Source organism: Castanea sativa, chromosome 12 (assembly GCF_040712315.1).
Source record: "Castanea sativa cultivar Marrone di Chiusa Pesio chromosome 12, ASM4071231v1".
In the NCBI taxonomy this organism is placed as follows: domain Eukaryota; kingdom Viridiplantae; phylum Streptophyta; class Magnoliopsida; order Fagales; family Fagaceae; genus Castanea; species Castanea sativa.
The window spans coordinates 5,811,976-5,935,648 of NC_134024.1; the positions used below are offsets into that span (position 1 = coordinate 5,811,976).

Sequence of the window (123,673 nt, forward strand, 5' to 3'; positions counted from 1 at the left end):
TTAACTAGTAATAAAATGTCAATTAAAGTTTTTCATAATAAATTTTTTTTTTATCTTCCACAAAAAAAAGTTTTATTATGAAAATATTGTGAACATAATATAATTGTTATTTTTTAAAAAAACACTACATATTCTCATTTAAATGACCTAATTTCCTTATTAAAATAGAATCTGCTATTTTATTTATAAAGATTCAAATTTTTTTAATGTAGAATTATATTTTTCATACAATAAATAAGAGGAAAAAAAGTTTACACCAAAAGTAGAAGTTAGTTTTTTTTTTTGGCTGAAAATAGTAGAAGTTGATTTAATTTCGTTTTTAAATTGTACCAAAATGGAGAATAGACTGCCTATAGTGGTTCCACTTTAAGAATAGAAAATAAAAGGTCTGCGGAAAAAAGCACGAAACTCGAGTGAGCGTAAAAAAAAAAAAACCAGAAAAATAATAGCCATAAATTTTAAGGGTCCCGTTAATATGTGTTTTAAGGGCACACATTAAAAAATTCATTTTTGAAAAAATATTTTCGAGAATTGAAAAAGCTGTCAATACTTTTTCAATTTTTGAGAAAATTTTTCTAAAAATAATTAATTATTGTGTGCTCTTAGGGCACACATTAACAAAATCCAAATTTTAATACCACCTAAATGCTAAATCTTATACTGTTATCAATCATTCAAAAAATAGTTCTAATCAATAATTTATTTATAATACGAGTTCTAGTTAACTTGATTAGTAAAGTTTTTTTTGTATTCATAAAAAAGAAAAATCGCGTATTCTAATAAGTATTATCGTTTCTTGAAAAAAAAAAAAAAGGGATATTTATCTTATATTGGTTATGTGTGTTAAAGTTTCAGTCCTTGTAACCCCAAACTACTACTACAAATGTTAGACCCTTATAGTGGTATTTTGATTATGTAATATATTATAAGCCTGTTTAAAAAATTCTATATACTACTTTCGTGTTTTTGTGTTCTAATAAGTATTACTATTTCATAAAATAAAAAAAAATATCAAAGCATGTCAACTTTTTGATTGACTTTATAATATCATGTCATATAAGGCTTAAGCTTTTGAAGTTTCACAATTATATAATAGAATTTCGACACATCATATATATATATATATATATATATATATATATATATATATATATATATATAAATGATAGAATACATAGTTTCATATATAAATACAATTATAATAAATAAATACTTACGAATAATTTTAGACAAATTAATAATTACTATTATTATTATCAAATTTTTATTTAAAAATATTAAAATAGAAAAAAAATCATAATATGTTCTCGTGCTTACGAGATACCATAATATTGACCAAATATCCATAATCATATTTTTACCACACTAATTTATAAGTGCACTTTTAGTCCCTACATTTTGACCCTATTTCTATTTTGGTCCCCTACATTTTCATTTCACCACTTTTAGTCCATAAACCAATTAACGCGTGTTATTTTAGTCATTATCGTCACTCAACTAACAGAAAATGCTGACGTGGTTAATGGCACAGTAAAATAATAATTAAAAAATTATTTTAACATTAAAAAATTGCCGGCATTTAAATTAATTTTAATTAAATAAAAAAAATAAAAACAAAAAATTAAACGTGAACATCAATAGCAACAAACCCAGAATCAAGAACATCAACATCAACAATAACAAAACTAGATCAAACCGACCCAAACCAACAACAACGAACCACATCCAAACCAACAATAACAAACCCACACCCAAACCAACAATAACATACGCACACCGATCAGACCAACAAGCTCAGACCAACAACAACAACGGCTTCAACCTCTCATCGGCTTGACAAGCTCCCATCACTTGCAAATCCAGAGCCTGCAGCCATTGAAGAACGCGGCCCTCTCGATCTCCGCTGAAGCAACAAATCTTCGTCCCCTTCGTCAACGAGAATATCCGTCAAACGCTCCGTCAGCCCAATCTCGCTCCTCGACTCGTTGTTCTCCCACGAACCACTCGAACTCGCTTCGGATCGAACACCACACGACGAAACCGAGTCCTCCATTGACAACGACGACGAATCTTCATATTCCTTGCCATCGTATTGGTTCACGCGATCTTGACCGTTGATCTTCTTGTTAGCCATAGGAAATCTCTGAGAAAAAAAATATATAAATTTTCCTGAAAAATTCAGATCAAATCTCAATCGGAAACCCTAGAAACGGGGCTCAGATCTTGAAGAAATGGGTTTGTTGTTGTCGTTGGTCTAATCGGTGTGGGTTTGTTATTATTGGTTTGGGTGTGGTTTGTTGTTGTTGGTTTGTTGTTCATGTTCATGTTCTTGACTGGGTTTGTTGTTCATGTTCATGTTCTTGACTGGGTTTGTTGTTCTTTGAGGTTCATGATCTTGATTATGGGTTTGTTGTGGTTAATGCTTATGTTCAATTTTTTCTTTTTAATTTTTTTTTGAGTTTGTTAAAATTTGGGTATGTGATGGGTTGACTGATGATATTGAATTGGGTTTGTGTTCTTGTTCAAGTTAAATTAGATCTTAATTCATGTTACTTTTAATTTTTAATTTTGTTTTTTATTTTGTTAAATTGAGAAATTATTATTTAAACTCATATTTTTTTCTTTTGTTAAAATTGAGAAATTAATTTTTTTAAATTATAATCTGATGTGGCATGGGTAATGAGTGCCACGGTGGATTTTTAATAGTATTTTAATCCCTCCGTTAGTCACATTAGCATTTTCTGTTAGTTGAATGACGGTAAGGAGTAAAATAACACGCGTTAATTGATTTAGGGACTAAAAGTGGTGAAATGAAAATGTAGAGACCAAAATAGAAATATGGTCAAAATGTAGAAACTAAAAGTGCATTTATGTCTTTTTTCTAATAAAATGTGTTTGCGCCTTGCGGTAACTTTATTTATTTATTTAAAATATTAAAAAAGAAAACACATGTAAGGTTGAGCGTTGTTGCTCTAACCTTACAAAGACATGTATAAAGAGAGAGATTATATGATAACAAAACATTTTCATATCACTTTTGTTTTTATTGTGGTAAGGTTGCGACAATTTGTTGTGTACTTATCAGTACAATAGAAAATGTTTACCACTATCACTTAGACAAATTGTACTTTGTGTAGTGATTAAAAAGACATTAATAAGATGATTATTATTATTATTATTATTATTATTATTATTATTATAGATGAACAGAAGAATCTAGAACTAGAATCTCATGCATAAATAAATAAATAAAAGTCTAAACTTAGATTTAGACTTGGTTACTATATCAGACTTGCTAGTGAAGATAGTTGAAAATAACTCTTAGATACACAACACATGCTTTAAACCTTTTTAACTCACACTCATTTTTTAATGTGGGAATATCATCATCTATTTATTTATTAATGATGTGGTCAATTTAATTAACTTGTTTTAAAACAGATACAAAAGATTTTATTAAGTCAATATCTCAGACAGTAGCAAAGATCCCACTTCCTCTTCGTCCGTAAAGGTACTTATTTTTCAATAACTATTTTTTTTATACCATTCACAGGGAAACAAGTACATAGATACAAAGTTCAGATTTCAAAATAGTTGGGTTAAACTAGCAATACTGAGTAGGCACTCTAGTTGCCAGCTCAGCTACATCACAAACCTGGCCTAGAACTACTTTAGGAGCACTAAATAGCCTAACGTCTAATCCATTTTGCTGCATAAAACTCATATCAGCCAACATAGAGACTTCCTGCCAACATGAGCTTGTAGCACTATTCAAAACTGGGACCAAACCTTTACTGCAAGATAAAATCAAAATTTGAGAAAAACCATGAGCTTTGGCTGCCAAAACTGCCTCCATCATGGCTTCCTTCGTGGCTCCATACCTAGACCTTGCTAAACTACTAGCTGCCCCACAAAACACAATGTCTCCCTGTAGATTTTTTGCTTCAAAAGCATAGGCACATCTCTTAGCTGACTTCCTCCAGGCACTAGCAATCTTTATAATTAATTGCCACTGTCTTGTTGCTGACTAAGGCCCTGACTTAGAACAGCTGGTGTGCTGGTTGGCAATTGGTTGAGCTGCATAACAGTCGTTGTACCACTTATAATTTCTTGTGAAAATATTGTTGACATAACACTTCTAATTTTAGGAGAGCTGGTCGCATTGTTCATGCGTGATATGGTTCCCAAGACCTATTCTGTATCTATCACAACTCCATAGAGAGTAAAGTTCTCCTCCCATCCAATAACTCCTTGTGAGGGTCAACCAAATCTTCACTTCAAATAAAACACCTTATAGATTGACTGGCAAAGCCTTAACAATTAATTCTTGAAGTGCTTTATCTGCTAGATTTGCAGATAGCAAGTCAACTAACATGGATGCAATAGTTGCATTTGCTGAAAAACCCTTGTCAACCATTATCTTAATAAGTTCCATAGCCTTTGTTGTCTTATTCTGTTGCAGCAACCCTTGGATGATTGTGTTATATGTTTGATCATTAGGAGAGAAATGGTTCCCATCCATTTTCTCTAGCAGCTCACTTGCTTCATCAATTAGCCCCTTTTTGTAAAACCCTTTGATCATTATAGTGTACGTCGGAACATCAGGTTGCAATCCTTTTGCAAGAAGACTATTAAAGATTTCTCTTGCAATTGTAAGTTCCTGGCATTGCACATACTGTCAATCAAGATGTTGTAAAACGCAATATTGTAGTCCAACATTTTGTCTTCCATCTCTTGAAACAATGCCAACACCTCGCCAATTTTTTTGTTCTTACAAAGGCCATCCAACAAGATAACATAGATTTGGGGACTGGGAAGTTGGCCACATGCCTGCATCTTATGAAATTGGACTAGTGCAACCTGGGGTCTCTCCACTTGACAAAACCCACCTATAAGAGTACTATAAGTCACCACGCTGAGAGCTGCTCCCTTGTTGGACATTTCATCAAAGAGACTCCTTGCTTCATCAATTCTTTTTATTTTTGCAATATCCATGAATTAATATGCTATAGCTAAACACATCAGGTGAACAACCCCTCCCATCCATCATATTAAATGTTTTGACTGCATCATCCATTCTGTTTTGCAAACATTAACCATCAATTAGAGAATTGTAAGTGATTGTGTAAGGCCTGATACTTTTTCAATCATCACATCAAAAACTTCTTTTGCCTCTGTTAGCATTCCCTCTTTGCAAAGTGTGTCCACCAATATATTGAAGGTATACACATCTGCCATGATCTTCCTTCGCACCATCTCATTCAACAGAGTAGTAGCCTCTCTCCAACGGCTGAAATTGCATAGACCTTGAATTAAGGAATTGTAAATGAAAAGGTCCGGCTGAATGCCTTTACTCATCATTTCAGTCAAAAGGTTTAAGGCCTTAGTTACCAACCTATCCTTACATAAACTGTTAATGATTGTGTTATACGCTATCAGATCAAGCTCAAAATTCCCTTCTTCCATCTTCCTAAGCAAGCTAATAGCCATACTAGTCTGTCCAATCTTACGCAGACCATTTAGTATTGTTCCACAAGTAATTGCATTAGGCTTATACCTATTCTTCTCCATTTCTTCTACCAACCTCACAGCTCCAGTAATGTTACCTTGAAAACAGAGCCCCTTGACAAGGGTGTTTAGAGTAACGCAGTTTGGGTGATAACCAAGTTTCAAAATTGTTGCCACGACAGAAAACTCAAAATCTAGACGGTTCAAATGGCAGAAGCAGTTAATCAAAATAGTAAGAGTATAAAGATCAGGAGAGATATCAAATGATTCTATTCGTTTAATTAGAGTAATGACTAGAGAATACTGCTTCATTTTTGCAATGGCATTCAACAATAGAGTAAAATCCAGAATGGAAGGCAAAGAGCGCATGTGAAGCATTGTATCAAACAGGTCTAAGGCATGATCAACATTCCTAATGCTTCTAGATCTGCACTGATCCCTAACAAATTTCAAGAATTGATTTTCATTCTAATTGTGATTCGGGTTTTTTTTAGCACTTGCAATACTAGCAACAGTAAGAGTAGAATAACAATAAGAACGAAAACAAGTGTGGGAAGATGGAAGCAGCGTACCAATTTTCCTGAGAGAGTATTGAGAAAGAAAGAGATAGAAATAGAGAATCGGTGTCAGTAACACTTTCTTTTGATTTGGAGCTAGTGAGAGCAGATTCTAGTGCTTTGGTCAGAGTGAAATCACAATACATAATATATGACAAAAGTTTGGTCCCACACATTGACCCGAGTGCTTCGAATGCAAGGGAAGAAGAAGAAAAATGATGTTTTTCTTTTTTTGGAAAAAAAAAAAGTTCACCTATGGGGAAACAGAGTTAAGGCAATACTGACAAATTTTTTGGAAATAAAATTTGAGAGCCCTAATTATGGTTTTAAAGTACATTCAATTTAGTTTATGTAAATCTCTTATGGCCTGTTTGGATGTTTAAAAAAGGAGGGGGAGTAGAGTAGAGGGAAGGGGAGTAATTCAATTACCTTGTTTGGGAGTTTTTTAAGGAAGGAGGGGGAGGGGTTTGAAGGGGTTTCGACTACCTCCAACCCCCTCATTTTTAATTCCCCCAAATTGGAGAGATTTGGAGGGAGAGTAGAGCACATAAAATTATTAATAAAGTAAATTATCTAATTTACCCTTATTATATTTATAAAATTACAATGTTAAAAACAAGGGGAAGGGCTAATTACTCTCTTCCCCCTTACTAATTATAAAAACATCCAAACAAGGTGGAGGGTAATCATTCTCTTCTACTCTCCTCCCCACTACTCCCCTCCCCTCTACTTTCCTCTACTCTCCTCCCTCTCAAAACTCCCAAACAGGCCATTAGGCAATGAACCATTAATAGGAGGTTAAAAGGTGATATTAGTAGTACGTGTAAATAGCTAGTGACAAAATGTCACCTAAGTTTTTCATAATAAAACCCTTTTTTCTTAAAAATTTTTTTATTATAAAAATATTATTAATATAATATTTCTTTTTTAAAAACACTACATATTCTCATTTGAATAAGCTTATTTCCTTATTAAAATAGAATATACTATTTTATTTATTAAGCTTTAAAATTTTTTAATGAACGATTATATTTCCATACAATAAATAAAAGGAAAAAAGAAATTACATCTAAAGTAGAAGTTAGGTTTTTTTTTAACGAAAAAGGTAGAAGTTGGTTTGATTTCTTTTTAAATAGTACCAAAATAAAGCATAAACCGCATAGTGGTTCCACTTTATTAGAATAAAAAAAATAAAAGGTTTGCAGAAAAGCACGCGGAACTTGAGTGAGTGTGTTTGCATGTGGAGGCTTGCAAGTTGCAAGTTGCAAGTTGCAATTTAAAAAAAAAAAAAAGTTCCATATATAAATACAATTATAATAAATAAATATTAATTAATAATTTTAGACAAATTAATGATTATTATTATTATCAAATTTTATATTTAAAAAATATTAAAATAGAAAAAAAATCATAATATGTTAAACTTTACCTTTCTTACGCGTTAATTGACTAAATATCAATAATAATATTTTTATCAAACTAATTTATAAGCCTTTTCTAATAAAATGTATTTGCGCCTGCGGTAACTTTATTTATTTATTTATTTTTATAAATATTAAAAAAGAAAACACATATAAGGTTGAGTGTTGTTGCTCTAGCATTACAAAGATGTGTATAAAAAGAAAAATTATAAATTTACAAAACATTTTCATATCACATTTGCATTTATTGTGGTAAGGTTGTTACGATTTGTTGTGTTCTTATTAATACAATAAAAAATGTTTACTACTATCACTTGATTAATTGTACTTTGCATAGTGTTTAAAGACATTAATAAGATGATTATTATTATTATTATTATTATTGTTTAAATTAAAACAATGAAGAGATGAACAGAAGAATCTAGAACTAGAATCTCACGCTAAAATAAATAAATAAATAAAGTCCAAACTTATATTTAGACTTGGTTACTGTATCAGACTTGCTTGTGAAGATAGTTGACAATGGCTTGACTTATCACGAGTAGTATAAAGACAATAAGAGCAAGGCAAACTGTTTTCTCACAACTGCTCTTGTTTTCTGTAATGGATTTCAAGAGCTCATCCAATTCCTAATATCTTTCTTTCTTAGATAGTTTTTCAGTAAAACATTTTCCGGGTTTCTCAGTAAAACTTTTTTAGGGCATCTCACTATAAAAATAAAAATAAAAGCTTCCTGTGACTGTGTGAGATGGTAGTGTTGAGTTTTGATTTGCCACCTGGGTTCAGATTTAGTCCTAAGGACAAGGAGCTCATCGAGTTCTACCTGAAGCCAAAGATCACCGGCAATGATAAAGACATTTGGTTTATACCCGAAATTGAGTTCTATGAAGATGAGCCATGGGATTTACCAAGTAATTCTTGTTTTTCTATTTCTCCCACCCACCTTCATTTCATGGAAAATTTAATGCTTTTTTTGTGAAAAGGTAGGAAAATGTTTCACATTGTATTAGTTTGTTGATTGTTGCTTGTTCTGTGTTCTTGTTATAGAATTTTGCTGGACTAGTGTGTTATATTATTTGATCACAAGAAATAGTTACAGACATCATGACAGCTACTTGAATCTATATTCGAGTCCTAAGTTCTAACCCCGTGTGTGTGTGTGTGTGTTTTTTTTTCTGTTGTTGTTGTTGTGAGTATCTGTTTTCTGGTCTTGTTGTTGTCTGGTTCATGTTGTATCTAGTTAGCGTTTTCTTTTGTATAAAGAATGAAACTTTTTCTGTAGTTAATTTGTTGTGGTGAATTTGGAAGTACTATTGTTTGCTCTTTTTGCTTACTTTGATAACAAAATTCTGAATAAGCCTTTGTAAGAATTTTTTAACTTTCAATGTTATGTGACTTCTTTGTTAGAATTATACTTGCTAGATTACATAAGATTTGCATAATATGCCCATATAATTATCTCATAGTTGAGCAATTATATAATATACATGGTCATGTGATTTTCCCATTTTGGTTGTCAAAATTGTGTGCTTAAGCCTGGTTTCTTGTACTGTAGCTAGAGCTGGGATTGCTTCGGAGGACCAAGAGTGGTTCTTCTTCACTGTACTGAGCCAGAAGCATCGGAACGATAATCCAAAAAAGAGAAAAAGGGGTCAGAAACAGGAACTGGTGAACAGGCAAACCAAGGCTGGGTTCTGGAAATCAACCGGTAAAGATCGGGAAATCGTTTCTGGGGGGATCGTGGTTGGAATGAAGAAATCTCTGGTCTTCCATAGAGGGAGTACTAAGGGAAAAGGGAAGGGAATAGGGACTAATTGGGTAATGCATGAATACAGCACAACCCAGAAGGAGTTTGATGGAAAACACCCCGGTCAGGTTGGCTTTTGCTATTCATCAATTTGATTAACTAATGTGATATGGACCTGAGATTTTTTATTGATTACTGAACTCTGTGTGTGTGTGGATTTAAGATTGTTTTGCCTCCAAAATCATTGGAGGTAACTTTAAAAGAGGATTGATTCAATTAGATAGGATTGTGGAAACTGTTAATTTTTTGCTAATTCTTAGTAATGGTTAACATCCTTGCTGGATTAATGATCTCTCTCTCTCTCTCTCTCTATAATATTTTATTTTCATTAAAGAGGGTATTCTTAATCCATCAAGTGATAGATATTGAAATTTTACATGTAGACAGTGTTGCAAGGGATTAGTGGTTTTAGATCAAAAGTTCCCCTATTGAGGAGATGAGGAGACTCTTAAAAGAACAGGGTGTGTAGTTTGATGGTTTCTTTTGGGTTGAACGATACTCACATGTATGAATTGAGAATTTGTTTGTTTTGTTAATGTAAGAGTGGCATTGGGTATATATAGGGTTTGAGATTGTGAGTCTCATTTATGATGTAATGGGATTTGGGATAGTTTGTGTTTCTGACATTTGTGTGTGATGCTTGTGAGAGTGTGCTAATTTGATTGAGGTATTGTTGAGCATGGTTGTAATCCATATTATTGATAGTAGATTTCGATTGGTGTTGTTGCTCATGGACTGCATCGAGTTGATTGAACCATGCTTCATATTGTTATCTTGCAATGATTTTTTTTGTTTTTTAAATTGTTCGTGTGAATGTGCTCTCACTAGCTTCATATCAAAAGAAGTTTTACTGAAACCAATTATATATCAAATGGCTTTGTAGGTCAACCTCCTCTATGTCATTATTGTTAGTTGCAACATTTCTGATATATTTGCATTCTGTTATTTGCATCTTTGTGGTAATTCAATTTGTAGTATACATAAGGTAAGGATGATATGTTCGTCCAATTCACTTGGGTGCTTAACATTATGCAGAAGTCCTTTGTACTTTGTCGTTTATTCAATCATGAAGAAAAGAGTAACAAAGGTGGACCTGCAAAGTCTAAGCCAGCACTGTCTCCTGTATCTTCAGTATTGGAAGTGCAAGCTGAAAGTCATCAAACAAGTAATCAATCTTGTTATGCTGAAATTTCTGATCAAATGATGTATGATGTTACAGAACTTGTTCAGTGTAACAATGACAACGACCATCATAAAGCATATGTTGCAGATGATCAAGCGGAAGGGGTGAGATATATATATATATATATATATATTTATCTATTTATTTATTTTGGAATTGAGAAGTATAGTAAGTTAATCAAGTACTTATCTTGAGCACTTATGTTTCTTTTGTCAGGTTGATTTAAGTGATGAGGACATAGAACTTCTCATGGGTGCATTCTATGTCCCTCCGGAGGACTCTCCATCCAGTTTACCACTCACCACTACTGATGTTTCAACTCCGATCACTGTCAAATCTTCTCATAAAGAAACACAATCTGAACCAACATTGGCTCCAGAATCTCAAGAATTGCCTGAGCAAGCTGAATACCATCCAATTAATTGCATAACAAGATTTGACAATTCAGCACCCCTTGCATGTAAAGATGATTATAATGCATATGCTGCAGAAAATCAAGGGGCAGAAGTAAATACTACAGAAGTGAGAATGAATTTTACTTTCAGCTTAAAACAGTTGTCAATATTATTATTTTGTGGGAATTTGAATTGCAGATAACTAAAAATATATACTTATCTCAGTAATTCATTTGTCTTCCATCAGGTTGACCTCGATCTGGATATGGACAAGGCCTTTGAAGGGTTCTATATCCCTCCACCAGGGCCAGTAGATTGCAACCTTTTCTCCCCATCAATTTTAACCCCCGTTACTGCTGTTTCATATTCTACCACAGCTGAAGCTTCCCTTGAAGCACAGTCTATGCAAGCCCCAGCTTCTGTGTCTCCAGAATTAGGAGGTGAAGCTGACAATTATCGCACAAGTTTTCGATGTCTTCCTGAAGAAATTTCTGATGGAATGACAACTAAGACTGTAGTGCCCATTGAGTACAATGGTTATAACACTTATGTTGCAAAAAATCAAGTGGCAGAAGTGACAGCTGACGAGGTGAGGAAAGAATTAAATTCAATCATAAAACAATAACATCTCTCTTCCAAGGGTAGTTAACTAGTTAAGTACCTATCTTATTCATTTATATTTCTAACATCAGGCTGATTTGCAGGTGGAGGCAGGCTCAAATATGTTCCCTGACACACCACAGCCACTAGGTTATGACATGTTATCCCCATTACACTCACACATGCAAGTAGAGTTAGGTTCTTCTTGCATCCGTTACCCTTTTACCAATGACTTAAACAGTGGTTATTGGAGGGTGCACCACCAATCTGGCGTGAATGTGCCAGCTCCCAATTTCTCCGAGTCCGAGGATTTAACTCTTATTAATCCAGATGAGTTCTTGCGTAAAATGTCTAGCAGTCAAGATAATCTTGCTTTTGATGATGGGACCCTGAAAAACATGGTCTCTGATAAGGACAATGGGTCATGCAGTGGGTCAGATGCCAATCTGGTAAGTGAAAACTCTCAAGATATTGTTTATTAATTGATCTTGCTAGTTTTTCGAAGAAAATTTAAGTTGTGTTAATTTGCAGCTCAAGACTTTTTATACTTCTTTGTGGGTACTTTTTGAGTTATTCAATGTGGTTTATTTTATCTTTTATCTTCAGATAAATTGGTCTTCTAATGGCTAACCTTGCAGTGTTATTATGTACAGCTGTTCACGCTTGAGGATCCAGAATTGGTGTCGCTTGATGAGATCTTCAATCCAGAGGTTTCATCAGCGTTGTTAAAATCAAGATCATACTTAGGATCTCTAGGAAGTTCTGCGGGATCAGATCATAGGATCTGATTGAAGATACACTTACTAATATTAGGAAGGGTAAAAATTAAAAGAATTATTAGTCTTCCTTTTCCCACATACATACATTTGCAAACATTCCCCAAAGTCTCCTCAAACCATTTCACTCTTTTTCACCTCAAAAGAGAATTTTAGTATATTCCAACCATCTTTCCCTCTACTCTCCCCTCTGCCCCTTCCATTTCCCTCCAGTCGAAACATAGTGCTATTGTCTTTTACAAACTTCAGACCCATGGTATTTTACATTCAAAAGCCTACTTCCTCCTTCAACAACTCAAATTGACTACCACCCTATTTCCCTCTACTCTCCTCTGCCCCACCCCACCCCCCCAAAAAACTCTAAAAAAGACTACCAGATTGGGCTTATTTCAGCTCCAAGGTGAATTTAAAGGTTTCACTTGGAAAACCCAATCTAGGTCAGGATTTTAATTAATCCTGTTCTTAATAGACTTCTAGTTCTGGTTGAAGTCATTGATTTTTAAGATTTGTAGAATTGTGAGATCGAAGATCCTTGATCGAGATTTTAACAACCCCTGGACTCTGTTACAGAGTGAAACAAGTACAATCGATTACTGTACCGTCACTTCTCGTGTATAATGTTGAGGTGCGCTGGACAGCCTTGGTGTTCTTATGAGAGGACCTTACAAGTACAATGCGTCCTCATTTCCTGGTGCTGTGAACAAATTATATATGTATATACTGAATTAAGCTATCGTTTGGAATTAGTATGAGGATTTGGCAACTACGCAAATGGAAGCAAGGCTTCATTGTTGTTAAATCTGTATGCAGTGTGATTTATGTTTAAGTTGTACTGATAATTCTCTACTTTTGTAAACATGTAATGATATGTATTCTTAAGTCAATCGATGATTTTCGTTAATGTTATCATCTTTAAAGTTTGGATGTTTAAAATGTGTACGTTGGAATGTGGTTGTTTTTAGTTGCTTGTGTGTGTTTAGACAAGAAGAATGCATGAAAACTGAAATCAAGTTGAGCTAGAATTGAAGCATGTACAATGAAAAAGGCTGGTGTACACAGGATTGGAATGAGTGACATGGTCCCGGACCTCCAGATTGAAGGTGTCATAATCAGGTTATAATCCAGTAGTTAAATACAGGAATGTCTTCAGGTAAAGATTTAATGGTTGTTGAATTTCAATGTTTTATTATTAATGTTGATATTATTCTAAGTGCTTATATTCAAGCTTGAAGGATGGGTTGCTTGCTATGGTGGTAGTTTTACAATTGAAACTCACACAATTTTGTTTCAGAATATTCGATAAATCATCTCACATAAGTTTAAGGTGACCTAAAGTTTGGCTAATGCATATTCAGAATTTGTTAGCTATGCTAGACGTTTTATGTACTTAGGATGTTCTCTTTTGACTTTCAAAACCTATTATTCTTGCTTTTCTGTTTTCTTAATTTTGTTTTGGAGTGGATCTTTTCTGAGGCTTGCTTCGTAAGGAATTGTGCTGTTTGGTATAGCATTTCAAGCAACAATTTTCAGTTTTTAAACAACATTATACGTATTTTTACACACTTTTTTATCCACACATATTTCCAAAAAATAGAAACAATGTTACTAAAACAACTTTACCAAGCGGGCCCTAAGACTTAGAAGCAACTTTTTTGTTGATTAAAAGGTAAGTTTTTTTTTTAAAAGAAACAAAATATTTACCAAGTACTATTATTAGAGTTAACCTCATGCTCTCTCCTTGTGTTTTTTGTTTCTAAAAAAAAGAAAAAAAATCCAATTGTTTAGTATAATTTGCCCAGTTCCTTTTAAAAGTTTAAAGTTTTCGATCATGACTCTTTGGAACTAATAATCGTGGTAGCCCAAGACTTAAGACCCCTTTAAAAAAGGTTTCTAACCTTCTTATAAAAAAAAAAAGGACTAAAAATTGTAAAGTGATAATAGGAATATTATAAAATTTACAATATATCTAAATGAACATAGTATATTTTTTTGTCTCATTTATAACATGCAAATCAAAACCAAATATTAATAAATCATCCATATAGAGGCTATCGGGCTAACAAACATTTTAAGTTTCCCAATATTTTTAGTTAAATGCATTTGTCACATTCATTTGACTTTTATCCATTGAATTTTCATGCCATTGTTTTGGGGACCTTGTTTAAGCCATATATTTCTCTAATTACATTACATACCTTGTTTTCTTGGCCAAGATCTATAAAGCCTTTAGTTTGGTCTAATAAATTTCTTCTTCAAAGTCTCCATTTAAAAAAAAAAAAATCATATTTATATCCCATTGATGAATTTTCAAATCACATATTATAGCATTAGTAATTAGCAATATAATGCATGTAATCCTAGAAACTGGAGAAAATGTGTAAAGAAAAAAATCAAAATCATCTTTTTGTTTAAAGCTTTTTGCAACAATTTTAGCTTTTAAACTTATTTAGCTTTTAAACTTATTTATAAATCCATTTGAATTAAGTTTCTTTGTAAGGACTTTTAATCAGATGGTAAGTCTACTAATTTCCCAGTTTTATTAAAATTTAATGAATTTGTTTCATTGTTTACAACTTTTTCCCAAAATACAGGATTAAATGATGCTAAACTTCTTTTTGATTTGGAGGGATTTCCTTAATATTGAAGCATTATAATATGATCTAGAATCTCTCTACTTTAGTTCTTTTATTTCTTATAAGTTTAATTTAAAAATTTCTTGTGTTTGTAAAGGAAAAGTAGAAGATTGACACTGTGATAAAAGATTTTCTTGAACTTCTTTACCCCCACTAATTTTCAATTTAAATGGAATATTGTCATCATGAAAAATCGCATCACTTAATTCTAAAATTATATTATTTTTAATGTAAAAAAATCTATAGGTTGTACTCTAAATTTTATAACTAAGAAAAGTAGAGGTAACAGCTCTAAGCCCTATTTTAGGTATTTTAGAATCTGTAAAGCCTTACATAAGCAAGAAAACCACACACTATTAAATATCTTAAATTTAACTTTTGCTCTTTCCACAACTCAAAAGGTGTGATGTTTTTATTTTTCTTATGTGGAACTTTATTTTAAACATGACAAGAAGTTAATATTGCTTATACCAAAAGGTTTACAAGCGCCTAATTCTATTAATGTAGCATATGTTAACTTAATTAGATTTATTTTTTCTCTCATGCACTCCATTAGAAGTATGTGAATAATATATCTCAAAAAAGAAGAAGTATGTGAATATAGTTGAGTCACTTTATCAATAAATCCTAATGTAACACCCTGGCCTTTTACAAAATAAATAAACAAATAAAAGGGTTGTCTTGGAAATTATTTAAGTGGGGGCATTTTTGTGATAAGACCCAAGCCTAACCCTAGTCTTATATGTAACCCATGTTGGCTTCCTCCTCTATTTTTCTCAAGTGCCACCTTCCATCATCTTTCCCTCTTTTCCTCTGGTGTTCCCATTCCCCATGACCGAAAATCCTCTCTCTCATCCTCATGTGGAGTTTATTCACTTTTGCCTCTTAAATTTCTATCTTGGCCGACTCATGGAAGATTCTTTTCCAATCAAAATCAACCACCAAGAGTTCTAGTGGCTAGTTTGGCAGACCCTTTTGAAAGACCATCCCTCTAAGTTTGGTTAATTCAATAGATGAGGTAAAAATCTGAATTTTCTGTCATTTTCTTCTATGAATCCTTTGGGCTTTGTTAGTTTATGATGTTTATAGTATATACTTGATGGGTTTAGTGAGTATTGGAAGTTTAGAAGGTTATGAGGATTTGGGCAGCATGAGTTTTTATTAAATCTGAAAATTTCAAACTATTTGGGGGTGTTTGCTTTGATGGGGTGTTTTGGTTGTCTATTTTACTAATGGGTATTTGAGGTTTGGTTTTCTAGAGCAGCTATATGGGTTTTGTTATTGCATGAGTTGATTCCAAAGTGTTTCCATTGCACTTGATTGGCTATGACATATGTGAATGTGGGCATGTGCTTGTTGCATGTCAAGTGTTTGGTAAATTGCTTATATGAGTTAGAGGATCGAATTTCTTGACTTGTGTTGTGATGACTATTATATGAGATTATTGGTTGTATTTATAGTTGTTATCATGTGCTAAAACATGTACCTTTGAGGTTAATCAAGTCTGAAAGTTTTTGGCAAAGTCTTAAGATTATAATAGTTTTATTTTGGAATTGTAAATTTGTCCCTTATAGATTTGAGTCAGTTGCAATACATGATTTTTAATAAATTACAGAAAATTCATTTTGGGCTGAATTTTTTATGGTACATACTACACATATAAGAGCTTATCCCTATTTAATTTCAAGTTAATCGGATAAATTTTCGTGGACCAAACAAGTTTTACAAAATGGCTGACCTGTTGTGTATTGAATCTGAAAGTGCGATGAAAATGCTGGGATTTTGTGGAATTTACTTCAAATCTTTGTTGAATGGATTGGCTTGTAAATTCATGTGCTTTCTTCGACATGTGTTTTACTTAGTTAAGTCTAATAAATGTTTGGTTTAATCATTTAGTAGTCTAAAGGGAAACTCATGAGATATGCTACTCCTATTATGAATTGCTGTGTTTTATGTTATGTTTATATGTGCACATTGCTTGTAGTGGAGAATTAAAATGCTTTAGTTTTGTGTTGTGGCACTACGAGTTTGTATGTTTGTTTGATTCCCGTTTGGGAATGAGTACTTGTCTTAAGTTGGGCTAGCTAGGCTTTAGTGCATTTGATTTGTTTTAGGGGATCCTATTCGATTTTGGAGACAAATGTGATGATAAACTTTGTGATAGGTCTTGTTATTAATAGGCTTGTTCCTAATGTTTCTAGGTTTTGAGATTCTTGGTGATGGACCTAGTTACAGGATTGGTTGATTTCTTTTATTTTTGCAACTAAGAGGTAAGTGGTGTTTACTAATTTTGGGGGTTTTTTCAAAATAGTGTTGATTATTAAACTATTCTATATCAAAGAAATATGTTAATATTCTATGTATAAATTGATATTTTATAAATGTTTGATGTGCACATTGACTATTGGTTTTATGAAAAATTTGTGGGACAACCTAAATTTATTTAAACTTGTATGTGTGAATATATCTTTATATTTTCGAGAATTATGAATGAATTATTTTTGTAAGCATATTGAAATGTAAATGAGATTCTAGTCCTAAAAGGGGACATCACAAGCCTGTCAACGGGGCGTAAATGTTGACCATGAGAAAAGCTTAGAAAATTGTTTATATGATGGTGTAAGTGCACAATTGCACCTGGACCCAAAGACAACTGTGGGCTCAGGCCCAATGAGCCTTAAACAATGAAATTTGTAGAGTATGGATTTGAAATCTAGTCTAGGGATGTTGGAAACTTAATAAACAGGCTAAGGTGTAAAAATACTTGCGAATAGTAAATTATTATGGCAAAGGAACTTCCTCGGATGTAAGCCGAGGACAATTTCTGTATTATTTCTCTTTCTTCTTTGAAGGTTACAATTCTTAGTCCCTATTTTTGATCAATGATCCCCATTTCTTTGCCCTCTACTCTTCTTAAATACTTCTTCTCTTGGTGCTTTATCCACGTGTTGCACAAATCTTATCCTCTCCCCTTGACACCACCTTCTTCAAGTGTTTAAATAATAACCAGAAGGTTTAGTTATACTGTTCAGGGGTCACTTCCCCATTAATGTGGCCAGAGAGGTAGGTGCAGGATCTTTAATATGGAGGTGGTAGCCTTTTTCTAAGATATTTCTCTAACACCGGTGCATCTAGAGGGTACAAGGATCCCCCTCTTAACTAACAGTCTTTCCGGAACTCTGCCTTGATCTTTCTAGCGAATCTCTAAGTCATCCCGGGTCTGTCCGAGGAGAGATTCTTCTTCGGATGCATCCTTGGACCCTCGGCTTGTGGGCCGACTTTCAGTCCTAAAGGCCTTTAGTCAAGAATGAACTGGCCCTTCTTATCAGAGCCCAAAGGCCCAAATACCTGCTCAGGTCCTTTTACTCCCCACAATAGCCCCTCAAAACTTTATTTTTCAGCATCCGAGGAGAAAAATAGGGTTTTGATTCGACGAGAGCCTCCCCCACACGTTTTGTAATTTACCACGCATGTGGAGATCGTTTCGTGTCCCAGAAGATACCGTCTGTCGCTTCGAATTTCCAAACGCGCGCATTTATGACCGCAAGTTACATCTTGTTTCCCACGTTCAACGGTGAGATGAACATCCAACAGTCCGTGTTATCCCCTGAAATTTTGGCAGGACGAATCCAATTTCGAGGCCACTTACCGCACGTCATAACGCTTTGGGAATATGCGCCTTCATTTATTTCTTCAGAACTTAATCACTTTACAACATCAGTCGCTGCCTTTTCTCTGTAGAAACCCATGGAAACTCGCATAACTACAAACTCGTAAGTTCCTATTTCTTTCTTCTACTCCTTTCTCCTCGGATTTCATCCTCAGCTTCCTTCTTAACCATTTTTCTTCTTAAAACTTGACCTTCCCTTTCTCATAGATGGGTAGATTTAAGTGTTTAGTTGACACCGCCGCTGGGATGGAAGGTTTTAGGGCCAAATACCAGATTCCCAGCGATGTAGGCCTGAAATATTGTCCGGCGGAAGCCGTAGGTAGTTCCAGGAAGACGGGAGAGGTTATCATCCCTATGATTGCCTTCATAGAAGGTGGGATGACCCTCCCCATGAGAAGCGTAACTAGGGAATATCTCCGTAACCACAAGTTGTGCCCTGACCAGTGCGCACCCAATGTATTTAGGGTCTTAGGAAGTGTCGACGCTCTGAATGAGTAGATGGGCTTGAACCTCACTTGGCATGACGTTGTCTTTATGTACGAATGCCACAAGCTTAAAAGCGTAGGCTATTACATCAAATCCAGGTCTAGTGTAGTTAGATTAATTTCTTGTCTGCCCAAATCTAATAAATGCATGAAGGACGACTACCTCATCGCCTCAGGCAACTAGCACGACGGCCTTCACTACTAGTTGAATGGGGAGATCCAGGTGTGACTCTTTAGGAGCTAACTTCCCAACCCCGTAACTCAATCTCAAAAATTCCTAAATGCTTATTTACTTTTACAAACTATTTAACCCTGATTTGTTACATGCATTACTAATCTGACCATATTTGCCTTGCAGATAAACAGCACGTACGCCTGAGACTAAGCTATTGCAACGTCGCCGACCTAAACCGCGTCCTCCGTTCAGAGGTTTTTGTAAGCGAAGACTTACAAGTGAGGGTGGCTCACTTGATACTTGGATACTCCCCCTTATCCTCGGACTTCCAAGAAACAGAGAACGCGATTATCGCGGGGTACAGGAGGCACAGGAGAATAAACATAGCCAGGCCAAGCTTTCTCACCGAGCACGACATTCCTGACGCACCCAACACCCTACTGTACATGCAACCCATCGCCGCGATCCCTCTCTCGACGCACTCTCAGACTACTGCCATTCTAGAGGAACAAGTGTCCTCATCGCACACGTTGGACGATGAGATATACAAGTTCCAGCTTGAGGACGTCGAGAGACCCAGGGAGAACCAATTTGTTGTTCTCTCTGACGAGGAAGAAGAGTCGGCCGAGGGCTCCGGGATCATTGGTCTAGTAGTAGCGCGTCTTGACGACAGTGGCGAGGACGAAGACATGGACGTTCTCAAAGGTCTCCTAACTAAGAGAGGCGAGAGAGTCGCCCAGAAAGGGACAGGGGAATCTCAAGTTCCCCCGTCCTTGCCACCACCTCCTCCTCTAGCTGACCCCAAGCCCCCTACTGGGGAACCCAAAAAGAAGCGAAAGGGGGAGACCGAGGAGGCTGGTGGCAAGGAACAGAAAAAACTGAAGCAGCAGCCACAGCCGGCTCAGCAGCAGAAGATGGACAAGGGCAAAGGCCGTGCCCATTCAGTTGAAAGTGGGGAGATCAGGGACATGGTCGAAGTGTGCCGAGCATCAACCATGTGGTCTCCCAAATTGAGACTGGACGGAGCACCAATTCCACTCCAGTCCAACATCAGGGCGTTCCAACAAGGCCATGCCCTCCACCTGGCCAATGCGTTGGAACGTCCCCTTTTGCTGTCCAAGGACATGGAAGCCTTGGAAAAGATGAGCCAGCCTCAGCTGTTCCTTTCTTTGAAAAGGAACTTAGCCCTGGTAAGTTTCCCTATATGTGTATATTTTCTCCTTATAATATTTGGCTGTTTGTAAAAGTTGTACTGCGTTTAACCCCCTGATACTTTGTCACAGGCCATTCAAGAGGTTTTCGCTGCCAAGAAGTTCGTGGAGGATTCTCAGAAGCGAGCTAGAATGGAGCTGGAGATCTGGTTGGAGACAGAGAAGTCCCTAGGCCAGGCCCTAGCAGAAAATGGAAAGCTCACCTCTCAACTGGCCGACCTAAAAAGAGAAAAAGACGGTGCCGAAGCCAATCTGAGAACAATGAGGAATCAAGTGGAGGGGCAGCGCAAACTTCTTCACCAAAAGGATGATGAGCTCTCCCAAGCCTAGAAGGAGCGCTCGGACTTGGAGAAAGAGCTTGCACGAATGAAGGAGGAAGCTCGCACCTTCAAGGATTCACTAGAGGCTGCGAAGAAGGCTAGTTACAAGGAAGGGGTGGCTGCGACAAAAGACCAGCTGACAGAGGCATTCGCGGCTGTGTCCCGAGAATACTGTCAGCTGGTTTGGGGTGAAGCCTTAAACGCAGCAGGGGTTCCCTCATCTTCCGAGCTGAGGAAGCCCGAGAACGTTTGGCTTCCCCTTGACATACAGGAGATAGAAGAGGCTCCTACTGTCGCACCTGCCCCTGAGACAGCCACTTCTGCTCTCCCTCTTGTGATTCCTAAGCCCATTTCGGATCCTACAGAACATACAGGTTCCAATAAAGAGAAGGAAGGGTGTGAAGGTGCCGAGAAGGAATAAAGCCAGAGTGTGGAGCCCATGATTCCTCCAACAACTACAACAGACAAAGGGAAACAAGTCTTGTCTGCCTTTAAATTGGAGTTGAAAAGCACCAAGGCTGGCAGTACTTCCCATCAAGACCCCTCTCCGAAAGCTTAGGGCCAAGCTTAGGGCTTCTTTCCCTCTGTACTTCAAATTTTCCCTGTAATGATATATACCAAGATAATTAATGAAAAACAGCTTTATTTGATTTTCATCTAAGTTGTGTTTATTTCACCTTGTCATTTTTATGCTTGCCATGAAAGTTCTCATTAGCACACAGCAAAAGAAAGAACAAGATGAATAAGTCCAATTTAAACAGTTGAACAATTACAACTTTAAACAGCTATGCACACACTTGCCTTGCAAAGTAAAGCATCCATGAACCTGACAAAAACTAACTTAGTTTAGATGGTAAACAGTGCCTCACTTTGGCAACCCATGTGATACTTAGACTTTGTGACCTGAAACGCTAATTTTAGTAAAGTGTAAGGTTCGAGGACCATACCTTACCAAATTTCTGCTTAACACTTGAAGATGTACAACTTGAGATTCGATTTAACCTTGGTTCTGTCCAACAGATAATGAGATATCAAGTAAAGTGTGTGGTCCGAGGACCCTACTTAACCAAGTTTCTGTTTGATATATAAGAACAGTAACTTAAGATGTTAATTTCCCCAAAGTAGAAGGCCCGAGGACCCGGCATAACTAAGGTTCTGTTTAACAAATTATAATATATCAATTTTTACAAGGTGTGTGGTCCGAGGACCATACTTAACCAAGTTTCTGTTTGATATATAAGAACAATAACTTAAGATATTAATTTTCCCAAAGTAGAAGGCCTGAGGATCCGGCATAACTAAGGTTTTGTTTAACAAATTATAAGATATCAATTTCCACAAGGTGTGTGGTCCGAGAACCATACTTAACCAAGTTTCTGTTTGATATATAAGAACAGTAACTTAAAATGCTAATTTCCCCAAAGTAGAAGGCCCGAGGACTCGGCATAATTAAGGTTCTGTTTAACAAATTATAAGATATCAATTTTCACAAGGTGTGTGGTCCGAGGACCATACTTAACCAAGTTTCTGTTTGATATATAAGAACAGTAACTTAAGATGTTAATTTTCCCAAAGTAGAAGGCCCGAGGACCCGGCATAACTAAGGTTATGTTTAACAAATTATAAGATATCAATTTCCACAAGGTGTGTGGTCCGAGGACCATACTTAACCAAGTTTCTATTTGATATTTAACGATTCAGTATTTGTAAGCCTATATGCCTTCATAACTTTGAACTGCGAATCAACAAAAGCAACTTTTATTAATAATAATACCTTCGAAGGTTGTTTACATTCCATGGGCGTTGTACAATTTTTTCATCTAGATCAGCTAGCTGATACGACCCTATGCCTGCTATAGAAACAATGCGATAAGGCCCTTCCTAGTTTGGTCCTAGCTTACCCCAAGCTGGGTTCTTAGCAGTGCCCACGACCTTTCTTAGTACGAGATCCCCAGGCGCGAGTGGCCTTAGCTTCACATGGGCGTCATACCCCCGTTTAAGCCTCTGTTGATAATAAGCCATTTGGACCATAGCTGCCTCCCGTCATTCCTCAACTAAGTCCAGGCCTTTCTCCAGGAGGCCATTGTTGTTTTCTGGGCTAAAAGAACTCGTCCTTAGCGTGGGGAAACCAGATTCAAGAGGTATCACCGCCTCGGCTCCATAAGTCATAGAGAATGGAGTTTCTCCAGTGGACCTGCGCGGCGTAGTTCGATACGTCCACAAAACATGGGGTAGTTCTTCTACCCATCTGCCTTTCGCATCGTCCAACCTTTTCTTGAGCCCACTGACTATGACCTTGTTAACGGCCTCGGCTTGCCCATTTTCCTGAGGATAAGCTGGAATGGAGTATCTATTTATGATGCCCATGTCACCACAATATTTCCTAAAAGCCCTGCTATCGAATTGAACGCCATTATCCGAAATAAGTGTGTGTGGTACACCAAATCTGGTAATGATGTTTTTCCAGATAAACTTCTTAGAATCGACGTCCCTAATATTTGCTAAGGGCTTAGCCTCGACCCATTTAGTGAAGTAGTCAGTCCCCACGAGCAGCCACCTTTTGTTTCCTGTAACCCTCGGAAATGGCCCCACTATGTCCAATCCCCATTGAGCGAAAGGCCAAGGACTAGAGAGAGGATTGAGAACCCCTCCAAGTTGATGAATGTTAGGGGCGAACCTTTGGCACTGGTCGCATTTTCTTGCATAGTCCTGAGCTTCCCTCTGTATATTGGGCCACCAATATCCCTAAGTCAGGGCTCAATGGGCTAAGGACTTTCCCCCAGTGTGGCTCCCACAAATCCCTTCATGCAGTTCTTCTAAAAGCGTCTCCGTTGATTCAGGGTGTACACATAACAAGTATAGTCCAGAGAAGGATCGTTTATACAGTTTCTGATCCTCGGACAACCAGAAACGCGGTGCCTTTCGACGGATCTTATCTGCTTCAGACTTGTCCTCAGGAAGGATGTCGTTTTTCAAAAAAAATATCACCGGGTCAATCCAACTAGGTCCAGGCCTTATCAGATGGATACGGGCTGAATTGGCAGGGGCAAGAGTTGGCTCTAGTAAATCCTCTACAAGGATAATCCTGGGCAAACACTGAGCCGAGGATGTCGCTAAAGTGGACAAAGAATCTGCATGTGTGTTTCCACTTCTAGAAACATGAGATAAGACAAAAGAATCAAATTTAGCTTGCAGACGTTTGACTTGGGCCAAGTACTCTTGCATTCTTGGATCCCTAGCTTTCATGGTCCTCGTGACCTAGCCGATCACTAACTGAGAATCCGAGAACATATGAACTTCCTTTCCGCCCATCCTATGTACCATGCTCATGCCCACCAAGACTGCTTCGTACTCGACCTCATTATTGGTAACCGAGAACGCCAATCTCAGAGATTTTTCGAAGACAATTCCCTCAGGGGACATCAAGACAAGTCTAACACCAGACCCTCTCTGATTAGCTGCCCCATCAACAGACACTTTCCAAGTTAGAGGTGCTATGCCTGTGATCACACCAACTGATTTTTCATCTATGTGTGATTCCTTCAAAGTTTCTTTTAACAATGGTTCGGCAAACTCTGCCACCAAATCCGTAAGAACCTGGCCTTTCACCGAGGTGCGCGGCATGTATTTGATATCAAAGGCTCCCAAAATGGTTCCCCATTTAGCCACCCTCCAAGAGTAATCGACACTGCGTAACACTGACTTGAGGGGTAGTTGGGTCAGAACCACCACGGTGTGGGATTGGAAATAGTGAAGAAGCTTCTGCGTGGCATGAACTACAGCCAGCAGTGCTTTCTCCAAAAGTAGATAACGCACCTCGGCCTCATTCAAGAACTTACTGACATAGTAGATCGGTCTCTGCACCCCACCTTCGTCCCTTATGAGGACCAGGCTGACTGCGTGGACGACCACTGCCAGGTACGCAAACAGGACCTTGTCCATTTCGGGCCGAGACAAAATGGGTGGCCGAGAAAGATATTGCTTAAGCTGTTGGAAGGCTACCACGCAATCCTCGGTCCATTGAAACCCTTTCCATTTATTCAACAATTGGAAGAAAGGACAGAATTGGTCAGTTGACCGAGAGATAAATCTGTTAAGAGCAGCGATCATTTCGGTCAACTGCTGGACTTCTTTTGGATTTCGAGGCGGCTGTAAGTCCTGAATAGCTCTGACTTGTGCCGGGTTTACCTTTATCCCTCTATGAGTAACCATATAACCCAGAAACTTTCCAGAACCCACACCAAAAGAACACTTTGAGGCGTTAAGGCGCAGCTTGTACTTCCTAAGCACTTGAAAGGTGTCGTCTAGATCTTTAACGTGCGAAGGTATTGTTTTACTCTTCACCACCATATCATCCACGTATACCTCAATGGTCTTCCCAAGTTGCAGTTCAAATATTCTGGTCATCATTCTTTGATAGGTAGCCCCTACATTCTTCAACCCAAACGGCATGACCTTATAGTGGTAGTTCCCAGTTGGAGTGATAAAAGCAATTTTCTCTTGATCCTCCAACGCCAATCCTTTGGGCAGGCCTTGTTTAAATCCGTGAAGTCCACACATACTCTCCAGGTCCTATTCTTCTTTTTGACCACGACTGTATGCGCCAACCATTCGGGGTAGAAAACTTCTTTAATAGCCCCAACCCTCTTGAACTTGAGCACTTCCTCTTTGACAGCCTCGGAGTGTTCCTTGGAGGAACGCCGAGGTGGCTGCCTTCTCAGAATAATGGCGGGGTTGACATTCAAATGATGACAAATGAAGCTTGAGTCTACGCCTGGAGCCTCATAAGGATCCCACGCAAAAATATCAATGTTGTCTTTCAGAAACTCCAATAAATCCATCTTCTCCTAGTGTGGCAAACGTATGCCAACTTGAAAGAATCTTTCAGGATCATCCGCTATCAAAAACTTCTCCAAATCCTCACATAGGGCTTCCTCTCCTGTCACCGCATCGGGCGCATCCGGAGCTGTTAATTGCTATAAGTCTTTGATGATCAAAGCCGAGGACTCAGTTTCGGCCTGATGCAGCACTACAGCCGATATGCATTGCTTGGCCACTGATTGGCTGCCGAGAATCTCTTCAACGTATTCCCCCGATGAGAATTTGACCTTAACATGCAAGGTAGAGGAGACAGCACCCAAAGTGTGCAGCTACGGCCTGGCAAGGATGGCTGTATATGGGGAATACGCATCAACCACAATAAAATCCACCTCAACCGTTTTCGAGCCAGATTGAACGGGCAAACAAATCTGTCTCTTCGGTACAACAACTTTACCTTCAAAGCTTATAAGTGGCGAGTCATAAGAAGTAAGATCCTCCAGCTTCAACCTTAGCCCCTTGAATAAATCAGGGTACATGATATCTGCGCCGCTGCCCTGATCAATCATCACCCTTTTTACGTTGTAATTCCCTATCCTTAGAGTGACCACAAGGGCATCGTCATGGGGTTGGATGGTCCCAACCTTATCCTCCTCTGAAAATCCCAAGACAGGCATATTCACCTTCAACCTCTTCGGCTTACAGCCTGCCTCATCGGCCTGAGAATGCGAAACTGCCATCACCCTGGTGGGACATGAGTCGGTCCTGCCAGGTGCAGCGAAGATAACGTTAATCATTCCCAAGGCCAGCCGAGGTGAATTATTCTTCTGATTATTCAAGCCGGAGTGACTGCCCTGCCCGTTAGGTTGATAAAGGTGCTGTTTCAGTTTTCCTTCACTGACAAGCTACTCCAAGTGGTTCCAGAGGGTCCGACACTTCTCGGTAGTATGACCCACGTCCTGATGGTACTGACAAAAGAGATTCTGATTCCTCTTCGTAGGATCCCCCGCCATCTTACTAGGCCACCTGAAGTAGGGCTTCTTGCGGACTTTCTCCAGTAGCTACTGTACTGGCTCTTGGAACACAGTATTTACGGTCTGAGGTGCTGCCGAGCCAGACTGCCCGGTGTAATCTCTTCTCGGCTTGTTGCTGTGATATCTGTCCGACCTGAAATCCCTTCTCTCTTGCGGGATAACCTTCGCCTTACCCTTTCCTTGTTGTTGGTCTTCCTTTACCCTTTTGTATTCATCAATACGATCCATGAGGTGACGTACGATGCGGACGGGCTTTTTGGTCAAGGACTTCCTCAAGTCATGATCAATAGGAAGGCCTACCTTAAAGGTATTGATTGCCACCTCATCAAAATCACCATCTATCTCATTAAACATCTCCCAATATCGGTCGAAGTATGCTTTCAACGTCTCTCCTTCCCTCATGGCCATAGATAACAGTGAGTCCAATGGTCGAGGCACTCTGCTGCAGGTAATAAATCGTGACGCAAATGCCCTAGTAAGCTCTCTGAACGAACCTACAGACCCTGACTTAAGGCCGTTAAACCACCTCATAGCAACAGGTTCCAAGCTAGAGGGGAAGACTTTACACATCAAGGTCTCATTATGAGAATGCACCGCCATCCTCTGGTTAAAGTGACTCACATATTCCACCGGGTCAGTCCGGCCATTGTAGATGGTGAAGGTGGGCTGGGTGAACCTCCTAAAGAGCCTCCCATTCTCAATCCTCTGTGAGAATGGCGATTTAGGGAGTTGGTGCAACGCCCGGCTCATAGTATCATTCCCCAAGCCCTTGGAGGGGAGCTTCTTACGCCTATGAGCTGGTGGGTCGTCCTCCTCACAAGAGGACGCTCCACTGGGGGCGACCATGACCTTGAGTTGTAGCTACCTCCCTGGGCCTCCCCTGAAGAAGGATTGGATGAGGATGGTGAACGCTTCCGTCTGACGCGGCGCAATTTCCTTTTAAGATGATTAATCTCCTTCTGCATGGCCTTAGCACCATCCTCGTGGGTGGTGCTACCTCCGCCATGAGTATGGCTAGCTCTAGGATATTCAGTGTGAACGCTTCCCTCTCGATCCCTCCGGCGCTCAAGACGCTGAAAAAGATCCTTAGGTTGCGATCCCTGAGACTCTGCATGGTGTGAGCCTAAGCTTGCCATAGTATTCCAACTCCTTCCAGACTAGACTTCCCACAAACGACGCCAATTGTAAGTGCACAATTGCACCTGGACCCAAAGACAACTGTGGGCTCAGGCCCAATGAGCCTTAAACAATGAAATTTGTAGAGTATGGATTTGAAATCTAGTCTAGGGATGCTGGAAATTTAATAAACAGGCTAAGGTGTAAAAATACTTGCGAATAGTAAATTATTATGGCAAAGGAACTTCCTCGGATGTAAGCCGAGAACAATTTCTGTATTATTTCTCTTTCTTCTTTGAAGGTTACAATTCTTAGTCCCTATTTTTGATCATTGATCCCCATTTCTTTGCCATCTACTCTTCTTAAATACTTCTTCTCTTGGTACTTTATTCACGTGTTGCACAAATCTTATCCTCTCCCCTTGACACCACCTTTTTCAAGTGTTTAAATAATAACCAGAAGGTTTAGTTCTACTGTTCAGGGGTCACTTCCCCATTAATGCGGCCAGGGAGGTAGGTGCAAGATCTTTAATATAGAGGTGGCAGCCTTTTTCTAAGATATTTCTCTAACACCGATGCATCTAGAGGGTACAGGGATCCCCCTCTTAACCAACAATCTTTCCGGAACTCTGCCTTGATCTTTCTAGCGAATCTCCAAGTCATCCCGGGTCTATCCGAGGAGAGATTCTTCTTCGGATGCTTCCTCGGACCCTCGGCTTGTGGGCCGACTTTCAGTCCTAAAGGCCTTTAGTCAAGAATGAACTGGCCCTTCTTATCAGAGCCCAAAGGCCCAAATACTTGCTCAGGTCCTTTTACTCCCCACAGATGGTATTGATATTTGTATTATGATGGCTTACAATATAAAGATATTTTTTTTTTATATGAAATATTTGATGATAAAATATTGATGAGTTACAAGTTATGAATTTGTTGTAAGAATTATTTATTTGAAATGTTTGTTCCCATACCCCAATGCTAGTGAATTCCACTTATTGAGTTATCTCACCCTCTTTTATGGCATTAAACATTGTAGTGGGGAATTATTTTGAGGAAGTTTTGTCTTTGGCGGATTAGAACTTTGACATTTGTAATGAAATTTTAAGTTGCTGGTTTCTTTTATTTAATATTTTTTTTATGGATTATTCAAATTAAATAGACTTTTATAGCTTATGATTTTGGGGTGTTATACCTAAGATTTAACAAATTAGTTAAATCTAATAGATTCATACTCTTGGCATCTATCCGTTCTATATCTTCTAATTTTTCTACTGAATTGATTTTCAATTTCTTTAAGAAATTCTAAGAACTTTTTCAAAACTATCACACTTTTATTTTTCAACAAACAAGCAATTGTTTACCTTAAAAAATCAAAAATCAAAGTGATAAAGTGTCAATTTGCTCCCGAAGTTAAAATTCCTTAAAATTCACATAAATAAATGTGAATTAATTCAAGATTTCTTTCAACATTTTAAAATTAATACATGATTTCTTTCGACACTATACAAGTTCAAAATTTTTAGCAAGCGTTTATACGTTGAACCTTGCAAGTTGGTGTGTTGTAATATGTATATATATGGTGTATTTAGCCAAAATTAAAAATAACAAAAATAATGAAATTCTATTTCGTCTACATCAACAACCCCTTAATCCATATTTTTCGTTAAGTGCCACAAAATATAACTTGCTATGTGAGCTTAGTTCATGTAATAAAATGATGCCATGTTGTTTTTATTAAGCCATGCCATTTTTAATTATTTAAATCTTTTAGGTCACAAAAATGATGTGAAGAATCCAAACACCCCAAAACCTCAAGGGGTAAAATCCAAATACCCCCAAAGTTTAGGGGTAAAGTTTGCAATTTAGCCTAAGTTTTGTTATATAAACCTTATAGATTGAGATATCTTCTATCATCTTCTCATAAAAAAACAAAAGAGATATCTTCTATCATAAAAAAAAAAAAAAACACTTAAAAAAAATCTAACATAAAAAATAATTTAATATTTATTTATTACATCGATTAAGTGATACCAATTATATTTTTGAGATCTTATCAGTTGGTAAAATTTTATAATTAAATTATTTTGTAGTAGTTTTAGTATTTTAAAAAAATTAAAATGCAAACACATATGGTGTTGTCGAGCTGTTATTACTCCTGAAGTTAACAGGTTTGAAATGCACAGAAATGCACACGCAAAATTTGATAAAATCTTTAGGTATATTTGGGCTTTGGGATCAAGAAAATAGAATTTGGCACCCCCTCCCTCCAAAATCTTGGCCCTTAACCAAATTCTAATACAAATAGCATCACAAATCAAACTAAAAAACCACGTATAAGCCCAAACAATCACAAATCAGCCCACAAAATTTAATAAAAACTTTACGAAAACTAATTAAAAAAGTTGATACTCACAGATCCACAGATCAGCCCATTTTATTATTGAGATATTGACCAAAAAAAAAAAAAAACTATGACTTTGTGTTTTGGAGACAGTTAGAAAAAGCTATAAAAGTAGTTAAAGTTACCTAGAAATGACAAACTCGGGTGTGGGGCAGTGGCTAAATGGGCTACATTGTGGTGGCAAAGGGTAGAATGATAGAATGAGTGAGTGTAGACCATGTTCTTGAATGATTTATAGTATATTCTAACTATTTTTTAGATAGGGACAAGAATATAATAAAATATAAAAATGTTACACAAATTTAACCAAATAAAAATTTTCACTCTCGCCTAAATTGCTAACTCATAATGCTATAAATTAATTAATTGAAAACTAATAAATCTATAAATTAAGAAGAATGAAATTTATAATTAATGTATCATGCATATCACTTATGGTTTTGCATTTGTCTTTACTTGGTGATAACAATTAGTACTTCTGTGAAATAATAAACGTAATTCTTATTTGATTTGTGTCATTACCTTTGTTGGTAGATGAATGCATTGTAATGTATTAAGAAATAATGATTTTGTTATGTATTTTTGTTTATAATTTCTTAGTACTAGATGGATGCTTATTGGAGTTATATGAATTTTTTTTCTTACACCTTGATGCCCGAACTTGAAATCCTAATTCTGTGTCCTGTGTCCTGTGTATATAGAAAACCAAAGACGTCTATCACATGAATTGTTCTTGTACAGTGATGGTAAGAAACAATTGATAGATAAAGAATCTAGAATCTCATGAAAAATCTAAGTACAAAATTATAAATTTCACTTGGTTACTTTATCAACCTTTTTAGACAAGTTATATTACATTGTTAGACAAGTTATATCCTTTGTTTACCCCAAAAAAAAAAAAAAAAAAGTGTACCACTGCCAACTGACTAATTATACTTTGTATAGTGAGCAGAGGATATATTCTTATTATTTTAAAAGAATTGATAGAAGAAGAATCTAGAATCACATTCACAAATCAAGTCCAAAATTATATTTTAACTTGGTTGCTGTATACTTTCTCAAAAAAGAAAAAGAAAAGAAAAGAAAAAGAACTTGGTTACTGTATACTGTATAGACTTGCTATTGAAGTTTGGTGGGAATAACTTCACTGATAAGCGACGAGGACCATAAATACAAGAAGACCAAGGAGTTCCTACCACCAAAAAAAGAAGACCAGCACCAACAGCATTAAAACCCATTTGATAGAGTAATTTAACAAAATACTTTCAGTTTTTAAACAATATTACAGGTATTTTCATACACTTTTTCACCTACAACATTACCCCCATTTTTCTCAGTTTTCGTTTTCTTTCTTAGATCTATGAAGAAGTTGAAGTTGAAATTGCCACCTGGGTACAGATTTTATCCGACAGACCAGGAGATCATCGAACACTTCCTGAAGCCGAAGATCACTGGGAATGATAAAGATATTAACCATGTTTGCGAAACAGAGTTTTATAACCATGAGCCCTGGGATTTACAGCGTAAAATCTTCTTATTTATATTATCACACACCCACCTCTATTTCTTGGATATTTTATACTTTGTTGTCAAACGTAGGGAAATGTTGTCTTTTTTTTTCCTTTCCTTGTATTAGTTTGTTAATTGTTAACGTTGGAATTCTGTTATAGATTGTTGCATGTTATAGATTTTTTTTTTTCTGGTTAAGTGTATTATATGGTATGGCAGCTAACTGAATCTATATTGGAGTCCTAACCGTGTGTGTATTTTGTTTTTGAATAATTCTAGGACATACCCAATTTCACAAGAGGTTGGTGTGTGCGTGAGTTTTGGACATTTTCTGCTCGCTCATATCTACATGGACCTGTCACTTTTGTTCTATTACTCACACTAGCACAAGTCAACAAGTTGTGAAATTGAGAGTGAAAATCGAATTATTGTATTGTTTATTGTTTTCTGATCTTGGTGTAGTCTGGTTCGGTTCATGTAGTTAGCGTTTTCTTATGTTTAGTCTTTGTATAAAGACTGATGCCTTCTTGGGCTGTGTTCCTCTGCTCTTGTATGGTTGTTTTTTCCTTCTTTAATGCACTTACAGATTTACTTACCCAGAAAAAAAAAATGATTGAATTTTGGTTGGTAGTTTTTCTTTTTCATTATTGTGACAAGAAAATTGATTTTTTTTTTTTTTCGTATGAGTTATAAGTATGATTTAGAACTTACTCAGTATGAACATTTGATTTTTTTTTTAAAATTTATTTTAAACCTTGCATTGGTAACTTCATTGTTAGTTTTTCAGTATATTTACTTGCTATGTTGAGTTTGGTAGTACTACTGTTTTGGTAACTGTTTTAGTAGTGCCATTATTTTTCCTTTTTGTTAACTTTGATGACAAAATTATGAGTCACTCTTTGTAAGAACTTTTATTTGTCTTTCATTGTTTTGTGACTTTTTGGTCTCGCAACATAAATTTTTGAAAGTAGCACATTTGTTTAGTATGCCCTTATGATTATCTCATTGTTGAGCAAATAATAATATTTACAAATGCTTATGTGAGTTTCTCATTTTGAGTGTCAAAATTTTGTGTTGAGTCTGGCTTCCTGGAATGTAGATATATGTGGGATAGATTCAAAGGACCAAGAGTGGTTCTTCTTCCACGCACAGAGCCTGAAGCATCAGAATGGGAATCGGAAGAACAGGAAAACCAGGGAAGGGTTCTGGAAAGCAACTGGTAAAGATAGGGAAATCTGGTACAGAGGGATTTTGATTGGAATGAAAAAGACTTTCGTCTACCATAGAGGGCGTACTCCTAACGGAGAAGGGACCAAGTGGGTGATGCATGAATACCGCATAACCCAGGAAGAGTTCGATGGAACACACACTGGTCAGGTTGGCTTTTGCTTTTCAGTTTGTTTAATTGATGTGATATTGACCTGAAAGTTTTTCTTGATTGCTCAAGAGAATTTTTCTTTTGTTTATTTTGCCTTTTTTATTTTTTGTGCTGATTTAAGATCGTTTTGCCTTCAAAATCATTGGACAACCTCCTCTATTTCATTATTGTTAGTTATAACGTTTCTGACACATATTTGCATACTGTTATTTGCATTTTTGTGGAAACTCAATTTGTTGTATATATCACGCAATGATGTTACGTTCACCCAATTCACTTGGGTGCTTTACTTTATGTAGAAAGCCTTTGTCTTCTGCCGCTTATTCAATAATGAAGAAAAGGGTAAAAAAGGTGGATCTGCGAAGTCCAAGCCAGCACTGGCTCCTTTATCTCCAGCACCAGAGGTGCAAGTTGAAACTCTTCAAACAAGTATTCAATCTTGTTATTCTGAAATTTCTGATCAAATGATGTCTGACGTTACATTACCTGTTCAGAGTAACAACAACAACACCAACTATCATAATGCAGATATTGCAAAAAATCAAGCTGCAGAACTGACATATACCGAGGTGGTAGGAACTTTGTTCGTCATAAGACACTTTCTATTTTTTTATTTTTGGAATTGAGAAGTATTATAAATTAATCAAGTACTTATCTTGTGCACTTATGTTTCTTCCATCAGGATGATTTTAATGTGGCAGAATTTTTGAATATGTTCAATGTCCCGTCTCCAGGGGACACTCCATCAAGTTTATCCCTCGTGGCTCCTGACGTTTTGACTCCCAATAATCAAGACGAGTGCTTTCATAACACATCTTGCAGTCAAAATAATCTTGCTGTTGACAATGAGACCCTGAAAAACTATGGGTCATGCGGTGGGTCAGATGCCAATGGACAGGTAAGTGAAAACTCTCAAGATGTTGTTTACTATTTGATCTTGCAAAATTTTCCAGAATATTTTAAGTCGTGTTAATTTGCACCTCAAGACTTGTCATTGTTATTATTATTTGGGGAATTAGAAGTGCAGATAACTAATCATATACTTATCTTGGTTATTCATTTTTCTTCCATCAGGTTGACCAGGATCTGGATATCTGGGAAGCCATTGAAACAGGCAATATCTGTCCACCAGGGCAATCAGAGTGCAACTCCTCTCCATCAAATTCAACCCCCGTTACAACTGTTGTTTCTTCTCGAACCATAGCCGAAGCTCCTCTTAAAGAAGCAGAGTCTATGCTAGCACCAGCTTCAGTGCCTCCAGAATTAGGCTGTGAAGCTGAGAATTATCCCACTAGTTTTCGATTTTCTCCTGCGAAAAATTATGATGGAATAACATCAAACACAAAAACACCCATTGAGTACAAGAACGATGGTTACAACACTTATGTTGATAGAAATCAAGTGGAAGTAGTCACATCTGATAAGGTGAGAAAGGCTGGTTAACTGGTTTAGTACCTATCTTTTTTTTTTTTTTTTTCTGACATCAGGTTGATTTGCAGGTGGAGGCACGCACGAATATGTTCTCCGTCTCTCCAGAGCCACTACTTGGCAACATGTTATCCCCATTTCACTCACAAGTGCAAGGAGAGTTATATTCTTCTTACACCTATCACCCTTCTGCCAATGATTGTCATTTGGGGGTGTATAACCAATATGGCACGAATGAGTACTTTCGTAACGCATCTTTGAGTCAAAATAATCTTGCTGTTGACAATGAGACCTTGAAAAACTATGGGTCATGCGGTGGGTCAGATGCCAATGGACAGGCAAGTGAAAACTCTCAAGATGTTGTTTACTATTTGATCTTGCAAAATTTTCCAGAATATTTTAAGTCATGTTAATGTGCACCTCAAGACTTGTCATTGTTATTATTATTTGGGGAATTAGAAGTGCAGATAACTAATCATATACTTATCTTGGTTATTCATTTTTCTTCCGTCAGGTTGACCAGGATTTGGATATCTGGGAAGCCATTGAAACCAAGGAAGTCAATACCGTACCGGAGGCTGTACCGGTTTGACCACCGGTACGATATATTTCGGATATCGGTCAATACCGGTGTACCGTTTCGGGTTTACCGCTATTTTATATATACATATATATATGTATATATTATATACACAAACTAAAATCTCTAGAACCATGGTTATAAGCATATAATATTTCACTTATATTATAGTAAATATAAAAGTTTATCATAAAATATTACCTCAATTCAGAATAAATTATTCATAGTTTTAAACTTTAGTATCAATTAAAAGGAAAAAAAAAACACAATATAAAAAAATAGAAAGCTTAGTTGTTCATTGCATATTAAGAAAACAAATAATACTAATAAGTTAGTGTAAATAAGTTATTATTATGTCCTTATAAAAATTCAAAAATTATAAAACTAAAAAAAAAAAAAAAAGTTTTTTTCTATACCGGCCGGTACGCCCGGTATCGGCCGGTATTGCCCGAAATTGGCCGGTATGGCCGGTACGCGACCGGTACGGCCGGTATTTTTTCCGGTACAAAATAGAAGTGTACCGGTACGGTACGTACCGGCCGGTACGGCCGGTACCGGTACGGTATCGACCACCCTGATTGAAACAGGCTATATCTGTCCACCAGGGCAATCAGAGTGCAACTCCTCTCCATCAAATTCAACCCCCGTTACAGCTGTTGTTTCTTCTCGCACCATAGCCGAAGCTCCTCTTAAAGAAGCAAAGTCTATGCTAGCACCAGCTTCAGTGCCTCCAGAATTAGGCTGTGAAGCTGAGAATTATCCCACTAGTTTTCGATTTTCTCCTGCGGAAAATTATGATGGAATAACATCAAACACTAAAACACCCATTGAGTACAAGAACGATGGTTACAACACTTATGTTGATAGAAATCAAGTGGAAGTAGTCACATCTGATAAGGTGAGAAAGGCTAGTTAACTGGTTTAGTACCTATCTTTTTTATTTATGTTTCTGATATCAGGTTGATTTGCAGGTGGAGGCACGCACGAATATGTTCTCCGTCTCTCCAGAGCCACTACTTGGCAACATGTTATCCCCATTTCACTCACAAGTGCAAGGAGAGTTATATTCTTCTTACACCTATCACCCTTCTGCCAATGATTTTCATTGGGGGGTGTATAACCAATATGGCACGAATGAGTACTTTCGTAACGCATCTTTGAGTCAAAATAATCTTGCTGTTGATTATGAGACCCTGAAAAACATGGCCTCTTTTATGGACAATGGGTCATGCAGTGGGTCAGGTGCCAATGCACAGGTACGTCAAAACTCTCAAGATGTTTTATTGTTGCAAGTTTTATTGTGGCAAGTTTTTCCAGGATAATTTAATTTGGGTTAATTTGCACCTCAAGACTTGTTATACTCCTTTGTGGGTACATTTTTACTTGTTCAAAGTGGTTTATTTGTGTCTTTCGAAAACTAACCTTGCATTGTTTTTATGTACAACAGTCCGAGCAAGAGTATCAAGGTTTGGTGAGGTTTGAAGAGAGATCATCAAGCCAAAGGTTTCATCATCTGTGTGAGGGTTTTCAGATCTGATCATAGGATTGAAGATCATAAAATTCTACAACTAAAAAAACGTCAATGATTTAGATAGATACATAATTAGTAATACTAAAGACAAGGCTAAAATCAGAAGAATTATTAATCTTTCTAGGAAAGAACTTACAAGAAAAAAAAGTTATTCCTCAGAAAGAAAAAAAGAATTTTTAGTGCTCTTTGAAAACAAAGCTACTGTTTCTTAAAATATTCAAAACAAAGTTTAAATATTCTTTGAAGACAAAGCTAAAACTCAAAGATTTATTAATATTCTCTGAAGTCTAGTATGTATTGTTATGTTCCACCAAAATTTAGGGATTTTGCTGAAATTGGGAGCTCTTCCTCTTTCCAGTTACATTCGCAAACATTCTCTGAAGTCTCTTTTGAAGGGATTCACTCTTTTTCGACTCAAATAGACTTCGTCTTATAGCCTTTTCCAAGTCAAATAGAGTTATTAGTATTCTACTTTTTTTCAAATCACCGACCTATGGTCTTTTACATTCAAAGGCCTATGGCTTCCTGACTTACAGTCATTGGAACCTGGATTGTTACTCTCCCCCCACAATCTGGGTTGGGATTTTTTAGAATCCCCTATTCTTAGAAGACTCTAATTGTGGTTTAAATCATTGACGTTTTAGAATAGTAGAATTGTGAGATTCAAGATCCTGATCAAGATTTTAATAACCTCTGGACAGACTCCATTACAGAGACAAACAACTATGGTAGATTATTGTATCGTCACTTCTGTGAATAATGTTGACGAATACTGGTAATGCGTCCTTAGTTGCTGGTGATGTGAACGAATTCTATATGTATGTAATGAATTAAGCTATCATTTGGAATTAGTATGGGGATTTGGCAACTACGAAATTGGAAGCAAGGCTTCATTGTTGTTAAATCTGTATGCAGTGTGAATTACGTTCAGCTGTACTGATAATTGTCTACTTTCTGTAAACATGTAATGTTATGTACTCTTTAAGTCAACCAATGATTTTCGTTATTGTTATCATCTTTAATGTTTGGGATGGTTAAAATTTGTTTGCTGGAATGTGTTATCATCTTCTGTGTGTTTTGACAAGAATGTTGGTTAAAATAGATTGACTCCGGTTAATTAATTCAATAACCCAAGTTAAATACAAGAATTTCTGCAGGTAAAGTTTTAATGGTTGCTGAATTTCAATGTTCTATTATTAATGTTGCTATTATTCTAAGTGCATATTCAAGCTTCAAAGATGGGTTGCTTGCAGTGATGGTAGTTTTACATTTGAAACACACAATAAGTTTAAGGTGTCCTAAAGTTTCAGAATATTTGATAAATCTTCTTACATAAGTTTAATGTGTCCTAAAGTTTGTTAATGCATATTCAGAATTTGTTAGTTATGCTAGACATTTTTATGTACTTAGGATGTTCTCTTTTGACTTTCAAAACCTATTATTCTTGCTTTTCTTTTTTCATAAAATTGTTTTGGAGTGGATCTTTTCCCTGGCTTGCTTCGAAAGGTTGGACTTAGAAGCAACTTTCTTTTCTTTTTTCTTGTTTTAAATAAAAGGTTTTCGTAGCTGCTTGATTAGGGAAGAGAAGGGTCATAGAGTTGAAGGGAGTTTGAATTATTATCAAATTGAGTTTGATGGAATAATAAATGGAAAGTTGAAAAGTTAAGAAATGTTAGTTGAGAGCAAGAGAAAGAGATGGTGGTTGAATAGAAAAGAGAGAGAGAGAGAGAGAGAGAGAGAGAGAGAGAGAGAGAGAGAGAGAGAGAGATGAATTATTGATGTTCACGAATTAGGTTTGATGGAGTTTTTTTAATTATTATGTGATGGAGTGATAATTGGGAAAATATTAATTTGCAAAAGGAAGGAAAAGAAAAAGAAACAAAAACATTGTTTACAGCTCAGTTTACATTGATCGTACATTCCAATACAAAGAGCTACATTTTAGATGTCATGTTTTACTACCCATATATCAATATATTTTTTTCATGATCATGGTTGAATGATCATGATAGAAATATTGTAACAAAGCCACTTGTAGTTCCAATAATAAAAAGCCTCCCATCAAAATTTAAGCTCTCAAGGTTTTGCATTAAGTTGGATGCTCCGATATAGTCCAGAATAACATAAAATCCTACCATTGAATATTTAGTTAGTTGTTCTTTTATATCACCTAATAAATCGTTGCAAGAAGAATAACGAAAAACATCAATCTCTATTAAATTTTAAGTAGGATGCTCCAATATGATCCAGAATAATATCAACTCCTGCCATTAAACATTTAGTTAGTTGTTCTTTTGTTTATCACCTAATAATCATTGCAAAAGGAATAAGAAAAATCATCAATCTCTACAAACATTGAGGAAAACTAAGGTTTTGATATTAAAGGAAATACATTTTCCACTTGTTTATTCCATCACCCTTTTAACAAAGTCCTTTGTCTTGTAATTGATGCACACATCAGCCCCAAGATCCTTGCAAACAGCTAATTTTTCATCACTCCTTGTCAATCACAATCTAAAACTATATGAATACTTGGAAACCAAATTTATTCTTTAGAAGAAAAGTGATATTGGACCCGCAATAACAAACACTTGCTCCATAGTATTTAGCTATCCAAATTGCAAATGTACCAATACCGCTTGAGCCCCCATGAACCTGAAATTTTAATATTCACTAGTTTTGCATTGGAGACACCATGTTGCAACAAACAAAAAAGATTGAAATTATCATTTTAAGCTTGTATATATCAAGCATAAATTATCAAACCATTTGTAAATTGGACCGAAAATTACACTACATAATCATAAAGGCTCAGAAATTAACCAAAAAAAAAATCTACCAAAAAATTGAGAGAGAGAGAGAGAGAGAGAGAGAGAGAGAGAACCTTTTTTGTGAGAGGAAACTATGTGTAGAATGGAAGGGAAAATGACAAATTTATAATAAGAGAGTGAGAATATGAAGAGAAAAAATAGAAGATAATGTGAAAGAGTAAGATTGAAATTAAGGTAGAGGGTAGTGGAGAGATGAAAAGGTAAGAGAGGGAAAAAGGTTTGAGAAAGTATAAATATTAAAAAAATGAGTGAATGAGTAATGTTAAAAAAATTATAAGAAAATTTAAAATAAAAAAGATAATGACGCAAACGCTAATGTAGCTTAACTAAAGTGTAAAAACAATAAGTGCTACGCTTTAACTTTTAAATATACTAGTCGCATACCCACGCGTTGTGCGTGAAATTTTTTTGGATGGTCTCATTAAATATTTTATTAATACTATAATTTTAGTTATTAACCATTGGTTTTTCATTAGTTTTTAAGTTAATAAAAACCTTAAATAATATACCTTTATAAACACACACACACACACACACACACACATATATATAGAGTGAATCTTTACACATACCTTTAAGAAAAATTTATACATTCCACTTTTTTGGATACGTAAAATTATAGACTACTACTCTATAATGATAGTGGCTAATTAATTTTATATATATTTTTTAATAATCTCATTTGTAACGCTTCTTACCATTATCATATATTTAATAACTGATGATTTGCATAACAAAAAAGATAAATGAGAGTTAGCATTGTTCACTAGATTTTCAAAAGTAATAGTGTATGAAAATTAATTAATTATATATATATATATATGTGTGTGTGTGTGTGTGTGTGTGTGTGTGTGTGTGTGTATTATAAATAAGGTTAAATGAAATGTCAAAAAATGGATTTTTAAATTTTCTAACTTTATTTCTTATGTAATTTCTACTACTATCAAAGAACGTCTCTTTTTTAGTTATGATTAATATGGTTTCTATAGTTAGAGTTTGATGAGTTTTAAATTTAAATTTAGTATACTATGATTATATTTAATTGTTGATTGTTGATTTAATTTTTTAAGTGAATTTAACGGTTTATGCTACTACACTGTAAAGTTTTTAATGTTCTCCACCCGGTAATCTCTATTTTATTTTTTACTTCTCCTTTCAACCTCTTTGTTTTCCTAACAATGATTACTAATTGATGTTTGGTTTTTTTTTTTCATTATCTACTCTTTATTACTTTGTATTGGTTTTCTTTTCTATACCATCTCTCTCTCTCTCTCTCTCTCTCTCTCTCTCTCTCTCTCTCTCTCTCTCTCCATTAGCAACCTATCATTTTCCAAAATTTGATGATGATTCTATGACATTAAATATGCATTATTAGTTTTTTTTTTTTTTAACTTAGTGTTTTTAACTTGATTTGTTTTGTATTTCATTCTTCCTTTGATGCATTGGGTGCGAGAATGAGTATTTCCCTAGCATTACTCCACTTTATGTGGAAAATTTTATTTATTTAATTTAGGCAAAATATTATATTTTGAATTTTTAAAATAAAAAAGAGTGGAAATATAAATAATTTAATGATATATATATGAGGGATGTGGCTGAATTTAAATGTTAAATAAAATGATACGAGAAAAAAATAATAATAAAATATATAACAATAAATAATAACTTATCCAAATAATTCTATGTAATATAATAATAATAATAATAATAATAATAATAATAATAATACATTCTTATATATTATTTTTAATTATTTATAATGCAATATGATAATATTTAACAATCAAAGTCATAAAAAAAAAAACTTAAAACACAAAACTAAATCCCATCAACCAAAATAGAGTTCTAAAGAATACAAAACCTTATTAAGCTAAAATAGAGATGCAAGAAAAATAAAAATAGAAATCCACCAAAAAATTGAGGGAGAAAGAGTGGGTAATAACCACTTTTTTTTAGAGAAAATTATGTAAAGAATGGAAGAGTGAATGACAAATTTATACTAAAAGGATGATAATAAAAAAAAATGAAATAAAGGAAGATAAAAGGAAAGAGGAAGAGTGATATCAAGGTAGAATGTTTGGGGAGATGAAAAGGTAAAGAGAAGGAAAAAGGTTGGAGAAAGTGTAAATGTTAAAAAAAATTAGTACAATTTGATGAGCACAATTTTCTTTTATTTGAATTTAAGTAAAATATTACATTTTTTTTTAATTTTTTAAAACAAAAAGAGAGAGAGAGAGAGAATATAAATAATTTAATGATAAGGAGGATGTGGTTGAATTTCAATATTGAGTAAAATAGAAGAGAAGAAAAAAAAAAGATAAATTAAAAGATAAAACAATGAACACTAAATTACCCAAATTATGCTATCAAATGGAATACTATTTTATATTTATTTACTATCTTTAATTTTTTATAATGTAATCAGATAGAATTTAACAATCAAAGAGAATAATAATAATAATAATAACTTCTTAAAACACAAAACTAAATTGTATCAACTTAAATTAGAGTTCTTAAAAACACAAAAATTTATCAACTTAAAGCGGAGATGTAATAAAAAATATAAATCCACTAAAACATTGAGAGAGAGAAAGAGAGAGAGAGAGAGAGAGAGAGAGAGAGAGAGAGAGAGAGAGAGAGAGAACCTTTTTGTGAGAGAAAACTATGCAAAGAATGAAAAAGAGTGACAAATTTATAGTAAGAGAGAATGGATAAGAAGAGACAAATAAAGGAAGATGAAGGGAAAAATGAATATCAATATTAAAGTAGAGGTTAGTGGAGAGATGAAAAGATAAGGGAAGAAGAAATGTTGAAGAAAGTGTAAATATTTAAAAAATAAGCAAATGTAAAAAAAATTATAGGAAAATTGGCAATAAAAAAGAAATATATATAGATGTTAAAACCGACAAAAATGAATATGTAATGTCAATAATCTATTAATATATTTTGTAAAAAAAAAATAGGAATAAATAATAAATAATAATTATGTGGCGAATGATGTGGCGCAACAGGAGTTCAGCAGCAATAAATGCCATGCTTCAGCTTTTAGTAATAAAAAAAATATATATTTTTATTTATTTAATGAATTTGTCTCATTATTTACAACTTTTTTTCCAAAATACATCGTTAAATGATGCTAAACTTCTTTTTGATTTGGAGGGTTTTCCCTAATATGGAAACATTATAATATGATCTAGAATCTCTCTACTTTAGTTCTTTTACTTCTTATAGGTTCTAATTCAAATTTTTCTTGCGTTTGTAAAGGAAAAATAGAAGATTGACATTGTGATAAAAAAAATTTCTTGAACATCTTTACCCCCATTAATTTTCAATTTAAATGGTATTTTTTCATCATGAAAAATCACATCACTTGATTCTAAAATTATATTCTTTTAATGTAAAATCTGTAAACCTTATATAAGCAAGAAAACCGCACACTATTAAATTTCTTAAATTTAACTTTTGTTCATTCCACAACTCAAAAGGTGTGAAGTTAGTTTTCTTACATGGAACCTTATTTAAAACTTGACAAGCAGTTAATATTGTTTATACCAAAAGGTTTACGAGATGCCTAATTCTAGTAATATAACATATGTTAGCTCAATTAGAGCTATTTTTTTTCTCTCATGCACTCCATTAGAAGTATGTGAGTATGGTTGAGTATCTTTATTGATAATTCCTAAGATTTAACAAATGAGTTAAATCTAATAAATTCATACTCTTGGCATCTATCAGTTCTATATCTCTTAATTTATCTATTGAATTAATTTTCAATTTCTTTAAGAAATTCTTAGAACTTTTTCAAAACCATCACACTTTTATTTTAGTTGTTTACCTTAAAAAAAAAAATCAAAACTCAAAGTGATAAAGTGTCTATTTGCTCCAGAAGTTAAAATTTCTTAAAATTCACATAAGTAAATGTGAATTAATTCAAGATTTCTTTCAACATTTAAAAAATTTATTCAGGACTTCTTTCTGATACTATACAAGTCCAAAACTTTTAGCAAGCGTTTGCGCATTGAACCTTGCTAGTTGGTGTGTTGTAATATGTGTATGGTGTATTTAGCCAAAAATTTTAAAAAATAATAATGAAACTAGAATAAGTTTTAGGCTAAATTGAAAACTACATCCCTAAAATTTAGGAGTATTTGAATTTTACATCTAGAAATTTCAGAATTTGAATTCCCCCCCCCCTCCCCCCTTCTCTGAAAATAGGGATGTTTGGATTTAACACCCTGAAGTTTTATAATTTGGACTTTATACCTAAAAGTTTCAGAATTAAGATTTTATCCCATAAAATTCTATTTTGTTTGCATAAGCAGCCCTTCCATCCATATTTTCCGTTAAGTGCCACAAAACTTGCTACACAAGATTAGTTCATGTAATAAAATGATGCCACATCATTTTTATTAAGTCATGCCATTTTTAATTATTTAAATCTTTTAGGTTACAAAAATGATGTGAAAAATCCAAATTATGAAATTCCAAAGTGTAAAATCCAAACTCTCCCAAAACTTTAAGGGGTAAATTCAAATTCTGGAACTTTAAGATGTAAAATATAAATACCCCGAAATTTCAAGGAAAAAAATTCAAATTCTAAAATTTAAGGGTGTAAAATCCAAATACCCAAAATTTAAGGGTGAAGTTTGCAATTTAGCCTAAGTTTTATTATATAAACCTTATAGATTGAGATATCTTTTATCATCTTCTCATAAAAATACAAAATAGATATCTTCTATCACAAAATAAAAAACTTTAAGAAAATCTAACATAAAAAATAATTTAAATATTTATTTATTATATTGATTAAGTGATACCAATTATATTTTTGTGATCTTATCAGTTGGTAAAGTTTTATAATTAAATTTGTTTTTAGTAGTTTTCGTATTTAAAAAAAAATGCAAACACATATGGTGTTGATGAGTTGTTATTACTCCTAAAGTTAACACTTTTTTTTTTTTTGGATACAAGATATAAATTTTACCCTAGCCTAATATATGTGTATAAGTGTGTAAAAATTCCTCTTGAAAACTTGAACCTTGACTCTTGCCCCATGCACACTCAAAATTTAATAAAACCTCTATGTATATTTGGGCTTTGGGTTCAAGAAAATAGAATTTGGCACCCCCTCCCTCCAAAATCTTGGCCCTCAACCAAATTCTAGCACGAATAGCATCACAAATCAAACTAAAAAAAACCATGTATAAGCCCAAACAATCACAAATCATCATCCCACAAAATTTAATAAAAACTTTACTGAAATTAATCAAAAAAGTTGATACCCACAGATCCACAGATCAGCCCATTTTATCTTTGAGATATTGGCCAAAAAAAAAAAAATCTATGACTCTGTGTTTTGGAGACATAGAGTACTTAGAATAAGCTATAAAAGTAGTTAAGTTATGTAATAGAGACTTAGAGTGATAGAGTGAGTGAGTGTAGACCACGTGCTTGAATGATTTATAGTGTATTCTAACTATTTTTTAGATAGGGATAAAGACATAATAAAATAAAAATGTATCACAAATTTAACCGAATAAAAATTTTCACACTCGCCTACATTGCTAACTCATAATGGTATAAATTAATTAATTGAAAACTAATAAATTAATCTATAAATTAAGAGGTAATTATTGAGTATTCTCGGAGTGCCATAAATACGTACTCCCTCTTCTCACATAATTGTGGGTCCCACTAATTAAATTTATGGCAGACCTATAATTCATGTGAGTACTCCGAAGTACGCATTTATGGTATTTCCGAAGTATTCAATAATTTTCATAAATTAAGAAGAATGGAATTTATAATTAATGCATCATGCTTATCGCTTATATTTTTGTATTTTTCTTTACTTAGTGACAACAATTAGTACTTTTGTGAAAAAATAAATGTAATTCTTATTTAGTTTGTGTCATTATCTTTGTTGGGAGATAAATGCATTGTAATGTATTAAGAAATAATAATTCTATTATGTGTTTTTGTTCATAATTTGTTAATACTAAATTGATACTTTTTTGGAGCTTTATGAATTTTTTTCTTATACCTTGACTTCCTAACTCAAAATCCTAGTTTCGTGTCCTGTGCGTATAGAAAACCAAAAATGTCTATCACATGAATTGTTCTTGTATAGTGATGGTAAAAAACAATTGATAGGTAAAGAATCTAGCATCTCATGAAAAAATCAAGTCCAAAATTATAAATTTCACTTGGTTACTTTATCAACCTTTTTAAACAAGTTATATTACCTTGTTAGACAAATTATAGATGGGAATAGCTTTACTGATGAGTGATTGAGTAGTATCAACCTTGTTAGACAAGCATCCGCATATCCCCTGGAAGATTTTGTTTCCACGAGCTTTGTGGTTGATTTGGCTTTAAAGGAACAAGTTTGTGTTCCAAACAGGTAGAACTGATCCTGGTACTTATTCCCATTGCATCAAAAAAGAAACCGAATTATATGCTATTGTTCCTGATGAGTCCATCAAACCAAATAGAACCCATGTGCAGGTGAAATGGACTAAGCCCCCTCCCAATCTGGGTGAAGCTTAATACTGATAGGTCAGTGTGTGGGAATTCTAAGTTGGCTGGTGGTGGTGGGGTCCTTCTTGGGATAACTTCTGTTATTATGGCTGAGCAATGGCCCTTAAAGATGGCCTATCCCTGGCTATGCATCTGGATTTTGACAACATTAATGCAGAAGTGGATGTTGATATGCTTATTTATATGCTTTCTAACTTGTCCTTTAAAAATCTTATATTGGAACAATCCAAACTAATTGTAGGAACTTGACGAGGACCTTCATCACAAAGTGTCACGTGCTTATAGGAAAGTTAATAGATGTGCTAACAGCTTAGCTGAAATGGGCGCTACGCAAAGAACTAATTTCCTCTTTTTGTATGATTTACCATCTATGGTGGAAAGTATGCTACCTTTTGCTAAAGCTGAGCGTTTTCGTAGCAGAATTGTTATTTCTAGTTAATATTATGTGTTTGTTTAACAAAAACAAAAACAGAAAGAAGAAGACTGGGCCTGTTTGGTAATGTTATTCTAGTAATGTTGTTTGTATTTTTTAAAAATACGTGTGGGTGAAAAAATTTGTGAAAATACGTGTAATGTTGTTTAAATACTGAAAACTATTGTTCAAAATACATTACCAAACAGCCCCAGATTTCTCAAAACTGAGCTAATTTTCTCTTCTCTTGAAATCCATTACGGAAAACAAGAGTTTTTCCAGTGTCTAATTCCTAATATTTTTCTTTCTTGTTACGCATCATCAATATTTTTACAATATTAATTTGTAAGTTTTTTCTAATAAAAATTTGTTTATTCTAGATTTAGAGCCCGTTCATTTTCCCATCTCAAACTCACACTCTTACATTTTAAAACATTACACACATTTTAACACACTATTTCACCCACATGTATTTCAAAAACTACAAAAAACTACAAGAAATCTCATCTCAAACTACTCTATCAAACACCCCCTTAGTATTTCTTTATTTATTTTAATTTTTAAAAGCAACACATATGGGTGGGCTAACGTTTTACTCCTCCCGTATTTACAAAGATGGTTTTTTGTGTGCCATTAGTATGTTTTCACAAACTTATTTGTTAATGACCTCAAAAAAAAGATATTATAGCCTTATTTGAAACTCGAGTACCTGAGAGTTGAGTTCCAACGTGAAGAACTTGACTCTCTAAAACTTGAGTTCTATTGTGGACTTCAATAAATAAATAAAAAATCTCAACTCAGGTTTTTTTTGTCCATAGAACTAAGACTCGAGTTATCCTTTAGAACTCGACTCTTAGGGACTTGAATTCCAAATGAGGCTACATAACTAATATGGTTTGTTTAAAACCATACAACGAATAAGTTTGTGAAAACAGAATAATGGGCAAAATAGTACTACAAAGACGTGTATAGAAAACCTGAGATTGCAGGTGAGGGAGGGCTCCTTGACGATTATTAATGGACAATGGAACAAAGGTTTGACAAGACATGAGTCACACCAACAATGTCACAAATGAAATTTGGGCTCCACGTGATGGATTGCTATTGGCTAAAGAACTTGAACATTTCATATCTTATTGTAGAACTTGACTTTAGTGCTATTGTTTAGTTAATGCTTAATTCTTCTACAAATGCTCTTATAGAACCTCTTTTGACTGATTGCATTAACTTGTTCCATGTTATACCCAACCCAACAAGCAAATTAGGCAGGTCTTCTGAGAAGTTAACAAGTGTACTGATATGCACTTGCTAATATAAGAACTACTTTGTTATCTAGTCATGTAACAGACTTATTAATAGTTAATTTACTATATATTAAAAAGTACGAACACTTCATTTAGGGGATGTATCTGTATTGTACCGGCCGTTTCACGTTATAATTTTCAGAAATTACTTGTGTCACCATGTCGTAGTTTGTACTGTGTCTGTGCTTCCTAGATTATCTATCTTTTGTTAACCCAAAACAAAAAGTTTACCACTACAAACTGACTAATTATACTTTGTATAGTGATTAGAGGATATATTCTTATTATTATAAAAGAATTGATAGATGAAGAATCTAGAATGACATTCACAAATCAAGTCCAAAATTATATTTTAACTTGGTTACTGTATACTTTCTCAAAAAAAAAGAAAAAAAAAGAAAAGAAAAGAACTTGGTTACTGTATAGACTTGCTATTGAAGTTTGGTGGGAATAACTTCACTGATAAGCGACGAGGACTATAAAGACAAGAAGACCAAGGAGTTCCTACCATGCAAAAAAGAAGACCAACATTAACAGCATTAAATTTTCTCAGTTTTCGTTTTCTTTCTTAGATCTATGAAGAAGTTGAAGTTGAAATTGCCACCTGGGTACAGATTTTATCCGACAGACCAGGAGATCATCGAACTCTTCCTGAAGCCGAAGATCACTGGGAATGATAAAGATATTAACCATGTTAGCGAAACAGAGTTTTATAACCATGAGCCCTGGGATTTACAGCGTAAAATCTTCTTGTTTATATTATCACACACCCACCTCTATTTCTTGGATATTTTATACTTAGTTGTCAAACGTAGGGAAATGATGTCTTTTTTTTTCCTTTCCTTGTATTAGTTTGTTAATTGTTAACGTTGGAATTCTGTTATAGATTGTTGCATGTTATAGATTTTTTTTTCTGGTTAAGTGTATTATATGGTATGGCAGCTAACTGAATCTATATTGGAGTCCTAACCGTGTGTGTATTTTGTTTTTGAATAATTCTAGGACATACCCAATTTCACAAGAGGTTGGTGTGTGCGTGAGTTTTGGACATTTTCTGCTCACTCATATCTACATGAACCTGTCACTTTTGTTCTGTTACTCACACTAGCACAAGTCAACAAGTTGTGAAATTGAGAGTGAAAATCGAATTATTGTATTGTTTATTGTTTTCTGATCTTGGTGTAGTCTGGTTGGGTTCATGTAGTTAGCGTTTTCTTATGTTTAGTCTTTGTATAAAGACTGATGCCTTCTTGGGCTGTGTTCCTCTGCTCTTGTATGGTTGTTTTTTCCTTCTTTAATGCACTTACAGATTTACTTACCCAGAAAAAAAAATGATTGAATTTTGGTTGGTAGTTTTTCTTTTTCATTATTGTGACAAGAAAATTGATTTTTTTTTTTCGTATGAGTTATAAGTATGATTTAGAATTTACTCAGTATGAACATTTGATTTTTTTTTTTAAATTTATTTTAAACCTTGCATTGGTAACTTCATTGTTAGTTTTTCAGTATATTTACTTGCTATGTTGAGTTTGGTAGTACTACTATTTTGGTAACTGTTTTAGTAGTGCCATTATTTTTCCTTTTTGTTAACTTTGATGACAAAATTATGAGTCACTCTTTGTAAGAACTTTTATTTGTCTTTCATTGTTTTGTGACTTTTTGGTCTCGCAACATAAATTTTTGAAAGTAGCACATTTGTTTAGTATGCCCTTATGATTATCTCATTGTTGAGCAAATAATAATATTTACAAATGCTTATGTGAGTTTCTCATTTTGAGTGTCAAAATTTTGTGTTGAGTCTGGCTTCCTGGAATGTAGATATATGTGGGATAGATTCAAAGGACCAAGAGTGGTTCTTCTTCCACGCACAGAGCCTGAAGCATCAGAATGGGAATCGGAAGAACAGGAAAACCAGGGAAGGGTTCTGGAAAGCAACTGGTAAAGATAGGGAAATCTGGTACAGAGGGATTTTGATTGGAATGAAAAAGACTTTCGTCTACCATAGAGGGCGTACTCCTAACGGAGAAGGGACCAAGTGGGTGATGCATGAATACCGCATAACCCAGGAAGAGTTCGATGGAACACACCCTGGTCAGGTTGGCTTTTGCTTTTCAGTTTGTTTAATTGATGTGATATTGACCTGAAAGTTTTTCTTGATTGCTCAAGAGAATTTTTCTTTTGTTTATTTTGCCTTTTTTATTTTTTGTGCTGATTTAAGATCGTTTTGCCTTCAAAATCATTGGAGGTAACTTTAAAGAGGGTTGATTCAATTAAAAAGGGTTGTGGAAGCTGTTAAATTTGTTGATTTTAAGTGAGAGTTAACATTCTTGCTGAATTAATGATCTCTTGATATGTTTAATTGGTGAATTAAGCAAGTTATCCTTACTTTAAAAAGGTAGGCTGTTGGCTTTTATGATTCTAGCTCTTATAACTTCAGAATACACAATTACTATTATAACTTGCCAAACCTCTACTAATGGAATTAAATCCAAGGGCCATTTCCCCTTAACCCTGAAAGTCAGTTTTTTGAGCCTATTTTGGTTGGTTTCACACCAAAAAAAAGAGAGAAAGCTTTTCCTCTTATTCTTTTAATATATATATATATATATATATATATATATATATATATATATATATATATATATATATATATATATATATTATAGCAATTAGCAAAGTGAATCTAAACTCCACTTTGTTGTGTGTTATGATTCTAAGGAGAAGTAAGAAAATGAGATAGTCTTATTAATAGAGTGTTAGTGTAGCTTTTGTGTTGTGTGTGAGAATCATAACACAATGCTTTGCCAAGAAAATGAATGGCTAGAACACCTTGATGTATTAAGGATTTGGGTTTTTTATGTTTATGTTTGTGTTAGTGGTTATAATTCATATAATTAATAGTAGATTTTGGTTGGGTACATTACTACTCTATATTCATTATTGGCAAGAACACCTTGTCAACTCCCAAATTTTGGGACTAGGACATTGTTTGTTTGTATGTTTTGTGAATGCGCTTCTATTAGCCCTAAATCACAATTTTTTTTTAATCACTGTGGGATTACCCTTACTGGACTCAAAACAAAATTTATGTAGATTCCTTTATCGTTAGTTTGCTTTTGCTTTACTGAAGGCGCTTCCTTAAACTGACACCTATTATATAACAAATGTTTCTGTAGGACAACCTCCTCTATTTCATTATTGTTAGTTATAACGTTTCTGACATATATTTGCATACTGTTATTTGAATTTTTGTAGAAACTCAATTTGTTGTTTATATTAGGCGATGATGTTACGTTCACCCAATTCACTTGGGTGCTTTACTTTATGCAGAAAGTCTTTGTCTTCTGCCGCTTATTCAATAATGAAGAAAAGAGTAAAAAAGGTGGATCTGCGAAGTCCAAGCCAACACTGGCTCCTTTATCTCCAGCATCAGAAGTGCAAGTTGAAACTCTTCAAAAAAGTATTCAATCTTGTTATTCTGAAATTTCTGATGAAATGATGTCTGAGGTTACGGTACCTGTTCAGAGTAACAACAACAACAACTATCATAATGCAAATATTGCAAAATATCAAGCTGCAGAACTGACATATACTGAGGTGATAGAAACTTTGTTCATCATAAGACACTTTCTATGTTTTTATTTTTGGAATTGAGAAGTATTATAAATTAATCAAGTACTTATCTTGTGCACTTATGTTTCTTCCATTAGGATGATTTTGATGTGGCAGAATTTTTGAATATGTTCAATGTCCCGTCTCCAGGGGACACTCCATCAAGTTTATCCCTCATCGCTCCTGGCGTTTTGACTCCCAATATCTCTGAGGATTCAACTCTTATCAATCCTCTTAATAATCAAGATAAGTGCTTTCATAACACATCTTGCAGTCAAAATAATCTTGCTGTTGATAATGAGACCCTGAAAAACAATGGGTCATGCGGTGGGTTAGATGCCAATGGACAGGTAAGTGAAAACTCTCAAGATGTTGTTTATTATTTGATCTTGCAAATTTTTCCAGAATATTTTAAGTCGTAGTAATTTGCACCTCAATACTTGTCATTGTTATTATTATTTGGGGAATTAGAAGTGCAGATAACTAATCATATACTTGGTTATCCATTTTTCTTCCATCAGGTTGACCTGGATCTGGATATCTGGGAAGCCATTGAAACAGGCTATATCTGTCCACCAGGGCAATCAGAGTGCAACTCTTTCTCTCCATCAAATTCAACCCCCGTTACACTTGTTGTTTCTTCTCGTACCATAGCTGAAGCTCCTCTTAAAGAAGCAGAGTCTATGCTAGCACCAGCTTCAGTGCCTCCAGAATTAGGCTGTGAAGCTGAGAATTATCCCACTAGTTTTCAATTTTCTCTTGCGAAAAATTATGATGGAATAACATCAAACACTAAAACACCCATTGAGTACAAGAACGATGGTTACAACACTTACGTTGATAGAAATCAAGTGGAAGTAGTTACATTTGATAAGGTGAGAAAGGCTAGTTAACTGGTTTAGTACCTATCTTATTTATTTATGTTTCTAACATCAGGTTGATTTGCAGGTGGAGGCACGCTTGAATATGTTCTCTGCCTCTCCAAAGCCACTACTTGGCAACATATTATCCCCATTTCACTCACAAGTGCAAGGAGGGTTATATTCTTCTTGCACCTATCACCCTTCTTGCACCTATAACCAATATGGCACGAATGAGCCAGATCCCATTATTTCTAAGTCGTGGGATTCAATTTATAATCCAGATGAGTACTTTCGTAACACATCTTTGAGTCAAAATAATCTTGTCCGTTGATGATGAGACCCTGAAAAACATGGCCTCTTTTATCGACAATGGGTCATGCAGTGGGTCAGGTGCCAATGCACAGGTACGTCAAAACTCTCAAGATGTTTTATTGTTGCAAGTTTTATTGTGGCAAGTTTTTCCAGGATATTTTAATTTGTGTCAATTTGCACCTCAAGACTTGTTATACTCCTTTGTGGGTACATTTTAACTTGTTCAAAGTGGTTTATTTGTGTCTTTCGAAAACTAACCTTGCATTGTTTTTATGTACAACAATCCGAGCAAGAGTATCAAGGTTTGGTGAGGTTTGAAGAGATCATCAAGCCAAAGGTTTCATCATCTGTGTGAGGGTCTTCGGATCTGATCAAAGGATTGAAGATCATAAAATTCTACAACTAAAAAAACGTCAATGATTTAGATAGATAAATAATTAGTAATATTAAAGACAAGGCTAAAATTAGAAGAATTATTGATCTTTCTAGGAAAGAACTTACAAGAAAAAAAAAGTTTTTCCTCAGAAAGAAAATAAAAAGAATTTTTAATACTCTTTGAAAACAAAGCTGTAAAGTTCAAAAGAATACTCTGTTTTTTGAAGCCAAAAGAATACTGTTTCTTAAAAGGTTCAAAACAAAGTTTAAATATTCTTTGAAGACAAAGCTAAAACTCAAAGATTTATTAATATTCTTTGAAGTCTAGTATGTATTGCTACGTTCCACCAAAATTCTGGGGATTTTGCTGAAAATGGGAGCCCTTCCTCTTCCCAGTTACATTCGCAAACATTCTCCAAAGTCTCTTTTGAAGAGATTCACTCTTTGTCGACTCAAACAGACTTGGACTTATAGCCTTTTCCAAGTCAAACAGCGTTAATAGTCTTCTACTCTTTTTCAAACCACAGACTTATGGTCTTTTACATTCAAAGGCCTATGGCTTCCTGACTTACAGTCATTGGAACCTAGATTGTTACTCTCCCCCCACAATTTGGGTTGGGATTTTTTAAAATCCCCTATTCTTAGAAGACTCTAATTGTGGTTTAAATCATTGACGTTTTAGAATAGTAGAATTGTGAGATTCAAGATCTTGATCAAGATTTTAACAACCTCCGGACAAACTCCATTACAGAGACAAACAACTATGGTAGATTACTATACCGTCATTTCTGTGTATAATGTTGATGAGCACTTGTAATGCGTCCTCAGTTGCTGGTGATGTGAACGAATTCTATATGTATGTAATGAATTAAGCTATCATTTGGAATTAGTATGAGGATTTGACAGCTACGAAATTGGAAGCAAGGCTTCATTGTTGTTAAGTTTGTATGCAGTGTGAATTATGTTTAGCTGTACTGATAATTGTCTACTTCCTGTAAACGTGTAATGTTATGTACTCTTTAAGTCAACCGATGATTTTTGTTAGTGTTATCATCTTTAATGTTTGGGATGGTTAAAATTTGTTCGCTAGAATATGGTTGTTTTTAGGATGCTTCTGTGTGTTTTAACAAGACTGTTGGGTTGAAATAGATTGACTCCGGTTAATTAATTCAATTACTCAAGTTAAATTCAAGAATTTCTGCAGGTAAAGCTTTAACGGTTGCTAAATTTCAATGTTCTATTATTAATGTTGCTATTATTCTAAGTGCATATTCAAGCTTCAAAGATAGGTTGCTTGCAGTGATGGTAGTTTTACATTTGGAACACACAATATTGTTTCGGAATATTTGATAAATCTTCTTACATAAGTTTAAGGTGTCCTAAAGTTTGGCTAATGCATATTCAGAATTTGTAAGTTATGCTAGACATTTTTATGTAATTAGGATGATCTTTTTTGACTTTCAAAACCTATTATTCTTGCTTTTCTGTTGTCATAATATTGTTTTGGAGTGGATCTTTTCCGTGGCTTGCTTCGAAAGGTTGGACTTAGAAGCAACTTTCTTTTCTTTTTTCTTTTTTTGAATAAAAGGTTTTTTTTTTTTTGTTGAAAAGAAACGAAATATTTACCAAGTACTATAATTAGAGTTCGCCTCATGCTCTCCCCTAATTGTTTTTTGTTTCTTAGAAAAAAAAAAAAAAACACCAATTGTGTAGTATAATTTGTCCTACTCTTTTTTAAAAGTTTTCATGACTCTTGAGTGGAGCTTATGATTGTGATGGCTCAAGGCTTAAGACCCCTTTAAAAAAGATTTCTAACCTCCTCATAAAAAAGACCAAAAATTATAAAGTGATGTTAAGAATATTACAAAATTTTACTTTATATCAAAATGAATTCTTAGCATATTTTTTGTCTCATTTATAACATGAAAATCAAAACTACACATAATAAATCATCCTTATAGAGGCTATCAGGCTAACAATAACATTTGAGTTTTCCCAATATTTTAAACTAGGAAAAATTCTTAGGTAGTCCCGGAGTATAGTGAAATGGTGCTCACTCCTGTCACATTCATGGTGGACCCTACCATGAATTTAATGAGCGGACCCCACCGTGAATGTGAGAGGAGGGAGCACCATTCTCCGTACTCCGGGAGTACCTAAGAATTACTCTTTAAACTAGATGCACTTGTCACATTCATTTGACTTCTAGCTATTGAATTTTCATACCATTATTTTGGGGGCCTTTTTCAAGCCATATACTTATTTAGTTACGTTACATACCTTGTTTTCTTGTCCAAGTTATATAAAGCCTTTAGGTCTAATAAATTTCTTCTTCTAAATCCCCATTAAAAAAAAAAATCATATTTACATCCATTTGATGAATTTTCAAATCACATATTACAACATCAGTAATTAGCAATATAATAATGCATGTACCTAAGTTTTGTCCTAAAAAAAATTGAATATCATCTTTTTGTTTAAAGCTTTTTGCAACAATTTTAGCTTTTAAACTTATCTATAATTCCATCTGAATTAAGTTTCTTTGTAAGGACTTTTACAAACAGATGGTAAGTAAGTTTTGTTGAAATTTAATAAATCTGTCTCATTGTTTACAACTTTTTCCCAAAATATAGAATTAAGTGATGCTAAACTTCTTTTTGATTTAGAGGATTTTCCTCAAGATAGAAACATTATAATATGATCTAGAATCTTTCTCTACTTTAGTTCTTTTACTTCTTGAAGGTTTTAATTCAAAATTTTCTTGTGTTTGTAAAGGAAAAGCAGAAGAATGACAATGATAAAAGATTTTCTTGAACTTCTTTACCCCCACTATTTTTAGTTGAATGTAAATAATCTATACTCTAAATTATATAACTAAGAAAAGTAGAGGTAACAACCCTAGGTCCTATTTTAGGTATGCTTAGGGTCTGTAAGCCATACATGACAAGCAGTTAATATTGCTTATACTAAAAGATTTACGAGTGCGCATAATTCTATTAATATAGCATTTGTTGACTAAATTAGAGCTACTTTTTCTTTTATGCACTCCATTAGAAGTATGTGAGTATGGTTGAGTAGCTTTATTGATAATTCCCAAGATTTAACAAATAAGTTAAATCTAATAGATATCCTAAATTAATTTTAAAATGTTGAAAGAAATCTTGAATTAATTCAAATTTATTTATGTGAATTTTAAGGAATTTAACTTATGGAGCGAATAGACATATTATCACTTTGATTTTTTTTTTTTAAGTAAACAATTGCTTATTTATTGAAAATAAAAGTGTGATGGTTTTGGAAAAATTCTAAGAATTTCTTAAAGAAATTGAAAATCAATTCAATAGAAAATTAGAAGATATAGAAGTGATAGATGCCAAGAGAATGAGGTGGCGTTTGGAATAGGGGAATCTACATTAATCTTAGCATCCAGATTTCTAAGAATGTGATGCCTTGCAATCTGGATGCCTAGGAATGTAACTATTTCTATATTTGGATTAATTGAGAATCTAATAAGATTCCTAGGAATGTGTGATTTTAGTGTTTGGTTTATTCCTAAGAATCTTAACTGAATTATTTATTTTTCCCATTCCATCTATAGATTTGTAAATCCAATATAAGTCTTTTAAAAAAATTATCTTCCTCTAAATAAATAATGAAAAACAAAATATAAACTATAAATTACGACAAATTCATTAAAACTATAGTCTAAAAGAAGAAAAAATGAATATATCAACAAAGTTTTTTATCCTGTTTATGTTGTTTTGGCGGGAAGAAATAATGTTGTTTTGGCGGGAAGAGATAAAGACAAAGGAAATGATATTGATCATTTGTTTTATGTTTTATCTTAATTGCTTAAATGATAAGGGAAAAGGGTTAAAGCTGTCAATTTATAAAAAGTATAATTTCCTTTAAACTTGGGAATCTGAATACCCACCTGTTTTAAAAGGGAATCCACATTCCTATTACAAAGGGGTTAAAAGGGGAATTTAGATTCCCCTGACATCTGATTCTCTATTGTGATTTGCAACCAAACATGAGAATTTTTAAACATTCTTAGGAATTTTAAAACATTACCCTGTATCACATGCCACATGATTGTAGCGTTTGGTACAAGGAAATCCACAATACTCCTGGCATTCAAATTCTTAAGAATGTGATTCTTTGCAATCTAGATGCCTAGGAATGTAGCAATTCCTATGTTTGGTTTCATTGGGAATCTTTTAAGATTCCTAGGAATGTGAGATGATGATATTTGATTTATTCCTAAGAATTTTAAATGAATTATTTATTTTTCCCATTCTATCCTTAAATTTGAATGTGAACTAACAAGCCCTTTAAATAAAATCTCCATTTAAATAAATAATGAAAAACAAAATATAAACTATTAATAATTTATTGAGCAATACACATACATCAGCAAAAGTGAATACCTGGCAATAATAGAGGGTCCCCTTCAAATTTTTTTTTTTCCATACATGAAACCTAAATAGAACTTTGTTAAAGAATATATCAACAGAGTTGTCTATCCTATTTATGTTATTTTGGCAAGAAAAGATAAAGACAAGAGAAAAGATATTGATAATTTGTTTTATACTTTATCTTAATTGCTTAAATGATAAGGGAAAAAGGTTAAAATTGTCAATTTATAAGAAATGCAATTTTCTTTAAGCTTGGGAATTTAGATATCTACCAGTTTTAAAGGGAATCTACATTCCTATTGAGAGGGGTTTAAAGGGGGACAGATTCCCCTGACATCTGATTCCCTAGCGTGATTTGCAACCAAACATGAAAATCTTTAAACATTCTTGTGCATCCTAAAATATTATCCCGTACCACTTGGTTACTATTTTATGCCCTGGCTTCTTCACAAAAATAATGAAATTAAAAATAACAAAAATAATGAAATTAGAATACAATAAGTTTTATTATATAAACCTTATAGATTGAGATATCTTCTGTCATCTTCTCATTGGAAAAAAAAAAAGAGATATCTTCTATCATAACAAAAAAAAAACACTTAAAAAATAATTTAAATATTTATTTATTACATTAATTAAGTGAACTTATATTTTCATGATCATATCAGTTGGTAAATTTTTTGTAATAATTTTTTTTTTGAATTAATGCAAACGCATATGGTGTTGATGGTTTACTATTACTCCAATATTAGAAAGTCATGTGTATAGAAAACCGGAAACGTCTACCACCTGAATTGTTCTTTTATAGTGATAGTAGTAAGAAAAAATTGATAGATAAAGAATCTAGAATCTCATGAAAAAATCAAGTCCAAAATTATAAATTTCACTTGGTTATTTTATCTGTAACGGCCCAAAATGATAAGCAATAAAAGTCTATTCAATTTAAATAATCCATAAAAAAATATTAATTAGAAGTAACCAACAACCTAAAATCTCATCATAAATATCAGAGCTCTAATCCACCAAAGACAAAACATCCTTAAAATAATTCTCCAGTACAATGTTTAATGCCATAAAAATAATAATAAAATCCTCAATTCCACAAAATAATTCGTAACTATTGCCTTCAGAAAATCTTTACTCCAATAATTCCTCTAATGTATCTGTAAGGGAAAAATAAAGGGAAGGGGGTAAGATAAGTCAATAAGTGGAATTCACTAACATTGGGGTGTGGGAACAAACCTTTCAAATAAATAATTCTTACAACAAATTCATAACTTGTAACTCCTCAATATTTTATCATCAAATATTTCATATATATATATATATATAAATATCTTTTTATTGTGAGCCATCATAATACATATATCATTACCATCATATAAACAATTTCCTAGGCTTTTCTCATGGTCAATGTTTACGCCCCGTTGTCAGGGTTGTGTTGTCCCCTTTTAGGACTAGAACCTCATTTTCATCACTTTTCTTAAAGATGGCTCATTTGGAACCTAAAGGTACACTTCCTTACTAAGGAGCTTCCTTTTTGGATCTTCAATAGTATACTCTCTTACTAAGGAGCTATTAAATGTGCATTGTCGCCTTTTCTGGGACTGTCCCTTGCTAAGGACTAACTACAGTATGATTGTCCCTTGCTAAGGACTAAATACAATACTAAGTTTTTAATCACAACTTGCCATAGATTTTCAAAACCTATTAATATGCTCACAAAAATAATCCATTTATATTTCTCAAAATATAAAGTTATATTCACACATACAAGTTTAAATAAATTTAGGTTGTCCTACAAGTTTTTCATAAAACGAATAGTCAATTTGCACACCAAACATTTATAAAATATCAATTTATATATAGAATATCAACATATTTCTTTGATATAGAATAGTTTAATAATCAACACTATTTTGAGAAAACCCTCCAAAATTAATAAACACCACTTACCTCTTATTTTCAAAAATATGAAACCAACCTCCCTTGAATCACAATAACTCAGTAGGATTAGAGCTTAGCAACACCAAAAATAGGTCCATCAATATACAATTTTCTACTTAAAATCTGTTTTCACACTTAAACGATTAGACAATACTGATATATCCAAAATTCTCTATTTATTTGCTTACAGCCCAATTCACTTTTAGCTTTGATCCAATTGTTCTATTTCACATATTCTCATTATCTATTAATTGACATATTTGTACTACAACTCTATGGAACTCTAGGATTTTATTACGTGTCTAGCCATCATATAGACTACTACAATTCTTAGAATACACATAATATAATCTTGATTGATCAATCCAATATTCATATCTGATCATTCTCTTTCTTTTCTTTTCTTTTTCTTTTTTTATAAGTAGGAAATTAATATATTTCAATAACCATATCAACCTTGTCACCAAGAAACAAAACACAATAAAATCCTAAGAAGAGGACACGTGAACCTAATGGCAGAGTCACAAGTATGGAATAGATTCAAGTAAAATAAAACTTCAATATAGGGCGAATGATGGATATCTGATCCATTTAATAATAGAAGCCATATATTATATCTTAGTTCATCAACCCAATGACCCATAATCCTCTTGATGCCGCAAAACATAAGGACATTGCCGGACACATATATGGACAATGACAATGGCGGTGAAATAGAGTAAGACTATAAACAATTATATATAAACCACAAAGCACCCCTTGTTCTAATATAGTAATCCTAGCTTTAGATCCATAACAGCAGCCCCTATTTATTTTTTTTTCTATTAGGTACACCAATAATAGATGCTGTAAGAGTGGGAACAAAAGCTAGCCATTAAGTATTTCAACTTTCCTAAGTTTAGAGCAGAAGAGAGCAATACCTGTAGTCTCCACTCACAGCCATAGTGAAGCAAAGTAAGGTTCAGTAGTGTGTTGCCGCTGAAGCAAAAGGAAGCCCCATCAGCAAATACACGTGTAGCTTAAGAAGTAAAAGACTAGGGTTTTTTTTTTTAAAGCTTATCAAGGCCCATATATATACTTATGCCACCTCGTTTGGGCTTTATATTCCACAATATTTATTTTATTTTTAATATCTTAGGCCCAAATCAATTATATCCATTTAATTGTGGGCATCCTTTTTAATTTACGTATAAGAATTAAATAAGTAATAAAATTATGGAGTGATACAGTATCAACCAAACAAGTTATAGGTGGGAATAGGTTTAATTAGGAAGTACAGACATTTTATTTAGGGTGTCGTACTCGTGTTGTATCCATTTTATACCCGTGTCATACCAGTGTTGTTTCAGCCGTTTTATGTTATAAATCACAAAAGAAACTGAATTCTATGCTATTGTTCGTGATGAAACCTCCAAACCAAATAGAACCCAGGTGTAGGTGGAATGGACTAAACCCCCTCCCAAGTTGGGTGAAGTTAATAGTGATGGGTCAGTGTGTGGGAATTCTAAGATTACGTTTGGCATTGGTTGAAAAATGCAGTTTTTTTATTATTTAGCTTATTTTTGCTATTATTCAGCTTATTTTTACTACTATTCATGAGCCTTATTGTACTTTTTGGTACTATTCATGGGTCTCACTGTATTATTTCAATTAGCTTTTAGTTTTATTTACCGTACTTGTAGCAAAAAAATTTCAGTTTCAGCTAAATAAACTATTTTCAAATGAACTCTAAGTTGGCTGCTGGTGGTGGGGTCCTTCTAGGGATAAGTTATGATATTATGGTTGAGCTATGGGCCCTTGAAGATGGCCTATCTTGTTTATATTCTTTCTAACTTGTCCTTTAAAAATCTTATGTTGATTGCAGGAACCTGGCGAGAATCTTCACTAATTGCACAATATCGCATGTTTATAGAGAAACTAATAGATGTGTTGACAGCATAGCTAAAATAAGACTACATAATTAATATTGTTATGTTTAAAGCCATGCAACGAATAAGTTTGTGAAAATAGAATAATGGGCAAAAAAAGCCCTACAAAGACATTTATAGATTGGGTCTGTTTGGATAGAACTTATAGCTGAAAACTGAAAACACTGTAGCAAAATAATTTTTAAATGTATAAAAAATACTGTTCATTAGCCTAAAATCACTGTTCATGGCCAATGAACAGTGACAGACGCGCGTGAAAAAAAAAAAAAAAAACAAACAAACAAACAAAACTTAGACGTGGACGTAGACGCCAATCCAAACGCCCTCAGAAAACCTAGGATTGTAGGTGGGGAGGGCTCATTAAAGATTATAATGGGCAATGTATTAAAGGTTTTGGCAAGATACATGGGTAATACCAATATCATCGCCATTGAAATCTTGACTCTAGTATGTGGTTCAGTTGATACTTTATTCTTCTATAAATGCTCTTATGGAACCTAGCTTTCACTAATTGCAAGAACTTGTTCCATTACTTCTATACTATACCCAACAAACAAATTAAGCATGTCTTTCAGGAAGCCAACGAGTATATTCTTTGTTTTTTAAAGCTTATCAAGGCCCATATATATACTTATGCCACCTCATTTGGGCTTTATATTCCACAGTATTTATTTTAGTTTTAATATCTTAGGCCCAAATCAATTATATCCATTTAATTGTGGGCCTCCTTTTTAATTTACGTATAAGAATTAAATAAGTAATAAAATTATGGAGTGATACAGTATCAACCAAACAAGTTATAGGTGGGAATAGGTTTAATTAGGAAGCACAGACATTTTATTTAGGGTGTCGTACTTGTGTTGTATCCATGTTATACCCGTGTCATACCAGTGTTGTTTCGGCCGTTTTATGTTATAAATCACAAAAGAAACTGAATTCTATGCTATTGTTCGTGATGAAACCTCCAAACCAAATAGAACCCAGGTGCAGGTGGAATGGACTAAACCCCTCCCAAGTTGGGTGAAGTTAATAGTGATGGGTCAGTGTGTGGGAATTCTAAGATTACGTTTGGCATTGGTTGAAAAATGCAGCTTTTTTTATTATTTAGCTTATTTTTACTACTATTCATGAGCCTTGTTGTACTTTTTAGTACTATTCATGGGTCTCACTGTATTATTTCAATTAGCTTTTAGTTTTATTTACTGTACTTGTAGCAAAAAAATTTCAGTTTCAGCTAAATAAACTGTTTTCAAATGGACTCTAAGTTGGCTGCTGGTGGTGGGGTCCTTCTAGGGATAAGTTATGATATTATGGCTGAGCTATGGGCCCTTGAAGATGGCCTATCTTGTTTATATTCTTTCTAACTTGTCCTTTAAAAATCTTATGTTGATTGCAAGAACCTGGCGAGAATCTTCACTAATTGCACAATGTCGCATGTTTATAGAGAAACTAATAGATGTGTTGACAGCATAGCTAAAATAAGACTACATAATTAATATTGTTATGTTTAAAGCCATGCAACGAATAAGTTTGTGAAAAATAGAATAATGGGCAAAAAAAGCCCTACAAAGACATTTATAGACTGAGTCTGTTTGGATAGAACTTATTGCTGAAAACTGAAAACTGAAAACACTGTAGCAAAATAATTTTTAAATGTGTAAAAAATATTGTTCATTGGCCTAAAATCACTATTCATGGCCAATGAACAGTGACAGACGCGCGTGAAAAAAAAAAAAAAAAAACTCAGACATGGACGTGGACGCCAATCCAAACGCCCTCAGAAAACCTAGGATTGTAGGTGGGGAGGGCTCATTAAAGATTATAATGGGCAATGTATTAAAGGTTTTGGCAAGATACATGGGTAATACCAATATCATCACCATTGAAATCTTGACTCTAGTGTGTGGTTCAGTTGATACTTTATTCTTCTATAAATGCTCTTATGGAACCTAGCTTTCACTAATTGCAGGAACCTGTTCCATTACTTCTATACTATACCCAACAAACAAATTAAGCATGTCTTTCAGGAAGCCAACGAGTATATTCTTTGTTTACCCCCCCCCCCCTCCCCCCCCAAAAAAAAGGTTTACCATTGCCACTTAAATAATTATACTCTTTGCAGTGATTAAAAACTAAAAGCACATTTAGGGTATGTTTGGGATCCGCTTATTTTGTTGAAAATTGAAAACAATAAAAAATAATTTTTTGATTACTGTTCATTAATGAATTTACTATTCATTGCCTTGTTTGCATTGTTCATGGAGTTCATTAAAAAAAAAAAGACAAACACAGCAAGTTTTAAGCATCCCAAATGTACGCTTAATAAAATAGAGGATATATTCTTATCAATATATATATATATATATATATATATATATATATAAAAGCAGAGACCTCATTGTGTAAGGGTCTAAACTTTTGCCAAGTGGCACTTCCTATGAAGTTTCTCTACAATCATCCAACTCTCTCATTAATTGACTAAGTTTAATCCACAACTCTCTCTCTTCTTCATGTCTTTTAGTATACCAAATGTTTTAGTTTTTTTTTTTTTTTTTTATTAATAAAAAGGGATACCAAAATAACTAATGAGATCGAGATATATAATCTTTTAGCAATTATGTTGCCTAAATAACACAAATCCAAATCTTTTATTTACTATACTCATTATTGTTTATTTTATTCTATGAGAATCCTTATTATTTTATGGTGATGAATTTATATACAAACATCTCATAAACAAAGTCTCCCTCCTGTGTTAGTCTTTTTTCTTTTTTTTTGGTATGACAAGTTTTTACGTTAGTTATATAAAAAGTTTATGCCTTTATGATTGTGTAGATGCATTAATCACAACTTGCCTCCAAAATGACGTTTTGGTTTTTGCCCTTTTGTTTTCACATTATGTATATTATCAAAACTCTGCTATAATGATTAATGTAGGATTTTCTAAACCTTTGACTCCCCAATCTCTCTCACGCTTTGCCTTCCCCTCTCAACTTTAACCATATGCCTCGATTCTCTTTCTTTCTCTCTTAAAAAAAAAAAACTTTCTTTCTCTTCAAGAAAAAAAAAAAAAACTTTAATAGTTAAATTTTCTAAACTACTGCTACTCTCAAATTTTGTTTCCATACTCATAATTTTTTTAAACACCAGGCCAATGGAAGAAACATGTTGCTCTTGTGATCTTTTGTTGTAGCCAGTGGCTATCCATCACACATTAAATGGCATTGACATGTATGAGTTCAAGCTATTTTTTGTTACTTTCAAAAATTCATTTATTCACTTACAATCAATAGGGTTAAGATCGTGAGATTTTGTTTTTTGCTTTTTTCTTTTGTAGGTTGTGTTATTGTGTATATCAATTTCCAAAAGATGCTTGAAGTCTAAAATTGAGAAGTCGATAATTGCTTATTTAGTGTAAAAGTCTCATTATCATTGTCCTTTCAAGATTGTTTAATCTTAGCATATGACTTGAATAGGCTGGTCTTTTCAAAATAAACAAAAGCTAAACATGTTGTAAATCATAAATTGGATTATAAGGATCAAGCAGTTATCATCTAGGGTGGAGGGTTTTTTTTTTTTTTTTTTTACACAAAATAAAAATTCTACTCTTTCCAAATCTAGGTGTATATGTGTGTGAAACTCTCTCTTGGAAATTTGAACCTCGGCCCTTACCCCCCGTACCCCATACCCTACAAGCATTTATACTTGTAGAGTGACCATCATACCAAAGGTGTGCAGTGGTAGGGTGGAGGGGATTTAGTCAATGACAATTAAATTTGCAGAGGAAAAATAACACAACTATTCAATCCGCATTAGACTTCAAAGCTTCTTTCTCGAGTAAGTTTCTTGATATTTCAATAAAGAAATACAAATTGACTTTTTTCCTACAATAAATTGAGTTTTGGGTTAATGGTTTTTATTTTTTATTTTTTTATGAGTTTTGGTTTAATGATGATTGTATAATTCTATATGTTGTGTGTGCTTTCTTTTCTATGAATTTCAATAATGTATGAATTGAGGATTTTAACATTTGGTTCATTAAGGGTTTTTTTTTTAAAAAAAATTTCTAAATTTCATCTTTATTTCATTATTTTGTTACTTTTTGTAATGAACTCATTACTACCAAAGTTCTATGATAATTATGGTATAATATATGTACAACATTCTCCAAAATTATCTTACATAAAACATTATAATATTATTCGTGCATCGCACGGGCAACTTACTAGTTATTATAAAAGAATTGATAGATTTGTTTCTGTTTGGATAACTTTTTTTTTGCTAGCTTATTTTACCATTTAGTTTATTTTTATTACTATTTATAGCTCCATTACACTTTTTGGTACTATTTATGGGTCTCACTAAATTATTTCAACTAATTTTTAGCTTTATCTATAGTACTTTCAGCAAAAAGTTTTTAATTTCAGTAAAATAAGCGAATTTCAAAGAATCTAGAACCATTTGGATATCGTCTGTTTTGCTGAAATTGAAAACTTATTGCTGAAAGTACTGTAGATAAAAGTGAAAGTTAGTTACAATAGTACAGTAGGACTTATAAATAATATTAAAAAGTGTAATAAAACTCATAAATAGTAACAAAATAAGCTGAATATTTTAATAGTAGCAAAAATAAGTTTATCCAAGCACACGCGTCGCAGTCCAAATTATATTTTAATCTTATAAAAAAATTAATATTTTAACTTGGTCACTGTATCAGACTTCTTTGAGAAGTTGATTCTCCCAAAAAATAAAAAGAAGACTTGTTTGAGAAGTTTGGTGGGAATAGCGTTGTTGATGAGTGGTGAGTACTATAAAGACAAGTAGACCAAGACTTTCCCACCAGGAAAAAAAGAAGACCAAGACAAACTGCATTCATTCTCTCTGTTCCTGTTTTCTTTCTTAGATAGTTTTTGAGTAAAGCCTTTACTGGGTTTCTCAGTAAAGCTTCCTGTGTGTGCGTGTGTTTCTGAGTAAAGCTTTTACTGGGTTTCTCAGTAAAGCTTCCTCTGTGTGTGTGTGTGTGTGTGTGAGTGTGAGGGTGTGAGGGTTTGAGCGCGCGCGCGTGTGATGGGAAAGTTGAGTTTGGATTTGCCACCTGGGTTCAGATTTAGTCCAACGGACAAGGAGCTCATCGAACGCTTCCTGAAGCGAAAGATCACAGGGAATGACAAAGATATTTACTTTGTTCCCGAAATTGAGTTTTATAAACTGGAGCCCTGGGATATACAGCGTAATCTTCTTATTTTTATTATCACACACCCACCTTCATTTCTTGGATATTGTGTACTTTGTTGTCAAAGGTAGGAATATGTTGTCTTTTTTTTTCCCTTGTCTTAGTTTGTTACTTGTTAATGTTAGAATTCTGTTGTAGATTGTTGCTTGTTATAGATTTTTTTTTTTATATGGTTAATTGTATCGGATTAATTAATCAAAACAGATGGTTACAGAGATCATATGGCAGCTACTTGAATCTACATGGACCCGCCACTTTTGGTCTATTATTCACGCTCAACAAGTTGTGAAATTGAGAGTGAAAATGAAAGTATTGTATTGTTTTTTTGTTTTCTGATCTTGGTGTAGTCTGGTTGGGTTCACGGAGTCTTAGCAATGAAAGGTTTTTTTTTTTTTTTTTGGACTGGCCTATTGGGCATAGGCATCTAGTTAGCGTTTTTTTTTTTTTTTTTTGATAAGGCGTTTTCTTATGTAAAGACTGATGCTTTCTTGGGCTGTGTTCCTCTGCTCTTGTATAGTTGTTTTTCCTACAGATTTACGTACCCAGAAAAAAAATTATTGAATTTTGGGTTAGTAGTATATCTTTTGTATAATTGTGACAAGAAGATTGATTTTTTATTTGTTTGACTACAAAGTATGATTTAGCACTTACTCAATATAATCATTTGATTTTGTTATTTTACATCTTGCATTTGTAACTCCTTTTATTAATTTTTCAGTATATTTATTTGTTATGTTGAATTTGGTAGTACTATTATTTTTTCAATTGTTTACTTTGATATCAAAAGTATGAATCACTGTTCGTAAGAACTTTTATATGACTTTCATTGCTTTGTGACTTTTTGGTCTTGCAACATAAATTTTGTAAGTACTAACATTTGCTTAGTATGCCCATATGAATATCTCATTGTTGAGCAAATAATTATATTTATAAATGCTTATATGAGTTTCTCATTTTGGTTGTCAAATTTTTGTGCTGAGTCTGGCTCTTTGGAATGTAGATATATGTGGGATAGATACAAAGGACCAAGAGTGGTTCTGCTTCAATCCACAGAGCCTGAATCAGAATGGGAATCGAAAGAACAGGACAACCATGGAAGGGTTCTATAAAGCAACTGGTAAAGATAGGGCAATCAAGTCCAGAGGGAGTTTAATTGGAATGAAAAAGACTCTAGTCTACCATAGAGGGCGTACTCCTAATGGAGAAGGGACCAAGTGGGTGATGCATGAATACCGCACAACCCAGGATGAGTTCGATGGAACACACCCTGGTCAGGTTGGCTTTTGCTTTTCAGTTTGTTTAATTGATGTGATATTGACCTGAAAGTTTTTCTTGATTGTTCAATAGAATTTTTGTTTTGTTTATTTTCCTTTTGTTTTTTGTGTTGATTTAAGATCGTTTTGCCTCCAACATCATTGGAGTTAACTTTAAAGAGGGTTGATTCAGTTAAAAATGGTTGTGGAAGATGTTAAATTTGCTAATTTTAAGTGAGAGTTAACATTCTTGCTGAATTAATGATCTCTTGATATGTTTTATTGGTGAATTAAGCAAGTTGTCCTTACTTTAAAAAGGTAGGCTGTTGGCTTTTATGATTCTCTTATAACTTAAGAATACGCAATTACTTGTATAACTTGCCAAACCTCTACTAATGGGATTAAATCTAAGGGCCATTTCCCCTCAACCCTGAAAGTCAGTTTTTTGAGCTTATTTTGGTCAGTTTCACACCAAAAAAAGAAAGCTTTTCCTTTTATCCTTTTTACTTAAAAAAAAAAAAAAAATTTTATAGAAATTAACGAAGTGAATCTAAACTCCACTTTATTGTGTGTTATGATTCTAAGGAGAAGTAAGAAGATGAGATAGTCTTATAAATAGTGTTAGTGTAGCTTCTGTGTTGTGTGTGAAAATCATAACACAATGCTTTGCCAAGTGCATTATTGGCAAGAACACCTTGATGTATTAGGGATTCTGGTTTTTTATGTTTGTGGTTGTGGTTGTGGTTGTGGTTATAATTCATATAATTAAAAGTAGATTTTGGTTGGGTACATTGCTACTCTATATATAGGACTATCACATCTCCTTACTTTTACTAATGTGGTATTTATCACTTATAATAGGAATTGACATGCCTCATTAAATTTGTTAGAATATGGCTCAAATTCGTATTCTGACTTGGTTTGGTTAAAATGATGTGGAATGAAAGTCAATTCCTTGTTAAAGAAGAATTTTGATATTTCTTATCCATTAAAGAAGGTACTCTTAATCCATAAAGAGTTAGATATTGCAATCTTATATAAAGACAGTGTTGCAAGAGATTGGTGGCTTTAACTCAAGAGATTGAGGAGAGGAGGAGACTATTAGAAGAACATGGAGTGGTTTTTCTGATCGTAAGTAGTCTAATGGTTTCTTTTGGATTGAACGACACCCTCACCTATGAATAGAGAATTTGTATTTTTTCTTAAGGTAAGAGCAACATTGGGCGTATTAAGTTTTGAGAATTCTAAGTTTCTCCTTGTCAATTGGTATTAAGAGTTTATTTTGGGAGTTATGGGATTTGTGATAGTCTGTTTGTGACATTTGTATGTGATTCTTGTGAGAGTATGCTAATTTGTTTGAGGTTTTGTTGAAGGTGGTTGTAATTCATAATGTTGATACTTGATAGTGGGTTTTGATTGGTGTTGTTGCTTGTGGATGTAGGCATGGAGTTAGCCAAACCATGTTAAATATGTTATTTTGTATGAGAATTATTTCTTTCTTTTCTTGCATGAATGTGCTTAAAGATAGGGGTAGCCCTATTGATGAAAAGATGAGGGAGAGTCGCTTAAGATAGTTTAGTTATGTTCAAAGGAGAGCTTCTAATGTACTAGTAAGAAAGAGTGAGTTGATCTAAGTTGAGGGAACAAAAAAAGGTAGAAGAAGACCAAAAATCACACTAGTAGAAGTTATAAAAAATGACATATCAATTAAGAGTGTAACAGAGAGTATGCCTTTAGATAGGGTAGAATGGACCCTAACTAATCTGTTGAGGATCCATACTTGACCTCCAAATTTTGGGACTAAGAATTTGTTTGTTTGTTTGTATGTTTTGTGAATGTGCTTCTATTAGTTAGCCCCAAATCACAATTTTTTTTTTAATTACTGTGGGATTTGAAAATTAATAAGTAAAATTTTAAACTATCCCCTCGCTGGACTCGAAACAAAATTTATGTAGATTCCTTTATCATTAGTTTGCTTTTGCTTTACTGAAGGTGCTTCCCTAAACTGACACCTATTATGTAACAAATGTCTTTGTTGGACAACCTCCTCTATTTCATTATTATTAGTTATAACATTTCTGACACATATTTGCATACTGTTATTTGGATTTTTGTGGAAACTCAATTTGTTGTGTATATCAAGCAATGATGTTATGTTCATCCAATTCACTTTGGTGCTTTACTTTATGCAGAAAGCCTTTGTCCTCTGCCGCTTATTCAATAATGAAGAAAAGAGTAACAAAGGTGGATCTGCAAAGTCCAAGCCAGCACTGGCTCCTCTATCTCCCGCATTCGAAGTGCAAGTTGAATCTCATCAAACAAGTATTCAATCTTGTTATTCTGAAATTTCTGATGAAATGATGTCTGATGTTGCAAAAAATCAAGCAGCAGAAGTGACATCTACTGAGGTGATAGGAACTTAGTTCATCATTAGACACTTTCTATGTTTTTATTTTTGGAATTGAGAGTATTATATATTAATCAAGTACTTATCTTGTGCACTCATATATCTTCCATCAGGTTGGTTTTAATCTGGACCAATCTTTGAATATGTTCGATGTCCTGTCCCCTGCGGACTCTCCACCAAGTTTGTCCCCCATCACTCCTGACGTTTTGATTCCCAATATCTCTGAGGATTCAACACTTATTAATCCTCCTAATAATCCAGATGAGTTCTTTCATAATACATCTTGCAGTCAAAATAATCTTGCTGTTGACAATGAGACCCTGAAAAACATGGCCTCTTTTAATGACAATGGGTCATGCAGTGGGTCAGATGCCAATGCACAGGTAAGTGAATACTCTCAAGTTATTGTTTATTATTTGTTCTTGCAAGTTTTTCCAGGATACTTTAAGTTGCATTAATTTGCACCCCAATGCTTGCTATACTCCTTTGTGGGTACAATTGTCATTATTATTATTATTTGGGGAATTAGAAGTGCAGATAACTAGTTATATGCTTATCTTGGTTAATCATTTTTCTTCCATCAGGTTGACCAGATAACTTCCGTTACACCTGCTGTTTCTTCTCCTACCATAGCCGAAGCTTCTCTTAATGAAGCAGAGTCTATGCTAGCACCAGCTTCAGTGCCTCAAGAATTAGGCAGTGGAGCTGACAATTATCCCCCAAGTTTTCGATTTTCTCCTGCGAAAAATTCTGATGGAATAATATCAAACACTAAAACACCCATTGAGTACAAGAACGATGGTTATAATACTTCTGTTGATAGAAATCAAGTGGAAGTAGTCGCATCTGATGAGGTGAGAAAGGATTTAAATTCAAGCATAAAAGAAATTTATCTGCCAGGGTAGTTAACTGGTTTAGTACCTATCTTATTCATTTATATTTCTAACATCAGGTTGATTTGCAGGTGGAGGCATGCTCGAATATATTCTCCATCTCAGCAGAGCCACTAGTTAGCAACATGTATTCCCCATTTCACTCTCAAGTGCAAGCAGAGTTATATTCTTCTTGCACCTATCACCCTTCCACCAATGATCGTCATTGGGGGGTGTGTGACCAATATGGCACAAATGAGCCAGATCCCATTATCTCTAAGTACTGGGATTCAATTTATAAACCAGATGTGTACTTTTGTAACGCATATTTGGGTCAAAATAATCTTGCTGTTGAGGAGGAGACCCTGAAAAACATGGCCTCTTTTTTGGACAATGGGTCATGCGGTGGGTCAGTGGCCAATGCACAGGTACATCAAAACTGTCAAGATGTTTATTATTTTATCTTGCAAGTTTTTCCAGGATATTTTAATTTGTGTTAATTTGCACCTCAAGACTTATTATACTCCTTTGTGGGTACATTTTTACTTGTTCAAAGTGGTTTATTTTTGTCTTTTGAAAATTAACCTTGCATTGTTTTTATGTACAACAGTTCGAACAAGAGTATCAAGGTTTGGTGAGGTTTGAAGAGATCATCAAGCCAAAGGTTTCATCATCTGTGTGAGGGTCTTCGGAACTGATCATAGGATTGAAGATCATAAAATTCTACAACTAAAAAAACGTCAATGATTTAGATAGATCAATAATTAGTAATATTAAAGACAAGGCTAAAATCAGAAGAATTATTTATCTTTCTAGGAAAGAACTTATAAGAAGAAAAGTTTTTCCTCAGAAAGAATAAAAGAATTTTTAATACTCTTTGGAAACAAAGCTATAAAATTCAAAAGAATACTCTCTGTTTTTTGAAGCCAAAAGAATATTGTTTCTTAAAAGGTTCAAAACAAAGTTTAAATATTCTTTGAAGACAAAGCTAAAATTCAAAGATTTATTAATATTCGCTGAAGTCTAGTATGTATCGTTACGTTCCTCCAAAATTCTGGGGATTTTGCTGAAAATGGGAGCTCTTCCTCCTCCCACTTACATTTGCAAACATTCTCCAAAGTCTCTTTTGAAGAGTTTCTCTCTTTTTCAACTCAAACAGACTTGGACTTATAGCCTTTTCCAGGTCAAACAGAGTTAATGGTCTTCTACTCTTGGAAGACTCTAATTGCGGTATAAATCGTTGACGTTTTAGAATAGTAGAATTATGAGATTCAAGATCCTGATCAAGTTTTTAAAAACATCCAGACAGACTCCGTTACAGAGACAATAAAACTATGGTAGATTACTGTACCGTCACTTCTGTGTATAAAGTTGATGAGCACTGGTAATGCATCCTCAGTTGCTGGTAATGTGAATGAATTCTATATGTATATAATGAATTAAGCTATCGTTTGAAATCAGTGAGAGGATTTGGCAACTACAAATTTGGAGCAAGGCTTCATTGTTGTTAAATCTGTATGCAGTGTGAATTATGTTCAACTGTACTGATAATTGTATACTTTCTGTAAACATGTAACGATATGTACTCTTTAAGTCAACCGATGATTTTCGTTAGTGTTATCATCTTTAATGTTTGAAATGGTTAAAATTTGTTTGCTGAAAATGTGGTTGTTTTTAAGATGCTTCTGTGTGTTTAGACAAGAAGAATGCATGAAAACAGAAATCAAGTGGAGATAGAATTGAAGCATCTACAATGAAAAAGGCTAAATGTACACAGGATTGGATTGAGTGACATTGTACAGCCTCCAGATTGAAGGTTTCATAATCAGGTGCATTCGGCTTATAATCCAGTAGTTAAATTCAGGAATTTCTTCAGGTAAAGCTTTAATGGTTGTTGACATTCAATGTTTTATTATTAGTGTTGCTATATTGTAAGTGCATGTATTGTTTCAGAATATTCAATAAATATTCTTACATAGATTCCTGAAAATAGATGTAGTTTGGTTAACGGCTGCTCAGAATTTTTACATCAATTTAATGAATTTTCAAATCACATATTACAGTAAGCAACAGTAGTTAGTAATCTTTCTTTGTAAGGGCCCATTTACAACCTATGTTTTACTTCTAAAATAGAGTGTTAAGACTAAGTGAAGCTAAAACTTTCTTTTTGATTTAGAGGATTTTCCTCAATATGGAAAACCTTATAATCTGATCTAGAATCTTTCTCTACCTTCGTTCTTTTACTTCTTATAGGATCTAATTTAAAATTTTCTTGTGTCTGTAAAGGAGAAGCAGAAGAATAATGTTGTGATAAAATATTTTATTGAACTTTTGTACTCCCTACTTTTTTTCATCAAGAAAAATAGCACCACCTTATTCTGAAGTTATATTATGTTCAATGTCCAAAAATCTATAGGTTGTCCAACAAATTGTATAACTAAGAAAAACAGAGTTAATAGCTAATTCCTATTTAGAATGTTTTAGGATCTGTAAGACTTATATCAGCCAGACAACCACACACTCTTAGGGTAATTTTGTATACTTTTTATTTTGCTAAAACTGAAAAATTATTGTTAAAAGCATTGTAAATAGATGTAAAAATTAGTTGAAATAGTTCAGTGAGGCTCATAAATAGTGTCAAATAGTGCAATGAGGCCATAAATAGTAGCAAAAATAAGCTGAATAGTGAAATAATTTTCATTTTTTATTCTAACTCAAACGCACACTTAGGATATGTTTAGATATTGTTTATTTTGTTGAAACTAAAAAATTATTGTTAAAAGTACTGTAAATAAAGGTAAAAATTGAAATAGTATAGTGGGGTCATAAATAGAGCCAAAAGTGCATGAGGCCTATAAATAGTAGCAAAAATAAGCTAAATAGTAAAATATTTATTTTTCATCTTGACCCAAACGCACACTTCGTATTCATTTGGATACTATTGAAACGTAATGTGTCTGCGTTTTAGTTTTCTTTTTCTTTTTTTTTTTTCTTTTTTTTTTTCTTTCTTTCTTCATAGAGAAGCTTGTTTCATTGTTGTTCAGTGGGTCTTGTGCATTGTTTATGGGATCCACAAATTTTTTCAGGAACTTTTTTATTAAAAATGAGTCTCATGGCACTATTCACACATTTAAAAATTATTTTGCTACATTGTTTTAGAATTCGTTTGGATACCGTTTATTTTGCTGAAAATTAAAAATAATAAAAATAAAATAAAAATGTTACTGTTCACAAAATTTTTACTGTTCATATGCTTAAATGCACTGTCCATGGACAATGAACAGTGCAAGAGGCGCAAAGGAAACGCAAAACGTGAGCTTATCCAAATGCTCACTTAGTGAACGTTTGGATAGCGGCAATCGTCCAACGTTTTGCGTGTGGGTCTCGTGCACTGTTCACGGGACTCACAAACCTCTTTTTTCAACAAAACTTTTATTAAAAATAGATCTCACGGTATTATTTACATATTTAATAATTTTTTGCTACAGTGTTTTTAGTTTCAGCAATAAGCGGTATCTAAACAGACTCTTAATGTACGTTTGGGAATCAATTAAATATTAAAATTATTTTACTGTTTAGCTTATTTTTGCTACTATTCATGGGTCTCACTGCACTTTTTGATATTATTTATGGGTCGCATTGTACTATTTCAACTAATTTTTACTTTTATATACAGTACTTTTAGTAATAACTAGTGGATGTCCCGCGCGATGCGCGTGTTCGTTATTAGTTATTTTATAATACTCATGTGTATTATAATGTTTGGAAAATTAATTTCAATCATGTATTATACATCACTAAAATAATGAATGAAAAAAAAATGTAACACAATATATCCATAAGTAACAATAATTAATTAGACTCTAAAAATGTTACTACATGCCCTTTTTGTTTGATCACGTGTACATGCATATAATTCTTACATTTGACTGTTTCCAATATAAATTTTTTTATTATTTCATTTTCTTTTTTAAGAAGTATTTATTTATTTTTTTAAAGAAAACACATGAACTTTTGAATTCTAAACATCTAAGATTTAAGGTTTCTAATTCTTAAAACTAAATATACATGTGAAGAGATTAAAAAAAAAACAATAATTGAACAGAGAAATGTAAACTTATACCATTTCGTATCTTAAGTTTAATTATACTTACATCTAAGTCCCTTAATCACTTACAAATATTAAACACTTTCAAAAAATATAAATAAAAACAAAAAAACACATATCTTTTAGAAACCCCATATGTTGTGAAAGCATTGTATCAAGTTTTGATAATGTTGTTAAGGAGTTTAGAGCATATGCACCTGAAACCAAAAGCAATTTCATACTCTTTTGACACTAATTTCTCACTCTTTGTCTCTCTATCTCTCCAGTCTTATTTTTCTTTTGGCCTTTTGATATTTTGTGAAACTGGAATATATAAAAGAACATGAAAACTAACATTGAATGGAGAAAACCTTTTATTTATTAAATTAATGAAATTAAAAGTGGAAGAGTTCAAGAAGTTGAAAAAGGGAGTAGAACCAAATCATTAATTTTCTACATTTATGGCTTAAACTAATCATTGCTAAGAAGATAAGAGGTGAAAAGCTAAATGAAAAAGTACTCATACAAAGCGCCACGTGGCAGAACCTCATGCACTTCTGCATGAGGTCTCTGCTTTTATATATATATTGATTTTTTAATTTTAGCAAAATAAGCGTTATCTAAACACACCCTTAGGTGTGGTTTGGATAGCTGGAATGCAGCGCGTTTTGCGCATCTGCGTTTTTTTTTTTCTTTTTTTCTTTCTGGAGAGCGCTTCTTGCACTGTTCATGGATAATGATCTAAAATAAGCGAATTTCAATTATTATAATTTTACTATACTTTTTGGTACTATTCATGAGTCTCACTATATTATTTCAGCTTACTTTTACTTTAATCTACAATACTTTCAGCTAAAAGATTTCAATTTCAATAAAATAAGCAAATTTCAAACAAATTTTTAAATGATCTAAAATTTGGTTTATGCTCCTTCCACAACTCAAAAGGTTTGATTTTAGTTTTCTTACTTGGAACCCTATTTAAAACATGACAATTGACAAGAAATTGATATTGCTTCTACCCAAAGGTTTAAGAGAGCATTTGATTCTATTCGTATAGCATTTGTTAATCCAATTAGAGAAATTTTTTCTTTCAAGCAAGCCATTAGAAGTAGGTGAGTATGGTTGAGTAATTTTATCGATAATTCCTAAGACTTATCAAATGAGTTAAATCCAATAGATTCATACTCTTGGCCTCTATTACTTCTATATCTTCTGAATTAATTTTCAACTTGTTTAAGATATTCTTGGAATTTTATTCAAAACCATCACTCTTATTTTTTTCAACAAATAAACAGTCGTTTACCTAAAAATAAATCATAAATCGAAGTGATAAAGTGTCTATCTGCATTATAGTGTGAATGAATTCAAGAGCAAAAGAACTTTTCAGTGAGCGTTTGCATGTGAAGCCTTGAAATACATATAGAATGGATATGGACCATATGGTGTGTTTAGCCACAAAAAAAAAAAAAAAAGATATTAGGATATAATAAGTTTTTTTTTTTATATAAATCTTATACATTGAGATATCTTCTATATTAAAAAATAAACCTTTTAAATAGATCTATCCTAAACAATAATCTAGATATGCATTTATTACATTGATTTAGTGAAACCAATTATATTTTTGTGAACATATTGGTTTGTGAATTTGTTCTAATACATTTATCAATTGTTTTATATAATTGGAGAGGATATTAAAATGACTTTTTTTAATATACTATGATTGATTGACTAATTTGAACTTATCCAATATATATATATATATATGTATGTATGTATGTATGTATGTATTTTTTTTTTTTGAGGAACAACATTTTTTTTTATAACATTGTATACTCACATTTTATGAAACACATATATGTTATATTAAGTTTAAATTATTATATAAATATAATATTTATATTATTGAAGCTTAAATTTTAAGGTAATGTTTAGAATATTTATCATTTTTACTACTTTTTTAAGGGGCTATGTCTCTAATTTTTAATAAATATTTTGTTTGTAATTTTTAGCCCAAAGCTAAAGAGTTTGGTCTAAGTAGAATTAAATTTATATTTTTCTACTCAAAGATTATGAAAAAAATATATATACATATTTAGGCCAAAAACTAAAAAGACAACCTAAGAAAAAACAATTTATGGCATAGTTTGTTCAAAATGGACTGAATGAATCAAAGTAAACTGTATAGGATCGAAACGTATTGAAATAGAATAGATCAAATTGGAAACGTATTGAAATAGAATAGATCAAATTGGATCGAAATGCTACTTGACGTGGCTTAAAAAGAGTTTAACAACAAATGATATACTTCAGGCTAATAACAATAATCACGTACTATACTAAGTATTAACCTCTTATAAAAAAAAATTGTAAAATAGTTTAACATTTGTCCTTAAATATAATATTAACAGATGGATGCAGAAAACTTCTACCACCAGGTCCACCACGACCTATACTAGTGATAATAACAAACAATTGATAGACGAGGAATCTAGAACCTCAAGAAAAAATTGAGTCCAAAATTATTATTTAACTTGTTTACTGTATGAAACTTGTTAGACAAGTATTCAAAAAAAAATAAATTTAATTCAAAAATTTTAGGGACACACACCTTTAGTTTAAGACGTGTGAATTCTGTCCGACAGTCAAGTTGGAAAAAATGCATGCAAAAGTCACAACTTGTTGGACAAGTTGTGCTGACGACATTGAAGCAAGGCGTGGACTCACCTTTACCTAACAAGTAGTAAGGACGAATATGTGTGTCCAAAAGTCACAACTTGTTAGATAAGTTAAACTGATGATATGAGAAGCCCAAGACCTCCTCACAACTGAGCTCATTTTCTTCTGTGCTCAGGTTTTCCGTTATGGATTTTAAGAGCAGAGCCTGTCTAGTGTTTGATTCCTAGTATCTTTCTTTCTTCTAAGTTTCTCAGTGAGGCTTTTACTGGGTTTCTCAGTAAAGCTTCATCTGTGTGTGTTTGTGCGAGGGAAGTGTTGAGTTTGGAATAGCTTTCTTTCTTAGATAGTTTCTCAGTAAAGCTTTCTCTGGCTTTCTCAGTAAAGCTTCTTAGAAAGTTTCTCTGTAAGCTTTTCTCTTTTTTTCTCACTAAAACTTTTTCTGGGTTTCTCGGTAAAGCTATCTGTGTGTGTGTGTGTGTGTGTGTGTGAGTGTGTGATGGAAAAGCTGAGTTTGGATTTGCCACCTGGGTTCAGATTTAGTCCGACGGACAAGGAGCTCATCGAACTCTTCCTGAAGCCGAAGATTACTGGGAATGATGAAGATATTTACTTTGTTCCTGAAGTTGAGTTTTATAAACTGGAGCCCTGGGATTTGCAATGTAATCTTCTTATTTTTATTATCACACACCCACCTGCATTTCTTGGAAATTTATTACTTTGTTTTGAAAGATAGGAAAGTGTTTTTTTTCCTTGGATTAGTTTGTTAATTGTTGTTGGAATCATGTTGTAGATTGTTGCTTGTTTTGTGTGCTTTTTATAGATTTTTTTTCCTGGACAAGTGTATTAGATTAATTGATCAAAACAGATGGCTACAGAGATCATGGCAGCTACCTGATTCCATATTCCAGTCCTAACAGTGTGTGTGTTTTCTGGTATGTTGTGTTAGATATGCAAGGTGTTTTTCTTTTGTTTATTCTCGTATAACTGATGCTTTCTTGGGGCATCTTCCTCTGCTCTTTGTATAGTTATTTTTCTTCTTTAATACATTTACTTCCCCAGAAAGAAAAAAATTGATATAATTTTTGTTGGTGGTTTCTCTTTTGCATAATTGTGACAAGAAAGTTAATTTTCTTAATTTTTTTTTTGTTTGAATTCAAAGTAATGATTTTAGCACTTACTCAATTTGAACATTTGATTTTCTTATTTTAGACCTTGAATTTTATTTTTATTTTTATTTTTTTGATGGTACTATTAGTTTCCCTTTTTGTTAACTTTGATAACAAAATTTAAAAATCACTCTTTGTAAGAATTTTTGTTTGACTTTCATTTTGATCTTGCAACTGAAATTTTGTAAGTAGTACGTTTGCTTCTATGCCCGTATAATTGTTGATCAAATAATAGTATAGATACTTTACTTTCTTGTTTATCTCATTGTTGATTAAATAATAGTATATATACTTATGTGATGTGAGTTTCTCATTTTGTTTGTCAAAATTTTATGCTGAGTCTGGGTTTTTTGACTGTAGATAAATCTGGGATAGATACAAAGGACCAAGAGTGGTTCTTCTTTGCTGCACAAAGCCTGCAGCATCAGAAAGGGAAGGGGAGGAATAGGAAAACCGAGAAAGGGCACTGGAAAGTAACTGGTAATGATAGGGAAATCAAGTCCGAAGGAAAAGTGATTGGAATGAAAAAAACTCTGGTCTTCCATATAGGTCGTTCTCGTAAAGGGACTAAGTGGGTAATGCATGAGTACCGCACAACCCTGAAGGACCTTGATGGAACACACCCTGGTCAGGTTGGCCTTCTCTATTCAGCTTGTTTGATTGATGTGATATTGACCTGAGATTTTTTGTTGATTACTCAACGGAGTGTGTGTCTGTGTTTTTTGATTTAAGATCGTTTTGCCTAAATCATTGGAGGTATCTTTAAAAGAGGATTGATTCAATTAAAAATGATTGTGAAAGCTGTTAAATTTGTTAAATATAACTGAGTGAACATTGTTGATGAGTTAGTGTGTGTTTGGCCCCAAATTAAAAAGCCAGCTTATTTTACTATTTAACTTATTTTATTTTACCGTTTAACTTGTTTTTGCTACTATCAATGGCCTCACGGCACTTTTTCAGCTAATTTTTAACTTTATCTATAATATTTTCAGCAAAAAGTTTTCAGTTTCAGCAAAATAAGCGGATCTCAAACAGACCTTTTTTGATCTCCTGATATGTTTAATTGGCGAATTAAGAGAGTTATCCCTACTTTAAAAAGGTAAGTCTTTTGGCTTATATGTTTCTCCTATAAATTCAGAATACACTATTACTTGTGCAAAGTCAGTTTTTTGTGCTTAATTTACCAGTTTTCATACCAGAAAAGCCTCCATCACCAACACCAACACCACCACCACCACCACCCCCCCCCCCCCCGGCCTTTCTGTGAAAAAATAATTTTAATTTTAAAATTCTTTATGGCAATTAGCAAAGTGCATGTAAATGCACGCTTAGCGTGTCTGGCCAAAAGGGAAACTCACTAAGTGTGCATCTAGAATGAGGTTTTATTGAGGAGAGGAGGAGACTCGGAAAAATAGGGAGTCAGTTTTTTTCAAAAAGTAGTTTGATGGTTTCTTTTGGGTTGAACGAGACTCCCATGTATGAATTGAGAATTTGTTTGTTTTGTTAATGTAAGAGCAACATTGGGTGTATCAAGGTTTTGAGATTGTGAGTGTCTTGTATATGAGTTTGTCAATTAATATTAAGAGTTTGTTTTGGGTGTAATAGGATTTGGGATGGTTTGTGTTTGTGACATTTGCGTGTGATGCTTGTGAGAGTGCTAATTTTTTTTGAGGTTTCATTGAATGTGGTTGTAATCCATATTGTTCATAGTGAATTTTGATTGGGGTTGTAGCTCATGGACTTAAGCATGGAATTGACGGAACCATGCATATTATTGTTATCTTGTACTTTTTTTTAAAAATTGTTTGCATGAATGTGCTTCCACTAGCTGCAAATCACAACTTTTTAATCACTGAGGGATTCTAAAGCCAATAATGAAAATTTTAAAATATACTCTCACTGGACTGAAATTTTTTTTTTATGTACATGCCTTCATCATGGTTTGCTTACCAAAGTGGCTTCCCTAAATGGACACCTATTATACATCTAATGGCTTTGTATGACAATCTCCTCTATTTCATTATTATTAGTTATAACATTTCTGATATGTATTTACATACTGTTATATGCATCTTTGTGGTATTTCAATTTGTAGTAAATATCAGGCAATGACGTTACATTCATCCGATTCATTTGGGTACTTAAAATTATGCAGAAGGCCTTTGTGCTTTGTCGTTTATTCAATAATGAAGAAAAGAGTAACAAAGGTGGACCTGCAAAGTCTAAGCCAGCACTGGCTCCTGTATCTCCTGCATTGGAAGTGCAGGCTGAAACTTATCAAACGAGTAATCAATCTTGTTATGCTGAAATTTCTGATCAAATGATGCCTGATGCTACAGAACCTGTTCAGTGTAACAATCACAGAGACTATCATAATGAAGATGTTGCAGAAAATCAAGTGGCAGAAGTGACATCTTCGGAGGTGATAGGACACTTTCTATGTTATTTATTTATTTTGGAATTGAGGAGTATAGTAAATTAATCAAGTACTTATCTTGTGCACTCATGTGTCTTTCGTCAGGTTGATTTTAGTAAGGATATGGAGCATCTCTTGCGTATGTTCTATGTCCCGTCTCCAGGGGACTCCCCATCAAGTTTACCTCCCAACACTTCAGGTGTTTCAACTCCTATCACTGTCAAATCTTCTTGTGAAGCAAGGCAATCTGAACCAACATTGGCTCCAGCGTCTCAAGCATTTCCAGAGCAAGTTGAAAAACATCTTATTAATTGCAGAACAAGATTTGACATTGTAGCACCCTTTGCATGTAGCAATAGTTATAGTGAGTACGCTACAGAAAATCAGGTGGCAGAAGTCAAAGCTACAGAAGTGAGAAAATATTTTACTTTCATCTTAAAAAAGTTTTTATTATCATTAAATTGTGGGAATTAATAGTGCAGAAAACTAATTTTACTCTTATCTTGGTTATCCATGTTTCTTCTATCAGTTTGAGCTGGAAATGGAGGAAGCACTCAAAATGTTCTATGCCCATCCACCAGAGCCATTAGATTGCAACTTTTTCTCCCCGTCAACTTTAACCCCCGTTGCACCTGCTGTGTCATTTCCTACCACAGTTAAAGCTTCTCTTGAAGAAGCACGGTCTATGCCAGCACCAGCTTCAGTGTCTACAGAATTAGGCAGTGAAGCTGAAAATTATCCCACGAGTTTTCAACGTTTTCCTGCAGAAAAGTCTGATGGAATTATATCGAACACTATAGCACCCATTGAGTACAATGGTTATAACACTTATGTTGGAAAGGATAAAGTGGCAGAAGTAGCATCTGATGAGGTGAGAAAGGAATTAAATTCAAGCATAAAATAATTTCTATCATCCAAGTGTAGGTTAACTAGTTAAGTACCTATCATATTCATTTTTCTAACTACAGGTTGATTTGCAGTTGGAGGCAGGCTGGAATATGTTGGGTGTCTCGTCAGAGCCACTAGGTTGCAACATGTTATACCCATTTCACTCGCAGATGCAAGAAGAGTTAGGTTCTTCTTGCAGCTCTTACCCTTTTCCCAATTACTTAAATAGTGGTCATTGGGGGGTACATCACGAATATGGCACAAATGAGCCAGCTCCCAATATCTCCGAGTCCTGGGGTCTGACTCTTGGTAACCGTGTTGACTGCTTGCATAACAAGTCGTCTAGCAGTCAAAATAGTCTTGCGTTTGATAATGAAACCCTGATAAACATGGTCTCTGCTAAGGACAATCTTGCAGATGCCAATGCAAGGGTAAGTGAAAACTCTCAAGATAGTGTTTATTAATTAATGTTGCAAGTTTTTCCAAGAAATTTTAAGTTGTTTTAATTTGCTGCTCAAGACTTTTTATACTCCTTTAGGGATTACTTTTTGGATTTTTGGATATGGTTTTATTTGTGTCTTTATCTTCAGATAAATTGGTCTTCTAAGATCTAACCTTGCATTGTTGTTATGTACAACAGATTGAGCTAGAGCATCAAGATTTGGTGTGGCTTGACGAGATCATCAATCCAGAGGTTTCTTTGGGGTTGTTAAAATCAGCATCATATAAAGAATCTATTGGAAGGTCTTCGGATCAGATCATAGGTTCGGATTGAAGATCATAAAATTTTACAATTAAAAAGTGTCAATGATTTAGGTACAGAAAATAATATTAGTATTACTTCTAAACAAAGCTAAAAATCAGAAGAACTATTTATCTTTCTGAGAAAGAACTTATCAAAAGAATAAGTCTTTTTCAGAAAGAGTAAAAAAAATTCGATACTCTTTGAAGACAAAACTGTAATTCAAAAGAAACTTAGTCTTTCTTAGGGTAAGGCTTGGGTGGAGTGCGTCCTATGCACTGGATCCGAAATGGTGTGGGCATGTTACTGCATCGTATTGGGTGACCCAAGCCACTTAAAAATTGCAAACATTTTTCAAACTGTACTCAAAACAATTCAATATTTTTCGACTCAAACAGACCTATAGTCTTTTTCAAGTCAAACAAAATTATGGTCTCTTACAAACCACAAACCCATGATCTTTTACATTCATAATCCTAAGCCTCCTTACAACTCAAACAGACCTAGAATCATGGCTACTTGGGTTGTTTATCTCACGGATTTAGATCCGTAGCTGTTGTACCATGCAATTACCATTTGCTGTGACATGCAAAAGTTAACATGGTAAAAGTTTCAAAAATTAAAATGATAATAAAATGATAAAAGGTTATCTTCTTTACCATCTTAATTTTTACATCTCACAACCAAGTGGTAATTGCATGGTGGTCCAAATCCCTCCCTTGCCTTGCCTCTAAAACAAGTCCTCATTTCAGCTCCATGTTGAATTTAATGGTTTCTTTAAAAGTACCCAATCTGGGTTGGGATTTTAATAAATCATGTGCTTAAAAAAACTTCTAATTGAGATTTAAATCATTGACATTTTATATTTGTAGAATTGTGAGATTTAAGATCTGGTTGAGATTTTTACAGCCCCTAAACTCTGTTACGGAGTGAAACAAGTACAATTGATTACTGTACGGTCACTTCTGTGTATAACGCAATTTTTATTTATATTAGTTGGATGTACCAATATAAAATAGTGGTTCGATTCACTCCCATGTGAGAGGAGTGTGATATATCCGGGTGATAAAAAATACCTTCTTGTGTATGATGTTGAGGAGCACTGGACAACTTTGGTGTTCTTACAGAGAGAAACCCTACAAGTGCAATACATCCTCATCTGCTGCTGTTTTGAACCAACTCTATGTATATATACTGAATTAAGCCATTGTTTGGAATTAGCATAAGGATTTGGAAACTTCAAAATTGGACTAAGACTCTGTTATTGATAAATTTGTGTACAGTGTGATTTATGTCCAACTGTACTGATAATTGTTTACTTTCTGCAGACATGTCATGAAATGTACTCATTAATGTTTGGGATGGTTAGTGTTATCATCTTAGTAGTGCTACCGGCACAACATTTTTACAACAATTTTGCAATTTTGTTGTCGCTTAGATTCTGTTGTGAAAATGTTATATCCTTAGCAGCTTAGCTTTATTGTTTCATCTTGAATGTTTAGGATGATTACAAAAATTTTGCTGGAATGCGGGTGTTTGAGATGCTTGTGTGTTTAGACGAGAAGAATGCATGAAAACAGAAATCAGAGATAGGGTCAAGCTGGAATTGAACCATGTACAATGAAAAAGGTTAGTGTACACAGGATAGGAATGAGTAACAACGTCCAGGACCTCCAGGTTGAGGGTGCTATACTCAGGGTCAGGGGCTTTTGACTTATAATCCAGTAGTAGTTAAATAAAGGCATGTCATTCGGGTAAAGCTTTATTGATTGTCCAAGTTCACTGTATTGTTATTAATGTTGCTATTATTCTAAGTGTATTTAAGCTTCAAAGATGGGTGCTTACCATGATGGTAGTTTTACAATTGAAACTTACACAATATTGTTTGCAGAATATTATTAAGCTTCTTACATAGATATGAGGTGTCCTAAACCTTGATATAGTTTGGCTATTTAGAATTTGTTCAATATATTATTAGGTTCTTCTCTTTCTAGTTTCAATTAAAACCTCTCATTTCTGCTTTTTCTGTTTTCATAATTTCGAGTGTCTTGCCTCAAAAGGTTGCAATTTCCAGGTCTCAGGATATATTCTAGGGGGCAAAAAAAAAAAAAAAAATTTAAACAGTGTTTGGTCTTATCTTTCTTGCTATAAATTTGAAAGTGTTTGGTCTTTATTTGGTGTTTCAGAAAAAAAAAAAAAAAAAAAAGTTTTTGGGTGAGAGAGGCTCGAACTCTCGACCTCAGGATAACTCTTTAAGCTATGAGACCTACGCGCTAGCCAACTGCGCCACCACCCCTTGATGTTGAAATTCTCGAAAGCCTTCATATGTGATGCAATTGTGTGCAAGAAAATCCGTTTCCAATTTCCAAATCTACTATTCAATTCCCTCTTTGTTTTCCCTGCGAATGGTATAATTGTAAGAGTCACATTCAAGGTTTTCAAAGATTCCAATACAGATCCAATGATAATCATTCATCTTAAAGGCAATAATTTTATTCATGTATAGATGGTCTTACTAGGGACTAGTACAATCATAACATAATCTCGAGTAGTGTTGATACCACAATACTTTACACAATTTTTGTTATAATTCATCACATGGTGAGTTGTGAGCGATACAGAAAAATAATGGGTCTAGTCTACTATGAGTCTACATCTCCACCATTTACAGCTCATTACATGATGAGTTGTGACAAAAATTGTGTAAAATATTGTTATACACAATTCTTGTAATACAAATACATGTTTCTTATATACTTGATCTTGTATACAATTGAATAGTATATTTACTTTTTGGGTCATGTTAAATAAATCATTTTAGAAAAGTTGAAAAAGTTGTCAAAATATTAATTACTTTTTTTCATAAAAACTTATTTAAAATGATTTATTAACAAATGTTCTTAGGACATTCATTAACTTTTTATATACTTTTTTTTTAATTTATTTTTTATTTTTTATTTTTTATGGAGTCCTAGACATAATAAATTTCCAACCTTGTAAAGTGGTAATTCGTGTTCAAGTGTCGGATTCATGTTGTGTCGACTCATGGGTATTCAACTATATGGATCAACACTAATCTGACATGTTTATTAAATGAGTCAAGATTCTATAATCCTAATATGACCAATTTACTAAATGGGTCAGTTTTGTCGACTTGTTTATCAGATTTTATCAAAAAGAAAAAAAAATAGTATTAACCAAATTGATATGAATTAATTAATATAAAATTCAAAACCAACAAGTAACTGCATCACAAATAATAATTCAAGACTAAAGCACATTTTAATATCGCAAATAATCAATCATAATATATTAAATAAAATAAATCACAACAATTAATAAGTTTATACATCTAGGGTTTGAAGGGTATACTAATAAAATGTAATTTAATTAAACGGATCAGACAAATTCTATAGATTAAACACTAATCCAACCAATTTATTAAATGGGTTAATCATATCAATTCAAATATGACACTTATTAAATCTCAACTCATAACTTGCTAATTTTGTATCTTACCGTATCAAATTTACAGTTCGTGTTCATTGTTGCCACAGGAATAAGCTATGGCTGGGCCAAATTTGTACTTCTCCCCCCTAGAATTCAGATTAGGTGCAGTACTATCTACCCTAAGTAGTATTGCACTGTGTGCAATAGTTGTTGACGACTGAGATTGAAAGTTTAAAAGTCAACTTTCAATCTCCACTCTTGAATACAAAAAAAAAAAAAAAATAGTAGTCAAAAGTTTAAAAAGCAAAAAATAGAAAGTTTTTGTGCGAGGAATGTGAGAAACCTGATCCTCTCTTCCATCTTGTCCAAGATTCTGTTGATGTCGTTTTACGTTGTTGATTTTCAGTATCATTCAGGTTGTAAAAGCTAAGATGGACACACCCTTTTTGATCTTCCATTGTCTTCATCTTATATTGTTTCTCTCACTCACTTCCCTTTCTTCAATCCAGAGTTCTCAGCATCCAACTTATGCGCAACAGCTTCTAAGCTCAGCTCAGCAAGACAGAGATTGGTTAGTCTCAATAAGAAGGCAAATCCATGAATACCCAGAACTCAAATTCGAAGAGCACAACACCAGTGCTCTTATACGCAGAGAACTTGACAAGCTTGGCATCCCTTATTCATACCCACTTGCCAAAACCGGAATTGTTGCCGAAATTGGCTCTGGCTCTCCTCCTGTTGTTGCTCTTCGAGCTGACATGGATGCTCTTCCCTTGCAAGTAATCCATAATCCTTTTTGTTTTCATGTTTTGTTTGTGTTTGTATAAGTGTGTGTTTGTTTTTCAAATTGTAGTTTTTGATATGTGTAGGAGCTTGTTGAATGGGAGCATAAGAGTAAGATCAATGGGAAAATGCACGGGTGTGGACATGATGCTCACACAACTATGCTTCTTGGTGCTGCTAAGCTGCTTAATCAACGCAAAGATAAGCTCAAGGTTTGTTTTTTAAAATTGCAATGAAATGAATGAAAGTGATTTCATTCTATAAGGGTTTAGTACTTTCGTTTTTAATGTGGGTTCTCAAAGGTATGTGACAAGGACCAAAGAGAAACTACTAAGGACCGTAGAGAAACTCACTTTGTCAGCAAAATTAAGTATAGAATGTTTCTTCCTTACCAATCATTTGCATCTTGATTACACATTAGGATTAGCATAACATTCAACTACAGAATCGATGCATGTACAAAATGACCTCTCATTTGCATCTCAGAGAATTATCAATGGTGTACATATTGGGACACTACTCTGTTGCATTAGTGTTTGAACCCAGTTGTGAATATAAAGCTACTCACTTTCTTAGTTGTTTCTTGATGTGCAATTCAGCTCTCACATGTGCACTCACAACATGTTTCCTGTTATTACTCAATAGAAGGGTTTATTAATTTTTTTAGCTGGCTTGGCTGTCTACCTGATGCAAGTGTGTTCATTTCTTGATGTTTTTATGAATTAAGTTCAACCAGATCCACTCTTTTGTTGTCATGTGTTTTCAGTAATTCCAGCAAATAGGTCGTTGAGTAATAATTAATAGATAAAAGATTTAGAATTTACTTTTCACGTGCTTTGCAGACACCACTTCTTGGTGTTTGCTAGAATTCTGCCTTGCCCTTGGAAAGTTGGCACTTGTTTCTAATTAAATGTTCATAAAATATTTTTGTCTCTCTGTTCTCAAAGTTCTCTAAATTTTTCTTCAACATATGTTATTCTAAAACTCCTTTTAATTTGGGACTGAAGGGAACTGTGAGACTTATTTTCCAACCTGCTGAGGAGGCAGGTACTGGTGCATATCACATGATAAAAGATGGTGCTCTTCATGATGCTGAAGCTATATTTGGAATGCACATTAGTCCTATTCTACCCACGGGAAGTATAGATTCCATTTCAGGGCCTGCCTTAGCTGCAGTATGCTTCTTTGAAGCAAAAATAGTAGGAAAAGATGGGCATGCTGCAGATCCCCATAAAAATGTGGATCCAATTCTTGCTGCATCATTTGTAATTTTGGCATTGCAACAGCTCATCTCGAGAGAAACTGATCCCCTTCATAGTCAGGTATGTCTCTATCCTCAATTCTTTTAATGTAATCTATTTGAAAAGTTCCATACTGGGTGAGTGCTTGGTCATGGGTTTATGTACTCGTTGGCCTCTCCATATGATAATTTAAGCTTTTGGGTTGGTTGCTTATTGTAGCTTTCATTTTGCTCCATTGTGAAAAACTCTCTGTAGAACCTCAGGCTACAAAGCCTTCATCTGCATGAGTTTGACACCCCCCCCCCCCCCTATCCCAAACAAAATAAATTGCTCCCCTCTATTCTCTGCTAACTTAACTCTTTCAGGTCCAAATTGTTGTCCCCTTTAGTAACTCTTATAGAAGGTTTTAAAAAAAAAATTTGGGGGGCTATTTTCAAAATATTTCAGCTATATGGTTGTGCAAGAATGAAGTAAATAGCCAACATCTTTTTTGTTGTTGTTGTTTGGGGGGCAGGGGGGTATAGGTGACTGAAAGCATATAAAACCTCCAATGTGACGTAGAGCTAACACTTAGTTTTTTCGTTGAAGGTGCTATCCGTTACTTACGTCAAAGGTGGTACTACATTGGACACAATTCCAACATATGTTGAAATTGGGGGTACTTTAAGGACTCTCACAACTGAAGGCATGCACCAACTCAGGCAACGGTTGAAAGAGGTATATACCAGACCTTAACCTTTTCACTTTTTACTTTATTAGAAAATAGTTTTGCTGCTTCATTGGTCTACAACACAAGGTAGGACGTGAATTGTCTTTGAAATATCAAGCAATATATCTTTTGTAAATTCAATTTCTGCATAATTTTTATATTTCAACTGTTCAATACTCTTTGTTTGCATTTGCTGGCATTGGAAATCCTCCTGGAAAAGGGTGAACTGTAGTGGCAGAATCAAGCAGTTGGCTTTGGTGTATGCAGATAACATTGCAATTTTTCCACCCTAACACCGTTATTTGTTCTTGATAGTGTTTCAAGATGCACCCTTAGCTGACACTAATTGTCAGCTTTATGGAGTTATTTTAAGCTTCCTATTCCATTCTTATCCCCGTAAATTCTCTACTTTAGTAGTTCATCAGTTCCGTAGCAAACTGTCAACTGATTTGTTTCCAAAGACGAGCATTTTAATTAGAGCAATCTTTAGTTTCAAAGTTGGTGAGGTATATAACTGAGGCTGGATGTAGGTTATTGCAGGACAAGCTGCTGTACACAGATGTAGTGCATATATTGATATGAAAGAAGAAGATTACCCGCTATTGCCTGCTGTCATGAATGATGAGAAACTGCACCTGCATGTGCAGAAGGTAGGCAAACTTTTGCTTGGTCCTCAGAATGTCAAGGTGGGCATGAAAATGATGGCAGGTGAAGACTTTGCCAACTATCAAGAACTGATTCCAGGAGTTATGCTTGGCATTGGAATTGGAAATGAGGACTTGGGTTCAGTTCACTCCCCGCATTCCCCTTACTTCTTTCTTGATGAGGATGTCCTTCCAATTGGTGCAGCATTACACACTTCTCTTGCTGAGATATATTTGAGCGAGCACCAACACTCACTTGTGCCATAAAATTTTCAGAATATGGTGTTAATAACATCAACATTAATCAAGTTTATCTCAATTGATAATGTCTCTTGTTGTCAAACAATGGACCTAGATTCGAATTCCACCTATACGAAAAAGACAGTTATTAGCTTATTAGCCTGATTGTAAAGAGCAATAAGCATGTAATGAATATTGTAGGTTTCAAATTAGGGGGGAAAAACATTAATATCAGTTCCATGGTGTTGCATGTGTTTGAAACTGTCTGTATATACAAGAAAAATGTAATGAAGTTGGTGTTCTAACCAATAACTTCACATTTTCTTATGTGGATATCTGGCTTTTGCCCATTATTATTGATTGGAAACTTTGTCTGTGGTATGCAACAAAGTGGTCCAGGGGAAAATTTCACCTACAAATCTACTCATATTCCATTTAAAAATCCTCACTCTTTTCAATTTCCTCTCATTTTGTCCCTGGCCTAAAGAGAGATGCATGCAATTGATTTGCAAAATGGAAGTGTGTTTTAATAAATAAATAAATATATATATATGGTAAAATGCAAAATTGACCCTCTAAGTTTCTTCAAATTTCATTTCAATTTTCTAATTTTCAAGTTTATTCAATTAAGGCTTTTTCATCAAATTTTGTTATATGTTGTGGTTAATTTTTCAATTTTATAAATTTTTCTTCAAGTTTTTTAAACTCAAAAAATTCAATTAATGATTGAAAAATAATTTTCAGATTTTTTTTAAAAAAAAATTATAAAAAAAAATTAACGGAAATGCCTTAATTGAATAAATCTGAAACTTAGAGGACTAAAATGAATGAAAGTAAAGTTAGAGAACTGAAATGAAATCTAAAGAAAGTTAGAGGGTCAATTTTGCATTTTAACCATATATATATTAATTAAGTTAATAATGTTGTTACAAAATTTATTATGAAATATATTATAGTTCATTAAGGCAAACATTTTTTTCAAAATATTTATACCACACTAATCCTAATATTTTGTTATTTATTCTCTACTGTTTGTAATTAAATATTTTTCCAACTTATAATAAGTTTTTAGCTTTAGAGGGAGTATCGTATATTTTTTGGAAAGAACATATCGAATGTCTCTTTCAATGAACACAGGAAAAAAAAAATTATAATCTCAAAGTATCGTTTATTTTTGGAAAGAACATATCGAATGTCTCTTTCAATGAACACAGGAAAAAAAAAACTTATTGTAAGTGCACAATTGCACCTGGATACAAAGACAACTACGGGCTCAGGCCCAATGAGCCTTAGACAATAAAATTTATAGAGCGTGGGCTTGTAACCTAGATTAGAAGTGCTGAGAACTTAATAACGGGTTAAGAGTTATAAACACATGTAAATAACAAAAGATAACTAAAAAAAAACCTCCTCGGACGTAAGCCGAGGACCACTTCTGTATTATTGATATTTCTTCCTTAGAAGTTACAACTCTTAGTTTCTTTCTTTTTTGCTGATCCCCCCACTTCTCTGACCTCCACCCCCCTTAAATACTTCCTTCCCTGATACTTTTTGGACAGTGACTAGAAGTTTCAGCCCTACTGTTCAGGGGTCACTTCCCCATTAATGCGGCCAGGGAGGTAGGTGCAGAGCCTTTAATGCGGAGGTGGCAGCCTTTGCACTTGATATTTTCTTTAATACTGGTGCATCTAGAAGGTTCAGGGTGTCCCCTTTTAACCATTAGTCTTTCCAGAGTTGTGCCTTGACCTTCATAATGAAGTCTTGAGTTTTCTTGGATCTGTCCGAGGAGAAGCTCACTCTCGGCTGTACCCTCGGATCCTCGGCGTATGGGCCAATTTGTAGAGTTTAATTCTGGAGTAGGTCGGCCCTCCATGCTACAGTCCAAAGGCCCATATGCCCATTCAGGTCCTTTTACTCCCCACACTTATAATCTCAACCCTTGAATCTGAAAAATAAAATATGAAAAGTTTATGTAAAAATATTTTTTTGAGAGGAATGTAAGAGGAACTTGACCTTTTCTTCCTTTCTTGTCCAAGATTTTTGTTGATGTCGTTTTCCTTGTGTTGATTTTCATTGAGCTGTAAGATAAGAGCCTAAGATGGACTCACCCTTGATCTTCCATTTTCTTCATCTTATTTCGGTTCTCTTATTCACTTCCCTTTCTCCAATCTTAGGACTAAAGTGGACAAAATAGGACCGAAGTGAACCAAATAGGACCGAATAAGACTAAAGTAGACAGAATGGACCAAATAAGACCAAAGTAGACCGAATAGGAAGAAAGTAATGAATGGGACCAAAGTGGACCTAATAAGGAACAATGTGGACAGAATGGACCGAATTGGACCAAATAAGACCAACATGGACCGAATAGAACTAAAGTGGACTAGGGGTGGCAGTTCGTGTTTGTCTATCGGGTTCGAATCGTATCGACTAATGAGTGTCCGATTATATGAGTCAACACTAATCCGACATGTTTATTCAACAAGTCAAGATTCATCAACTTTAATGTGAACATTTTATTAAACGGGCTAGTCGTATCGACCTGTTTATCATATTTTATCAAAACGAAAAGAAAAAAAAAATCTTAGTATAAACCAAGTTGATATAAATTATGAAAAACCAAACATATAAATATTTTTAATATAAAATTCAGAACTAATGAGTAATTGCATCACAAATAATCATTCAAAACTAAAGCATATTTCAATATTACAAATAATCAATCATAATATGTCAAAGAAAATAAGCCACAACAACTAATAATTTTATATATATCTAGGGTTTGAAGGGTATATTGGTAAAATGTCATTTAATTAAACGAGTTAAACGGGTTCTATATGATAGACATTAACCTAACTCGTTTACTAAACAGGTCAGTCATGTCAACCCAAATATGAGACGAACTCATTAATCTTCAACCCATAACCTACTAATTTCGTGTTATATCGTGTTGGATTCGCGAGTCGTGTCTGATTCGCGAGTCGTGTCTAATTTTGCCACCCATAAAGTAGAGCAAATAAGACTTAAGTGGATCAAATGGGACTGAATATGACCAAAGTGGACTGAATAGGACCAAACTGAACCGAAGTGGATCTAATAGGAACAATGTTAATAGATTGGACTGAATAAGACCAAATAATACCAATGTGGACCGAATGGAGCTAAAGTGGACCAAAGAGGACCTAAGTAGACCGAATAGGACCGAATAAGACCAAAGTGGACCGAATAGAACTTAAATGGACAGAATAGAACTGAATAAGACCAAAGTAGACATAGTGGACTGACTAAGACCAAAGTGGACTGCTGGGGACCAATTAGGACAAAATTGAACTAAATAGAACCAATGCGGACAGAATGGACCAAATAAGAGTAATGTGAACTTAATAAGACTGAAGTGGATTGAATAAGATTAAAGTGAACAGAATGGACCAAATAGGAACAAATTGGATAGAATATGACCAAAGTGGATTCAATGGATTGAATAAGATTGAAGTGGACCAACTACGAACGAAGTGGATGCAATAAGACCAAAGTAGATGAAATAGGGCCAGAGTGGATTGAATAAGATTGAATGGACCAAAGCGGAGTGAATAGGACCAAATAAGACCGAAGTGGATTGATTGGACCAAAATGTAGACTGATGTAGCTCAACATGAGTTTAACAACAATAAATGCTACACTTAAACTTTTAAATATACTAGTTTTTTCCCTGTGTGTTGCATGTAAATTTTTTTAAACATAAATATTAGTCTTAAGACACCTAAAGTATTTTTTATATATGTTTTTCCTAAGAAATATAAAAAGTATTATAAAAGGGTTTGAAATATAATCTACTTATTCAAGTCCCTCTTTGTTTCGCTGAAATGGTATAATTGTAAGAGTCACATTCAAGGTTTTCAAAGATTTCAATATAGATCCTATGATAATCATCTGTATCTATATGTATCTAAAAGTTGAAGCGTAGCATTTACTGTTAGTACACTCTTATTGAGCCACATTAGCATCCATATCATTATTTTATTTTATTTATTTTCCATCTTTATTGATTGTCTATTGCAAAATTAATTCTTTGTGGCCAAATGTAATGCACTAAACGCCATCATAAATTCTAATTGTTTATTATCTACATTGAAAAGTCCTTTCAACATTGAGTGACATTTTCTTTCCATCCTAATCCACACACACACAATACATTTTGCTACTCAATCATTGAGCCACGTCATCCACTTATTTTCTATCCCTTCTTTTCTTTTTAAAACTTTTCTTCTCACTACTCTCTACAAAAAACAAAAACAAAAATCTCTTCTTTTCCCTTTTAGTCCACACCTACGGTTACACTTCCTCCAACATTTCTCTTCCCTCTTTGCCTCTTTACTTCCTCCATTACTATCTAATTCTCCATTACACTTCATCATTTTTCATAACTTGACTCTTCTTCTTCCCATTTTATTTGTACACGCCTACAGTTACACTTCCACCAACATTTCTCTTCCCTCTTTGCCTCTTTACCTTCTCAGCCTTATTTAAAAGCTGAAGTGTAGCATTTAATGTTGTTACGCTCTTGTTGAGCCACATCAACGGCCACATTACTATTTTATTTTATGTTTTTGGTTTTCCATCTTTATTGATTGTCTATTGCAAAATCAATTCTTTGTGGCCAAATGTAATGCACTACATGCCATCATAAATTCTAATTGGTTATTGTCTATATTGAAAGCTCCTTTGAACATTGAGTGTCATTTTCTTTCCATCCTAATCCCCACACACACACACACAATACATTTTGCTACTCAATCATTGAGCCACATCATCCACTTATTTTTTTATCTCTTCTTTTCTTTTTAAAATTTTTCTTCTCACTACTCTCTACAAAAAACAAAAACAAAAACATCTTTTTTTCCCTATTAGTTCACATCTACAGTTACACTTCCTTCAACCTTTCCCTTCCATCTTTGCTTCTTTACCTCCCCACTACTCTCTAATTCACCGTTACACTTCATCATTTTTCATAACTTAACTCTTCTTCTTCTCATTTTATTTGTACACGCCTACAGTTACACTTCCTCCAACCTCTCTCTTCCCTCTTTGTCTCTTTACCTCTCACTACTCTATACTTTACCATTACACTTTCTTCATCATTTTCTCTTTTTTATAACTTGACTCTTATTTTTATAAATTTAATATCATTTCTCATATTCAATCCATATTTTTACCACACAAAAACTGTGAGTACTCTCTCTCGCTCTCTCGATGAATTTTTGTTCTTTTATATAACTCTAATTAAGATTGATGATTTTTTTTAGATGTATTTTTTAATTTTTTTTTTTTTAATTTCTCATTGCAAAGTCTTCTCTCTCCATTTTATAGCTTTGGTTGAATTTTGGTTTAGGTTAATACTTAGTTTTTTTTTTTTTTTTTGAAAATAGGAATTTGAGTTTATATCAAACCGCAATCTACATGGCTATGAATTTGAATATGCCTACCAATTGTTTGAACAATAAATTATGATAAAGTCTATCCTTTATTTCTTTGTATCATTTTAATTTTGGTTAAGATAAATTTGTAATTTTGTGATGAGTTTTGATTACATGATATCTCCTTATTCCTTAAAAGAGTTGAAACTTATAAAGTTTAGTTGTATATTAGGATAATATAATACACTACAATAAAAGTTAGAAAGATATGGTTCACTTTAAAAAAATATTAATCAAACATACAAAAAATAAAATAATGATATATTTTTAGAGGTAAAAAAATAAAAAAGAATACTTGTAAAAATCTTTTTAAAAAATTGACAATACTTGAAGTAGGTGTTACTTTTTAGATATTCTACCCTATTATATAATGCTTATATATATATTCCCACACATCACATGGATTTGCGGCTAGTTCATCTTAAAGACAATAATTTTATTCACCACTATGGATGGTCTAATACTAGTACAACCATAACATGAGCAACACTAGTATCACAATATTTTACATAACTTTTGTTACAACTCACATGAATTGTGATAAAAGTTATATAAACTTCGATCTTTCATAGTATTGAAATGTATATTTAATTAGGTCGTGTTAAAGGACACCGTTAATACCCAGCTTTTTTGCAGTCTTTTACATAGCTTTATAAGAGCATCCACATCAGCTCCTTCATTTTACACATCCACTTTTACACTAAAAACTCACTTTTTCTATTTTACACATCTAATTTTACAAAACACCCACATCAGTTCATCTATCCTACCACCCTTTTTAATTAAATAATCAATTTTCTTTAATATTTTATTATTTTCCCAACTACCTCTTAAATTACCGCGCTCTCTCTCTCCCAACTCATTTCTGACTTTTGCTCTCTCTCTCTCTCTCTCTATACCCATCTCTCAGACTCTCCCTCTACCTCTGCCACTCGATCAACTCTCCCTCTTCCTCTCAATCAACTCTCCCTCTCCCTCTCGATCAACTCCCTCTCCGATCACGAGCTCAGATCACCATCCGCGAGTCCGATCACGATCTGCGAGCTCCGATCGGCGATTCGCGAGTCCGATCGGCGATCTGCGAGCTCCGATCGGCGATCCGCGAGCTCCGATCGCTATCCGCGAGCTCCGATCCGCGCTGCGAGCTCCGATCCACGGCAAGACCTACGAGCTCCGACTAATCAAGCACCAATCTGTGTTTGTTTGTGTATGTTTGTGTTTTTTTTTTTTGAGCAAAGTATATCTCTGTATATTCTGTGTTGAGAAAAAGATAAGAGAATGGAGTTTGTTGAGCACGAATCAGAGAGAGAGAAAAAGGAACAAAGGAGAAATGATAAAATATTGCATAAACGAGCTACAGTAGCCGTGTAAATATACACGGTACTGTAGCTCGTGGATGATTTTACACGATTTTACCCAGTTTTAGCTCCACTGATATAGGAGATTTTTTGCTCAAAATGCATAAAATTGAGAAATTTTTACATTATATATGATTATCCATCAACTGATGTAGATGCTCTAAGTCTTTTTATCAGACGTGGGTCAGCTTTATAGGAAAAAAGACAAATGAATAAAGAGACCAAAATACCCTTTTCCACGTCTCTCACTAACTCAAGCCTAGTCAAGCGTCTCACACAGGAAAATTTGAAAACTCATGCTTCTTTCACAGGAAAACAACACCAAACATCTTACACAAAAGAAAAAATTGAAATCGCAATCCCACAGGAAACAACCAACATAAAAAAAAAAAATAAATAAAAAATAAAAAAAAAAATAAAAAAATCACAATCCTCAGGACACAACAAAGTATCAGTATATCCAAAAAAAAAAAAAAACCCATCTCACAAGAAACAATTAACATCAATACATCCAAAAAAAAAAAACCATCTCACAGAAAAACAACCAACATCATTACATCAGTACATCCAAAAAAAAAAAAAAAAACCCATGAGAACATATGGGAGAACATAATTTTTTTTTGAAGGAGACGAATTGGGTTGATGGACGGGAAATCAAGGAGGAGACGAACTGAGTTAGAAAGGAAAGTTGTGAAAAAAAAAAAATAGAAGACAAGGAAGTTGAGCCAAGAGTTTCAAATGGGAGAACATAAAAATTTTAAAAGAAGAGAAGGGAGAAGCAGAAAAGGATGGAAGAAGATAAGTGTAAGGGTGATGGGATATACGTGTGGTTGATAAAAAAAGGAGAAGTAAAAATAAATAAATTAATGTAAAAGGTGGCTTGATGGGATACGTGTGTAAGGAATTTTATTAAATAAAAATTACAAATTGTATTACAATACAATAAATTATCATAAAATTTTCACAAGAGTTGTCAAATCTCTCATATGTGAAAAGAAAAGAAAAGAAAAGAATAAAATATTAGATTAGGATTTACCACAATTAAAAACAAAAAATATTGTGAAAATATTGTCACATCTTATTGTAGGACAATGTTTAGCTACGAAATTAGTTGTAACTTTAAATTACAAAATTGGTTATAATATCTTTTTATTAGAGGTGAATTTTGACATATCCACCATTGGATTACATCTTTTTCTTATATCTTTCATGCTTGCAAAATTTCTTAAAAATTAAAAATCAATAGTTATGTCATCAATAATTATGCATAATATATGCACTTTATTTTCTGAAAAAAAAAATGCATAATAAAATATAGGCTTATAGATCAAATAGTAAATAATATTTGATTAATACAAAATTTGGCATGTGTATTAAGAGCATGTAGCACATACAATTTATCGGTTAGATTTTGAAAATATATAGTAATGTTTATTTTACTGAGTAAAGTTGTAGCCTTAAGGTATAACTAGTTTTTTAGCTAAACTTTGTCCTTATTGTATCTCCAAATTTTTTAAATTAGTGCTATCTACCATTAATGAAAAAGAAAACCTAATGAAAAAAAGATAGGAAGATCAATTAAGAAATTAAAAGACAAAAAAAGAAGATGAAGATTTGTAACCAAAAAAGTAAGGAAGGATAAGAGAACATAAATTCACAACCACATTAAAGGAAACTCAAATTTTAAAATTTCTTTTTCAACTCTGTACCCTCTATTTATTTTACTATAAGAGGCTAGGGGTGTCAACCAAGTCGTCGATCCGCCAAAACCGATCTAATTCAACCTAACCTATCGGTTTGGGTCAGTTTTTAGAGGTTGGCAAGTCAGTAAATTTGCCTAACCCAATCCACCTATATTTAATATATATTTTAAAAATTATTATATAATTTTATTATTTATTCTTTTGTTTGTATCGAGTTAGGATAGAGCTATATGATATCTTACTAATTTTGAAGCACTAACAAAATAGTTTGTGTTAGTTTGGTAGTAGGCTTAGGCTTAGGCTTAGTAGCCCGATCTAGGTTGTGTCAAAGTTGATACTTTAAAGACCAATAACATTCACTTGATACTTTAGGGATTAAAACACTGGTAGATAAATATTAGGGACTAACAATGGATTAGAGTTTAGGTTTGAATTCCTTATAAATGGGCAATTTAAGCATGATTTAAATTTCTTCAAGAATATTTAATTTAAATTAGTATTTAATTAATCCCTTATAAAAATTTAGGTATTGAGGGGGGTAAGAGTTATTAAGTAAACAAATGGGCTTTGGGCTTGATCAGTTGGTACCAGTTTGTTTTTGTCATTGGGCCCCTAAGCTCACGAGTCAGCCTATACTGCAGAGGTCCGAGGAGTTGTCCGAGGATGAAGGTCTCCTCGGACAAGTCCTCCAAAGACCTTGGGATTTGCCAAGAAGGTTAAGGGCAAAATCCTGGAAAAGACTAATGGGTAAGAGGGTGATCCAAGCACCCTCTAAGATGCAAGGATTTAAGATAAATATCTAAGGAAAAGACTGCAACCTCCACATTAAAGACCCTGCATCTACCTTACTGGTCGCATTAATGAGAAAATACCCCTGAACAGTAGAATTCAGCTCTCTGGCTATGATTCGAAGACTTTAAGAAGATGGCGGATGAGACAAGTATCTAAGGAAAAGATTTGTATGACACGTGGAGAAGCCAGTGTAGGAGAAGCATATAAGGAGGCAAGAGAGAGAGAGAGAAGGAGGGGCATTTTTTCTTCTGCTAAACAAAAATAGGAACTAAAGATTGTAAACTTTAATCTAGAAAGAGGATATTTATACAAATCATCCTCGGCTTACGTCTGAGGAGATCTATTTTTTATAATTCATTCATCATTTGCACGAATTTTAGCATTCCAACCTGTTAGTCGAACTTCCAACATCTCGAACCTAGATTTCAACCCATACTTTACAAATTTTATTGTATAAGGCTCATTGGGCTTGAGCCCAACATTCGTTTTTGGGTTCAGGTACGATTGTGCACTTAAAATTGGCGCCGTCTGTGGAAATCTAGCATTGAAGGAGTTGGAACATCATGGCAGGTTTAGGTTCACACCATGCAAAATTTCAGGGATCACAGCCCGAAGATCTTTTTGAGCGCCAGAGGAATCGAGAGGGAAGTGTTCATACTGCATACCATGGTGCGAGTCACATGCGCAGCGGAGGCAGCCCCATCCAGGAGGATGATGCCAAGGCCATGCAGAGGGAGATTAACCACCTCAAAAAGAAGCTACGCCGTGTCAGACGAAGGCGGACTTCACCTCCACTTAATCCTTCTTCAAAGGAATCTCGGGGAAGCAGTTATAGTTCAAGGTCATGGACGTCCCCTAGCAAAACCTCCTCTTGTGAAGAGGATGACTTACCGGATCATAGGCGTAGAAAGCCCCCTCTAGGGGCTTGGGGAACGACGCTATGAGTCGAGCGTTGCACCAACTCTCCAAATCGCCATTCTCACGGAGGATTGAGAATGGAAGGCTCCCCAGGCGGTTCACCCAGCCCACCTTCACCATTTACAACGGCCGGACAGACCCGGTGGAACATGTGAGCCACTTTAATCAGAGGATGGCGGTGCATTCTCATAATGAAACCTTGATGTGTAAAGTTTTTCCTTCTAGCTTGGGACCTGTTGCTATGAGGTGGTACAATGGACTCAAGTCGGGGTCTGTCAGTTCGTTCGGGGAACTTACTAGGGCATTCGCGTCTCGGTTCATTACGTGCAGCAGAGTTCCTCGACTATTGGACTCGTTGTTGTCTATGGCCATGAGGGAGGGGGAGACGCTGAAAGCATACTTCGATAGATATTGGGAGATGTTTAACGAGATAGATGGAGATTTTAACGAGGTGGCGATCAATACTTTTAAGGTGGGCCTTCCCACTGATTATGACTTGAGGAAGTCCTTGACCAAAAAGCCCGTACGGAGTGTACGTCGCCTCATGGACCGTATAGACGAGTACAAAAGGGTTGAAGAAGATCAACAGCAGGGTAAGGGTAAGGCGAAGGTTATCCCTCAAGAGAGAAGGGATTTCAGGTCGGACAGGTATCACAACAATAAGCCGAGGAGAGATTACTCTAGGCAGTCTGGCTCAGCCACTCCTCAAACAGTTAATACTGTATTCCGAGAGCTAGTACACCAATTACTGGAGAAAGTACGTAAGGAACCCTACTTTAGATGGCCTAGCAAGATGGAGGGGGACCCTACGAAGCGAAATCAGAAGCTTTTTTGCCAATATCATCAGGATGTGGGTCATACTACTGAGAACTGCCGGACCCTCTGGAACCATTTGGAGCAGCTTGTTGGCGAGGGGAAATTGAAGCAGCATTTGTACCAGCCTAACGGGCAAGGCAGTCAGTCCGACTCGAATAATCAGAAGAACAACTCATCTCGGCCGTCCTTGAGAATGATTAACGTTATCTTCACCGCACCTGGCAGGACCGGTTCTTGTCCTACCAGGGTGATGGCAGTTTCACACTCCCAAGCCGAGGAGTTGGGCTCGAAGCCGAAAAGGATTAAAGGGAATGTGCCAGTCCTAGGGTTCTCGGAGGAGGATAAGGTGGGAACCATCCAACCCCATGATAACGCCCTGGTGGTCACTCTGAGGATAGGCAATTATGATGTAAAAAGGGTGATGATTGATCAGGGCAGCGGTGCGGATATCATGTACCCTGACTTATTCAAGGGGATGAGGTTGAAACTGGAGGATCTCACTCCTTATGACTCGCCACTGATAAGCTTCGAAGGCAAAGCTGTCTTACCAAAGGGACAGATTCGATTGCCTGTGCAGTCTGGCTCGGAAACAGTCGAGGTGGATTTTATCGTGGCTGATGTGTATTCCCCATACACGGCCATCCTCGCCAGGCCTTGGTTGCACGCTTTGGGTGCTGTTTCCTCCACCTTGCATGTTAAGGTAAAGTTCCCTTCGGGGGAATTCATCGAAGAAATTCTTGGTAGCCAATCAGTGGCAAGGTAATGCATATCTGCTGCAGTATTGCATCAGTCCTCGGCCGGAGAGGACTTATAATAGTTAACGACTCCGGATGCACCCGAAGCGGTGACGTCGGAGGAGACCATGTGTGAAGATTTGGAGAAGTTTTTGGTAGCTGATAATCCCAAAAGGTTCTTCCAAGTTGGGGTACGTTTACCACACCAAGAGAAGATGGAATTGGTGGAGTTTTTAAAGGACAACATCGATGTTTTTGCCTGGGACCCCTACGAGGCTCCGGGGGTTGACCCAAGCTTCATTTGCCATAATTTGAATGTCAACCTTGCTATTGTTCCTAGAAGGCAGCCACCTCGGCGTTCCTCCAAAGAGCACTCCGAAGCTGTTAAAGAAGAAGTGCTCAAGCTCAAGAGGGTCGGGGCTATTAAAGAAGTTTTCTACCTGGAGTGGTTGACGCACACAGTTGTGGTGAAAAAGAAGAACGAAAAGTGGAGAGTATGTGTGGACTTCACAAATTTGAACAAAGCCTGTCCAAAAGATTCGTTCCCGATGCCACGCTTCGATTAGCTTGTGGATGCCACGGTCGGACATCCTCGGATGAGCTTTTTAGATGCCTTCTAGGGCTATCACCAAATCCCTTTGGCGGCGGAAGACCAGGAGAAGACTGCCTTTGTTTCTCCAATAGGGAACTATCATTATAAAGTGATGCCGTTCGGGTTAAAGAATGCAGGGGCTACTTATCAAAGGATGATGACCAGAATGATTGAGTCACAACTTGAAAAAACCATTGAGGTATATGTGGACGATATGGTAGTGAAGAGTAAGACAATACCCACGCACGTGAAAGATCTGGACGACACCTTTCAAATACTTAGAAAGTACAAGCTACACCTTAACGCCTCAAAGTGTTCTTTTGGGGTAAGTGCCGGAAAGTTTCTAGGCTACATGGTGACTCATAGAGGAATAGAGGTGAATCCGGCGCAGGTCAGAGCCATCCAAGGTTTATAGCCACCTCGGAATCCAAAGGAAGTTCAAAAGTTGACCGGAATGATCGCTGCTCTCAGCAGATTTATCTCTCGGTTAGCTGACAGGTGCAAGCCTTTCTTCCAACTATTGAATAAATGGAAAGGATTCCAATGGTCCAAGGAGTGCGTTTTAGCTTTCCAGCAACTTAAGGAATATCTTTCCCGGCCACCGATTATGTCTCGGTCGGAGGTTGATGAAATCCTATTTACGTACGTAGTTGTCGCCGTCCATGTAGTCAGCCTGGTCCTCATAAGGGACGACGGCAGGGTGCAAAGACTGGTCTATTATGTCAGCAAATCCTTGAATGAAGCTGAGGTGCGTTATTTACCCTTGGAGAAGGCACTTCTGGCCGTAGTCCATGCTACGTGAAAGCTTCCTCACTATTTTCAATTTCACACCGTCGTGGTTTTGACCAAACTGCCTCTCAAGTCAGTATTACACAGTGCTGACTACTTAGGAAGGGTAGCTAAGTGGGGAACTATTTTGGGAGCTTTTGATATCAAATACATGCCGCACACCTCGGTGAAGGGCCAGATTCTCGCAGATTTGGTGTCGGAGTTTACTGAACCATTATTGGAAGAAACAGCGAAGAAATCACACATGGATGAAAAATCAGTTGGCATGATCATGGACAAAAGACCACCGATTTGGAAAGTGTCCTTTGATGGGGCAGCCAACCAGAGGGAGTTTGGTGTCGGACTTGTTTTGGTATCCCCTGAGGGAATTGTCTTCAAAAAATCTTTGAGATTAGCGTTCTCGACGACTAATAACGAGGCCGAGTACAAAGCAGTCTTAGTTGGTATGAACATGGTGCGTAGCATAGGAGGAAGGGAGGTTCATATGTTCTCGGATTCTCAGTTAGTAGTTGGACAAGTCACGGGGGCTATGGAGGCTAGGGATCCACGAATGCAAGAGTACCTGACCCAGGTCAAATTTTTACAATTTGAGTTTAATTCCTTTATCCTTTCTCATGTTTCTAGAAGTGGAAGCACACATGCAGATTCGTTGGCCACCTTGGCGACGTCCTCGGCTCAATGTTGGCCTAGGATTATCCTCGTCGAAGACTTGCTAGAGCCAACTCTGACCACTGTAAGTGCCGCCCGTATCCACCTGATAAGGCCTGGACCCAGTTGAATTGACCCTGTGGTATCTTTTCTAAAGAGCGACATTCTTCCCGAGAACAAGTCTGAGGCAGATAAGATTTGTCGAAAGGCGCCTCGTTTCTGGCTGTCCGAAGATCAAAAATTGTATAAACGCTCCTTCTCTGGACCATACTTATTATGTGTGCACCCTGAGTCAACAGAGGCACTTCTAGAAGAATTGCATGAGGGAATCTACGAAAGCCATACTGGGGGGAGGTCCTTGGCCCATAGGGCTTTGACTCAGGGATATTGGTGGCCCAACATGCAGAGGGAAGCTCAAGACTACGCAAAAAAGTGTGACCAGTGCCAAAGGTTCGCTCCCAACATTCATCAGCCTAGGGGAGTCCTTAATCTTTTGTCTAGTCTTTGGCCTTTCGCTCAATGGGGATTGGACATAGTAGGGCCGTTTCCGAGGGCTGTGGGAAACAAAAGGTGGCTGCTTGTGGGGACCGACTACTTCATCAAGTGGGTCGAAGCTGAGCCCTTAGCGAATATTAGGGATATCGACTCCAAGAAGTTTATTTGGAAGAATATTATCACTAGATTTGGGGTGCCCCACACGCTTATTTCAGATAACGGCGTTCAATTTGACAGCAGAGCTTTTAGGAAGTATTGCAGTGACATGGGCATTATAAACAAGTACTCCACCCCAGCCTATCTTCAAGGAAATGGGCAGACCGAGGCCGTTAACAAGGTCATAGTCAGTGGACTCAAGAAGAGGTTGGATGACGCGAAGGGCAGATGGGTAGAGGAGCTACCACATGTTTTATGGACGTATCGAACTACGCCGCGCAGATCCACTGGAGAGACACCGTTCTCTATGACTTATGGGGCCGAGGCAGTAATACCTTTAGAATCTGGTTTCCCAACGCTAAGGATGAGTTCTTTTAGCCCAAAAAATAATGACGGCCTCTTGGAAAAAAGCCTGGATTTGGTTGAGGAACGGCGAAAGGCTGCTATGGTCCAAATGGCTTAGTATCAGCAGAAGCTTAAAAGAGGATACGACGCCCATGTGAAGCTAAGGCCATTAGCGCCTAGGGATCTAGTGTTAAGAAGAGTTGTGGGTATTGCCAAAAACCCAGCTTGGGGAAAGCTGGGACCAAATTGGGAAGGACCATATCGGATCATTTTTGTAGCAAGCATAGGGTCATATCGACTAGCCGATCTAGATGAAAAAATTGTACAACGCCCATGGAATGTAAACAACCTTCGAAGGTATTATTACTAATAAAAAGCACTTGTGTCGTTTGCGTTTCAAATTGTGAATATCTATTTGGGTTTATCTCTTATAATTACTAAGTATCAAACAGAAACTTGGACATGCATGGTCCTCGGACCACATGCCTTGTGAAAATTGATGTCTTATCATTTGTTAAATAGAACCTTAGTTATGTCGGGTTCACAGACCTTCTACTTTGGGGAAATTAACATCTTAAATTACAATTACTAAGTATCAAACAGAAACTTGGACATGCATGGTCCTCGGACCACATGCCTTGTGGAAATTGATGTCTTATCATTTGTTAAGCAGAACTTTAATTATGTTGGGTCCACAGACCTCCTACTTTGGGGAAATTAACATATTAAGTTACAATTTTTTAAGTACCAAACAGAAACTTGGTGATGCATGGTCCTCGGACCATATACCTTGTGGAAATTGATGTCTTATTATTTGTTAAACAGAACCTTCGTTATGTCGGGTCCATAGACCTTCTACTTTGGGAAAATTAACATCTTAAGTTACAATTACTAAGTACCAAACAGAAACTTGGACATGCATGGTCCTCGGACCACATGCCTTGTGGAAATTGATGTCTTATCATTTGTTAAACAGAACCTTAGTTATGTCGAGTCCACAGACCTCCTACTTTGGGGAAACTAGCATCTTAAGTTACAATTTTTTAAGTACCAAACAGAAACTTGGTGATGCATGGTCCTTGGACCACATACCTTGTGGAAATTGATGTATTATCATTTGTTAAACAGAACCTTAATTATGCCGGGTCCATGAACCTTCTACTTTGTTGAAATTAACATTTTTAGGTTACAAATTCTAAGTATCAAGTGGAAATGTGGATACGTATTGCTCTCGGCCCATCTATCTCGTACAAATTGACATCGTACTTATCATTAAGACAAAGTTTATTTATTCCAAGTCCATGGATTCTAAGTCAGATTTTTAGTTGTGTGTCAGTATGTCTCACATGTTATATTCTTGAGGCATGATTTGTAAGATATAAGCTAAGTGTGTGTATTGTTGTTTAAAGTTATGATAGTTCAAATATTGAAAGCGGAGTTGGTTGTTCCACTCATTCTTTTTTGTGCTGACGAGAAATCTTATAGCAAAAGAAAAAGTACAAGTTAAATAAAGATTAAATAAGACAGTCTTTCATTAATTGCTTTTGATACATATTACAAAGAAAGTCTTTGATATATGACAAAAAAAAAAGGGGGGGGGGAAAAAGTCCTAGGCTCAGCCCTAAGCTTTTAAAGGAGGATCCTGCTCAGAAGTGCTGGTCGCTTCAGTGCTCTTCAACTCCATCTCAAAAGAGGATTTGACTTGTTTTCCTTTATTTGTTGGCACTAGTGGAGGGACGATAGCCTTGGCGCTTTGGCCCATGACCTTCTCAGCACCTTCACCCTGTTCTTTCTCTTTGTTGGAACTCATAGGTTTTGTAGGAGCAGGAATGGGCTCTGGGATCACAGGAGGGGGCATAGAAGAAGCTGTCTCAGGGGCAGAGGTGACAGGAGGAAGCTTTTCTATCTCCTGTATGTCTAGGGGAAGCCAAATGTTCTCAGACTTCCTCAGCTCGGAAGCTGGAGGAACCCCTGCTACATTTAAGGCTTCACCCCAAACTTGCTGGCAGTATTCCCAGCATAGCGCGGCGAACTCCTCTGTCAGCTGCTCTTCTGTCGCCGTTACCCCTTCCTTATAAGCAGCCTTCTTCGCGGCCTCCAGTGAGCCCTTGAAGGTGCGGGCCTCGTCCTTCAATTTGGCAAGCTCCTTCTTCAAGTCAGAGTGCTCTTGCTGAGCTTGGGATAACTCTTCATCCTTCTGACGAAGAAGCTTGCGTTGCCCCTCTACCTGGGTCTTCATTGTTTTCAAGATGGCTTCAGCACTGTCTCTTTCCCTTTTTAGCTCTGCCAACTGTGTGGTGAGCTTCTCATTTTGCGCGAGGGCCTGACCCAGGGACTTCTCGGTCTCCAGCCGAAGCTCCAGTTCAAGCCCAACTTCCTTCCGAGAATCCTCCACCCACTTCTCGGTAGTAAAGATTTGCTGGACGGCCTGTAACAAGAAATCAGATTATCAAACGTATAAAAAGGTCTCCTACGATGAGTTAAAAAAAAAAAAAAAAGGGATGAAGATAAGATTTGAATATTTACCAAGCCCAAGTCCATTTTTAGTGAAAGGAACAGCTGGGACTGAGTCATCTTGTCTAGGGCCTCCATGTCCCTGGGCAGCAGGAGAGGACGTTCCAAGGCCTCGGCCAGGTGGAGGGCATGGCCATGTTGGAACATCCTGATGTTGGACTGGCAGGAGATAGGTGCCCCGTCCAGCGTGAGCTCGGGAGACCAGTTAGCCGGTGCACGGCGCACTTCGGCAAGATCCCCGATCTCCCCGCTTTCCACTGATGAGGCATGTCCCTTGCCCTTGTTAGGTCTTTGCTGCGGGGGTTGTTGTTGTTGTTGTTTCTACTTCTTTTGTCTCTCCTCATCAGCCTCCTCGGTCTCACCCTTCCTTTTCTTCTTAGGCTCCGCTACGGGAGGCTTCGGATCGGACGGAGGAAGGGGTGGGGGCAAGGACAGGGGGACCTGTGACCCACCTGCTCCCTTCTTCAAGACTCTTTCGCCCCTCTTGTGCATCAATCCCTTCAGGACGTCCATTTCTTCCTCCTCGGAGTTGGAGTCAGGGCGGGCGACTACCAAGCCTTATATCCCCGAAGTCTCGGTGGGCTCGTCCTCCTCATTCGAGAGAACGACAAACGGGTTTCCTCGAGGCCTTTCGATGTCCTCGAGATGAAACTGGTCTATCTCCTCGTCTAATGAGTGCGGCGAGGACGCTTGCTCTTCTGGGATGGCAGCTGTCTAGGAGTGCGCCGAAAGGGGAACTGCCGCAATAGGGCGTGTGTACAGGATGATGATGGGGTCGTCAAGAAGATCGTCGTTGGAAAGGAAGCCTGGCCTCGCGACGTTTATCCTTCTACGACACTTATCCCCTGCAATGATAGCGTTTTCTGTCTCTTAGAAGTCCGAGGATATAGGATCGTATCCTAATATCAAATGTGCTGCCCTCACTTGTAGATCTTCACTCACGAAGACTTCTGAGCGGAGAACGCGATTTAAGTCGGCAACGTTGCAAAAGCTCAAGCGTGGGCGTATGAGCTGTTTATCTAAGAGAAGAAATATCGGAGAAGGTAAACACGGTCAGATTAGTATTAAACATAAAAATTAAAAGCAATAGTGAGAAATGAGGATTAAAGTAGTAGAATGTAGCATGATGGAATTACGGGTTAGTAAATCTAACTCCTAAGGAGTCACACTTGAATCTCCCCATATGACTGGGCAGTGAAGGCCGTCATGCCAGTTCCCTGAGGCGATGAGGTAGTCGTCCTTCATGCCCTTGTTGGATTTAGGCAGACAGGAGATCAGCCTAACTACGCTGGACCGTGATTTGATGTAATACCCTACATTTTTAAGTTTGTGGCACTCATACATAAAGGCAACGTCATGCCATGTGAGGTTTGAGCCCATTTGCTCATTCAGAGTGTCGACACTACCTAAGACCCTAAACCCGTTAGGTGCGCACTGGTTTGGGCACAACCTATGGTTGCGAAGGTATTCCCTAGTCACATTTCTCATAGGGAGAGTCATTCCCCCTTCTATGAAGTCAATCATTGGAATGATGACTTCTCCCGTCTTCTTAGCACTATCTACGGCTTCTACTGGGCAATATTTTAGACCTACGTCGTTGGGAATATGGTACTTGGCTCTAAACCCTTCCATACCGGCGTCGATATCAACCAGGCACTTAAATCTACCCATCTAGGAGAAGCGAGAATGCGAGTTTAAAGAAGAATAGAAGTTAGAGAGGAGCCGAGGATAGAATCTGAGAAGGAAGGAGCAAAGAAAATAAGGACTTACGAGAGTTGGTTATGCGAGTCTTCACGAATTTCTGGAGAGAAAAAGCGACGATGAATACTTTGATGTGATTGAATTCTGAGGAAATGAATGAAGGCGCGGGTTTCCAAGCGTTTTGACGTGCGGGAGGCAGCCTCGAAATTAGACTTATCTCGCTCAAATTTTCAGAGGGCGACCTGGACCGTTGGATGTTCATCTCACCGTTGAACGTGGGGAACAAGATGTAACTTACGGTCATAAATGCATGCGTTCCGGGCTTTGAAGCATCAGATGGCATTTTCAGGGAAGCGAAAGGATCCCCACACATGTGGCGGTCTACAGAGCATGCAGAGTGTGTATTGTTTGGTTCAAAACTCTATCTTTCTCCTTGAATGAGAGGGAAAAATAAAGTTTTGAGGGGCTATTATGGGGGGTAAGAGTTATTAAGTAAAAAAATGGGCTTTGGGCTTGGTCAGTTGGTACCAGTTTGTTTTTGTCATTGGGCCCCTAAGCCCATGAGTCAGCCTATACTGCAGAGGTCCGAGGAGTTGTCTGAGGATGAAGGTCTCCTCGGACAAGTCCTCCAAAGACCCTGGGATTTGCCAAGAAGGTTAAGGGCAAAATCTTGGAAAAGACTGATGGGTAAAAGGGTGATCCAAGCACCCTCTAAGATGCAAGGATTTAAGATAAATATCTAAGGAAAATGCTGCTACCTCCACATTAAAGACCCTGCATCTACCTTATTGGCCGCATTAATGAGGAAATGACCTCTGAACAGTAGAATTTAGCTCTCTGGCTATGGTTCGAAGACTTTAAGAAGATGGCAGATGAGACAAGTATCTAAGGAAAAGATTTGTATGACACGTGGAGGAGCCAGTGTAGGAGAAGCATATAAGGAGGCAAGAGAGAGAGAGAGAAGGGGGGGGAATTTTTTCTTCTGCTAAACAAAAATAGGAACTAAAGATTGTAAACTTTGACCTAGAAAGAGGATATTTATACAAATCATCCTCGGCTTACGTCCGAGGAGATCTATTTGTTATAATTCATTCATCATTTGCACGAATTTTAGCATTCCAACCTGTTAGTCGAACTTCCAACATCCCGAACCTATATTTCAACCTATACTCTACAAATTTTATTGTATAAGGCTCATTGGGCTTGAGCCCAACATTCATTTTTGGGTTCGGGTACGATTGTGCACTTACAGGTATTATATTGACAAAGGCATTATATTGTCAAAATTAATATTGTCCAATGACATAATATTTTCAAAATTAACAAACACAATATTGTCATAATTTTTTTTTTTACAAGCTGAAGAGTTTATGCCTAACATTTCAAAGAAAATATTGGATTCAATCCAATTTCACTTGAAGTACATTTTTTTTTCTTTTTTGGGCACCATTTGAGGAAGTACAATTATCTTTGTCCGGACATGTTGAAATGTTATGACCAACATGCTTGCAAAGGCCACAATAATTCTTTTTCTTTCCTAATTCTCTTCCACCTTTCATTCGTTTTTGCTTCGGAGGACCTTTTGTCTTTGAGAGCGGAGGACAATTAATGAAGCAATCTCCATCAATCATATCATTAACATTAGCATCAACTATATTTTCCTTGTCCACTAAATTTTCATCATCCACCACTAGCACTTCCTTTTCACTTAATGATGCTTCAAGACACCAACGTGGTTTTAAATACAAGGATGGAATTTGGTAACAATCTTTATGAAGGAATACACTAAGTACATGACGACAAAGTATACCCCAAAATTCAAAATTCTTGCAACTACAATATGTCATCTTACCATCCCATAATACTTTGTGCCTTTGACTAGTTTCATCTTTATAATATTGTAGCACAAATTCAATACCATTTTCTTGAAGCACCGAATATTGTGCTGCTCTCCCAAATTCCTCTTGAAAAATTTTGAAAGCATAGGGCGTCAAAACACTATGTGCTTGGTCTTCTATCGGTGACAATGATCTTAAAGAAGAACCTCTATATGTCTCCAACATCGTATCATGTGATTGTGTTTGCTCAATATTTTCAATGGCAAGATCAACCTAAAATTACAAATAGTAAAATAAATTAAAAACTTTTTGTATGAGACATGAAGACACAAATATAAACAAATATATATATATATACACACACACACAACAAAAGAAATCAATGGTAAATAATGATTTACTTGCTTGATGAGTTGGATCAAATTTGTGTGAGAACTAACAAACCGTTAAATAAATGCATTTATACTTTCCGATCTTCCGGTTGTTGTCATTCCACCAAAAAAATGCCCACGAAGGTAACATGGTACCCAAAAGTGCTTGATTTGATATAAACCAATTACATGTTTGTTAGAGAGCGTGTCATATTTTGTCATAACTTGAAGCCATTGATTGTCAAAATCTTCACATGAATCTAACTTGTATAACTTATAGAAGTCCATGCACCAATTTGAATATTGATTACGAAGAATTGATGTAAACCAAGCACTAAATTAAGCAGTAATGTGTCATATACAAAAGGCATGCTTTGTAGCCGGCAATTCTTTTGATATTGCCTCTGTAATCCATGGATCTTGATCCGTCAAAATTGCCTTAGGTTGATTCCTCATTAAGCATGCAAAAGTCTGCTAATCAAATACAAATTTACTAAAGCATGAATATCCATGACATCATTCTTTAGCAACTTTGCAAAATTGTAGAATATCCATGGCATCATTCTTTGCATTCTTCCTCCTCATTTTCACATAAAGATTACGAATATCCCTTTGAACAAGTGGAAGTTGCCCATGTTTCAAATGCCTCTTAAGTTCTATAACACGCATTACCTCTCTAATTGAAAGTCCAGCTTCTTTCAATAAGAAAATGCGTTTTTCATCATCTATAGTGATAACTCGATTGGTTGGAAGAAATTGCACTTCCGAAGGGGAGAACAAATCATGATTGTGGTCTACAACAAACTTAGTGACATGCCATTCTTGAGGAAAAATATCAAATGACTTTCGCAAAATGATACTTAAATGAGCATTACATTCACATTTTAAAGACTTCCTATTTCTTTGCTCCTTAAATGGATCCACTATTTTTAGTGGTTGTTTACCTTGTCGATGACAAAAAAAAATCAAATCTTACTATTTCTCCTTTTTTTTTCCTCAATATGACCTTTTCAAATTGTAAAACCATATCGATTTGCATAATTTTTATAGAAAATGAAAGCTTCTTCTTCACTAGGAAAACATTGACCAACAAAAGGCTCAAACTCATTTTCTATTGAATTTATATCTTCATGTTCTTCAATTACTCCCATTTTATCTATTGGACATTCATTCCAATCAATTATTTTATCTCCATAAGTATTATTAATTTTTCCATCATTTGGAAGCTCATTTAATTCAACACAATTCTTTGAAACACTTTCATGAACCCCATTTGCAATCAAATCATCATCAACTTGTGCTATATTAAAACAAAAATTAAAAAAACAATCAACATCATATTATGTGATATATGAATTATATATTACAAATAAAATGAAAATAATAATAACTTCTTGAGACAATTTTAAGTCAAAACAATCCATTGGAACAAATTGATGAGCCTCGCTTGCATCTACATTGTCATCCATTGGTGCTATATTAAAACAAGAGTTTAAAATATAAACATCATATTCTATGATAAATAATATGTAAATTTATAAATAAAATAAAATTATAATACTTTCTTGAAGGGGTTCATTTAAGTCAAAACAATATTTTGGAGTAAAGTGGTGACTATCACTTGCAACTACATTCTCATCCATTGATGCAATAATACATGTATTAGAAATAAAAATTAACATCATATTAATTTTGGTGCTATATAAAAACAAGAGTTTAAAAATATTCTATGATAAGTGAAATGTAAATCACAAATAAAATCAAATTATAATACCTTCATGAAGTGATTCATTTAAGTCAAAGCAATCTTTTGCAACTACATCCCCATCCATTAGTGCTACAATATACATATATCAAAAATAAAAATTAACAACATATTCATTTTAACCTATTTTTTAAAAATAACTATGAATCAAATAAAATACAAAACTGGTACCTTGTTTAATTATTCCTCAATCTTTTATTGACATTTTTTCATTTCTTCTTCTCTTAGATATTGATAAAGGGGAAGAAATTTAGTTTCATATTGGTAAAGTGAAAGAAAGTAGATGATAAAATATTGGTAAAGTGAAAGAAAGTAAATGATAAAATATTGATAAAATAAGATTTGGTAGGAAATAAAAAGTGAAAAGGAGGAAAATGTGTTAAGAAGACCAGTTTGTCCAAAGAAAAAAGAATTCTCAACCAATGTCAACTGTGTCCCATATTGACAGGGCAAATTTGTCCAAAATTTCCTTACATGTCATGCCATGCCATGCCTTTTCTCTCATTGACTCAATTTTTTTTATTTGTGTGGGACCCATTTTAGAGAACCTTAACATACATCCTCCCGGTTAACCTTTTCCTATTTAATTTACCATTTTTATGCCCTACACTTGTAGGTCCCAAACATAATAAATTTCGCACCTTGTAAAGTGGTCCTTTTTCATAGAGTTCCAATGAAGGCCAGTACAAGGAAGGACACGATGGTTTGTGTCTTCTGAATTCTGATCTTATTATCTGACATTTTTTTTTTTTTTGATAAACTCTTATTATCTGACATCAGGAATAAGCCATGGTTGGGCGGTTGGGCCAAATTTGTATCTCCTCCTAGGATTCAGATTAGGTACTATACTGTCTACCCAAAGTAGTACAGTATTATAATTGTACTGTGTCGGTGTTGCAATAGTTATTAACGACTGAGATAGAAAGTTTAAAAGTCAACTTTCAATCTCAACCCCTTAGATATAGATTTTTTTTTTTTTTTTCTTCAAAGAGTGTAAAAAGTAAAAAGCTTTTGTGAGAGCAATGTGAGAAACCTGGTCCTGCCTTCCATCTTGTCCAAGATTCTGTCGATGTCGTTTTATGTTATTGATTTTCAGTACCATTCAGGTTTTAAAAGCTAAGATGGACACACCCGTTTTGATCTTCCATTGTCTTCATCTTATGTTGTTTCTCTCACTCACTTCCCTTTCTTCAATCCAGAGTTCTCAGCATCCAACTTATGCGCAACAGCTTCGAAGCTCAGCTCAGCAATACAAAGATTGGTTGGTCTCTATAAGAAGGCAAATCCATGAATACCCCAGAACTCAAATTCGAAGAGCACAACGCCAGTGCTCTTATACGCAGAGAGCTTGACAAGCTTGGCATCCCTTATTCATACCCGTTTGCCAAAACCGGAATTGTTGCCGAAATTGGCTCTGGTTCTCCTCCTGTTGTTGCTCTTCGAGCTGACATGGATGCTCTTCCCTTACAAGTAATCCATAATCATTTTTGTTTTCAAGTTTTGTCTGTGTTTGTATATGTGTGTGTTTTTGTTTTCAAATTATAGTGTTTGATATGTGTAGGAGCTTGTTGAGTGGGAGCATAAGAGCAAGATTGATAGTAAAATGCACGGGTGTGGACATGATGCTCACACAACTATGCTCCTTGGTGCTGCTAAGTTGCTTAATCAACGCAAAGATAAGCTCAAGGTTTGTTTTTTAATATTGCAATGAAATGATGAAAGTAATTTCATTCTATATGGGTTTAGTACTTTTGTTTTCAATGTGGGTTCTCAAAGGTGGATGTCGAAGCTGAGGTAGAATGGAAAAATTTGAGGGGGTATGTGACAAGTGAACAGTAACATATGTTTGTGTGATAAATCTATCCATTAGTTAGGGGAAACTACTAAGGACCATGGAGAAATTCACTTTGTCAACAAAATTAAGTATAGAATGTTTCTTCCTTACCAATCATTTGCATCTTGAATACACATTACGATTAGCATTAGATTCAACTACGGCAACAATGCATGTACAATATGACCTCTCATTGTTAGAGAGAAAATTACCATTGGTGGGACACTGCTCTATTGCACCCAGTTGTGAATATAAGCTACTCACTTTCTTATTGTTTCTTGATGTGCAATTCAGCTCTCACACGTGCACTCACAACATGTTTCCCGTTATTACTCAATAAATTTATGAGAAACTAATAAAGGACATGGCTATGATTTTACATATACTAATTCAGTAGCGGCAAGATTTCTTATTAACGCAATAGACCCTAATAATGCAATAAGATTCTTGTGTTGTTCTCCTTGTAATAAACCTCTCCTGTTTCATGAACGATTCTCTCATAAAAAGTTTCATATCTTTTGTTTTCTATGAAACCTAAATATGAGTCCTATGCCTGTGCCTTAGTCAAATGTGTATCGCAGAGAAGAAAATTGTGAATATAGCTAATAATTGACTTGGTTGGCTTACAAAAGACAGCTCTTGACAGAGTACAGAACTAATTAAATTTAACTTTCTTAGCAATCTAATTTTTTATTTGTCCAAAATTTCATCTTTCTCAATGTCGTCTGCGATTACCAGATTTCTTTTCAGTGGTGTTTTTACATCTGGGTAAACTACTACTTTGACATAGATATTTCATATTTGTGGTTATTCTATCTTTATGTTTGGAATTTTTTTCTCATGATTGCTTTCCAAGGGATCTAGTATATAGGATCAGAAGGTAGCAAGACCTTTCTAATCAATAAGCTATTCCAGTCCTTTTCCACCATTCCTTTTTTCTTTGAGGATTATGTGTATGAAGGGCTTATTAATATTTTTAAGCTGGCTTAGCTGTCTACCTGGTGCAAGTGTGTTCATTTCTACCAGCTCTGTAAAAGAATGGAGGTCCAATTGTGAATTAACAGAGAATGGAAAAATCAGAGAATAAGCTTGTATAAACTGAGAATAAGCTTGTATAAACTGAGAATAAGCTTGAATTGTTCAAATGCAAGGCTTAAGATTAAATGACATTGGAAATTTGAATCTCCTTTATGCTAGAGACTTTGTTTCTTTGATAGAAAATGATAGTAACAAATAAAAGATTGAGTGGGCCTTTTATCCTAGAAATAACATACATTTTAACGAAAACTAAGAAAGAAATTTTTATCTTTGATGTGTATTCTCTAACTTTCTATAACACATTATACTGGACTCAACACAAGTACATTTAACGTGATGAGGATAAGAGATTTCTAAAGGGAAAAACTTACAAAATGTATTCAATTAATATTCAATGATTTGTAATTTATAAATTAAGTTCAAACATGATCCACTCTTTTGTTGTCATGTGTATTCAGTATTTCCAGAAAATATGTCATTGAGCAATAATTAATAGATAACTGATTTAGAATTTACTTTTCATGTTCTTTATCGACACCACTTCTTGGTGTTTGCTAGAATTCTGACTTGCCCTTGGAAAGTTGGCACTTGTTTCTAATTAGATGTTTATAAAATATTTTTGTCTCTCTGTTCTCAAAGTTGCCTAAATTAATCTTCAACATGTTTTATTCTAAAACCCCTTTTAATTTGGGACTGAGGGGAACTGTAAGACTTGTTTTCCAACCTGCTGAGGAGGCAGGTACTGGTGCATATCACATGATAATAGATGGTGCTGTTCGTGATGCTGAAGCTATATTCGGAATGCACATTAGTCCTGTACTACCCACAGGAAGTATAAATTCCATTTCAGGGCCTGCCTTAGCTGCGGTTTGCTTCTTTGAAGCAAAAATAGTAGGAAAAGGTGGGCATGCTGAAGATCCCCATAGAAATGTGGATCCAATTCTTGCTGCGTCATTTGTAATTTTGGCATTGCAACAGATCATCTCGAGAGAAACTGATCCCCTTCATAGTCAGGTATGTCACTATGTACTTGTTGGCCTCTCCACATGATAATTTAAGCTTCTGGGTTGGATGCTTATTGTAGCTTCCATTTAGCTCTATTGTTATAAAGCCTTCCTCTAATTAAGTTTGACAACACCCCCACCCCAATAACCCCCCCCACCCTCGGTACCCAACAAAATAAATTGCCCCGCTTAATCTCTGCAAACTTACCTCTTTGAGGTCCAAATTGTTGTTCCCTTTAGTAACTTCTATAGGAAGTCTTCAAAAAAAAAAAAAAAAAAAAATTTTGGGGGTTTTTTTCAAAATCTTTCACCTAGAAGGCTATGCAAGAATGAAGTGAATAGGCAACTTCTTTTTGGTTGTTGTTGTTTGGGGGGTGGGGGGTATAGGTGACCAAAAGCATATAAAATATCCAATGTGACATAGAGCTAACACTTAGTTTTTCATTGAAGGTGCTATCTGTTACTTATATCAGAGGTGGTACTACATTGGACACAATTCCAATATATGTTGAATTTGGGGGCACCATGAGGAGTCTCACAACTGAAGGCTTGCACCAACTCAGGCAACGGTTGATAGAGGTATATACTATACCTTAACCTTTTTGCCTCTTGCTTTATTAGAAAATAGTTTTGCTGCTTCATTGGTCTACAACTACAACACCGGGTAAGATGTGAATTCGCTTTGAAATATAAACAACATATCTTTTGTACATTCAATTTATTTATATTTCAATTGTTCAATACTCTTTGTTTGCATTCACTGGCATTGGTAATTCTCCTGGAAAAAGGGTGAACTGTAGTGGCAAAATCAAGCAGTCAGCTTTCATGTCATGGAGATAACATTGCAATTTTTCCACCTTGGCACTGTCATTTGTTCTTGATAGTGTTTCAAGATGCACTCTTAGCTGACACTAATTGTCTGCTTTATGGAGTTATTTTAAGCTTCCCATTACATTCTTTTCCCCATAAATTCTTTTCTTTCTTTTTATAACTTTGTTGCATTGGGCTTTAATGTCTTGAATTTAGTAGTTCATCAGTTCTGGGGTGTTGGTGCAAATACAATGATAATGGAAATACACAAAGAGAAACTGAATAATACTTCTGAATTTTTTATTAATTTAAAGAGAGAAATTACACAACACTATTTGGACTGAGGCGCGGCACTCGCTCTCTTTAAGGAGATTCAAGCCCTTGGTTGGCTAAACTTTGTAACCGGTGCAGACCGTGTCTGACTTGTCTCCCCCAGGATACAACAGCCCAACAAGTGTCGTATAGCTAGAACAACCTCTGCACAAAGTGTTCAAGGTGCTGATTCATTTCCAAATTTGACACCTCCACCCTTCACCTCCCCCTTGCGCACGTATCTGGCCCAATATTTGAGACAATTCATGTTAGCCCATTAATCACCACAATTAAAAAGAACAAAATAGTCTCTCTCCTTTTCAATGTGGGATTAAACATTTTTCACTAACTCCTCATCTTCCACATTCACTCCCACATCTTTACATTTATTTTTATCACATTTATTCATTTTAATTATTTAATATTAAAATGCTCCAACATGGGGCAAACTTTCAACTGATTTGTTTCCAAAGGCAAACATTATAATTAGTGTAATCACTGGTTTCAAAGTTGGTGAAGTATATTACCGCAGCTGGTTGTAGGTTATTGTGGGACAAGCTGCCGTACACAGATGTAATGCATATATTGATATGAAAGAAGAAGATTACCCGCTAATGCCTGCTGTTGTGAATGATGAGAAACTGCATCTGCATGTGCAGAAGCTGGGCAAACTTTTGCTTGGTCCTCAGAATGTCAAGGCGAGTAAGAAAATGATGGTAAGTGAAGACTTTGCCTGCTATCAAGAACTGATTCCAGCAGTTATGTTTGCATTGGAATTGTAAATGAGGACTTGGGCTCAGTTCACTCCCTGCATTCCCCTTACTTCTTTCTTGATGAAGATGTCCTTCCAATTGGTTCAGCATTTCACACTTCTCTTGCTGAGATATATTTGAGCGAGCACCAACGCTCACTTGTGCAATAAATGTTGAATATGGTGTTAATAACATCAACATTAATCTAAGTTTATCTCAATTGATAAAGTTTCTTGTTGTCAAACACTAGACTTGGATTCAAATTCCACCCATACCAAAACGAAAGTTATTAGCGTATTAGCCTGATTGTAAAGGGCAATAAGCATGGAACAAATATTGTAGGTTTCAAATTAGGGGGGAAAAACATTAATATCAATTCCATGTTGCTGCATTTGTTTGAAAATGTCTGTATATACAGGAAAAATGTAATGAAGTTGGTGTTCTAACCGATAAGTAACTTTACATTTTCTTATGTGGATATTTGGCTTTTGCCCAGGCAATTATTATTGATTGTCAACTTTGTCTATGGTATGCAACAAAATGGTTCAGGGGAAAATTTCACCTACAAATCTACCCATATTCCATTTAAAAATCCTCACTCATTTCAATTTCCTCTCATTTTGTCCCTGGCCTACAGAGAGATGCATGCAATTGATTTGTAAAATGGAAGGGTGTTTTAATTATATATATGTATATATATATATATATTAATTTAATAATATTGTTACGAAATTTATTATGAAATATATTATAGTTCATTAGGTCGTCAAATAGTTTTTACAAAATATTTATACCAAACTAATCTGTTATTTATTCTCAACTGTTTTGTAATTCAATATTTTTCCAACTTATAATAATTTTTTAGCTTTAGAGGTAGTATCAGTTATGTTTTGGAAAGAACATATAGAATGTCTCTTTCAATGAACACAGAAAAAAAAAAATCTCAACCCTTGAATTTGAAAAATAAAATGTGAAAAGTTAATGTAAAAATGTTTTTTTGATAGGAATGTGAGAGGAACGTGGTCTTCTCTTCCTTTTTTGTCCAAGATTCTGTTAATGTCGTTTTCCTGGTGTTGATTTTCAGTGTTGTAAGCTAAGATGGACACACCCTTGTTGATCTTCCATTTTCTTCATCTTATTTTGGTTCTCTCATTCTCTTCCCTTTCTCCAATCCAGAATATGACCAATGTGGACTGAATATAACCGAATAGGACCAAAGTGGACATAATGGACTGAATAAGATGAAAGTGGACCGAATTGGACTAAAGTGGAACTAATAGGAGTTATGTGGACAGAATGGACCGAATTGGACCAAATAAGACCAATGTGGACCGAATAGAATTGAAGTGGACTGAATAAGTCCTAAGTGGACTTTAGAGGATTGAATAAGACCAAAATGGACCGAATAGGACCAAAGTGGACCAATGGACTGAATATAACCGAGTAGAATCAATGTGGACCGAAGAAGACTAAAGTGGACCGATGTAGACCAATTAGGACCAAAGTGAACCGAATTAGACCGAATAGAATCAATGTGGATAGAATGGACCGAATAAGACCAAATAAGACCAATGTGGACCGAATAGAACTGAATAAGAGCAAAGTGGATAGAATGGACTAGATAGGAACAAATTGGACCGAATAAGGAACAAAGTGGACGCAATTGGATTGAATGGGACCAAAGTAGACGAAATAGGACCAAAGTGGATGGGTTAGGACCAAAGTGGATTAAATAAGACCAAATGGACCAAAGTGGATGGAATGGTACTAAATAAGACCGAAGTGGATTGAGTGGACCAAAATGCTAGGCTGATGTGGCTCAACAAGAGTTTAACAACAAATAATTGTTACACTTAAGCTTTTAGATATACTAGTTTTTACCTTGTGCATTGCATGTAGTTTTTATTTTTTTATTTTTTTTATTTTATAATTTATAAATATTAGCCTTTAGACATCTAAAGTATTTTTTTATATGAATTTCCTAAGAAATATAAAAAGTATTCTCAAAGAGTTTGAAATATAGTCTACTTATTCAATATAAATTTTGTAATATTATAATTATTTTTACGTATTCTGAGGATAAAGGAAGATAGTGAGTGTTGGTTGTTGTGTCTGAAGAATGAGAAACAATTAAAGAATAAAGAAAAATTTGATATTTTAATGAAATGTATTATAAAATAGATAATCCAATGTGGGGTGTTTTGAAAAGCGATAATGTAAAAAAGAAAAGATAAAAAAGTAGGTATTGCTAAAATAGAGAGAAATTTTTTCCTAAGCTAATGTGAATGCTCATGTAAGCTTGTCATGCGTGTACAGTTCGTCCAATAAAATGATGTCAAGTCAATAAATTATTTTAAGTCTTTTTGGGCTAACAAAAATGTCGTCATAATGAAAATGATGCGGTGTCAATTTATTGAACAAACTAAACACATGTATCAAGCTTATATGACACTTAATGGGAAATATAAACGGTTACAAAAAATATAGATGGAGTGATTGATATTAATATAATATAACTTTAAAGAATGAAGTCTAAAATTTAAAACAGAAGGGTGTAAAATTTAAGGACTCCAAATTTTAGGAGGTGTAGTATACCTTTAGAGCATTCACATCAAAGATGTGAAAAATGCTAAATCCTAATTTTAGCTCTCATCCCCTTAAAATATCAAGCATGCTATTCTTAAAATTTTTGACACCTTTGCTATAGTGGAGTGTCGTCTTTGACACCCTACTGTAGCAAGTTGCTAGAGTTTTTTTTTTTCCTCTCTCTCACTCTCTCTTGTGCTGTGCCTCTCTTTCTCTCTCACTCTCTCACTTGATTAAAATAAATAATATTTTAATGAAGTAGTAAAAAAATAAAACATTTGATGTTGGGTGTATCATAAAGTGGAGTGTTAAAATAAATAAAGTAGTGTTTTGAGATACTAAATGCTATATTTTTGAAGTGTTGTGCTCTTGTGCTCTCACGCATGTAGTGGCAAAGTGGTGTCTTGCTTCCTTGCAAGAGTAGAGTGATCTCCCTAGTAGTGAGATTAGTTGAGTACTCCTTCGCCCTTCTAGGATGAGAGTGGGGTATCCTAAAAATGGTTGAGGAGCTTGAAAAAGTGTGGAAAAGGTTAACGGTCACGGAGGAAGAGGACGATGGCATAACTCTGGGGTGAGACAGCACGAAGATAGCAAAGGAAATAGGAAAAAACTGTGTGATAATGAAGATACTCACACAGCGCTGTATCAATATTGAGGCACTGAAAAAAAACACGCGAATGCTCTGGAAACCCAACAAAGGAATGCAAATATCAGAGATTGAAGATAATCTATTCCTGGTGGAATTTGGAGACAGTCAGGACAAGAAGAAAATTATGGAGATGAGACCATAGAGTTATGAGAAGCAGTTGATATTACTTCAGGATTTTGAAGGGGAGTTGGTTTCTAAGGACATCACGATGAAATGGTCACCCTTTTGGGTACAAATTTACAATTTGCCACTCAAGAGCATGACTAGAGAGGCAGGACAGGTGATAGGATCAAAAATTGGAGAATTTATGGATGTTGATGTGGCAGAGAAAGGGGTATAGTGGGGCAAATATTTACGGATGCAAGTTCAAGTTGACACATCAAAGAAATTGATTAGGGGAAAAAGAGTATCTATAGAAGAAGATGGGGGTTGATGGGTGTTCTTCAAATACGAATCTCTCCCTAATTTTGCTATGTTTGTGGCATGCTTGACTATGGCAAGAAAGAATGTATGGAAAAGGAGAAAGGGGGAGTGGGTGATGATGGAAAGGGGATTATGCAATATGGAGCTTGGATGTGAGAGGAACCAGGAAAACGATATGGGAATGACAGTGTGTTTAGGGAAGGAAATGGATGGGTGGAGAAAAGAATTGAAGAGACCACCAGTGACAGAGCGCCAAAAAAGCTGCCGAAATGGAGGGAAGTTTCAGGACGAAGGGCAGTGTTAGGTGGAAGTTGGTTGGCAGAGACGAATCCCCAGGCAACCAAAAGTAAGTCTCATTGTATCGAGAAAACAGAGGCTAAAGACAAAAACCCAGCAAAGTTTCATGAAAGAGGGAAGGTCAAAGAGGAGGGCAAAAAGGTAGACAAACCTTTAGCTATACTTAGGAACCATATCGTGGAGACAGCTCTTGCAAAATGGAAAGATGCTGAAGCCAAGCAGTGGGAGAAAACGATGGATGAAGGCGCGAAGGAGAATCCTGAGGGGAAAATTTCGAATACAAACGGAATTGGGGAGGTATTAGCGTGCCAGGACTGGGCCAAGGAGAACACAAAACAATGGCAAGACAAAACAAGCTCACTACTTCAAGTAAGTTGAAAGGATTGGTTGGAATTAAAAGGGAAGGCTCAATCCCTTTGAAGGAGCTTGATCCAAATACAATGCAAACTAAGAAGTGTAAAGGTAAAGAGAAAGCAAAGAAAACCTGAGACAAAAATACAGAGGCCGTGAATGTCATGGTTGATGGTAGCACAGATAGGATGGCAGTGAGGCGGTGGTTGCGGAGCAGCACCGCCGAGCCCAATGATCGTTCTAGCATGGAATTGTAGAGGAATGGGTTCTGCCTCGGCAGTTCAATCCCTCATAGATGAGGTGAAGACGAGGAACCCAACGTTGGTCTTTCTCATAGAGACCAAGGCAGGCTTAAATTAGATTAAAGGTCTGCAACAGAAGCTGGAATACACTCAAGGAATCGTGATGCTGAGCATCGACAAGAGCGGAGGCCTCGCAATGCTGTGGCGTGAAGGGAAAAAGGTAACTTTCAAAAGTTGCTCTCAATCTCATATTAATGTTATAGTGTGTGAGGAAGAGAGCGGAAAAAAATGGAGAGCAACAGGATTCTATGGTCACCTAGATGCAAGTTTAAGTTTAGTTCATGGGAGTTAATTAAAATGCTACGAGCACAAGCTAGATTACCTTGGGTGATTTTTGGGGATCTCAATGAGATAGTTCATCCTGATGAGAAACTAGGCTAGAGGGATAGAGAGGCGGGTTAGATGGAGGCATTTAGGGAAAC

The 123,673-nt window shown here is 35.0% G+C and overlaps 7 protein-coding genes and 3 pseudogenes across 9 annotated transcripts; 8 read left to right on the top strand and 2 right to left on the bottom strand.

The window, feature by feature from the left end:
- The first annotated feature begins 8,069 nt into the window (after positions 1–8,069).
- On the top strand, positions 8,070–13,137 carry LOC142618941 (uncharacterized). 2 transcript variants are annotated; one of them, XM_075792000.1, is made up of 8 exons: positions 8,070–8,397; positions 9,042–9,361; positions 10,329–10,580; positions 10,693–10,998; positions 11,119–11,460; positions 11,576–11,737; positions 11,822–11,920; positions 12,125–13,137. In XM_075792000.1, the coding sequence occupies exons 1-8, from the start codon at positions 8,235–8,237 to the stop codon at positions 12,257–12,259; spliced, it is 1,779 nt and encodes a 592-aa protein (XP_075648115.1). In that variant the 5' UTR covers positions 8,070–8,234; the 3' UTR covers positions 12,260–13,137. The 2 variants fall into 2 exon arrangements, with proteins under 2 accessions (XP_075648115.1, XP_075648114.1); XM_075791999.1 differs by having other exon boundaries at positions 11,576–11,920.
- An 18,329-nt stretch (positions 13,138–31,466) lies between these two features.
- On the top strand, positions 31,467–34,834 carry LOC142620075 (uncharacterized). Its single transcript, XM_075793509.1, has 6 exons — positions 31,467–31,629; positions 32,715–32,992; positions 33,293–33,562; positions 33,676–33,891; positions 34,068–34,418; positions 34,493–34,834. The coding sequence occupies exons 1-6, from the start codon at positions 31,467–31,469 to the stop codon at positions 34,832–34,834; spliced, it is 1,620 nt and encodes a 539-aa protein (XP_075649624.1).
- Positions 34,835–35,598: 764 nt separating this feature from the next.
- Positions 35,599–37,385, top strand: LOC142621327 (uncharacterized). Its single transcript, XM_075794645.1, has 3 exons — positions 35,599–35,899; positions 35,973–36,257; positions 36,449–37,385. Exons 1-3 carry the CDS (start codon positions 35,708–35,710, stop codon positions 36,536–36,538), a joined length of 567 nt encoding a protein of 188 aa, XP_075650760.1. The 5' UTR covers positions 35,599–35,707; the 3' UTR covers positions 36,539–37,385.
- Positions 37,386–48,136: 10,751 nt separating this feature from the next.
- Positions 48,137–52,425, top strand: LOC142620076 (uncharacterized). The gene is made up of 6 exons (XM_075793510.1): positions 48,137–48,358; positions 49,438–49,715; positions 50,950–51,216; positions 51,330–51,581; positions 51,753–52,106; positions 52,168–52,425. Exons 1-6 carry the CDS (start codon positions 48,196–48,198, stop codon positions 52,423–52,425), a joined length of 1,572 nt encoding a protein of 523 aa, XP_075649625.1. The 5' UTR covers positions 48,137–48,195.
- A 13,490-nt stretch (positions 52,426–65,915) lies between these two features.
- Positions 65,916–72,461, top strand: LOC142619112 (uncharacterized). Of its 2 annotated transcripts, none has more exons than XM_075792178.1 (7): positions 65,916–66,304; positions 67,308–67,582; positions 69,753–69,968; positions 70,081–70,350; positions 70,552–70,821; positions 70,932–71,267; positions 71,450–72,461. In XM_075792178.1, the coding sequence occupies exons 1-7, from the start codon at positions 66,142–66,144 to the stop codon at positions 71,519–71,521; spliced, it is 1,602 nt and encodes a 533-aa protein (XP_075648293.1). In that variant the 5' UTR covers positions 65,916–66,141; the 3' UTR covers positions 71,522–72,461. The 2 variants fall into 2 exon arrangements, with proteins under 2 accessions (XP_075648293.1, XP_075648294.1); XM_075792179.1 differs by having other exon boundaries at positions 65,923–66,374.
- Positions 72,174–84,254, top strand: LOC142620077 (uncharacterized). Its single transcript, XM_075793511.1, has 9 exons — positions 72,174–72,223; positions 72,656–72,715; positions 78,140–78,264; positions 79,132–79,403; positions 80,927–81,193; positions 81,293–81,598; positions 81,717–82,058; positions 82,156–82,506; positions 82,716–84,254. Exons 1-9 carry the CDS (start codon positions 72,174–72,176, stop codon positions 82,848–82,850), a joined length of 1,908 nt encoding a protein of 635 aa, XP_075649626.1. The 3' UTR covers positions 82,851–84,254.
- A 2,332-nt stretch (positions 84,255–86,586) lies between these two features.
- Positions 86,587–90,215, top strand: LOC142618518 (IAA-amino acid hydrolase ILR1-like 5). Its single transcript, XM_075791460.1, has 5 exons — positions 86,587–87,046; positions 87,137–87,262; positions 88,058–88,372; positions 88,880–89,008; positions 89,531–90,215. Exons 1-5 carry the CDS (start codon positions 86,699–86,701, stop codon positions 89,909–89,911), a joined length of 1,299 nt encoding a protein of 432 aa, XP_075647575.1. The 5' UTR covers positions 86,587–86,698; the 3' UTR covers positions 89,912–90,215.
- A 20,104-nt stretch (positions 90,216–110,319) lies between these two features.
- Positions 110,320–111,584, bottom strand: LOC142620078 (protein FAR1-RELATED SEQUENCE 11-like; annotated as a pseudogene).
- A 60-nt stretch (positions 111,585–111,644) lies between these two features.
- LOC142620079 (protein FAR1-RELATED SEQUENCE 11-like) lies at positions 111,645–112,960 on the bottom strand (annotated as a pseudogene).
- An 800-nt stretch (positions 112,961–113,760) lies between these two features.
- On the top strand, positions 113,761–119,056 carry LOC142618979 (IAA-amino acid hydrolase ILR1-like 5; annotated as a pseudogene).
- Positions 119,057–123,673: the final 4,617 nt, after the last annotated feature.

Coding starts and splice junctions, on each gene's coding strand:
- LOC142618941 (XM_075791999.1), top strand. CDS start 8,235: ATGGTAGTGTTGAGTTTTGATTTGCCACCTGGGTTCAGATTTAGTCCT. Junction 8,398..9,041: donor TGAGCCATGGGATTTACCAA/GTAATTCTTGTT, acceptor CTTGTACTGTAG/CTAGAGCTGGGATTGCTTCG. Junction 11,461..11,575: donor CAGAAGTGACAGCTGACGAG/GTGAGGAAAGAA, acceptor GCTGATTTGCAG/GTGGAGGCAGGCTCAAATAT.
- LOC142620075 (XM_075793509.1), top strand. CDS start 31,467: ATGAAGAAGTTGAAGTTGAAATTGCCACCTGGGTACAGATTTTATCCG. Junction 31,630..32,714: donor TGAGCCCTGGGATTTACAGC/GTAAAATCTTCT, acceptor CCTGGAATGTAG/ATATATGTGGGATAGATTCA. Junction 32,993..33,292: donor ATGGAACACACACTGGTCAG/GTTGGCTTTTGC, acceptor TACTTTATGTAG/AAAGCCTTTGTCTTCTGCCG.
- LOC142621327 (XM_075794645.1), top strand. CDS start 35,708: ATGCTAGCACCAGCTTCAGTGCCTCCAGAATTAGGCTGTGAAGCTGAG. Junction 35,900..35,972: donor AAGTAGTCACATCTGATAAG/GTGAGAAAGGCT, acceptor GTTGATTTGCAG/GTGGAGGCACGCACGAATAT. Junction 36,258..36,448: donor GGTCAGGTGCCAATGCACAG/GTACGTCAAAAC, acceptor TATGTACAACAG/TCCGAGCAAGAGTATCAAGG.
- LOC142620076 (XM_075793510.1), top strand. CDS start 48,196: ATGAAGAAGTTGAAGTTGAAATTGCCACCTGGGTACAGATTTTATCCG. Junction 49,716..50,949: donor ATGGAACACACCCTGGTCAG/GTTGGCTTTTGC, acceptor TACTTTATGCAG/AAAGTCTTTGTCTTCTGCCG. Junction 51,217..51,329: donor CAGAACTGACATATACTGAG/GTGATAGAAACT, acceptor TTCTTCCATTAG/GATGATTTTGATGTGGCAGA.
- LOC142619112 (XM_075792178.1), top strand. CDS start 66,142: ATGGGAAAGTTGAGTTTGGATTTGCCACCTGGGTTCAGATTTAGTCCA. Junction 67,583..69,752: donor ATGGAACACACCCTGGTCAG/GTTGGCTTTTGC, acceptor TACTTTATGCAG/AAAGCCTTTGTCCTCTGCCG. Junction 70,822..70,931: donor AAGTAGTCGCATCTGATGAG/GTGAGAAAGGAT, acceptor GTTGATTTGCAG/GTGGAGGCATGCTCGAATAT.
- LOC142620077 (XM_075793511.1), top strand. CDS start 72,174: ATGGTAGATTACTGTACCGTCACTTCTGTGTATAAAGTTGATGAGCAC. Junction 79,404..80,926: donor ATGGAACACACCCTGGTCAG/GTTGGCCTTCTC, acceptor AAAATTATGCAG/AAGGCCTTTGTGCTTTGTCG. Junction 81,599..81,716: donor CAGAAGTCAAAGCTACAGAA/GTGAGAAAATAT, acceptor TTCTTCTATCAG/TTTGAGCTGGAAATGGAGGA.
- LOC142618518 (XM_075791460.1), top strand. CDS start 86,699: ATGGACACACCCTTTTTGATCTTCCATTGTCTTCATCTTATATTGTTT. Junction 87,047..87,136: donor TGGATGCTCTTCCCTTGCAA/GTAATCCATAAT, acceptor TGATATGTGTAG/GAGCTTGTTGAATGGGAGCA. Junction 88,373..88,879: donor CTGATCCCCTTCATAGTCAG/GTATGTCTCTAT, acceptor TTTTCGTTGAAG/GTGCTATCCGTTACTTACGT.